The 113582-nt window shown below is 53.0% G+C and overlaps 3 protein-coding genes across 6 annotated transcripts; 2 read left to right on the top strand and 1 right to left on the bottom strand.

Annotated features, from left to right (window-relative positions):
• Positions 1 to 9840: 9840 nt before the first annotated feature.
• On the bottom strand, positions 9841 to 53362 carry ZFR2 (zinc finger RNA binding protein 2). Its single transcript, XM_089905664.1, has 19 exons — positions 53310 to 53362; positions 34226 to 34457; positions 33147 to 33267; positions 32481 to 32678; positions 32078 to 32352; positions 29204 to 29386; positions 27181 to 27391; positions 25868 to 26028; positions 24962 to 25081; positions 23493 to 23632; positions 23205 to 23337; positions 22532 to 22722; positions 19589 to 19760; positions 16337 to 16475; positions 14773 to 14870; positions 14248 to 14343; positions 12721 to 12832; positions 11870 to 11967; positions 9841 to 11132 (listed from the first exon to the last, which is right to left on the bottom strand). Exons 1-19 carry the CDS (start codon positions 53360 to 53362, stop codon positions 10920 to 10922), a joined length of 2946 nt encoding a protein of 981 aa, XP_089761790.1. The 3' UTR covers positions 9841 to 10919.
• Positions 53363 to 59538: 6176 nt separating this feature from the next.
• ATCAY (ATCAY kinesin light chain interacting caytaxin) lies at positions 59539 to 95422 on the top strand. 4 transcript variants are annotated; one of them, XM_022557668.3, is made up of 13 exons: positions 59546 to 59902; positions 62136 to 62254; positions 75565 to 75623; positions 78795 to 79016; positions 80362 to 80547; positions 80972 to 81074; positions 82675 to 82806; positions 83475 to 83561; positions 87580 to 87678; positions 88411 to 88446; positions 90843 to 90914; positions 91911 to 91943; positions 93787 to 95422. In XM_022557668.3, exons 2-13 carry the CDS (start codon positions 62178 to 62180, stop codon positions 93794 to 93796), a joined length of 1116 nt encoding a protein of 371 aa, XP_022413376.1. In that variant the 5' UTR covers positions 59546 to 59902; positions 62136 to 62177; the 3' UTR covers positions 93797 to 95422. The 4 variants fall into 4 exon arrangements, with proteins under 4 accessions (XP_089761787.1, XP_022413378.1, XP_022413376.1 ...); XM_022557670.3 differs by lacking the exon at positions 91911 to 91943 and having other exon boundaries at positions 59545 to 59902; XM_089905661.1 differs by lacking the exons at positions 90843 to 90914; positions 91911 to 91943; positions 93787 to 95422 and having other exon boundaries at positions 59539 to 59902; positions 88411 to 90815.
• A 10303-nt stretch (positions 95423 to 105725) lies between these two features.
• Positions 105726 to 108406, top strand: NMRK2 (nicotinamide riboside kinase 2). The gene is given in 7 exon segments (XM_089905665.1): positions 105726 to 106062; positions 106630 to 106678; positions 106763 to 106919; positions 107191 to 107215; positions 107218 to 107342; positions 107717 to 107823; positions 108096 to 108406. Coding segments are annotated over 7 exon segments (639 nt in total). The 5' UTR covers positions 105726 to 105972; the 3' UTR covers positions 108182 to 108406.
• The last annotated feature ends 5176 nt before the right edge of the window (positions 108407 to 113582 follow it).

The following is a 113582-nucleotide window of genomic DNA, read 5'->3' as shown; positions in this document are numbered from 1 at the left end:
GAACAGAATCGGGGCTTCCCTGGCGGTCCAGTGGTTAAGACTCCGCGATTCCAATGCAGGAGGTGTGGGTTCGATTCCTGGTAGGGGAACTAAGATCCCACATTCTGAGTGGCCAAAAAAAAAAAAAAAAAGAAAAGAAATGAACGGACTCTATGATGTGGAACTGGTGAGTCAGATTAGGTTGCCCTAAACCCAGCTAGGAAGAGGGAACTCCTGGGTGTCCCCTTCCACAAGCTGATAAATCCGCCATCCACCCACCGGGTCAGGTGGCGCTGGCAACAGAGGAGCCCTGATGGACCTACCGCATCCCCCTCCCAAAGACCTTTCTTTTGCTCGTCCAAATCTCACTGTTCATCACCTTTCTCATCTTTCTCCTGTTTTCACTGTTGCAGTTTGCCCAACCCTCCCTTCTCCAAACTCCTGGAGATTATTGGGGCCAATCCTCTCTCTTTGGAATTGGAGCAGCTGAGACAGAGAGGCGAGGCTGCTTGCCCTTGGTCACACAGCTGGCTGGGGCTGAGAGTCAGGCCCGCGGACTCCCCCACTGGGGTTCTAAACTTCTCAAGGGCGGGGCACATTTCTTATTCTCCTTTACTAATACAGAGGAAAATCGTAGTAGGCATGAACAAAGGGCATCATGTGACAGGCACTTTACGTAATGCATCAGTTGGAATTAGGATTGGCTACATGGGGTGGAAGACCCCCAGTGCTAGAGGTTTGAATTAGATAGGAATTAATCCTCTCTGAGGGAGGCAATCCAGGGCTGTGACGGGGACCCAGGCTCCTGCGTCTTCTGGCTCTGCCCCTCTCAGCACTTGAATTTCCACCTCTTGATACAAGATGACTGCTCAAGCTCCATCTATCCCATCTGCATTCCAGCCAATAGGAAGCAGGAAGTTTCAGAGACCAATGGTGCACCTCTTCCCTTTAAGGACTTTTCCTGCAAGATGCACATGACATCTTCCCTTCTTCCCATTGGGTAGAATTTAGCTACAAGGCCAAACCCAGGAGCAGGGGAAGCTGGGAAATATGGACTTTACACTAGGGGCCAAGGAAGAGGGGGAGGCAGGAGCATTGGCCTCCTCTTCCTCAAAGCTCCCAGGTTCACGCCCACCTCAGGGCCTTTGCATTCCTGTTCCTCCTGCCTGGGACACTTCCCCAGACATACCCAACATTCCAGAAACCCCACAGAATATTTCAACCCGCTGACACTTCACACCCCCTTCCTTTGAAGCTCTGTAGAACTACCACGTTCAGACCGAACATATATTTTACTTTATCTTGTTCACTGGCTGCGTCTTCTCTAGAACGTCAGCTCCCCGAAGGCAGGGATTTTGGACGGTGTCATTCACTGCTGTGGCCTCAGTATCTGGCACACAGCACGTGCTCAGAACATACTTTTTAAGCCAGTGAATGTTGGGGAGAGAAGAGGTAATGAGCAGTGCCTGTCACTTGTGAGGTGAGCGCTCTCATTGGACCCATTTTGCAGATGAGAAAGCTGAGGCTCGGAGGGTGCCATGCTCCAGGACATGGGGAGTGGTGGGCTGGGCTTTAAGCTCAGGCCCGTCTGGCTCCAGGGCCCACATACCGGCTGCCCGGCAAGGTGTGGGGCACCCGGTCGACCTCCCAAAGGGAATGCGCCAGTAACAGCTTTCTGGATGTGGAGGGGCAGGTGAGGCAGGGCAGCTGCTGCCAGGTGTGGGGACAGCTGAGCTGCGGGGCCCCAGTGGATCTTTGGCTGAAGCACGCCGGATCAGACTCGGCTGGATCAGACTGCCCCAGTTAACACACCTTTAAATTTAGCTTTCTCTCCCTGCCAGGGGACACAGGGGATTCAGCGCAGGAATACTCCCCTCTTTCGAGGAAAAATGCTTTGCAACCAGAGTGCGGTCTGCTGGGCCATTCTTGACTTGTCCAAGGAAGGGCCTCTTGGACGACCCGCTTTGGGTGCCAAGGGTGAGCTTCAGGCGGATCTGCCTTTGATGGGAGAGGGTGCCTGCTCTTCCCCCATGTCCCTTGGTCCCGTCTTCCTTGTACCAAAGGTGGAGCTGGGCACCTCACTTCCCAGGCATGCTCAAGGGTTCAATATATGTAACCTGGGTCTGTGTCACCTCCTGGCTTGGAACCTTCCCCTGGTGCCTGCTGTGCTCGCGAAACCCAGCTCCCCGCTGTGGCTTGGCAGGCCGCTGTCACCTCTCTGCTCCCAGCTCTCTCCTATTCCTCAAATGCTCCAGGCACCGTCCAGCCTCAGGGCCTTTGCACGTGCTGTTTTTGGCCTCCTAGTGTGTGCTCCTCTCAGCTCTTCACATGGCAGCCTCCTTCTTATCATTTCCAACTCCTCCAAGAGACGGTGCCTGACCACTCAGAGGGGCCACCCACCACCAAAGCCCGAATCACTGCCGGTTACCCTGTCTTACTCGCTCCTGTTGATTGCCTTTGACTCACCTTGCTCCCCTTGACAGAGCGTAGGCTCCGTGAGCGAGGGCAGGGACTGGCTCTGGCCTGGGTAAGCATTTATCTCTGGAGCCTGGCACGCGGTAGGCCCTCCCAGAACAAATGAACGCAGACTTGTGTGAGAGGGTAAAGTCAGAGGGACAGCGGGCGATCCACAAGGTACCGGAAGACTTGCCCCTGTGCCCCTGCTCCAGGATCCCACCTTGATCCTCCCCATTCTGTCCCCCACACCCTCATCCTCTAACGTAGGAGTCAGCAAACTCTCTGTCAAGGGCCACATGTCTTGACTACTCAGCTCTGCCGTTGTAGCTCGAAAGCCACCAGAGAGAGAGAACACAAGGGAAAGAGAAGAGGTACGGCTGCATTCCAGTAAAACGTTACTTATGGATGCTGAAATTTCAACTTCATGTACTATTCACATGTCATGCAATATTGTGACTCTTTTTTCCCCGCCATTTAAAAATGTAAAGAACCGGGCTTCCCTGGTGGCGCAGTGGTTAAGAATCTGCCTGCCAATGCAGGGGACACGGGTTCGAGCCCTGGTCCGGGAAGATCCCACATGCTGCGGAGCAACTAAGCCCGTGCACCACAACTACTAAGCCTGTGCTCTAGAGCCCTCGAGCCACAACTACTGAGCCCGAGTGCCACAACTACTGAAGCCCACGGGCCTAGAGCCCATGCTCCGCGACGAGAGAAGCCACCGCAATGAGAAGCCTGCACACCTCAACAAAGAGTAGCCCCTGCTCGCCACAGCTACAGAAAGCCCACGCGCAGCAATGAAGACCCAACACAGCGAAAATTTAATTAATTAAATTAAAAAATATTTTTTAAAAATGTAAAGAACCATTTTTAGCTCACTGGATGCACAAAATCAGATGGTGTGCGCTAGATGGTGGGTAAGTGGGCTGTAGTTTGCTGACCTCTGGTCTCTCTCTGTTTTTATTTTCTTGTAAGTAGGCACATTTTCTAATCTATTTGATCCTGTAAGTGCACTTCTCATCTATTAAATTAAATGTGTCGCTATTCATGGCACATAGTAAGCTCTCAAGTGCTCTCCAAACTACATAAAGCTCCCCGACTCAGCGATGAGTCCCTCGAAGGTATGGATGTTTTATTCTTGTCAAAATTAATAGTAGCAATACTTGTAGAGTGTTTGGCTGTGTGCTGAAGACTGTGCGAAGCTTAAAAAAAACTGTTTTAAACAAAGCACTGTGTGTCTCACTCCCCAAGGGCTGCCACTGCTGTTTCTATTGGCTGTTTCTCTGGCATTTGCTTCCATCTTCCCAAATAATGGTTTACACATCTCTGGATTTACCAGTTGAACATTGTCCACTGATTTCCTACTCCTGAAAGTATAGATTTAGCTCTATTAGGCATATTGCTTTCCCAAAAGTTATATCACAACTTTTGTTTAAATGAATATTCAGTGCTTATGTTATTATATGAAAATATTGTTCACAGTGCAACAGTGTGCACTAAGGAACACTTTTATTTTCTAGGACTTGTTTTTTGATTTTCCTGGAGTTAGTGATTGCCTTTGTTTTTTTGTGTGTCTGTGACTCTCTCTCTCCCCAGTCCCCTCAGGTGGAACTAACTTCTCCACACAGGGGCAGTTTTTGCCCGGCTGTGCTTCTGGCTCCTCTTCTTCAGCTCCTGGGATTCCTGGGATGTAGCTCCAGTTTCTTGGGGTAAGGTCTCCTGTTTCTTGGTTTGTGCCCTTGTTTTGGGAAGGTATACCCCTGGGCATTTCCAGAGAAAGTGTTTTCCTTCAGCTCTCCTGTGTGATTGGTGGTTTGGCTGAGGACAAGTGTTCTGAGTAGTGGATATATTCCCTTGCCTTAGGTCTTCCAGCTTCCAGTCTTGGGCAGTTGAACAGTCTGAACCGTTCTGCTTCCTCATTTTCTGCTTGTCACTCCCTTTCTCTCTGGAAGCTTGTAGAATCTGCTCCATCTTCTCTTTATTCTCCACATCTTGCATTTTCACAGTGTGGGTTTGGTATGGGTCTATTTTTCACCTGTGGTGCTGTACATTCAGTGGGCTCTATCATATCTTCCATTCCTGGCAAACTTTCTTGGATGATGTCACTGGTGATTTTTCCACTTTTAATTTCTCTGGTCTCTCTCTGTGGAACTCTTCTTTGCCATATATTGGGCTTCCTGGATCGATCTAATTTTCTTGTCTACATTTTTTTTCTTTTTATCTTCTCGTTCTGTTTTTTTTTTCTTCCAACGCTTCTGTTGCCATTTGAATTTTGATCCTCAGGTTTTTCATTTCCAAGAGCTTCTTCTGGTTCTTTGAATGTTCTTTTTCAAAAGGCAAATTTAAACTTGTTTCCTGGCTAGTGAACTTTCTATTTGCTCTCTGAGGATAATATATATGCATAAGGTTTTTTTCTAGAATTGCTTTCTTCTGTTCTCATTCTCTCTTTCCTCCAAGTTACTTTCCCCCCCTCTCTTTGGGCTTTGGCCTCTTCGCTGGCTAACATTTATGAGGGGAGGGCTACAGAGCTGACAGGAAGCCCCTCGCCATGGGAGTGGCTTCACTCTGGGGGTAATTGTGGGGGGACTGGCCACTGTTGGGGAGTCCCCAAACATCAGCAGCACCTGTAGGGCTTTTCTCACACATGGAACATGCGTGACTTCCATTTTAATCACTGGTTTTCACTCTCACCCGTGCCCTCCATCATGCCCGTGTCCCTGAGGCTATACCTTTCTGGGCAGCAAGTGTTTAAAAAAATGCATTTTATTACTGAGTTCTCCCCACAGCTCTACAAGTTTGCTGCTATGAGTTTTAATCCAATTTTATAAGAGGCTTAGGAGGTAAAGTGAGCACCTGACACCCCATGGCTAATACGATAAAGGGCCACGGAGTCACCCTCACTGCAGGAAGTGACAACTCTGGTTCATCTTTGGGTTCTCCCAAGAAAGTGGTGTTTGCTGATTGAAATTGAATAAATTTCAACATTCTCAATGGGAGACACAGGGAAGCCCTATGGCCCATGGCACATAATAGGTGTTCAATCAACATGTGTTGAATGAATGAGATAATGAAAGAACAGCATAATGAGGATACAAGATGTGGCAGAATGAAACCTAACTGTTAAACGTATGTGCAGGAAAGAATTTTGGAAAATAAGAGGGCACAGTCCTGACTTGGGGACGGTGAATGAGGCTCCTTTGTCTGCAGTGGTGGGGGGAGGTGTGCGGGGGAACTCGCAAACCTCTGGTGGAATGCGGTCTTCTACATGGAAGTTTCAAATGCCTTAAAATGTTCATGCCTTTCGATCTTGGGCATCTGTGGAAGGGAGAGAATCCCAAATGTTCAGGAACGTGTTTGCAGAGGTATAATTTGAAAACAATCTAAATGTCCAACAGTAGGGGAACAGTTAAGCAAAGTAGGGTATGTTCATTTGGTGGAATGTTATGCAGCTATTAAAAATTACATCTCTTCATAGTAGCCAAAAAGTGGAAATGACCCACATGTCCATCAACTGGTGAATGGATAAAATGTGGTCCATCCACACACTGGAATATTATCATCCATAAAAGAAGAGTGAAACACTGACATACACTGCAACATGGATGGACTTTGGGAGCATGATGCTCAGTGAGAGAAGCCAGACACAGAAGGAAACACAGGGTGTGATTCCATTTGTGTGAAATATCCAGAACAGGCAAATCCACAGAGACAGAAAGTGGATTCATGATTGCCAGGGGCTGGGGAGGGGGATGGGGAGTGACTGCTAATGGGGATGGGGCTTCTTTAGGGGATGATGGAATGTTCTGGAATTAAATATTGGTGATGGTTACACAACGCTGTGAAAATACCAAAAACCACTTAGTCATACACTTTGAAATAGAGTGGCGAATTTTATATTATGTGTATATTAGCACCATAATAATAATGAAAAAGATGTGTCTCCAAAGGTCTCCAGAAGAATTAAATTAGAAAAGTATATCTAAGCACCTCGAAAACACAGTTGAGAAATCAAAGTTGTTACAATGTCAACTGAAGAAAAGGAGGAATCAAAGTCGTATAAACAGCCCATCTGTAACCAAGAGTGTAGAAAATGAGAAAACTGGAAGGAAACACAGAGTATTAACAGTGGTTGACTTTGTTTCCCTTCTTCCATTCTTCTGAAACTTCCAAGATTTTTGTAATTGGAAAACCCAATGCATTAGAATTTTTTTATTGTGTTAAAATAGACATAAAATTCACCATTGTAACTATTTTTAAGTGCACAGTTCAGTGGCATTAAGTATCTTCACATTGTTGGGCAACCATCCCCACCATCATCTCCAGAACTTTCCCATCTCCCCAAACTGAAACTCTGTCCCCATGAAACACTGACTCCCCCTCCCCCAGCCCCTGCCCCCCACCATCTACTTCCTGTCTCTGTGGATTTGACTCCTCTAGGGACCTGCCATGAGTGGAATCAGACAGTATTTGTCCTTTTGTGTCTGGTTTCTCTCACTGAGCATCATGTCCTCAAGGTTCATCTACGTTATTTGTAGCAGGTGTCAGAATCTCTTTCCTTTTTAAGGCTGAGTAATATTCCACTGTATGGATGGACCACATTTGTTTATTATCTGTTAATGGATACTTGGCTTTTGGCTTTTTCCCACATTTTGGCTGCTGCGAATCATGCTGTGGTGAACATGGGTGTGCAAGTATCTGTTTCCCAGTACACTTATTTTTCAGAACTTTGGCAGATATAAACAGGGTGATACCCCCACACACACACCCCTTACCCCGGGCAGCCCTCTCCATCTTAAGGAGAAACATGGGTCCTCTGGCTTGTCCACTCAGCAGAGCCTTAATCCGCTTACCTGAAACATCTTCTCATTCCGGAAGCCAAACTAACGGGTGACCAGGGAGAAGATGGAGCCAACATTTCCCCAAAGAAGCCTCGGACGGGCTGAGCCGTGGAGATGCTCCCTCTACCACCGAGTGCAACTTATTTGGACCAGGAGATGCAGTGCGTTTTCGTGGCTCTCTTTCTGTGTTACTGGTGACTTTGCAGGTGGAGTTGGCAGATCTGCACTTTCATGTTTGTCTCTCCTGGACTGCCTGCCAGGTCTGGCTCCAGCCCTGCCCACACGGCCCCGCGTCATCCCTCCTACACTCACCACCATCTCCTAGCAACCAGGCTGGCCCACCAGCATCCCGAAGCCTGAGGTCCTGCGTCGCTGTCTTGGGCTGCTTGTCCCCGCTCAGCGGTCCGAATTCTCAAGTGCCTGGTCCCGTGTCACCCCGCCAGCTGCCAGCCTGCTCTGGGGTCCTCTGCCTGGTGGGGAGAGGGCTGGAGAGGAAAGATGAGAAGCAACCGCTCTTCAGGCCTGCAGCGAGCACCATAGCCCAGGTGTCCCATCCATCTGGACCGAGTACATCGCTAACCAGCTGTCTGATTTTGTGGCTGCATTGCCTAAACTCGATGTTCTGGAGTTGCTGAGGCGGGGGGCAGATTTAACTCTCTGTCAACTGGATTGGTTTTACACCACCTGGAGAAGATCACATCCATCTTCCCTAGGAGGCAGGGATGGGATGGTGAGCAGTGGGTCGTGAGATTTCCCGGAGCTGCTACTGCCAGGATGTGAGGAAGGCTCATGGTAGCGGGACAGGGGCTTTCCACAAAAGTGCAGCGGTGATGGCCACCCCTGAATGCCAACCCGTTCTCCCTTCCCTTCATCCTCTTGCCACCGCCTTAGCCAAAGGCTGTCATCCTGGTCGGTACAGTAATCTCCTGGGATGACACCGAAACAAACGGTGTCTTCTTATCTGCTAGGAGGTGAATTCCTCCAACACAGACACCCATCCTTGAGGGTCAGAGCATGGTTTCAAGCATTAACATATTTACTAAACTTGGTCTATTCTAGACCTGGAGTGCCGTCGTAAGGCATATATACTTGCTGCCCGCAGACAGTTCACAGCGTGGGAGCAAGGCAGATAACAAATGATTTTAATCAGTGGCGTGTGGCATAAAGGAAATGAATAGGGTTATGTGACAGGTTGAGGTGTTATAGGAGGCCTCTCTGAGACCCAAAGGAGGAGAGGAGCAGCTGGCCATACAGGCCAGGGGAAGAGCTTAACAGGCAGTGGGAAAAGCATGTGCAAAGGCCCTGGGGCAGGAAGAAGTTTGGCTGGTTCACTGAGGACCAGCAGAGACTAGTAGGTCTGAAGTGGAGTTACTGAGGCAGAGGGTGGCAGTTGGGTTCTCTGGGGGGGCTTTGTCGGGATTTGGGGTTTTATCTTGAGTGTAATCCTGAGTTTTATCCTGAGGCCCCAGCTGCTGGAGGGTTGAAGCTGCAGAGTGCTAGAGGCTGTGAATGGAGAGCAACAGAAGTGGGACCAATAGGACTTCCAGATGGCTCAGCCCCGAGCACAAAGGAACCCAGAAGGACTCCTCAGTGGTGGTGGTGGTCAGCCTGGGCAGCTGGATGAATAGCAGAGCTGTCGACAGAGATGCAGAGGGAGAGAGTGTGTGAGGGTGAAGCCTCCCCCACATGAGGTGAAGAATGTCCCCCGTGCCCGGTGTGCAGCTGTAGCCGAGGGGCTGCTCTGCCTTCACTCGTGCTGTTGGGGTGCTGCTCCCTCAGGAAGGGCCCAGAGGCAGAGGAGAGCGGCCTGCCCTTCCGGGGAGGTCAGAGTGGTCAGGCACCAGCTGGCTGCTTCTTGTTTCCGGTAGATAATGTGTCTGGTAGAACCAGGCTAAGCTTTGCCTGCATGGGGGGCCGACACTCCCTTGGCCCAGCTCTGAGAAGGGGGTCCTGGCCATCTCCCTGCCCTGGTCTGTGCCCACAGGCATGTGCCACTTCCGCTACGGGCCACTGCAACCTCGCCTGCCTCCTCCCCTCTCTGCCCTCCAACCTGCCCTCTCCCTGTCTGGACCCCCGCCACCCCCTGAGGTTTGCAATGAGAATTTGGGGAAACTGCGGGGGAACTCTTGGTAGAGGGCCTGCAGGCGGAGAGCCTCCCCTCCCAACTCAGCTTGGCTGCCCCCTCCTCCAGGAAGCCTTCCGGGTCCCCAACCCTCCCGCTGATGGTCCCGCTGTGTATCTCCTGGACCAGGCCAGGGTGGGTTCCTTGAGTAGCTGTGGGATGTGTGTGAGATGAGTGCTTCCTGGGCTGGATCCCCGGGATTGGGGGTGGGGTCTGCAGAGCCTGGCTCCTCTGCATTCCCAGGGGACCTCAGTGTGGAGATGGCCTGAGAGGCCCACACCTGGGCAGCACCAGCCCCTTGGACCTCCTCCCCATCCATACTCCCAGCCTCAGAGCCTCGGGGAGAAGTTCTGGCTGGTCAGGGCCCCTGCCTGGGGCCCTGAGAGGCTGCAGGAGCCCAGCAGGGTCACTGCACCCCGAGGAAGGACTGCGCGGTCCACACCAAGAGACAGGCATATCTCGTTTATTCCCCACCCCCCCAAACTTCCAGGTAGTTCTACGAAGACATTAGATGTGAAGCCACACACAGGCTGTCCCTTAAACACAGAAATGAGCTTGAAACAATCAAGTGACCAGAAAAGATCGTGTCAGCCCAAAGATGGACTTATCTCCTTCAGTGCCACAGGGCAGCCGGACAAGAGAAGCTGTCGCAAAGAGGGAAGTTTGGACAGATCGGGGTGGGGGCTGGGCAAGGGTGCCTTCACGTCCACCAGTGCCAGGAGGCGCCTGATTCTGTGCCCCGCACCAGGCAGAGCCCCCAGACTCCACTTTCAAGGGGCGGGCCCTGGACCCACATTGGCTGCACCTATGCAAGGAGGACGGGAGAAAGACAAGGCAAACCCAGCCTCGAATGAGGCATACAGAGCTGTTCCTCGTGGTGCAGAAGGCCCGGAGTGGCATGGGGTGCAGTGCCATGGGGGTCACAGATACTCCGGGGGTCAGGGGCATGCCCAGCCTGCATGCTCATCACCCTTCGGCCCTGTGGCCCTCCCATGGCTGGCTGGGGGACGAGCCCAGCTCAGGCCCTGCAGACCTCTGGCCGCGGGGCCGTCTCCAGGCTGGGGAGCTGGAGGGGGCAGCGTGTTTGGAGACTGGGCTTGGGGACTGAGGACCCCGGCCTGGGCACACTCTCAGGCTTGGCCATCACCCCAGATCCTCCCAACCTACCTTCCGGGGACAGGCTTCCTGATGTCGGACCCCCAGGGGGCTTGCCCGTGAGATTTCAAATCCATGCACGGCTGGTGTGTCCTCACAAAGCCATTTAAAAACCCACACCCTTAGTAGGCCACAGGGTGAGTTTAAAGCTAGCAAGAAATGCCAGGGTTTAAAATTGTGCTGCACCTTCTCGCCCGGGTGAAGGCAGGCCTTGGGGCGCTGTGCCCCAAACCCCGCAGCTGAAATCGCCAGATGAAGAGATTTTGCTAATGATTTAAGCACAAGTGTCTTTAAAGAAATCTATGGAACATAACTGCAAAGGAAAACAGGACTGCCCAGCGTCAGGGGTGAAGCAGCCATTCGGTGGGGCGTCAGGTCCCGTTGGGGAGGCGAGGCTGCTCACACGGGCCCCTCTCTGCCCCGCCGGCCCGCTTCCTCTGGCCGGCGCCCTCCTCGGCCTCGGCCTCGCTTGCCTCCCGTGGCCTCTTCCGGAAGCGCGCCCCAGGCCTGCTTTTGGGGGGCGGCAGAGGGTCGATGCCCAGGATCTTGTGGATCTGCCGGAACGCCAACATGCGCAGGGCGTGCTGGGGGCAAATGACCCGTCAGGACCCTTCTGCCCGCGGCCTCCTGGCCCGCCTCTCATGGCCCCGTGCGGACTCAGGGGCTTGCTGGGCATCCTCGACACCCTTCTAGCAACTGCAGAGCTCACGTCACCCTTGGGCGTGAAGAACTGTACTGGGAGTTGCTTGCGCCAGCTGGTGGTGAGTACTGTGCCAGGAAGCCCCTCGGAATTTCAGCTCTTTCTCTCCTCGCTACAGGGAACTTAGATCCTGCCTCTCCAGGTTCGGCTCTGATCAAGAGCAATTTGACTCTTTCCACTGAAGGCCATTCATAAATGTCAGGCCCAGTGCGATTTCTGTACTGCTGGGAGACTTGCTTATAAGTAAAAATTTGCAAACAAAAGGGAAGCCACAGACGGGGTCTCTGCTTTGGGGCCTGAAGCTGTTTAGGCCCAGCTGGAGGCCTTGGCTGGGTGTTTGCAGACCACAGGGCAGGGTTGGGGAGGACAGTGCCAGCCAAGGAGGCCCCAAGTCTGCACCTCATCACGGGAGTAGCTTTGTTTCTGGGCCAGGCTGGCCCTGCCCCCGAAGCAGTCCTGTCACCCACAAGCCACCTGTCTCTGTAAGGGAGGGGGTGGGAAGGGGAGTCCCAGACCATTTCCTGGGATGCAGCACAGATGCGAATGGGGGCTGGGACCTGGGTCGCCCACAGCCAGGTCGAGCTGGCCTGAGTCGGGGAGCCCCGTGGGCTGGCCTCCTACCTGGGCACTGGCCGTGATGTCCTCCCGCTCCTGGAGGGTCATGGACCCGAGAGCGTCCATCTGGTCTCTCTCGCAGGGATCCTGGAGCCCCGGCCCATCTTTGAGAGGGGAGGTGGGAGTGGCAGAGAAGGAGACTGCACCCTTACGAAGGCGCCACTGCGGCTCTGCAGTGCTGGGGTCTCTGCACCTGGCCGCCTCGCGCCCACGGGCCACACCGGGCCTCTCCCCTGCCAGTCCTCCCTCCAGCCCCACACGCGTTCAGCAGACCTCCTCACCGCCTGCGTGTGTGTGTGTGTGTGCACACGTGGGCGAGCATGTAGTTACAGAAAAGGCTCACACCACGGGCCAGTGTATCATCCTCTTCTTCCACTTAAAATGCTATCGTCCCATGTCCCTGAAATGACTGGAAAACACCGTTTTGCATCTAACATGTCACGCGGGCCACATGCATGCTCTCCTCCTTCTGCTACCGTGAAGGACATCGTGGTGAACATCTTTGTACAAAGCCCATCATGGAATTCCTGTTGTTTCCTTCGGAAATGTCCCCCGGGCTGTCCCTGGCTCCCCAGAGAGGGTGGGTGTGCCATCAGCGGAGCGTGAGAGAAGGCACGGACCCCTCCCCTCCAGCCTCCACCCCGCCTCTCCTTCCAGCTAATCCACACCTCCGCGCGGCTCCCTTGAGTGGTGACATGTGTGTGCACGTCTGTGTCTGCTGTCCTGCCTGTGCTGGACGTGGTTCTTGAGTGTTCCTAAGAGGCTCCTCTGCGCTCCCCCGTCCCCCCGCCCCCGCCATGGCCCTTGGTCTCTGCCACGTGCTCCAGGGTCTGGGCTCCCGGCCGACGGGGACTGACCTGTCAGGAGCGTCCCCGAGGCCACGCACTCCAGGACCCGTCTCACGGCGTTCCCAGGGCTCAGGGGCCCCTTCGTGCTGCTCAGAGCCTTCTCCACCAGCAGCTCCATGGCCTGGGCCGGGTGGGGACAGAGAAGGAGACCCGGGCCTTTGAGGATGGCGCGGCTGTGTGGCCTCAGCCAGGTCTCCAGGGGACCGGGGATGTGAGGCCCCCCTCCCAGCTCTTCCCCTCACACCCACCCACCCCTGAACTTCTACAAGGAGGGGGTCACCGGGGCCTTGCCACCCTGGTGTGGCCTTGGGCGGGTTTCTCTCAGTTCTCTAGGGAACTCTCTCGCCTAGTTCTGACATCAGCAAAATCCCATAGATGGTAACATTGCAAACCAGTGTCATGAGGGTTAAAAGAAACTCATTCTCCATGACCCGAGGTTCAGACAGTGAGGGCCATGAGGGTCACAAGGACTTGGGGACTTGCGCAGGCTTGTCCCCACCTCCAAGGAGCCCAGGGCCGGAGCTGTGACCGTCATGGGGGTTGCATCTATACTTACAGGGAAATGGGCTCCGGGGAATGTGGGGCCCTCCCAGCATCTGAGTGAACCCCTCTTGTCACTCAGCACAGAGCCACCCACTGTGCCATCCACCGGGGGTGGTGCTGAGAGTGGACGTCTCCCCGGTCCATGGGCAGGAAGCCGAGGTCCGGGTGGGCACCAGAGCCCTCATGAGCAAGGCCAAGGGTAGCTTGGGCTCAGGTGGGAGGGGTCCAAGAACCTGTCTTTGGGTGTGGGAGCCAATGAACTGGCAGCAGAAGGCTGCACATAAGATGCACGCGTACCTCCAAGTTCAGGGCACTCGGCCTCCTTCCCAAGGATAATGTCGAAGGTGAAAGGCTTAAAAACCTACACATCTGCGCTCGCTGGGGGATCAGTGGGTGTGTGATGGGAGAGGGACACTCAGAGACAGGCCTGCCGAGGGGCGCACAGATGAGATGAGATCCTGAAAGACGGGGCAGGGGGGCCCACGGAGGGCAGGAGCTGGGGTTCTCACAACACGGCAGCTTGGGGATTTGGGGGACAGGGGGCCTTCGCATCCTCTCCCCGCAGAAGGGCTCGGGGCCTGCTGACCGGGGGTGTCAGGGCCGCAGGGGACCACCCCTTCAGAGGACGTGGGTCTGCACCAGGCTGCCTGCCCCCACGGGGGCCTCTGCACTGTCACCTACAGGTCTAGGCAAACACCCCACCTCTTGCTGGGGCGCCCTTGTATTTGCACGCTTCCTGATTCTGCCTGCAAGGTTGTGGGTTCCAGATAATGCAGTCAAATGAGACTGTGTCTGTAGCAAGCCTCACCCTGGGGCCAAGGGACCCCGATATGCCCCACCGCGATCCACCTCTCCTGGCACTCAGACGGACACCAGCCCTTTGTTGGAAAGCTGAGCGCTGAACCAGGAAATGAGGCTCGGCCTCCCAGGGCTGTGGCCTATCAGGGGTTGGGGGCTTCCTAAAGCAGGGCCAGCCCCCTGGCACTGCCTTACCCAGTCCGGCAGGGCCCCCCAGGTGGGCACACGCTGGCAGAGGTCCCGAAGGACCCTGATGACGATCACACAGGGCTGCAGGCCACTGGCTCTCGCCTTCGGGGAAAGAAGCACATGGTTAGCTCCAGGGAGCTGTAAGCACGTGGCCAAGGGGGGGATGTGCATGGGGCCGAGGGAACAAGGGCTGATCCAGGGGTAGCGAGCCCAGCCGGGGGTCCTGTCCTGGCAGTGGAGGCAGTGAGGGACTCCGGGAGGCATGGGCCGGCCGGCCTCACAGCTGGCGACCGGAAGCAGACTCCATTCCCAAACGGCCCACGGCTGAGCCCTAGTGCCGGCCGTTGCGGCCCCCCACCCCCAGAGTGGTGGTCACTCCTTTCAGGTTCCCGACCCAATCAGCCAGGATGCAATCTCCATCAGGTTAGTGCTGGGCGTGGACACGTGGGTCGAGCAGCCGGCCAAGCAACCGCCCCACCCACGTCTGTCCCTCATTTGTACTGGGAGCCCGCTCTGGGCCCGACCCCTGACCTGGAACCACTTGGCGTGGCGGAGGGCAGCCAGCGACTGGAGGCACTTCTCTGAGCTCAGGACATCTCCCGGGTCAGGCGGAGGCGCCGCTGTTCCTTCTAGAAGAGAAGGGCACATGGGCCAGGCGCCCCTCTCCCTGCTCCCACTGCCCAGGCCACGTGGCCGGGCCCTCAGGTCCCTAGGCCTCTTTGCATTTATCCAGAAGACACATGGTTCTGCTCGCTGGCCCTTTCTCCGGGATGCTGCAAGGACCACGGACATCCTCTCCACGAAGATCCCATCTCCTCCGGGTTCTGCGCTCTCACGAGGAGAGAGCTCCACGCTTGTCACCCGGTGCCATCAGCGCTGACTCCCTTGGTTAGCAAATCACGGTTCAGATGGAAAACTATGAATGAAGCTGGATTTCCAGAAACTTCCGCATGCATAATTAAGAGGGAGACAGCGGGTCAGGTTTGAGCACACGCCATCACGGGTGACCAGGGCCCTGTGTCTGGGGAAAATTCTGGCCTGTTTTTGATTCCTTCTTCTTCTTGCTTCAGGAAAATTCTTCTCCCCTTATTCTGCGAGGTCCTGGTGTTTTAGGTCACAGGAGGGAGCAGAGGTTTCTCTTTCACCCATAAACCCCCCAACCCCCAGGCCTGGGTCTGCTCCTCTGGGGCTGAGAGCAAGCAACAGAGGAAGCTGAAAGCTCCCCTCCCAGCAGCAACCAGCAGGGCGGGGACATCGCAGCTCTTGGGGGCCCGGGGCTCCCTCGGAGGGGTTTCCAGTTCTCTAGCCCCCTCCAGTCCACCTCTTTCCATGGCCTTGGACTTTGAACCCTTTCCGACATTCCCAATCCCCGCCTCCGAGCAAGCCGGAGCAGGGCCTCCACCTGGAACTGAAGGGCATCACTTTTTCTTCCCACTGTATTTATTTTCAGATGGCACTCTCTTTATGACAACTGGTACAGCTTTCCACTTACGGTTCAAAGGCTCTCCTCTTTAAAAATTTAAGAGTCAAAAAGGAATTGATTCAGAGGAAAGCATCAGTGGTTCGTGGCCCTCAGATCTAACAACAATCATGAAGGGGGTCCAAGAAAGACTGGAGTTTGGGAAACAGTCTCCAGGGCTGTTCCAGGAGGTTCCACGGCTGGATGAGACTCGGGTGCATCCCCATCAGCTTGGTCTGCACCCTCCCTGTTGGCTGCCCTCTGGCCTCGCCCCCCACCCCCTCCCACTGCCTCAGGCAATGCGCATCTGTCTCAGGTCCCCAGGGCCCTGTCTTGCTGGGGGATGGGGCACAGCTGGTCTCCTCTGGCACAGCCAGGAGGGATGGGAGGAAGTGCTCCCTGCGCACATGCCCCACAGCTGAGTACTGAGCCACTTGACACTCTGCCCCAGCTCTCTACCTCCCTTCCTCTGCAGCCCCAAGGCCCAGCTCTTATCTCACCAGGGCATCCGGGCTGACGAAGTGCCGGAAACTGGCTGTGGCAACCCCTCCACCTCCTGTCCAGAGCAGAGGCGGATGCTGCCCTAGGCCACCGGGTGTGTGGAGAGGAGGGCTGGACGGAAGGGCCCTGACGCACCTCGGTCTGCAGAGGGGTCCTCCCGCATCAGGGGCGAGGTGATGGACACAGTGACCTGTATCCTGGGCTCCTCGCAGGAGGAGATGACGATGTTGGCTTCAGGGTCGGAGGAGACCTCGTACTTGTCCTCTGTCACCATCTACGGGGTGCAAATACAACACAAGGCCTCATTACTCTAGCTGAGAGGCAGGACGCGGTTGGGTACCAGGCCCCATGCCGGGTGTTCTGGAACCTCCTAGGGACACAGACACAGCCCCAGCCTCCAGAAGTGCACACGTAGAAATGCATACAGACAGCAGACCCAGCATCAAGGTGCCTTCATATGTAAAAACACCCAAAGCTCAATAACAACAAGATCAGCAACCCAACAGCAAAAAATTGGCAAGTGGGGACTTCCCTGGTGGTCCAGTGGTAAAGAATCTGCCTTCCAGTGCAGGGGACTCGGGTTCAATCTCTGGTTGGGGAGCTAAGATCTCACATGCCGCATGCCACAACTACTGAGCTTGCGCCCCTCAACTGGAGAGCCCACGTGCCCTGGAGCCTGCCTGCCACAACTAGTGAAGAGAAAACCCGCATGCCACAACTAGAGAGAAGCCCGCGTGCCGCAACAAAGATCCCGCATGCCTCAGTGAAGATCCCGTGTGCCGCAACTAAGACCCGACACAGTCACAAAAAATAAATAATAAATCTTAAAAAAAAAAAACTGGCAAGTGATAGATAGTTTGCAGAAAGAGAAACCAAAGTGACCCTTTCTACATAATGACAAAAAAAACCTCCCATGGCAAGGGAGAATCACGTTAAAACTAGAATGGGGTACCATAGTCAGCTGTAGGAAGGACAAAGCTCAAGAGTCTGAGGAGGCGCTGGGCTGGCAAATCCATGCGTCTCTAAACTGCTGGTGGAGGCTGACCTGGCCACACTCAGCAGAAGCCTCCAGGCTCATGCCTCAGCCCCCGCGACTCTGCCCCGGGACGTGCTCCCACATGTGTGGAGCAGTGTGTGTACAAGGTTCTTCATCTGCTGCAGCCTCACTGGTAACACAGAACACTGGACACAACCTAAATGTCCAACTACATGGAAGGACCCAGCTAGTTATGGACAAGTGGCAATAGAATACTCTTTGGCCACAAAAAAGAATGAAGCTCCCTAAGTAAGAATATGGAATGTGACCCAAGAGATGCTCTTCAGTGAAAAATGCAAAATCCTTCAGTTGGCCCAGCAGGCTACTGTTTGGGTAATGAGGGCAGAACGATGGTTTCTCAGGACACTGGACAGGGGCTGCCTCCAGGCAAGATCTGAGGCCCCTCGGCTCTGGTACCCACCCCATGGCTGCCCAGGGTTCAGCCCTGCCCCAGCACACGCATCCTTAGGACCCAGCCTGCGCTGGCTGCATCACTGGGGGATACCCTGAGGGTCAGGCCCACTGCAAGCAGAGCCTCCAGACAAGCCCCGCCCTCTTGGCAGATCTCTCTCCCCTCCATTTACACCCTCTCCGGCTTGTCACTCTCAGGGGCTCAGGAAGAAGGGACCCCTTGCGCACAGTCATCAGAACTCCGACTGCCATCCCCGATTACCAGCCTCCCGGGGAGACTGCACAACAAAGGTGGGTTTGGTGCAGTGACCCAGTGCCTGCATAGAAGAGCTTTACTGTGTCCCTCATCTTGCTTTGGGGTCCCCCGAGACACTTGGCCAGGTAATGGCTAGGAGGGTCTGTCTACACAGCTGGGAGTGGGGTGCACTGCCAGCTCTCCCGTGGCCTTAGCCATCTTCCCCATGGCCTCATCCATCTTCATGGGGCTTAGGGCTTTGTATTAGCCACTGGGCTGCAAGGTTCCGGAGAACAGGGCTTGCATCTGAGCCATCTTTGCAACCCCTATGGTACTGAGCAGAAAACTGTCATGTCGTGGGTGTTCAGGAAACGAGTGATTAAATTGGTGAAGTCGGAGCATGTCACTCCCCTGCTTAAAACCCTCCAGTCTCCCCATTTCCCTGAGGAGGCAATCTTACCTCCCCACATGGCCTTCAGGCCCAGCTTGATCTAGGCCTTTGTCCATTCGGGCACGCATCTCCCTGGGCCTCCTGCCTCTTGGCCTCTTCAGGTGCAGGTCCTTCTATGTGGAACACTGCCCACCCCCACATCTTTCAAGGCCTCTCCTCATCTCTCAGCTCTCACCTCACCTGCTCCATCTTCTGTCAGGACACACACCTCCCACGGTCCTGTCTGAAGTGGCCCCCACTCTCCCCAGGTGCTCGCTACTTGACATCAGGTTTTAATTTCTCTACAGAAGATAAACTGGAAGTTAGCTTGCTCTATGTTTGTTTATTGCATTTCCTGACCAGACTGGGAGTCCCAGAGGTGAGCCTGGGTCTGCCCGGCCCCCAGTGCTCACTACATGAGTCGGAGGAACGGTGCTGAATTCTCTCGGGAAGGGCAGCAGACACATCAGGAAGAAGAAACCGCCCTGGGAACTGAGTATTTTAATGGAAGATGATCAATTTAAATCATGACATGATTTCACTCTTCTCCCGGTTACCATCTCGCTTGAGAAAAGCTTTATGACAGGCACTTCCCTGGTGGCGCAGTGGATAAGAATCTGCCTGCCAGTTCAGGGGACACGGGTTCAAGCCCCGGTCCGGGAAGATCCCACATGCCGCGGAGCAACTAAGCCTGTGTGCCACAACTACTGAGCCTGCACTCTAGAGCCCGTGAGCCACAACTATTGAGCCTGCGAGCCACAACTACTGAAGCCCACGCGCCTAGAACCTGTGCTCCACAACAAGAAGCCACCACAACGAGAAGCCCGCGCACCACAACGAAGAGTAGCCCCCGCTCGCCGCAACTAGAGAAAGCCGCGCGCAGCAACGAAGACCCAACTCAGCCAAAAATAAATAAATAGATTTAAAAAAAAAAAAAAAAAAAGGCTCTATGACAACAACAGGAACTGCTCTGGAGGAGAAGGTCCGGCCGACCCCCAGCCCTGTGCCTCTCTAGTCTCATGAGCCTGAGTGTCTGTCCTGTGGATTTCGTCCTGTCTGTGCTCCGTCCCGGCTGGCTGGGCTCTGCTGTGGATGTGACGGAAGTAACCGTCCTCAGTGACCGGACATTTAGAGCGTTTCCAGGCTCTACTCTCAACCCCCTCTGTAAAGGAACCCTCAAGTTCCACCACTCTCTCCTTGCGCCAGTTTCTAAAAACAAACCGGTTTGTGTCCAAGCCGCGTAGAAGTCACGCGATGCGCGGCCGGGCGCCTCACCGGGAGCTGGAGGGGCAGCTGCTCCGTGACTCTGCGCAGCAGCGCGCGGCTGGGCTTCTGGGAGCAGAGCAGGATCAGCTGCACGGCCCTGTCTCCCCGCAGGAGGAGGCCCTTCGCCAGCAGGCCGACCCGCATCACGCCTTTCAGGATCCGAGCAGAGGGGCCTGGGCGGCTGCCGAGACAAACCCGCAAACGCGTGGGCAGAGGGTGGGGAGGAAGGGTCCCTGCTCCTGCACGCAGGGCCGCTTCCTCATCTGTAAAACGGGAGCACGGCCCTCCCCAGGGGCACCTGATCAAAGAGCCACGAGGAGACAGATCTGGGAGAAGTGCTTGGAACCGCCGCTAGGAAGTTGTGTTGCTCAGCAGGGCTGGCGGCCGTCACCGTTTCCTAATGAACTGCATTCTGGAAGAGGCCACCCGCGGTCACCCCCAGCGGCGCCCTGGTCCTCAGCCAGCAGGGCCCCCTCGTCGGTCCTTTTGGCTTCATGCTGCTGAGCCACCTCTGTGGCCGCTTCGCCCCCAGCTGAACTCCCCCGAGGCCGCCGGCCAGACGCTCCCTGCCTCTCCCCGAGTCGTGTCCCCACCTGCACTGCACCGGCCTGGTCACTTTCTGCAGGTGACTGCCACCACCACGTCCTCCCAGCAGCCACCCTCCCAGTGCTGCCCCTCTGCAGACTGGGGACACCGAGCTTCCTCCTGGGGTCCGAGGTCCCCAGCCTGACCCCTGGGCCGCCTCGCCACCGCCCTCTCCTTCCACTCCCTCCCCAGGAGGCTCATCCCACCTGGACCACTGCCTGGGGTGCCCTCACGCGGTGGCCCTCCCCACGGCTGTCACAACACAAATGTCCGCCCCTTGGCTCTCGAAGCTGCCACCTGATCCTGCCACTCCCTGATCCCCACTTTGCTGTTTTCTTTGTGACACTTCTCAGGATACGAGATAACCTAATTCTGTAATGCATTTGTGTATTTCTCTGTGGTCTGTCTCCGGACTGCAAGTGCTGGAGCCTGGGATGGTCCGAGGGGACCTGGCCACACCTGAGACTCTACGGGACCAGGACCAGATCCTTCAGGGGAAGACAAAGCAGAGAGGCGGGGAACCTGCAGATAAAGAGACTGACAGGTTGTCAATCAATTTGGACACTGATTCAACACCAACTGCAAAACAAAAAAAAACCCTAAACAAAAAACTGGAAATTTCAGCACTGACTGGATATTTGATGGGGTTGAAGAATTATTGTTCATTTTTTTCAAGTATGATAATGGTGTTCTGGTTTTGTTAAATGAAAAAGAGTCTTGTTTAGAGACATGTACTCCACCCTCAGGCTGATGCCTGATATTGTCTTTAACCGCAGCGGTCTGTCCAGGAGGGGGGTGGGTAGAGAGCAAGTGAGTCATCCCTGGTTTAGGGATGGTCACTTGGGCCTCGTCACCTTTTGTGTGTGTTAGAGAATTTCCATAATAAAATAGAAAAAAAAAAACAAACCAAACATACTCTTTGCGATAGTTAATAATGGAACATCCACGACTTCCCTGGTGGTCCAGTGGTTAAGACTTGGCGCTTCCACTGCAGGGAGCACCAGTTCAATCTCTGGTCAGGGAACTAAGATCCCACATGCCCCAGGGCTACGGAGCCCACGCACCACAACTAGAGAGTCCTCGCGCCGCAACTAATGAGCCTGCACACCACGACTACAGAGAAGCCCGCGCACGGCAACGAAGAGCCCACACGCCGCAACGAAAGATCCCACATACTGCAACCAAGACCCCACATGCCGCAACTAAGACCAAACGCAGCCATAAATAAATAAATAAATAAAATATTTTCAAACAAACAAAAAACCCAAAACACGAGTACAGGGAGAAAACGGGAGCAAAACTGCAAAGGGGCCTTTTCCTTCAGAATACAACGGGGTAGGGGTTAAGGGAGGGCCCTCCTTTCTGCCCGAGGGGCTGCGCCTGCTTCCCCTTCCAGGCGGTGAGGAAGGCCCACTGTCCCGGGGAGGCAGCTGCGTTCACGCTGAGGGGCGAGTGCATTTTGTTATGACACCTGGTGACCCACGAGTGGCTCGCATGTTCTTGTCGGGGAGCAAACACTGTGGCAGGAAGAAGCTACTGGTTCGAATCAGCCAGACACAAAAGGACAGATGCTGCATGATTCCACTGGCGTGAAACGTCCAGAACAGGCCAAGCCGTGGAGACAGGGAGTGGAAAGGTGGGTGCCAGGGGCAGGGGCAGCGGGTGGCCTGGGGAATTTCACGGGACGGATTTCTGTTTTGGATCATGAAAAAGTTCTGGAAATGGACAGCGGTGATGGTTGCACAACCTTGTGAATGTACTTAGTGCTGCCGTAGTGTACACGTAAAAATGGTCACGATGGCAAATTTTGTGTTATGAGTATTTTACCACCAAAAAACCCCACAAAAAACCTTAAAAAAGTAAATGATGGCATTCCCTGGCGGTCCAGTGGTTAGGACTCCGCGCTCTCACTGCTGGGGACCCGGGTTCAATCCCTGGTCGGAGAACTAAGATCCCACAAGCTGTGTGGTGCGGCCAGAAAAGTAAATGGATACAAGGCATCAGGACTTTCCATCTTGCAACACTCCTGGCAGCTGGAAAGATGATTCACGCGGACGCTCGGCAGCACCTCCTGCTCCAGGAGAATCACACTTATGTCCGCGTTATGGGTGAGGAAACAGAGGGGCTAATCCCCTGTGAACTACATTTCTACACATGTCTTCGACAGGAAAAGTAACTTCTGGTGTTAGAACAACGGCTCTCTCCAGTTGGGACTACAATTCCCTGTGAGCCTCGGGGCTCCGGCTCTGAACCTCTCTTGGGGAGTTTTCTGGAAAGCCCTGGGCGTCCAAGGGCTCGAAGCCACCTGGCAGTGGAGCCACCTCTGTCACCCCGGGCCCCCCCGGACAGGAGGGCGATGCCCATTACCTGCACTCCCCGCCCTCTGGCTCTGGGCGTGCGGAATCCTCCTCGGCCATTGTGTCGGACACCAGTTTGAGGGCGCGCTCTGAGTGGGAGACGGCCTTCTGGATGGCCAGGAGCTCCTCCTCTGTGGGGTAGATGGCGGCGTGCTTGCACATGACATGCCGGTCGTCGCTGGACTCCGGCCGCCTCATGGGCTTCGGGGAAAGGCACACGTGTCACGTCACGGGCAGGTTGAGAGGCCCCGGTGGCCCGGGGGACGCTGGGGGCCCGGAGTCAGGCTGGCTTTGACAGGCAAGTGGTGGCCGGAGAGCCAGGCAGAGGAATGAGAGGGTCCACAGGGGAGGTGGACCAGTGAGAACCCCAGGGCCCCGATGGCTGTGGGGAACTTGGGCCGACTGGGGGGTCCAGTGAGCTCCCTGGGCAACATTGTCGAATTTCCGAGCCAGAGGCCCCGAGGCAGCTGGTGACCCCCTCCGTCAGCAGGGTGCAATCCACAGTTCCCATCCGACCCGGCCCGCCCCCTCGGATGGACAGACACCCAAAGGCTCCCAAGGGATGTGACCACTGGGGCCTCAGGAAGCTTTAAGGGATCGCTGTGGCTGGAGGTAAGGCCCTCAGCCCCCTCCAGTCCCCAGCCCCTGAGGCATTCGGACATCAAGATGAGACCACCACCCACCAGAGGCTTGGCTGTGGACAACCCCGGCCTGCTCCTGAGGGGAGGTGCATGCTGGTCAGGCGGTGAGCGTCCCGAGCGCGCCTCCTGCGCCTGTGGCTCCTCTTCTAGCCACCTCTTGCACAAGCCGTAGCGCCTGCTGGGGTGGCAGGGACAAGGAGCCGTGAGCGGCGGCGGGACCCTGGGCCGGTCACGCGGGAGAGCGTGGGGAGCCCCAGAAGCGGCTCCGCGTGCTGCCTCGTCCGGCCGGGCTGAGCGCAGCTGGCGGGGGAGGGCCCTGAGGCCCCGCACCTCATCTCGTCATGCTGGCGCCGCAGCTCCCCCAGACGCTGCTTGCTCAGCTGCCGCTGCTTCCTCAGCCTCTCCTCCAGCAGCTTCCGAACTCTCGTGCTGGGCTTGTCCGCAATCGGAAGATCGGGGTTCACTTTTTTCTGGGAAAATAGGGGACCTTCGTTCAGATGAGAATGCTGGGGGTGCCACCTCCTGCCAGGTTTATTTTTTATTTTTTTATTGTTTGGCCATGCCCCACGGCATGCGGGATCTTAGTTCCCCAACCAGGGATCGAACCCACACCCCCTGCAGTGGAAGCACAGTCTTACCCGCTGGACCGCCAGGGAAGTCCCTCCTGCCAGGTTTAGACAACAGTGAGTTTCAATCCCCAAAGTGTCAACACTCCTCGTCCCCAAAGGCCATGGCAGGAAAGGGAACCACAGCGGGGAACAAAACTATGACCGACTTGCAGAGCGGCAGACGTGACGTCCGCCACTGCGCAAGCCAACCGTCCACGCATCTGACAGAGGAGCCGAGGGAGAAGGCACCGCAACACGGAGGCGCACCCGCGGTCAGTGGTCACGCATGCTGACGGACAACTGAACGGAAATGCTCGTCCCGATCAGAGTAACCCAGGGAAACTCCGTTTGTGTGGGATCCAGATCTATATATTCTAAATAGCGTTGCCAATTCGCTCACTGGGCTTTGTCCTTAGTACTTAATTCTATCACTCAAAGAGTGTAGTGTTGTCTAAGGATTGGTCACTGGTGGAAACAACACAAGTGTGCTTCAGCGGGTGAAACACACACAACGTGTCCCTCCACACACGGGAGCATCTCTCAGCCAGGAAAAGGGGTGAAGCACTGACACTCGCTACACCGTGGACGGACCCTGAGAACACGATGCTCAGTGAGAGAAGCCAGACACAGAAGGACACCCAGTGTGTGATTCCACTGATGGGAAACGTCCAGAACAGGCAGATCCATAGACACAGAGAGTGGGTTCCTGGTTGTCAGGGCCTGGGGGAGGGGGAGGGGGTGGCTGCCAATGCGAACGGGGCTCCTGACGGACTGTTCTGGAACTAGATGGAGCTGCTGGTTGCACACTCTGTGAATGTAGTAAAAGCCACTTTACATGGGTGAGCTGTGTGGTGTGTGAATTATATCTCAACAAGGCTGCTGAAAAGAGGAAATATCCAGAAGCCATTGTTTGTCATGAGGAGAGTCACAGTGTGTGCTGTGCACAAGCGTACACGGGGCCTGATAGTCAAGTGTGTCTAAACACACATGTGCATGCGTGCCCCGGCAAACCTGTGACAAGAAGGCATCGTGAAAGCAGCCAACGGTCCCTCTGGCTGAGCCCGGGGTGCTGAAGGGCCCAGGGGCTCCGACTCACGGGGCAAAACGTGTGTTTTGAGACGTGAGCCAAGATGTCAAGAGCACAGACGCTCACCCCCAGCCAGGCCCACCAGACGCCCCCTGCAGGCACACCTTATACTGCAGCCGGTGCCGCCGCCCCCTCACGTGCATGTCCCGGGCATTGGGGTCATTGAAGCTGCACTCGCACAGCTTGCAGTGGAACCGGATCACTCTGCCCTCCTCGTTGCACACCTGAGACACAAGGCACGGCTGAGCGCCGCCCACGGCCCCCACGTGTCGGGTCTGGGCTCCAGCAGGGCACCTCCTTCCCCCAGGGCCATCCAGGCCGGGTGCTGGTTTCCTGTCTGCCCAGCGGTTTACGCTTTCAGAGGAGTGGCTCTTCACCAGCGCGCCCTCCCAGGCCCGGCTCCCCTCTGCCACCACCGTCCCGTCCTCCCTTCCCCTGTCCCCCCATCCCGGGGCTGCCACCAGACTGGCAGGAAGCCTGCCTGGTGTGGATACTTTGCAGGGGACAAAACAGAAGGTGCTGAGTTGGGTGAACAAAAGCACGAACACAAGCACGGAAGAAATGCCCACATGCACAGCCCAGGAAGCACCCGGGAGGCTGGGACTGTGGGCTCGTAGGGAGGGGCTCAGAACCTGAGCTCCACAAAGCCCCAGGCGTGCAGGTGGTGCTGTGTGGGGCGCACACTGGCTCCTGTGCCCGAGGATCACGTGCCCGTGGGTTTCCAGGACACAGATCCCTCCTGCCACCTTCCTTGCCGCAGGAAGAGGGGCTGCCCGGTGGCAGGAAACGCCTCTGCCTGTCTCGGGCCTTCCTTCTAAGATCTGAAGCCCAGCACCCGGGCCTTCCAGTGAGATCCAAGGGATGCTGGCTCACTGAGGTCTTCCCGGGGCGGGTGTGCAAGTCTCAGGGGGAGAACTGGGACGAGGCCTCCAGGCCTGGCTCCGCAAGGTCCTTCTCCTGGAGCCCAGGGTGAAGCAGGGTGAGTTGATGGCTGGACGCCCAGCACTTACCTCCTCCACATAGCCTGGGCCCACCGGCTGTGCGTCACAGCACGTTCCAGAAGCTTCCACAGAGCCTCCTTGGGCGGGCAGTTCTCCGGGCCGCTCTGATCTGGGGTGTGCCGGTTTCCCCTGGGGGGATCTGCTGTCTGCCGCCAGCAGCGCAGGAGGCCCTGGAAGGAAGAACCGCGTGACTTATAATCTGCTCCAGCCAGCAACCAGGGTCGGCTTCTGGTCCGCCAGCACGAAGGGTACAACTCGATGCCACCGGGTCTCCCACTGCCCCCCTCCCCCTTCCGTGACGTCAGCCAGTGGGATCCAGAGTCTCACGAGACCCCTTCCCACCAGCCTGGGTCACGACTGGGAGAGCGAGGCCCTCACGGCGTTTGGTGCCAAGGTGGACGGGTCCACAGGGAGGCACAGGTCGTAGGCCCCTCTCTGAGGACAACCGCCACTGCTGCACAAGTCTGCAGCCCTTAGTTAACCAACAGTGGAACATCAAGCAGATGAGGGTTTACTGAGCCTCAGAAGGGAGACATTTCTTTGTCACCAAAACCGCTTTACAGTTTGATCTTCAACATCACGTGACGGTTCAAATCTCAGGCCTGCCGAGGCTCAAAATAAAATAGGCCCCGCCTCCCACACAAAGCGTGGTGGTAGAGGGCAGAGACTGGGCTGGAATCCCACCTCCACCGCTCACCGGGTGGTCCAGAGCCAAGTGCTTTTCCTCCCCTCCCCTCGGTTCTTCCATCTGTAAAGTGGGACTAATGACAAACCTAGAGCCGTGGAGGGTGAATCAGGCACGTGGAGTGAGTGCCTGACATGTAAGCCTATTTACCCTTGAAATGCATGTCCCTCGGCAGCCGTGACTGCCCAGGGGTCATAGCAGGTGCGGGTGACACACGCTCGAGGGAAGGCAGGGTTGGAGGTGGGGCTGCGAGGAACCTGCCTGGATTTCCCGGGGCCCACCTCACTTATCAGAGTGCCCGGTGGGAAGGGGGCTGCTTCCAGCACGTGGAAGGCGGCAGCCCAGGGGATTCTCCAGGCCTAGGGCCGGCTTCGCAAGTGTGGCCAGCATGCGGCTCGGTCCCAAGCTCCACGGGAAGAAATGGAAGCTGCACTGGTTCTGCCCATGCTTCCCCAGGGTGGGCCAAAGGCGGCAGAAGGCACCCCGCCGGCGGGGATCTGGGAGAGAACCACCCCCTTCATAGGTCCTGCCTCCCCAGAAGTGATGGCCGCACGCACACCGTTGACTGGACCATCCCGTCTCTAAGGCTCGAGCTTGTTGAGGGAGGGCAGGGGCTGTGAAGCGCAGAGACACGTACCCATGTGTGAGGCCTTCGAGGCGGCCGGTCTCCTGGCTGGCGCTGGCCTGCTTGGGGCACACATGCTGGGGCTGGCAGGGGCCGCGGGGGGGCTCTCTGCGGTGAGGGGGGTGGAGGCCGGCCGGCTGGTGCTGGTGGCCTGGGCCGAATTCGCTGGCGCCAGGTCCATGCTGGGAATGGGCTTCCCCAATTTGGTGTGCAGCTTGAAGACCTGGAACAGACCCAGCCCCCTGTAAGGGCTGCTCAGGCCTGGTCAACCTTCCTCAGGGGTAGGAAGAGCACCTCACCGGGCATGGGGGAGCTGGCAGACTGTGGAAGTGAGGGCGGTGGTCCACCCTGTCCCCGGGGACCCTGCCTCTTCCCCCTGCTCCCACTTAAATGCTTTGGGAAGGGCCTTCCTGAGCTGTCTCCTGCTTCTAGGCCCCCACTACTCCTGCATATGGGGGACCTATAACTTTGACACCCCTGCTGGCTTACACAGACCCCCTTCCTCCAAACTCCACCGCCTGCGCTGAGAAGCACGGCTGTTTTCTGCATGCCAAGCACCAGCCCAGTGCCAGCCCCAGGTAGAGACACAGTGTGTGTAGAGCACCTGCTAAGATGGACACATGTACGTGTCCACGACACAGATCCATGTTCAGTATACGTGGGTGTACACGTCCATAGACACACCTCCACATTCTGCAGGAACTCACATACACGTCCAGGGACACAGATCCACCTAGGATACAGTCACCCACCCTGTCCTCGGCATGCCCCGCCGCCAACAAAGGCACTTAATTGCAAAAGTTCCCATTGGAAAGGACTGTTCCACCACCCCCAGAGTCTGCACTGACGACCGTCTCGGACACCTTCTCTGGCTTTAAGTCTGACACTCACGGCTCAAACCTGCCCCCCACGCCGGGGCTGGCTGCAGGGCCTCCTGACCCCAGAACGAGTCCCAGCCTGTGAGCTGTGACACCCGCAGCCCACCCCGCCTGGGCCCAGCTCTCCCGCCTGCACCCCTGCTACCACCAGGCCGGCACGTCCCCTTTTCCACGCCTCACTGCTCCTTCCTTGGTGGGTTTTGTGGGTTCACGCAGGCATTCGAGAGCCTGTCCCAGCTGGGCCGGGGAACGAGGCCCTTGATGAGCAGGGGGAGAAGACAGATCCTCAGGCAGGCGCTCGGGGAGGCCCAGCCTGCAGCGGGGGCTGGAAGGGGGCTGCCAAAGGCAGGGTGTGAGCAAAGGCCCGGGGGCAGGAGGGAGAATGGCCGGTGAGCTGGGGCAGCTGGAGGGGGTTCTGTGGACAGGGCAGAGAGAGGCAGCCACGGGACAGGGGCCTTCCTAACCCTCTCACTCTAAACCTCGTGGTGCAGCTCAAAGCAGGCGTCCAGCCAGGAATTCCCCCTCCTCCTGTCCTCAGCGCACACCCGAAAGGTGAGCATCACCTTGCAGGTTCATGATGCCATTTGGGGAAGGTTTGCTGATTTCCAAAAAGCACCTCTGGACCATAGAAAGAGGGCATAGGGAGAGGGGCCCTACCTTCTCTCGGGTGGAGGAGCCCATTCATTTCCTCACAATATGACATACTACAGGCATTTTTAAGCCCACAGGAAAACGTTGATATTAAAATAGTAATAAATATGACAAATGCTAATATTAAATAATTTAGTATCAATGAAAACTTTGATATTAAAATATTAAACCTTACTACTTTAATTTGATTTTTAATAAATAAGGACCCCAAATGGAATATACCATTTGATCTCATCAACATACAAACTCTGGTTCACATATACATGCAGACACACCCAAGGCCAAGAACATTTTCCTCTGGGGTCTGGGTACGAGCTGCCCTGCTCCATGCTTCTGTCCAGGGGCAGATGTGACTTTTATAACTGGGAGAAGGCGTTTGGCTTTGGAGGAAAGAGGACGCGTGGGCCTGCAGGGAAAGCCGCTTCTCGTGGGTGGCTGCCCACCCCCCGTGTCATGGGATGCCCCTCTGGGTCCCGAGTGGGCCGGGGCCTGTGAGGGGCTCCTACCTTCTGGTGCTTGGACCCCCGGATGTGGGCGGCATAGGCCTCCGCCCCGGTGCAGGACACGGCACACAGGTCGCAGTGCAGCTGCGCCTGCACCCCTCGTGGGCTGCTGCTGGGCTGGATGCTCATATTCTGAGCCGCCTCTTTCTTTTTGTGCTTCTGCCCTTCCAGGTGCTCGCGGTAGGTCTGCCGGCAGAGAGCGAGGGCAGCCTGAGGGGGGTGTGCCCACCTGGCACCGCGCCTTCCCCGTCGCCGCAGTTCACGGGAGGCCTGATGTCCCCATCCCTCTGTTCACGGCCTCCTTTTAAAGCCCAGTCAACAGAGAGAAGACTCAGAAGCTCGGACTGAAAGACATAAGGTTGCCTTCTCTTTTGTTTTTTCTAAAAATCAGTGAGTTTCTTCAAGCATCCTCAAAGGAGCACACATTTAGTTTCAGGGGCTGCTTGAAAGAATATTCCGGCTTTTCAGAATCTGACCTCAGAAGCCAAGCAAGGATGCGTGCTACTGGAACGATGGGGGACACACTTCACTGTTAGAGCACTGCTCCCAAACGGCGGGGTCCACCTGGGGGAGGTGGCCACGAGGCACAGACCCACGCTTCCCGCACCGCATGCCCGAGATGTCTGACAGCGTCTGGCACACGACTGAGCTCTCACGGGGCAGCCCTGACTTGTCTCTGGGAAGCCTTAAGATGAAGCAAAGTGGGGCTGCTAACCCAATGCCCTCTAACCATGCCAAGAGTCAACATTCCGCGGAATAGAAATGCCTCTGGAAAATACCAAAGGCACTGGTGACGTTGGCTGGCTCTGGGGGCAGGGACAGGAGTGGGAAGGGTGCTCTCGGAATGTAGAAATCTGTGGGGTTTTTTTTTTTGGCTGTGCCTTGTGGCATGTGGGATCTTAGTTCCCTGACCAAGGATTGAACCCATGCCCCCTGCAGTGGAAGCGCAGAGTCTTAACCACTGGACCGCCAGGGAAGTCCCAGGAATCTGTGTTTTTACCTAAGCCACAGAACACACACACACACACACACACACACACACACACACACACACACACACACACGCACGGACATGACGTAAAAGCCTGTGGGCCGGAGACAAGCCTGGAAGGATATACACCAAGGCGCCAACAGTAAACTACTTCAGAACACACTTTGCAGAGTCTGAGCCCGTAGAAAGAACAAATGTTCGCAGTTTATGCCATCCCGATGCCTGACTCTCCGTCACAGACACGGACCAGATGTGGAATGAGAAAAAACCCAGAGGAGCATTAGAAGGAGGCCTGCCTGGCGCCCCACGGCTCCTGAAGCCCACAGCTGCCCGGGCGGCCCCTCGCTTGGCCAGGACGGAGACCGCACCGCCAACTGTGCCGTCCTGGACTCAAAGACAGGTGCCCGGAAAAGAGGTAGAAGTGCTGCCCCCGCTGCGAGAAGGCCACACCAACCAAGTCCTTCCGATGTAGATGGAGGCCGTGTGTGGCTGCTTCCACGTTAACCGTGTCTCAAGCGGCGCTGGGTGGGCGCGGGAGGGGTGAGCAGGAAAGGGCAGCACAGGGACTCCGCAGAAGCACCCGGCATCTCGGTGGTGGAGGCGGATGTGCGAGCCTGGGCAGGTGATGAGCTCGCATGGAGCAGACCACACGCATGCACACGCACGTGCACACAGGCATACACAGGTGCAAGTGAGACCGGTAAAACCTGGGACCTCTGACTCAGTGGACGGGTTCAAGGCCAACATGCCAGCTGTGATAGTGACTGTAGTTTGGCAAAACGTCAGCACCCGGGGCGCTGGGTGAGGGCACGTGGGCCTCTGCGCGGTGTTTCTTACAACCACCTGTGAAACCACCACTACCTCAATGAAAAGTCCAACGAACAAGCGCTGTTAACATTACCAAAAAGCTGGGAACAACTGGAGCTGACATGTCTGCGTGCCAGATGCTATGCCAAGTGGTGACACGCTTGGGGAAACCCGGTCCCACGGGGAGACAAGTCTCAGAGAGGCCTCGACACCCACTCGGGTGATGCTCACGTGCCCACGCTCCGTCACACCCCACGGCCATGGGGAGCGTCACACCCTTGCTCAACGTGATGCCACAAAGAGTCTAGAATCACAGGAGCAGACCTTGTATTGGACTGGTGAGAGGAACCAAGAATCCTCACGATGCAGTCCTGAGTGCGGGCCGCCTGGCCCTCATCCCTCTGCCAGGGAAGTTGGGGCTGAATGAGGGGTTCTGGGCTCCTCCCACACCTCTATAGCCTGCGATTTGGAGTCTCTGCATGCCTCCACGGTGCCAGCTTTCTCTCAGAGTACTAAGAACAAGACAAAGTCCACACGGGGTGTTTTGTAAGGACCAGCCCTAGCGTCTGATGATCTTTGCAGGGAGCGAGGTGGGTCACTTGCGAGCGTCGTTGGGGAGGTCCTTTGCTTAGACAGCAGTGCACTCGCCTGCACGCGCGCCCGAACATGCTGCTTTTACCCGCCTGCGGCCCTGCCTACACGGTCCTGTCTGCACGGCTCTGCCTACACGGCCCTGCAGCAAAGGTGCACTGTGACCAGCCGCACCTACCGGCCCTCATGTCCAGGAGGGTGCGCTGAGGGCCTCCGTGCTGCAGGTGGCCTCAGGGTGCAAGACCACGCTTCTGCGGCCAACAGCCAGCGCTGGGCCCGCTCTCGTGTCTTTCACAAGAACACCAGGCAGTTTTAAGGTTATGCTGATGCGCACTTGGCATTGCAAATTAATAACAGGCAACGACCCTTCTGAGGGTCTTTTGAGCAGGCAACGACCCTGACCTCTGGCCGGTCGTAGGGGGCAAGGGAGGGCTCTCCCACCCGTGGGGGCAGGAAGGCCTGCCCAGCGTGGGGCGGGGGCGGCTGACCTGGGGACCAGCACAGCTGATCTTGCAGATGTCACAATAGTGAAGCAGGAGCTGCTTGGGGCCACCCCTGGGTTTCGGCAGCTTGGTGGCAACTGGTAGCTTCTTGGCGAAGCTGTCAGTGCAATGGGCACCGGGACTGCTTCCCGAGCCGCCCCACAGGGACGAGTCCACGGGCTTTGGGAGCGGGGGCGGCCGCATCTGTGGGAGGAGCAGCGGGGGGTAGTAAGGACTGACGGCTGAGTACGGGGATGTGTCATAGCCCGGGCAGCTTGGTCCTAAGAAGCGGAGAGAAAAATGAGAGGGGGAGATGGGTTGGTTTTGAGGAAAGGACCACATTTATTTCGGCAGCAAATAAAAGGAACAGCCTGCACTTGCATGCCTGCGGGGGAAACCACCATCTTACCAGTGTACGGGGCGGAGGCCGGGCCGAACGAGGATGAGGAAGGCAGTGTGGAGAGGGAGGAGGCCGCGGGCAGAGCGCTGCTCGCAGGGGGGTAGGTGGAGGGCGAAGTGCTGGCCAGCTGCCCCGCCTCGGCGGTGGGCACCTGCGGCAGGGGCTGAGCTTGGTTGTACCCAATGCCACCATAGGCTCCTTGGGGCCCTGGAGAGCAAGCACAGCCTCTGCAGAGCCACTCCTGTGACACCGGGCCCAGGGAGCAGAGAAAGTGTGACCAACACGACGGCCCGGCTGCCAGGAGCTGGCACGGCCTGGGTGCAACTTGCTGTGAAGCCCGGGTGTCTGAGCTGCGCTGGAGGCCGGAGCCCCGGGCTCTCCCAATCTCTAAACTCCAAGTCCTCAACAGAACCCACCTCCTTGGAAAACACTTCCAGCCCCACCTTCGTCTCTCCCCCATCTCTCTGTCTGGGTCTCCCCGCCCCTCTCTCTCGCACACACAGGCCCATTGACTAGTGGAGACTTCGGGGCGTATCTGAGGGGACAGCCCTGAGACCCACGCTACCGCTGCACCTCCTGTGAACCTGACGTGCTTGAAACCTGACTTTCCTGGGGTCCCTCCCGTGTAAGCGAGGCCCGTTTGCCCCCGCCCTGACCCTGCAGAGACCCACCCACCTGGTGGGCAGAGTGTGGCCGTGGCCACGGCTGGGAGCTGAGGCTGGCCAGCAGCAGGTGGCGGGTCCCGTTTGTTCTCGTAGCCACCAGCGGCTGTCGATGGTCCATAGCTGTAACTGTCCTGTGAGAGGGTTTCCATGGGGAACACAGAGCAGGAGAAAGGTGCTCAGGGTGGGGCAAGGCCCCCTCCTTGCCCCCTGCAAGGCCTGCATCCATGTGGTTCCCGAGCTCCTGCTCTGTACCAGCCTCTGTTTTGGGACCTGGGGACGCAGCGACCAGGGAGAGGCATGTGGCCTGCTTCGTCAAAACTGATGCTAATGTCTGAGAGAAAAAGTGCTCTGAGGAACACGCAACGGGACAAGGGCTGCCAGGGATGGCTCGGAGGAGGAGGCAAGCGTGTGGAGACTGGGGACAAGGCTCCTGGCCAGGTTGGCAGGGAGCAGAGGCCCTGGTGGGGGTCAGCGGGTGGGCTGGCAGGAGACCCGGAAACTGTTTGGAGCAGAGGACTGCGAGCACCAGGGGAGGGGCTGGGGGGGCAGGCGGGGCCGGGGGCGCTGGAAGGGGCTGGGGCAACAGGAAGCACGGCTGGATTCTGGTTCACAGGGAGATATGAGCTGTTGCGTGGACCAGGGACTAATTGCATGGAGGTGAGGACGGAACCAAGAGGCCAGGAGGAGGCCCTGGGAGCAGGACAGGAACTCAGGATGGGAGGTTGGGAGAAGTCCCAGAGGTCCTGGGGAAGCAAAGGGGAGTAAAGAAGGGAGGGGACGGAGCCAAGTGGGTACGAGCTTGGCCGAGCAAATCAGGAACAAGCTGTGGGTGACAGAGGCTCAGGGGGTTGGGCCACATGGAGCGTGGGACGCCCTGGCGATTCCATGTGGAAACACAGCTGCCAGATCTGCGGTCCTAGAGCTCGGGGTCAGGAAGGGGGCATCGTCAGCACCGGAAAGGCCTGGGAAAGAGGGGAAAGTTCCATCCCCTCTAAGGGCAGGGATGGGAGCATCAGGAGGGTGATGGCCCGTCTGGATTGCGTTTTCAAGGAAGGACTGGTGCTGGGCAGAGAAAAGTCGGGCTGATACCTGGTAGGAGGGAGCCATGGTGGCCGCCGGCACAGGCTCCTGGGGCTGGCCGCCGTAACCGAGGTCCTGGCCGGGGTGGGGCTGGTACCCGCCGTACCCCGCTGGAGTGATGGGCCTGGGTGGCTGGGCGGCCTCGGGAAACGGGATCAAGGCAGGGCCCAGTCCAGGAGCAGGCTGAACGGCCAAGCTGGTTCCAGCAGCTGGGACGGGAAAAGCCATCGGAGGCTGGGCGCTAGAACCACAGATAAACAGACAACCCAGCAGCGTTAGACCCTGGCATTCGAGAACCTGCATTGAGCACAAAAATGCCATCTGACACTAGACATCAGCCACTTGGATGCCTCCAGTCCAAGACCTTTCTTCTGTGAGCACAGGCGCCATTGGAAGCGCTTTTCATGAATTAACACAATCTCACAGCAACCCTGAGTGCTCGGAGCCAGCCTGGTCCCCATTTTCGCAGTTGAGAAAAATCATGGAAGGTCGATTAACGCTAAACTAAGAACTCTTTACCTATAAGAACCAGCTCTTGCTTGTGGTTCGTTCTGCAGGAAGCCCAGAGCTGAGGCCTTTTGTCTGCCTCACGTCATCCCTACCTTCCTGCCCTTAGAGAAGGCACTGCCAGCTGTCTGTATGTCCATCTGTTGGTCTGTCCCCGCTGTCTGGAAGATGAAACTCTGAGGACAGGTGACAAGTGCCGGATTCAGACCCAGATCTTTCTGATCCCCGCGCTCCTCACTCCGCTAAATATCAGTCACCCAGTAGACAGTCCTCAAATGTAAAAGTCCGTCTGTCGGGGACGGGTATTGGCAAAGAGTTTAGCCCAGTACCAATAAGAATCATGTAAGAAAGTTCCTACAACCCTCCTACACTGTTGTTGGGAATGTACATTGGTGTAGCCACTATGGAAAACAGTATGGAAGTTCCTTAAAAAATAAAAATAGATGGGAATTCCCTGGTGGTCAAGTGGTTAGGACTCAGCGCTTTCACTGCTGAGGGCCAGGGTTCAATCCTTGGTCGGGGAACTAAGATCCCACAAGCCGCATGGAACGGCCAAAAACTTTAAAAATTAAAATAAATAAATAAATAAAAATAGAGCAACTGTACGATCCAGCAATCCCAATCCTGGATACATATCCAGAAAAGATGAAAACTCTAATTCAGAAAGATGTATGCACGCCAATGTTCACTGCAGCACTATTTACAATAGCCAGGATGTGGAAGCAACCTAAGCACCCATCGACAGAGGAATGGATAAAGAAGATGTGGTACATATATACAATGGAATATTACTCAGCCATAAAAAAGAATGAAATATTGCCACTTGCAGCAACATGGATGGACCTAGAGATTCTCATACTAAGTGAAGGTAAGTTAAAGACAAATATTATATGATATCACTTATATGTCAAATCTGAAAATAATACAAATGAACTTATTTACACAACAGAAACAGACACACAGACATAGTAAACAATCTTACGGTTACCAAAGGGGAGGGGAGGGAGGAATAAATTAGGAATATGGGATTAACAGGTACACACTACTATATGGAAAATAGATAAACAACAAGGGCCTACTGTAGAGCACAGGGAACTATATTTAGTATCTTATAATAACCTATAACGGAAAAGATCTTTAAAGAAAATACTGAATCACTTTGCTGTACACCTGAAACTAATACAATATTGTATATCAACACTACTTCAATTTTTAAAAGAAGGAAGTTCCCGCAAACCCTGTAGGGCAGGGGTCCCCAACCCCCAGGCCACAGCCCGGTACTGGTCTGCGGGCTGTTAGGAACTGAGCCGCACAGCAGGGGGTGCACAGCGGGCAGGAGGGCGAGTGAAGCTTCATCTGCTACTCCCCGTCGCTTGCATTATTGCCTGAACCATCCCCTCCACTCTGGCCATGGGAAATCTGTCTTCCACGAAACCGATCCCTGGTGCCAAAAAGGTTGGGGACCGCTGCCGCAGGGGATGAGGCAAGGCGTGTGCGCAGCTCAGAGGCAGGCAGACCTGAGTATAGAGGGACGACGGCTGGCAGCACTTGTCCACTGGCACCTTCGCACACATTCTGGGCTGATGCTAGACTCACATGTGATGCTTGCAGTGTCATTCCTGCCCCCCAAAGTGGCTCACTGCCCAGTGGGGAGGGCCATGGAGAAATGGGGACAACTTGGGGGGGGTGTTATCCAGGCCATCCTGGGGGCTGAGGGACCCGCCAGGGAGAGAGAAGCGCGCTGCTGAGGGTCAAGCAGAGCCCGCTGCATCGGCTCTGCCCATCTCCTAGCCAGCATCTCTTCGTCCTCCTGACAGCCAGAGGGGTCCGCTCAAAGCATAGACCTGACCACCTCTGCCTCCTGCTCAGAACCCTCCCAACGCCCTCTGCCCCCATCCCCTCCCACACCTGCTCGCTCCCTTCCTCACTTCCTTCTGCAGCCCTTCCTGAGCCCCTGCTGGAGAGCAGCAGGGCCCTGTAACCCGTCATCCTGCCCCCTCAACCTGCTTGATTTTCCCTCCCAGCACCGCCTGACGCAATCCTTCCACCAACACGAAGCCACAGGAACTGAGGTGGGTCCCAAGCTATTTGTCGGCACGACAGTGGCACCTGGCACATAGCAGGTGCTCAGGAAATATTAGTATGGCCTACAGTCAGGCATTTGGGAAATGGTGGGTGGGAGCAGCCCAATCGCAGGTGGGGTCCTGGCCCGCCGGGGTCCCAGGGATCTTCTCCTCGCATCTTCACATGGTCTCCCTCTATGTGTGTCTATGTCCTAATCTCTTCTTCTTATAAGGACACCAGTCATATTGAATCAGGGCCACCCTAATACCTCATTTTACCTTAATTATCTCTTTAAAGACCCCATCTCCTACAGTCACATTCTTTAGTTAGCAATGAAGCCCTAACCCCTAATACCTAACACCCAAATATGAATTTTAGGAGGACACAAGTCAGCCCATGACAGAGTCATTATTGTAACAAAACTCAAATGACATGAAAATCTTGATTACACAAACATCATTCATGCTGAACTGAAAGCACCTAAAATACATTTTACAGAATATATAATCATTTATAAATTAGTATGTTTTTATTTTAGTTAAGACACCCAAACATCATCAGCCCATCACCAGAATGCCCAGACACGCACAGTAATGATAACCTTTGATGTTCTGACAACTGTAAACCTAGCATCACTCTTTTTTTTCTTCTTGGTCATTAGAAAGGTATATTTGTTAAGGTAGGTGGGACAGAACATACTGTATTTAACTTTTGCCAGTTTGGTCTATAATGTTGAAATATTTAGACATGGCATGCTGGCTTCCATTTGTACTTTTGCCCTGGGCCTCTCAAACTGTGAAGGCTATTCATTTGTTTGGCTGTATTTCATTTGCCTATTTTACTATTGGTAAGTAGTTATATTATATATCAGTTTCTACTGCAGAATTAAAAATTACCCCCAACAAATGTCAATTGGTACAGCCACTATGGAAAACAATATGAAGCTTCCTCAAAAAATTAAAAATAGAACTAGCATATGATCCAGCAATTCCACTTCTGGGGATTTTTCTGAAGAAAACAAAAACACTAATTCAAAAAGATTATGCACCCCTATGTTCACTGCAGCATTATTTACAAAAGCCAAGATATGGAATCAACCTAAGTGTCCATTGATAGATGAATGGATAAAGAAGATGGATAAAGGAGATATATATCTTTATCCATTTGTCTAACGACGGATACTTAGGTACACACACACATATGTATGCATGCACGTGTACTCGTGCACGACAGAATATTACTCAGCCGTAAAAAAAAGAATGATATCTTGCCATTTGTGACATGGATAGACCTACAGGGTATTATGCCGAGTGAAATAGGTCAGACAGAGAAAGACAAATACCACATGATCCCACTTATGTGAAGAATCTAAAAAATAAAACGAATGAGTAAACATAACAAAACAGAAACAGACTCATAGATACAGAGAATAAACTGGTGGTAGCCAGAAGGGAGGGGGTTGGGAGGATGAGTTAAGTAGGTGAGGGAGATTAAGAGGTACAAACTTCCAGTCCTTAAATAAGTCAGTCTGAGGAGTGTAATATACAGCATGGGGAATATAGTCAATAATACGGCAATACATTTGCATGGTCGCAGATGACAACTGGACTTATCGTGGTGATCATTTTGTAATGTATAAAAATACCAAATCACTATGTTACACACCTGAAACTAATAGAATGTTGTAAGTGATTATACTTCAATTTAAAAACTTACCCCCAATGATGTGGCTGCAAATAATAATAAATATTTACCATCTTCACAGATTCTGTCGGTCAGAATTTGAGAGTGGCGTGGATGGGCTCTGACTCAGAGTCTTTAAGACGTTGCCAATAAGAAGTCAACTGGGGGAATTCCCTGGCAGTCCAGTGGTTAAGACTCCACGCCCCCAATGCAGGGCACGAATTCAGTCCCTGGTCGGGGAACTAAGGTTCCCCATGCTGCACGGCACGGCCAAAAAAAAAAAAAAAGAAGTTGGCTAGGACAGCATCATCTGAAGGCTCGACTGGCGTAGTGGGGATAGTGAGATCTGCTTCTAGGATGGCTCCTTAACATGGCTGGTGCTTTCCCAATGCTGCTTGAGTGTTCTTACCACATGGCGACCAGCTTCCCCCAGAATGAGAGATGCCAGAGAGAGAGAGAGAGGAAGGACCAGGTGGAAGCTATCCTTGTAATGAGCCTCAGACATCACATGGCATAACTTCTGCCACATTCTGCCTTAGAAGTGAACCACTAAATACACCCCACCCTCAAGGGGAGAGGATTAAGCACCATCTTTTGAAGGGAGGAGTGAATTTATTTATGCGAATATGGAATATGAATTCTCTTAATGAATACTGAATATGAGAATTTATGGCAATATTTTTAAACCACCACATGCTATTCCCCATTTTCTACTGTTACACATGTTCTACGTATGTTCTGTATATGCTTTCTTGTGCCAGCTTCCCCTCATGGCTTCTTGTCCAGCCTGGGTCCCACACGACCTGCTCCAAACAGGGCACAGCTGAGGAGAATGGGGTGAGGATGGCTGCCTCAGATCCATAAGGATTTAACCTGGAGCTGGGGCCACCTTCTCCTGAGTCACATGGGAGAGGTGTGGACCAACCCAAGCCGGCAAGGAAAACGGATGGGATGGGCTTTGGGAGGACGATAAAAAGCCATGCCGTTGAAGCCACTCAGAAGGCTCGACAAAGGGGTCTGAGCTGCCCAAGCTGCAAGGGCGGGAGTGCTGGAGTCCAAGTGTGAGCGCAGACCTGGAACTCTCTGGACTCTGAGCCCTGCTGCCTCTGCTGGGTAAGAGGCCATCAGGACTGCAGTGATGCTTTCCTTCTTGCCTGGCTTCCCAGCGTGCCAATGGCCTCCACCTCCAGAAGGGTCTCTGACCCCAGTCCTGAAGACCAGCACACCAAATGGTGCCAACTGAGGGTGCTGAGGCAAAGTGTCTCCTGCGGTGGAGGGCAAGTCTTGTCCTTTAGCTGAGGGCCTGAGGGAGTAGAGACAACCTTGGGGCTTTCTTCACCTGCTCCCGCAGTGACCCAGCTCAGGTCAAAAGCTGTGTCTCCATCTGGTGGGGGGCCCACCTAGGGAACCAGTGAGGCGGGCAGTTGTTGACCTTGTTCCAGGCCAGGAGATCAAAGAGCCTGTTCTGTCTAGGGCAGGGTTTCTCGATCCAGGCAATGCTGACATTGCAGCCCGATCACTCTCTGTAGGGGACCATCCTGGGCACTTTGGGCTGTGGAACAGCATCCGTGGCCTCCACCTGCCCAATGCCAGAGGTGTCCCCAGTTCAAACAACCACAGATTTCCCCAGACACTGTCCGGGTGAGAACCACTGGTCTAGGACAAGCCCAATCCCAGGGCACCAGCTCTGAGTCCCCAGCTGCAGATGGGCAACGTCATGTGTTGGTTTACAGCTGGTCCAGACCCTACTCCAGAAGGATCACCGGGACACTGTGGGCTACCCTGTGACTCGGGATCAGGCTCGAGACAGCACGTTTGTGGGCGTAAACTAAGAATTCAGGACATGTTTTGGTTGTATACGACCCTGAGTAGTGATGCTTATGCACCCTGAGGTTTGAAGACCACTGAGCTAGACCAAAGTCAAGGACAAAAGGAGAATCTGCCCACAGATGGCTGGGCGTCCAAGCCGTTTGGTCTTGATGTAACTCAGTGGTGGGAAATCTCAGGTGTTCCCGTGCCCTGCAGGGTGACTCCCGTCAGTTTTATTACGAGGGCCTGCAAACGTCACAGCTGTGAGCAGACTGATTGGCTGTGAGGCGTACAGGGTCAGGGTAGATATCAGCTTTGAGTTTTATGTGGGATGCTGAAACGCCCTTGATCTCACCGGAGGTCACCCCTGCCCCCTTCTACTCAGATGACAGGATGAAGCACCTCTCCTGTGCAAACAGCTGAGATGCTGGGGGAGGGGCGGGGGAGACAGAGACACACAGTCTGGAAGAAGTATGGATGTGCTGACAGCCCAGCAGGCAGCAGGAGCCTCCCCCTCCAACCCAGAGCCTGAAAAGGCCTCACCTATGAAGAATACTGGGATTCCAGAGAGGGGCTCAGATGCAGCCCCCTGGGCTGAGAGAAGGGCCTGGCACACACGTGAGAAAGGGAGAAGAGCACAGGGGCTGACAGGGGAATGGCCCTGTGTGCTGAGGGACAGAGGAGGGGTGGGTGACAGGAGGCTGGATGGTGGGCTTGGGACTCTGGGATGCCAGGCAGAATCCGAGTTTTATCCAGTAAACAATCCGGAGTCACCACGGTATCTCAGGACAAGATCTGTCCTGTTTTAGGATGCTAAGGTGCTGTGGACTGAGTTGTGCCCGCCCCCCCTCAAATTCACGTGAAGCCCTAACCCCAATAAGACTGTGTTTGGAGATAGAGCCTTTAAAGAATTAAATGAGGCCATAAGAGTGGGGTCCTAATCCTACAGGACTGGTATCCTTATGAGAAGAGACACCAGGGATGCCCACACAGAGGGAAGACCACACAGGGACACGGGAAGAAGGCAGCCATCTGCAGGCCAAGGAGAGAGGCCTCAGGAGAAACCCTGCCAGCACCTGGATCTTGAATGTCCAGCTTCCAGACTGTGACGAATACGTGCATTGTTTAGGCCACTCAGTCTGTGGTGTTTTGTTATGGCAGCTCGAGCAGACTAGACAGGTGGTGATGGCTGTAGAGGGGAGAAGCTGAGGGCAAAGCTGATAGGAGACACACAGAGGCCACTTCAGGTCACCTATGCAAATTTCAGCCAGGTCAGCTCCCGGTGGTCGAGGGCTTTGCAGACACCCAAAACGGGGCTTGCAAAGCAGTCAAGTAAACGTTTCATGACTATGGTCAAAGTGGTAGCTGTGACCCCAAAGGGAACAGTAGGCCCACCTGAGTAACTGCTCAGGGCAACACAAAGCTGTTTGTGGTCCGGGAGCATGACGTGTTGCCTGGCTTTTATTTAGCTAAGCAAGCTCTGCGGAAGTGGAGCATGGATGCCCTCAAGCTGGGGAGGGTGCACGTGCCATGGGACTCGTGCCCTTCTCAGGAGAGGGCTCAGCACAGTGGAGCCCAGACGGAAGGGATAAAGGGAGAAATGGAAGGGATTTAAAAGAAGGCTAGGCCAAGTATGGCCATATCTGCCCACTGCCTGTTTTTTGCACAGCCCATAGGCAAAAAATGAATTTTGCATTTTTAAGTGGTTGGAGAAAGTTAAGAGAGTACTATTTCATGACACGTGAAAATTATACAAAACTCACATTTCAGTGTCAAAATATAAAGTTTTGATGGCACATAGCCATGCCCACCTGTTTATGTATTGCTTTCAGCCACTTCTGCCCTATAGTGGCCGAGCTCTGTAGCTGCAACAGACCCAGTGTAGCCCGCTGTTGTGGACTGAATGTTTGTGTCTCCCCAAAATTGTTATGTTGAACCCCTACCCCTCAATGTGATGGTGTTAGGAGGTGGGGCCTTTGGGAGGTAACTAGGATTAGATGAGGTCATGAGGGTGGGGCCCCCCGTGATGGGATGAGTACCCTTATAAAAGTCACAGGAGAGCTTGCCTCCCCACTCCGCTCTCCTCCAGGTGAGGACACAGTGAGAAGTCAGCATTTGCAACCCAAAGAGGGTTCTCACCAGAACCCAACCCTGCCTGCACCCTGATCGCAGACCTCCAGAGGAATAAACTCCTGTTGTTTACAAGCCACCCAGTCTGTGGTACTTTCTCACAGCAGCCTGAACTAAGACACCCCTGGAATGGAAAATATTTACTCTCTGACCTTTTAGGAAAAGGCTTGCTGATCCCCAGCTTAAAACAGCCATCGTTTATTTTGTTCCTAACTCTGTAGGCTGGGCTGGGCTGCATCTGAGGTCAGCAGCAGGCAGCTCCACTTCTGGAGGGCAGCTGGCTGTCCAACGGGCACTGAAGCCCTCCTCCCTATAGTATCTTCTCCTCCAGTGGTCCAGCTGGGGGCCCTTCACGTGGCAGGGTCCCCCAAGATGGAGAGGACGTGTGCAAAGGCTCTGGAGGTCTACGCTTAGAACAGGCATGAACAGGATTGGCAGCTCGAACAGATGTTACACCAGAATACCATAGATTGTGTGGCTTATAAACGACAGAAATTTCTCAGTTCTGGAGACTGGGAAGTCCAGGATGAAGGAACCAGCAGACCAGTATCTGGTGAGAGCCTGCGTCCCGGTTCATAGACAGCCATCTTCTCGCTGTGTCCTCAAATGGCACAAGGGGTAAGGGAGCTCTCTGAGGTCCCTTTCAAAGGGTACTAATCCCATTCACAAGGGACCCCACCCTCATGACCTAATCACCTCCAAAAGGCCCCACCTCCTAATGCCATCAACTTGGGGGTTAGGTTTCAACATACGAATGGGCGGCGGGGGGTGTATAAACCTTCAGTCTATGGCAGTATCTCTTCCGCTGCAATCTACGGGCCAAGGAGGAACACAAGGAAGCCCAGGCTCGAGGGCCAGGGAAATGGATGTATTGATAATTTCTAGATGGAAAGAGCTGCATGGTCACAGTGGAAAGGGCGTGGATATAAGAAGGAACAACATAAAGGACAGGGGTGTTTTGGCAACCAATCTACCACATCGAGGTTTTAGGAGTTGAGCTAGCCAAAAAATAGCTCATAGGAGAGACTCCTCAGGCATGGCCCATATGGTTGTCAAAGCCTAGGTAACCTAGAGCAGGGGTTCTCACCTGGGGTGATCCTGCCCCCAGGGGAAAGGGGGTGATATTGAGGACATCTGTGGTTGTCACTTTGGGGGGCTCCTGGCATCGAGTAGGTGGGGGCCAGGGATGCTGCTCCACACCCCACAGCGCCCAGGACGGCCTCACAGAGAACAATCTGAGAAACTCAGACCTGCAAGGTCGGGGTGCCCAGGGTTGGGGATCAGGGATTAGAGCCTAACATTTAAAGGTAGGGGGCATGAAGGTGAGTCAGCAGCAGAGGCTATCACTCCCGCCCAGGCTCCCTGCCCCAAGTCTGAAGGGAGAGTCCCCACACCTCTTCTCCGGCTCCCTTTGGTAAGAGGTCAATTTCTAATAGCCTTTTTCTAGGTCCTTTTACTAATGAGATGAAAGCTGTGACTCCCTGGAAATGGCACAGCTTTGCCAGTAATCACCTGGGGCCTCACAGGCCCCAGCTTAAGAATCTCTCCTTGAATGGGAGAGCAAAAAGCATTTGCTGAGATTAAAGGCAAAGTTTACGTGCCCCTGTGTGGTGTGGCGTGTTCCCTTCTCTCGGAAAATGTAATAAATCCTCATTCAATGGCAAGATGGCCCCTGTCGTCAGTCACCTCCATGCATGAAAATCCTGCAGGCACAAATGAGACACTCCCTTAGAGCAAGGTTAAGAGAAGAGGTTGAGGACGCGAGGGTTCTGCATGAGGACCAAGGACCAAGATCAAGATCAAGGAAGAGCTCACAGGGGTTTCAAGCTTAGGAACTGGGAGGAGAGCCACAGTCCAGCAGCTGGCATGGGAACAGGAGCCACACCACCTGGCTTCCAATCCTGGCTCTGGCTCACCGCGGGGCCTTGAGCGAGTCACTTCTTCTTTCCTCGTCTCAGTTTACTCACCTGTAAAATGGGAACACCTACCTCTCGGGATGTCGTGACAAACAAGAAGTCATGTGCTACAGTGCCTCGCACAGGAGCTCACAACGCAGCCCAGAGTGGCCAGATCTTCCCATTTTAAACGATACCAGAAATCTTTGGAAAGTCTCCCAATTTTAAAATACTGGCACCTAACTCAAATATAGCAAGTAAAAAACCCACTGCACGGGCCGAAGAGAGCTGGTGTGATAATCAAACATGGTCTGCAGGCTACCAATTCTCAGCCCCGACCAAGAGCAAGGAGTTGGGAGTAGTTGTTGAAGAACAGAGTCACACATTTACTCTCGGTGAAGCCTCCCCTCAAGCAAGGGGCCTAAGCTTGTGCTGCTGCTGTCTGAAGTCACCTGCTGCTCACGGGAGAGGGTGCCGCTGCACCACAAGGCCCAGGGCCGCTGTCCCCATGACAACAAGGGCCCGGTGAGTGCCGCCTGCCTGGCAGGGAGAAGAGCTGAGGCGGGAAGCTGGGGAGAAAGCACCGGCACCTGTTGGCTCAGGAAGAGTGGGACTGAAGCACATCTGTGTGACGCAGACTCACAAGTCCTGGCTACCATCCTTGTCTTTGGGTCGCAGGATTTTTGGTCTGAATTTTGTTTTGGAGAGTCAGGCTTCTTTGGGTGCATCGTCTAGATAAGATTTAAGAATGCAAGGCTGGCAAGACCCATGGATATGAGCTTGTTCAGTGAGTCACCTAACTGATGGGGACATGGAGGCCCGGAGATGGAAGGGACTCGTCTGGGGAGGCCACATTCCCCGACCCAGGAAACTCTCTGGTACACGCTCTGCTTGCTCCTAAAAGGCCAATCGTAAGGACACATTGCACCTTGAGTGTAGACCTCACTTCAGAAGGGCGCATCTGAGGAATCTACAGGCAGGTGATGAAATGTCACAGGGATGGTCAGGAGGAAAGACAAGTCACTCTGGGTTTGCTGTAACAATGATCTCTGTTGCAGACTGCTTTCAAAGAATCATTCAGTGAGCACACAAACACAATCAAAACATTTAGAGTATAAGAAAAAAAATCAAGTGGAAGAAAGATTTTTGTGGAATCACAGTGCTGAGAAACCTTACATAGTGCTTTCTTTTTAAATCATGGACTCTTCCTTCCAGGGCATAGCTCTTCACCCACTTATCTATCAACCCTCCTCCTAAGGACCCCCACCCCCACCCCAATGGCAGAAACTAAACCAGAAGGAGGGGTTAAACCTGAGTGCCTAGCACTTGGAAATCGCAACCTCAACGATCACCTACTTTGCAGTGCTATGGGGAGAAAACCTCGGCTCTGGCATCCTGACCTAGCTCAGTTTCCCAGGTGCGTCTGTGACTACTCACAGGGTTGAGGAACATTTGGAGCTTAGACGGTGCACTGTGAAGGGCGATACCCAAGGCTAACATGCGCACTCAAGACATTCATCAGGGAGGATATTTTCAAACCCGTTTTACTGGCAGTAAGATCACATTTGTTATTTTGTGGGTACACGCATACATATACACCCAGAGAGATGACTTCATTTGGCACTTCAGTTCACAAGGTTTTTTTTTTTTTTTTTTGGTGCGCGGGCCTCTCACTATTGTGGCCTCTCCCGTTGGCGGAGCACAGGCTCTGGACGCGCAGGCTCAGCGGCCATGGCTCACAGGCCCAGCTGCTCCGTGGCATGTGGGATCTTCCCGGACCGGGGAACGAACCCATGTCCCCTGCATCGGCAGGCGGACTCTCAACCACTGCGCCACCAGGGAAGCCCCACAAGGGTTTTATTTTATTTTTATTTTTTGCGGTACACGGGCCTCTCACTGTTGTGGCCTCTCCCATTGCGGAGCACAGGCTCCAGACACGCAGGCTCAGCGGCTATGGCTCACGGGCCTAGCCGCTCTGCGGCATGTGGGATCTTCCCGGACCCGGGCACGAACCCGTGTCCCCTGCATCAGCAGGAGGACTCTCAACCACTGAGCCACCAGGGAAGCCCCCCACAAGGGTTTTATATTCAAAACATACAGCATACCATACATTCACTCCCATAACAATTCTGATTTTTCTAACAGTTTTTTTTTTTCCACGAAAGCCTTATATGCACTCTCCATGTTAAATATCCATTTCAGACCCAGGTACTCCCGGAAGACATCCTGGAAAGGGATCTGGAGAACTAAATCCTTGGGCTCTTGGGAAGATGATGCAGAATTTCATTCCCTTACGCCCATCTGCAGCCTTCTTTAAAATGTAGTCAGGAGTCTCCAGCTCCCAGTCAGGGCCAGCCTAGCTCCTCAAGACAGAGCCACTGGGCTGCTTGGTGTTCCCGAGGCAGGGATTCCAGAGACTCGTGACGGAGTTTCCTGAGCGTTGAGGGTGAGCCATGTTCTGTTTGGCAGTGGAACTCCCAGAATTCTCTTCTGTCCTTCTGAAAAGGAACGTGGTGCTCACATGGAAGGTGGCTGCATAGTTAGCCCCGCTGGTCAGATGCTTAAGAATGCCATCTTGTTGATACATGCTGGTTAAGCTAAAGAGAAAGCATTATGTACACTCGCCCTCCCCAGAAGCAGTGCAAGTGAGAGGACGCCCAACCAGGATCAATACGGCCGTGCCTTTTTGCTGCCATGAACCAAATAGGTGAAATGCTGTTCTGGGCAGAGAGGGCTCATCCGTGGTTCCAGCCCTCTCCTGCTGCTTTAAGGGGCAGAAAAACCTCCACAGCAACATCTATGCTGGTCTAGCACATGGGCCTCTCGTGTCAACAGAGGGAGGTGGGACTAGACAGCCAGTGTGAGTTTCTCATAAGCAAGTACAACAGACGTCGAACCACCAACCCTGATTCAAGCAATGACATTCAAAATTTAAAAGAAGCCACTGGCTTTTTTAAAAACATTCATTCCGGGCTTCCCTGGTGGCGCAGTGGTTAAGCATCCGCCTGCTAATGCAGGGGACACGGGTTCCAGCCCTGGTCCAGGAAGATCCCACATGCCGCGGAGCAATAAAGCCCGTGCGCCACAACTACTGAGCCCGTGTGACACAACTACTGAAGCCTGTGTGCCTGGAGCCTGTGCTCTGCAACAAGAGAAGCCACCGCAATGAGAAGCCCTCGGCAACTAGAAAAAGCCCGCGCACAGCCACGGAAGACACAACGCAGCCAATAAATAAATAAAATCTATTTTAAAAACATTCATTCCAAGAGTCTTAGACATTATAGTTCTTTCTGTTCCCAGAGAGCAAAACTCACAAGGAGTTAACCTCAGTCAACAAAAGTGAGTTTCCAAACTACAAAGTGCTACAGAACCAAAGTGAAGCAATTCTCAATTCTTAGTCAACAGTTAATTTAAATATGCAAGCGGACAGTGATGTGCTGCAAATGCAACTTACCTCTGGGGGGAAAGAAAACCTGCCCAAAGCACAATATGTACCAAAAAAAAAAGTCCCGTTCCCCCAAATATTTACAAATGAAGTTTCTAGCTAGAAAAGTCTGGCAAGCTTAGAATTACCCTCTAACGCAAGTATAAGAGAAAAGGACAGGCAGAGAATGTCAGTTCCCAGCTGGTGTGCAGATACCACAGTACAAGGGACAGAACAAGGGAACAATTACCCACCAGTTAGACCTTGGGTGTACCAAAAGCTTTTCCTACCAAGATTCTAGAATACCCTATGAGTAAAGAGCACACTTCAGATTTAAGGTGTCACAGACATACAAAAAAACAAAAGAAACAAGCAAAAAATCCCTGCGTTTTGTCAAAGCTTCCTAATTTTGTTTTGAATTAGACAGCGTTTCTCACCTTAGATGAATAAGCTATCTGAACAGCTCAGAGCCGTGATGAAGACAAAAACTGGTATTATCTTCTTAACATACACGCAAAACCCCACGACCTTCTTAATCGACTAAAACCAGTCAAAAAGGAGGGCTCCTCCTTCTAGCTGGAATACATACTATTCCTTTTAATTATCAAATGTATCTATAATGTCTTCTACATTATCCTTCTGTGATTAAGCTTTTAAGAACAGAAAGCAAGGTCATAAAGTGGAAACAGGTGTCATTTGGCTCACAGTCTGACTTTGGTTCTGGTATTTAAAATTTGGGGGATTTCACGTAGGACAGGGAATTGTGGGTTCTCTGGGAAACTGGGAAGACTTGCCACTCTGGGTTCAGTGCCACGTGTCAATGACAGGTGGGAGGGTGGGGTGCACACGCTGTTTTGATCCTCCCCTGACAGACCCTCTATCCTCTATCTTAGACGGTATTCACACATGTACGTGTCTGCTCCTTACAAGACCATCTGCAATCCCTGATCTGAAGGTTCACAAACTTTTGATGTACTAATAAAGAATGAATAAAGAATGAATATAAAATAATGAATATAAAATATAGACTATAAAATAAGGAATGAATACGAGGTTTATAAATACCCTTTCTACACGTTTCCCTTACTTTTTAGGACTGCTCAGTTATTCATCCAGATCAATGGTCTTTGTCTCCTTACCTCCAAAACCACATAAGAGAACACCAATTACACTCACATGAAAAAAGAATTTTAAAGGATCATTTGAAAATGCTTTTAAATTTGATGTATTTGTTCTGATCATTCTAAATACACACATTGGTAGATCCAGACAAAAGACAAAATATAAAATAAAACTTTAAAAAATTCAGAAACAGAATATGTTGAGGAAAAAAATCTCTATTAGGAATTAACTTATGCTCTGATGTTGGTGAGTTGACTTTTAGCTCTAAAATGGATAAAATGAAAATTCAAAATCCACACTTCAAAAATTTTAAATGTACCTAATGTACGTGTGGTTGGAACACAGATAGTATAGTTCTGTCATTTGAAAGGTTTTCCTTAAAATATGCTGAAATCAGGTCTCGCCTGCAGCTGAGAGCCTTTCTGAGATGGGTCTTTAAGAAAACAACAGCAGGCACACTGTAAAAGGAGAACTCCTGTGCCTTGCTTTCCCAGGGTCCGCCTCCAGTCAATCCCATTGGGGAGTACGCGGGAAGTGCTGCTGAGGTGCAATCGTTGTCAGGACTGCTTCAAACACAACTACAGGTTCCCACGAGCCCCACTCTCCTGCTTTTGGGTGTGGTGGCAGGTGCACCCCAGTCCCTGAGGCAATGACACCAGATTCTCTCTAGCAGCTTGTGTTTCTGGGACCTAAGCTCAGGGGACAGACAGGCCTTGGAGGGTAACATTCACTCTGGAAGGGCCTGGAGACCAGGGGGTCAGAGATGGGGTGCAGGCAACAGAGGCTGGCCTGGGTATGACCAGGACCATTCTGAATCTGGTCGTAGCCATACCTGACAGGGCAGCGGTCTCCTACCTGGGTGGTGTTAATGGGTGATTTTTCATCTGGCAGCACTGGGGCTGCCTATGCTGCCCCCCATGGCTGACGTGGGCTCTGTTGCCTTTCCCAAGCTATCTGTTGCCTCTGGAAGAGATTATTGAGAGACATGGCTTGGGTTATCATTACCATCCCCATGACACTGGACCAGATACTTCCTCAGCCTCCCCACTCCAGAGCAAGTAATTTTGCAAGGTCTGAAGAATGCGGCCCTAAACCACAATGTGACTAGGACCCAAACGAAAGGGGCAGGATCCAGGTGACAGCGTAAAGAATGGCGGAACCCAGTCTCTGCCAGCAGGCCCCACTGCTGAGCGGCTGCATCAGGCTAGGTCTGCCACCACGAGCACCTCCCCAGGCTCGGGCATGCCCTACCATGGGGCAAAGGCACGGCCTGGGAGCCAGGCAGCCCTCATTCCTAGCCAGACACCACCACTCACCACCCTGGGGATCCTATACCAGTTACTGCACCCCGAGCTTCGTTTCCTTATCAGCAAAATGGGTATCATTAATACCTAGCTCACAGGATTACTGTGAGGACTGGACGAGATATCAAGTGCTTGGGACTTATTCAATACAGAGAATCAGTAACCAGCACTTCATATTGTTATCCACCACTAACAGAGTTTGATGGGGTTCCAATCAGGCTTCCAACTTCCTGATATTCTCCAGATGAAGGAATGCGGCTATTAACATTTATGCCAAAAGTTTATTAAAATAGAACTTCTCCTGATGAGAAATCAAGTATTACACCAAAACCCAGTAGCTGTCTTATTTAGGTTTAACAAGGATGCAAAGGTAGAGGTAGCCAGCTACACTAGATGGGTAGTATTTTGACAAAACTGCTAGAAAAGGGAAATATTACAGTAGATCTGGCCCACCTGTCACATTCCACCCCCGGGGACATCCACCATACAGCTCTGAGCTCTCAATGCTTTCATTACCAACTCGACTTAACTCACACAGAACTCTGCTGGATTTCTTGAGCAGCTCTCAGCCTCACACCTGAAAACTGCATTCAGTGCTAATTAAACACACTGTCAGATTCAATTTTCCACATGGGATTAATCCTTAATTCTGAACACGTGCAGCACTAACTCTAAGTCTAAAAAAGCTTTATGAGATTTAAAAGACCACCTAAAGTAAAATAAATGAAAATCATCATTATTTACAAGTAATTACAAACTTTTCTTATAACTTCATGAGTAAGTGTACATCCGATTCTTACTGAACAACAATTTAAGAACAGTTCCAATTCCAACCCTATTTATGGATGACAATGTAAGGAATATTACTATCCAGGGCTATGGTTACCAATTTTAAAAGCCAAAAATACCTATGCAAAATTCCTCTAAGAAATAAACTGTCGTCTTTGCTTTGGCAATCCATGAAATGGGCTTTGTAAATACTGTTGTCCAGTATTTGTCCATAAAGTTGGTACTCACAAAATCTGTTACCTGATCAGTTTTTCCATGGCACATTATGTAAGAAATATATACTTTAAAAGCAGCTGAAGGTTTCAAGCAAAAGTTGTTTCCCCCAAAAGAGAATGTCTAGTTAACTTAAAGCTATTCAGACAACGCAGATTATCTTGTTTCAAGGTTTTCTGAGACTAAAATTGATTTTGCTATGATTCCTATCGGCATGTGGGATCTTCCCGGACCGGAGCACGAACCCGTGTCCCCTGCATCGGCAGGCGGACTCTCAACCACTGTGCCACCAGGGAAGCCCGATTCCTATGTTTTTGATTTAGTTAAATCTACTCCTTTCTCAAGGAATAACACACACCCTTGGGGACAATTCTAAAGACACTGACTAATTTGACATTCAGTTCGTGGTAGTTTAACATCCTTAGTCACATGTGTGTTTACTGTATCACCTAAGTCATCAGAATCCAGACAAGAGCTGTGCCAAAGTGTTTAAATACCTTAATTCAGGTAAATGACAAAAACATCTGCTGAAGGCCCGCAATTACCTGTTTTACCAGTTAAGTGCTCAAACTTCTCCTCTGGAAGGTAATCTTAATAGAAAACCTAACATTCAAGTGATTCTCCGCATCTCACTAAATAATGCACCGGAGAAAGAGAGAAAGAAAGAGAAAGGAGAGAGAAAGGAAAGAAAGCAGTGGCAGCAAGCAGGCAGAGGGGCAGAACATTTCCAAAAGGGTGTGGTCTCTGACAGCCTAGCCTAGTCCTGCTGCTGTAACTAAGCACTGGCAATAAGAATGCTGTACCACCAAGGATGATGGTAACAGGGAAGGATAACATAAAAATGTAACACTCTGCAGCCATTCTTTCCCTGACCAGCCAACACTACACCTTTCAGACCACTCTGGATACAGAAAGCAGGAAGAGCTCTCAACTTCCACAACCCCTGGTTCCAAGGCCTGACCGAATTCCTCCTGATCCCACAGGAAAGAACACAGCAGCACCACAACAACGGGGTTGAGGGAGGGGTGGACACTAACTTTCCACTAGCCTTACCTATTTTCAACGTGCTGAATGAGAACATGAAACAACCCTAACAGGCCTGTGGTGCAGCAGGCACCTGTCGCTCAGTTATCTAAGGGGCGGTTTGAATCCAGTCTGTGAGAAACTGGCCCAGGAGGAGGTTCTGCCAGGCTACCAGTTGGCAAGTGACACCAGGGCGACAAAGGAAAGTGGGTAGGGGAGCACTTTCCCCCAGGGATGCCCGCTCTGCCTGCATCCCCGCCTGGGATCTGGTCTGGAGTGCCAGGTTGAAGGACTGAGACCGCAGACAGGCTCCAAGAAGCAGCCCTGGAGAATGATGTGCATGTGTACATTTGGGGTACAGACACACCCATGTGTCTCTACCCACAGAGCCCTCCTTCCCCAGGCTGCTTCCCATCCCTGCCCACCCCCATCCCTGGCTCTTCCCTAGGCCCCTGTCTACCAGGAGATCTTAAAATATCCAGTGGCCTCCTCCACTGAGTTTCCAGGTCCCTCTACCCTTCCTTACTGTTCTCCCTCCCCAGGAAGCCCCAGGTGCCCACTCTCCTATTGGGTCTCAGGACTTCGCTCAGGTCAAGACCGCTACGCCATCAAGTCTCTGCCCGCCCCTCCAGTCAGGCCTCTATCCCCCTCCCCCATGCCTCTGCCTCTCCCCCCGTCACCCTCTCAGGTCTCCGTGTTCTCTAACACCCCCTCCCCCCATCAGGGTTCTTACCTCCAAACCCCACATCCCCCTGCCTGGCCAGGAACCCCTCCAGGGCTGTCTTCCCTCCCACCTCCACTCCGCTCTCCCTCGCCGAGGTCTCTGCTCCACCCTCTGCCCCGCCAGGTGCACTCCCAGATCTCTGTCTTCTCCCCACCCCCACCCCAAGTCAGGAGGCTTGACCTCCCCGCCCTCCGTCCTTGGCCCTTTCCCCTCCCCCAGTCCGGCCAGGTACCCTCCCAGGCAACCCCACCTCTCGTCAGATCTCGGCGCCCCCTCAGGTCCATCCCCGCGACAAGCCCAGAACCCTCTCCCACGTCAGGAGCCCCTCTGCTCTCCCCGACAGTTACAACTCGGGGCCGCGGCCTCCCCGGGGCCGGGGCAGCGCGGGCGGCGCGGGGGCCATTACCTGTACTGCGAGCCGGCGCCCTGCGCGAAGCCGTAATAATTACTCGCCGCCATCTTGGCTTCTCTACAGCGCGCCCGCTGACCCGGAGGCGCGAAGGGGCGGGGCCGCCGGCGCGTGACGTCATCCGGCCCGCGCCCAGGCCTCGTGCCGCTTGCGCCCCGCCACGCGCCCCAGGCCCCGCCCCCCGCGCGAAGCTTGCGCCTTCTCGCTTCCTAGTCTGCGCCTGGGGGCGTGTCAATGCCTCGAGCCCGCCCCGCCGCAAGCCCCGCCCCTTGCTTGGAGCTCCCACCTTCCCTGTGAGCGCCCAGTATCCGGGGTCTTTGGCTCCACCCCCTCCTTCCCGCCAAGCCCCAGATCCGGCCCTCTCTGTTTCCGTTCAAGCCCCGCCCCTCGCCGAAAGCCCCGCCCCTTATCGGATTCCCCTCCTTCTCTTTAACCTCTCAGCTTGGGGATTTCTAGGCTGGAAGTGATTTTCCTTTTTGTGCCCTCGGGTGGATTTGGTTGCCCCGCTGACCGTTTCTGGCTGGGTGAATGTGGCCCTACTGATACGGCCAAGTCCTGCTTGTCCCTTCAGCAGCCCCCTGGGTGCCAGTCTTTTCGTGGAGCCTTCTAAGGCTCCAGTACCTAAAATTCAGTGGCTCTAAATTAGTGCTTCTCAACTGGAGTGTTTTGCCCCCAGAGGAGAGTGGGCAGTGTCTGGGGACATCTGTGGTTGTCACGACTGGGGGTGCTCCTGGCATTAAGTGGATGGGGACCAGGGATGCTGCTCAATGCCCCACAGTTCCCAGGAGGGCCCCCACGACAGAGAATGACCTGGCACCAACGTCAGCAGTGCCAAGGTGGAGAAACCCTATTCTAAGGGTAATTCATTTTGAGGGCTATTTCTTGACCCACTTACTATAGGCAGGGCCATCTTGGGGGGGGGGGGTGCAACAGTAAGCTGCATGGCACCAGTCCTCAAGAACTTAGATTCAGGGAAGCAGATCATAACCAAACTATTACAATTAAGGTAGTCTTTGGTTAACAACAGATTTATTGAGATATAATTCATGTACCATACAATTCGCCCAACTAAGGAGTGCAATTCAGTGGTTTTTAGTATATTCACAAAGTTGTGCAACCATCACAACTAATTCCAGAACATTTTCATCACCCAAGAATAAACCATGAACTCTTAACAGTCACTTCCCCACCCCCACCCCAGCCCCTGGCCACCATTAGTTTGCTTTCTGTCTCTATGGATTTGCCAGTTCTGGACATTTCCTATAAATGGAATATTAGTCAGCAATAAAAAGGCATAAACTCTTGATACACACCACAACTTGGATAAAGCTCTAGAGAATTATGCTGAGTGGGAAAAGTTCCATTTACATAAAATTCTTGAAAGGTCAAAAATCATAGAAATGGAGAACATATTTGTGATTTCTAGGGGTTAAGGACATGGGGAGGGGGTAATGGGGACTGGGGGTAGCTATAAAAGGGCAACATGAGAGATCCTGTGGTGATTGAAATGTTCCATATCTTGACTATGTCAAAAGCAATAGTGCTACTGCATTATACTATAATTTTGCAAGATGTTACCATTGGGTAACATGGTGGAAAAGGGTACATGGGATCTCTCTGTGTGATTTTTTACAACCCCATGTGAATCTACAATTATTTCAAGTTTTTATATTAATTTTTTAAAGGCAAAAAAAAAGAGTACATTTACCAACCGTGGTGGGGTGGTGTTCTTTTGCCACCCTTTTAAGCAGGCACAGGGCTAGTTAATTCTTGGATGGAAACCATGGCAAGCCCAGGGTGCCAAGGAAAGCCGTATGGGTGATTTAGTGGATGGCATTCTTCCATTTGTGTCTTAATGACCATGTGTGGCCACAAGAAACAATCTAGTGCGTCTGGCAAACGCAGCTCTCCTGCCATGCCCTGGCTAAAGGCCAGCGTGGTAATTACACATGGCCTCCCTCCAATTCCCTGCAGCTCTAACTAGATAACCCAGGCTGCATGCCTTTTACAGAAGCAGGTCTGTTTTGATGTTTTCTCTGGTTGCATAATATCTTTTCTTTCCTGTTATTTGCTATAAGCATTGTGCTAAATGCTTTACATGCATAATCTTATCTAGTCCTCACAATAGCCCTCAGAAGTAGGTATAGTTGATTCTCATTATTGGCAGCAGTTCTGTTCTATAAAGTTGCTGCAAACACTGAAATAGCAAAATACTGACCCATTGCTCCTAGGGGAAATACAGGGTTAGGTTCCTGCAAGCCTCTGGTCACAACATTTTCATCAACTGATCAATACATAACCTTGTGTTACGTGGTTTTTTTTTGTTGTTTGTTTAAAGGCTTCTTATTTAATATACATTGTAGATTCCTTAACATTGAACTCACATTCCAGAGCACTATAACTCACACCTCAGTGAAGCTTATCTAACATGCTTATTTTCTCCATAAGGGCACAGCACAGCCTTCTTGTGCTAACAAACACTAGACAGCACTTCAGCACCATGTGTGGGGGCCATTATAAATAGCCAAATCACCAAAAAAAAAAAAAGCACAAAAATGTTAAAAGCACGGCACTAAATAGACCCAAAAAAGGACAGCTGTTTACAGCCTAGGCTGGAATAAACATCATCTGGTTCAACCTCAGCTGACAGCACATGCACTCAGATTTTTTCACTTCTCTGTGTTGTCTACAAATGACCCTGGAAGCACCATGAGTATTAATTTTGGGGGTTACAAATAAATTTCAGCCAGTAGGCAAATTTACAAATACTGTGAATAATGAGGATCAAATGTATTTGTATGAATCCCCTTTGCAAGTCAGGAAAAGGAGGTTTAGTAATTTCATTGCCTCAACAAACTCCACTGAGAACTAACTTCGTTTCAGGTATTCTTCTAGGGCAGGGTTTCTCAATGACCGCACCATTGATATTTCAGACTAGATAATTCTCTTGGGGAAGGGGCTGTCCTGTGCACTGTAGAGTGTTGAGCAGCATCTCTGGTCTTTACCCACTCGATGCCAGAATCACCTCCATCCCCCAAGTCATGATAACCAAAAATGTCCCCAGATATCACCAGATGTCCCATGGTGGGGTAAAATCACCCACAGGTGAGAACCACTGGTCTAGGGATTAAAGATATAGCAATGACAAAATGAAACATCTCTGATCTCAAGAAACTTACATTCTCGGGGAATGGGGCTGGGGAGTTAGTGTTTCATGGGGACAGAGTTTTGGTTTGGGAAGATGAGAAAGTTCTGGAGATGGATGGTGGGGATGGTTACACATTGTGAATGGAATTAATGCCACTGAACTTTACATTTAAAAATGATTAGAATGGCAAACTTTATGTTATGCGTATATATTAATATATATAACCACCATTAACGATAAACCAGACGACAACCAACGATTAATATATATAACCACCATTAACGATAAACCAGACGACAAGCCACGCAGCGGCTCGGTGGCGGGCTGCAGCACCACGGACAGCTCCCAGCGCGCTCTCAGGGAGGAAGAGCTACTGCTTTACAAATGTCCTTCTGTTCCAAATGCTTTTCTCCCCTTTCTTCATCCATCCAACTCCTACTCACTCCTCAGCGCCCAACCCACACGGTCACCACCCCTGCCCCACTCTGAGAAATCTCCCCATGTGCCCCCCAAGCCACTCTGCTCCAAAGATGTCAGCCCAGACTCCCTTGCCCATCTCCTTCTCCGAGAGGGAGTTCTACGAAAGCAAAAAGTCTTCCTCACGTTTCGGACCCCAGTGCCCAGTACTAGAACAAACCTGGATTTCCCGCTCAGTGTCTCTTCCCAGAGCGCCACGTCCTCCAGCCAAGAGGTGCAAAGTCCAGATCTTGTGCTGGAGTCTCTGGGCTCTCCTTCTCTGCTGTGGGGCGGTTGCCTTTATGCCTTTGGCTTGGAGGGGGACCGATCCTGATGCAGTGAGTGGGGTAGCCACGTGAATAGAGTGTTGTCTGAGACCCACAAGGGGAGCCAGCGTCCGTGCATTCTACCTGCATTTCCCGAACATCTCCTTTGTGACGCGTGCTACTGCCTTGGCACATTACAGTGTACAAAACCAACCAAGTCTCTTTTGAAATTTCTATTCCAATGGGGGGTGTGTGTGTGTGTCCTAGAATAAACAAAGAAACAAGTAAATAATCTCAAATAGTGGTAAGTGTTATGAAAAAAGACTCATCAGGTTCCTCAATACCGTAAACACAGAATTAGTGTATGACGCAGCATTGCCACTCCCAGGTATATACCCCAAAGAACTGAAAACAGGGATTCAAATAAAACCATGTACACCCATGTTCACAGCAGCACTATTCACAACAGCCACAATGTAGAAACATTTTTTGTTTATCCACTGGTGAATGAATAAACAAAAAGTGGCACATGCATACAATGATATATATGATTCAGCCATAAAAATGAATGAAGCACTGACACACATCACAATGTGGATGATCCTTGAAAAATGATGCTCAGTGAGAGAAGCTAGACACAAAAGATGGCATAGTAGATTATTCCATTTATATGAAATATCCAGAACAGGCAAATCCACAGAGACAGAAAGTGGATTAGTGGTTGCCAGGGGCTGGGAAGGGAGACGTAAGAGACTGCTTAATGGGTACGGGTTTCCATTTGGGGTGATGAAAAAGTTCTGGAACTAGACAGTGCTGATGGTGGTACAACACTGAACATACTTAATGTCACTGAACTATACACTTTCAAATGGTTAAAATGGTAAACTTTACATTATGTGTATTTTACCACAGGAAAAAAGAAAAAAAATTTTTTAAAAACTGAAAAACAAATCAGACTAGATAATGGGATGGAAGATGATGGAGTGAGAGGCAAGGTAGGCGGTGAGATTAGGAAAGGCCTCTTTGAGGAGATTACTTCTGAGCTGACACCTGAATAATGCAAACATCTGGGGGAAGAGCATACCTGGCAGAGGGAGCAGCTTGTGCAAAGGCCCTGTGGTGGGAATGAGCCTGATGTGTTCACAGAACAGGCGAAAACCATCACAGTGATTAAGAGGGGCAGGAGGTAACAACAGACATCCATTCCTACTTAGGATCATGTATTGATATTAGTTTCCTGCCATAACAAAGTACCACGAACTAGGTGGCTCAAAACAATAGCTTTTTTTTTTTTTTCTCTCTCACAGTTTTGGAGGCCAGAAGTCTGAAATCAAGGTATTGGCAGGGTTGGCTTCTCCTGGGGGCTGTGAGGGAGAATCCATTTGGTGCCTCTCCAGCTTCCGGTGGTCACTGGCAACCCTCCATATTCCTTGGCTTGTCGATGCATCATCCTGACCTCACATGATGTGCCCCCCCCCTTCTCTTCTCTTATGAAGTCACTTGTCATGGGATTTAGAGCACATCTTAAATCCAGGATGATCTCATCTGGAGATCCTTAACTTAATTCCATCTGCAAAGACCCTTTTTTCCAAATAAGGTCACATTCACAAGTTCCAGGGGTTAGGACATGGACATATCTTTGGTGGGGGGGGCACCATTCAACCTGCTACCAGTCTAAAAATAAAAACAGCAACAGCAAGAAACACGCATAGAACTTTTCTCATGCTGCGGCACTGTGCCAAGCACCCTCCCTGCATCACTTCATTAAATGCCGAAAGGCCAGTACCCTAATGTTTCCATTTCACAGATGAGGAAACTGAGGTCCAGGAAGTGTGATCACTTACCCAACCAAGTCCCCAGCCAGTGTCCCGATCCACTTATGGTTTGATTTCAGAGGGTGCACTCTTAACTCTATACCATTCTATGGTCTTCCAGGGCGGGGCTGACGCACGCACACCTGCAGGGGGCGCCTTTCCCTCGGAGGCCCCGAGCGAATGTGTCTGAGAAGGTTCTGTCTCCCCAGCACCCAGCCCGATCTTCGGCCCATGGCTCATCGTAAGTGGTCGGCTGAGGGACCCATGAAATGGGTCCATGAGGATATTATTTCCTCCCTCCCTCTTAATCTAAGGAATGAGGCCATCGCTGCCACTTATTTATTTGTTCCTTGTTTTGTTTTTAAATCTGTGATGCGCCATCAGGAAATCATTTCCGCTTCTGCCCCTGGTGAGGCTCTTGGAAATGCTCCCCTCTCAGCCAATGGAGAGCACCGATTCTGGCAGGGGGCTGTGCTTTTTGGTCAGCCCTGCCCCCATCCACCCACCCTGCACACAAAAGCAGCATAATTAACTGTCTTAAGGAAGCCGAGCCTCCGCCAGCTGCGAGCTGGCAAGAAGAAAATACCTCGGAGGCACGAGGACCAGGGACGCAGCCGCAGCCGAGCGAGGGGGAGCCGACCGCTGACTGCAAGCTGTTCCCCACCCGTGGACAAAAGCGCCCATCCGCGCCCGTCGCATTGCCCTGGGTGACCTTCCTTGGATGCGGAGTCCGCGCCAGAGTGCATCTTCCTCGGATGCTCTGAAGGCGAGGCATGCCCGGCTGCATCCGCCCAAGGCTCTTCTTTGTTTGCGCGTAACCCGGAGAGGCCGCGGAGGTAGCCGGGACTCACGCGGAGGTGAATCCACTTTCTTTCTCCCCGCCCTGCCGAGGAAGATTGTCCGCAGGTATCCGCTGCTACAAACCCCCTTCTGGCAGATGGGGCGGGTGGGAGCAGAGAACCAGGGTCTTGTGATTCTTGGGATGCTACCAGCTCCATTTTACCCCACGCGGAGAAAAGCATCCGCCCCACACACACCCCCACAGTTCACCTCCCATGCCCACCATTCACCTGGATGGCAGAGGATTGCACCATTTCCGGGACGTGCTTAGAGATTAGGCAGCTCAAACCCTCAGCCCCTCTCTGGGACGCCTCCTGAGAGACCGAAATGTACACGTCCCACCTCTGTGCATTTCCTATTTATAACGCCGTGAGCGGATTTGGAAAAGGATTTGATAGATGTGTACGTAAAAGCTTGCCTGTGGGGTGGGGAGGAAGGGAAACGGTTGAAGACAGAGATTCCTCCTCCTCTGCCTGAACTTGTATGTGATGTGCTGATAATTCAGCACCACAGCGGGAAGGCACGCTTCTCAGCTCCCCCTCGCTGCCTTATTTGCCGTCCTCGAACGTGAAGTCGGGATCAGGGGGCGGGAGCGTCCGGGGCCCTCCGGTCACCCACCCACACCCCTCATTTAGAGGATCGTTGGGCCAACGTGTGTGTCCCCAGTCTCAGCTGTGGGTGGGGTGGAGGTGGGTGGTCCTTTCTGGGGGTTGAGGTCACACCCAGCTCAGGATAAGGAAAACAGACGCAAAGACCACTCCCTTCAGAAAGGAAATGAATTTCCATTGATGGGAACTTTCGCTTGCAGTAAGTTCCTGGGCAGTTGCTGCCCACAGCATCAGGAAGACATCTCTCTCTCTCTCTTTTCCGTACTGCGTCTTACTGTCCCTCCTCCATGAATGAATGACGACATTCAGGGCAGTGACAAGAATGGAGTGAGAAACTCTCACTGAAGTGGGGGAGGGTCGAATTTCAGACATCCCGTCCCCCCTGCCTGGCCCTCACCTGTCTCCGGCTCCCTCTGAGCCCCAATCCCAAATGCAGACCCTCCATCCACAGGGGCTTAGGTCCAACGAGGGGCTCTGGAAGACACACCCAAACTAAGAGCCACCCATCGGCTCTAGAGGGGCAGCCGCAGTGAGTGGGGAGGGGGGAGGGGCTGGAGGCGGGACCTTAGGTGCTGGCAAGTGAGGTTGACAACTTCTCAATCTCAGATCTATGGACATTTGGGGCCGGATCATTCTTGGTCATGGGGTACCATCTGGGGCACTGTAGGGCACTGAGCAGCATCCCTGGTCTCCACCCACTTGATGTCAGTAGCACACCGCCCCCCCCCCACCCCCACCCCCGCACTTGTGACAACCCAAAATGCCTCCAAACATTGCCAGATGTCTGGTGGGGGAAGGCAGAATCACTGCCCGTTGAGAACCACTGGTTTAAAAGCTCAGAACCTGCACTATTAGTTGAGTCATAAGATCCTGGGGGATCCTTTCTAGACCAATTCTTTCATTCACAGGCAGGGAAACTGAGACAGCGGAAGTCTGCCATGCCCCAGGATAGACCCAAATTCAGTCCCACTCGGCAGTTCTCACCACACTCCCAGACAGCCCAGCACTCAAGCCCCACCTAGAGTGCTGCCTCCACCCCATCCTTGCCCCCAGCTGGTTCCTGGCATTTTGTGGTTGGTACAAATGATGATCCTGATTTCCAGCCCCAGGCACTTTCCCCACTTCCTTTTTCAGTCCTAGGGTCAGTTGTCAGGACTTGCTTCTTCGTTGGGGGAGGGGAGGGGACAGAGGGGCAGGACAGGTGGGCTGCAGCAGATAGAGGTGGGTTGGCGTTAACCAGGTCTTGTCTGAATGTCAATCCCAGCAAGGAAGCTTAATTATATCAGTCATTAACACTAAATGACTAAACGTCATTTAGTGTAAATGACTAAATGTCATTTAGTGTAAATGACTTTAATTGGATTTATTGCTTCCTAGTTGAAGTCCAAGGTAAGGGAGGGATGGTGAACCTTGCAGAGGATGGATTTCAGAGCTTCAAAGGGGGGGGGTGCTTTTAGCTGGAGGCTCAGCCCCTCCTTTGGTTTCAAACTCCAGACCCACATGGGTGTTCAGCTTTCTATGCCTCTGTTTTCTCACTGGTGAAATGGAGAAGCCTCATGGGGCTGGGCAATGATTCAATAAGACAATGGACACAGGAGCTCTTTGCAGATCCATCTCTGAAGTTCTGTGTGTGAGCGGGGAATTGTCATTATGATTGTCCAGTAAAACCTCCATCCACTGCCCTCCTTCAGGATTCATCCTTGCTTCAAGTCGGTCCTTTCTTCCCAACTCCCATGGGGACCACTGAAGCCACACTCCGGATGGAAAACGTGGACGTGAAGGAAGAATGGCAGGACGAAACTCTGCCCAGGTACAGCTCCCTAGGTGTGCGTGTCAGACGTGGAAGGAGTGGGCCCGACGCTGCTCCCAGGTGTGAGGCAGAGGCACCCCAGTTGACTGGGCCAAGAGCATAATTGATATTTGCTGAATTATTTAAGATTGATTTCCCACCTCCCTACCCCGCCCATCCCTGCCCAAAGTGCCAAAATAGCTCCCATTCCCACACTATCATAAGAATTCTAAACATTCTTCTAAAACCATCTCATGGGCGGTTACAATATTCTTACCTGGGTTCCCATGAATTCAGGTAACAACGTGTTTTTACCTACAGCAGCCAGAGGGACCCTGTCATACCCCTTAAAAGCCCTGGGGCAGGGACTTCTCTGGCAGTTCAGTGGTTAAGACTCTGTCTTCCTAATGCAGGGGACCCGGGTTCTATTCCTGTTCAGGGAACTAGATCCCTCATGCCACAGCTAAAGATCCCGCACGTGAATGAAGATCCCGCGTGCTGCAACTAGGACCCGGCGCAGCCAAAACAAAACAAAAGGCACGGGGGCTTCCCTGGTGGCGCAGTGGTTGAGAGTCTGCCTGCCAGTGCAGGGGACGTGGGTTCGTGCCCTGGTCCGGGAAGATGCCGCGGAGCGGCTGGACCTGTGGGCCATGGCCGCTGAGCCTGCGCGTCCGGACCCTGTGCTCCACAACGGGAGAGGCCACAACAGTGAGAGGCCCACATACTGCAAAAAAAAAAAAAAAAAAAAGGCACGGAAACAGATTCTCCCCCAGAGCCTCCAGGAGGAACCAGCCCTGCCGGTGAAACTGATTTCAGACTTACTTCTTTTCTAGATTCGTAAGAAAATACATACGTGTCGTGTTGTTGTTGTTTTTATTTTTTATTTATTTATTTTTGGCTGCGTTGGGTCCTCGTTGCTGTGCACAGACTTTCTCTGGTTGCGGCGAGCCGGGACTGCTCTTCGTTGTGGTGTGCGGGCTTCTCATCGCGGTGGCTTCTCTTGTTGCAGAGCATGGGCTCTAGGCGCCCGGGCTTCATACGATTGAATATGCTGAGTATTTCACATACTTGTTTACAGTCTGTTCCCCACCATGGAACCCACGAGAGCAGGGGCCTTTGGTTTGATCACAGGTATACGGCTGATGCTCAGTGGATATTGGGTGAATGGATGACGGTCATTGGTACGAATTCAAAATTGTAGGAAGCAAGCTGTGCGTGCCCACTGCTGAGATACTTATCTCTCTGGATTCTCCTCTGGCGAGGCGTTGGGTAAGAGAAAATATAGTCAGCACAGGCTCCCCTTAATTCGTCGGCTGGATGCAACTGCTCATCTCCCTCCCACTTTTTTTTTTTTTTTTTTGGCCAGCTTGCAGGATCTTAGGATCTTAGTTCCCCAACCAGGGATCGAACCCGTACCCATGGCAGTGAAAGTGCAGAGTCCTAACCACTGGATCGCCAGGGAATTCCCTCTCCCTCCCACTTTAATGCAAGGAGTTTACGCACAGGAGATGATGCCCAAGAGTTAGTTGCATAACCATCCAGGAAGGAAGAGTCAAAGGGACTGGGCATATTCACCCTGGAAAGGAGAATTTGGAAAGGATCTCAGTTGGTGAGGGTGCTCAGGGCAGAACAAGGGTGATGGACAGGCATGAAAGGGATGCAGGTTTGAGTCTAAAGTGGACTCTTTGGACTCAAATGATCCAATCTGTGCATGCTTTGTACGGCCAGCCGGCCCATTCAAAAGCAAAATGGGCTGATGGGGGAGGTCTGGAGCTTCCTGTCCACCTGTCCCAGGAGAAGCTGTGATGTCAAGGGCATCACCCCCTCATTTGAGAATCTTTAGTCCTCTCTCCAGTCTAGTCATTTTCAGTGTCAGTGTTTCACGCACATCCTCATGATTCTTAAAGCGATAGATGGGGACTTCCCTGGTGGTGCGGTGGTTAAGAATCCGCCTGCCAATGCCAAGGACACAAGTTCGATCCCTGGTCCGGGAAGATCCCACATGCCGTGGAGCAACTAGTGCCACAACTACTGAGCCAGTGCTCTAGAGCCCACGAGCTCCAACTACTGAGCCCACGTACTGCAACCACTGAAGCCCATGTGCCTAGAGCCCATGCTCCACAACAAGAGAAGCCACCGCAATGAGAAGCCCGTGCATCGCAACAAAGAGTAGCCCCCGCTGGCCACAACTAGAGAAAGCCCGCGCGCAGCAACGCAGCCAAAAATAAATAAAATTTAAAAATAAAAAATAAAGTGATAGATCCCCACCTCAGAATAGCCGAGAATCTCTTGTCTGCACAGTACCGTTGTCTTCAGGAAGACAAGTATTTCGGGAAAGAGACGGTGACTTCATTGGAGCCGACCTCCTGTTCTTTCACTGTTAAAATGTTCTTCGTTCTACATTCCCTCTTATAAGTATTTCTCTTTAACTCAGTACAAGGAGTGCTGATGCCTGGACTTGTAGAAAGGGGTCTGATGACACCTGGACCTGGCAATTTGGGCGAATTAAGGACTGTTTTTATCAGGGGCTCCTGATATGGCTAGGAATGCTCCAGAATGGACAAGAGCCACCTTGGGGAGCTGTCCCTCGTTCCCAGCATGGGAGATCTGTTTCCTCCCATGGAAAAGGTGGAAACAGATGGGATGATCTCTGTGGGTTCCTTCCAGCATCAAACACCCGGGGTTTGGAGGCATCTCCAACCAGTGTCAGCATCATTTACCCTGTGGTCCCGTGAACCCTGGCCCCTGTCCGAGACCAAAGCGTCCCTCGGTCTGGACTTTGAGAACCTTCTGATTCAACCCTGCCTGCCCGGGTGGCAAACCCCAACCCTTCCTGGACATAAAAAAAATTCTCTGATGACAGCACAGGACTCACCTTGCTCACTCTAATTTTATTTCAAGCAACACAGCGGAACCAAGAGGGTACGAGCTGTGGAACCGGACAGCCGTGGGTTCAGATTCCAATTCTCCAGTGGGCTCGCTTGCCCACCTTGGGCAGCTCTTCGAGCATCTTTGTGCCTCAGTTTTCCTATCTGTAAAATAGGGACAATCATTCCTGGCTCACGAAGTTGTCGCGAGAAGTCGATGAGGTATGAGTTGCGAGGCAGCTGAGCCAGGCTGTACTAGATGCAGAGGGCTGCCCAAGGGACTTGCTGCCCTCAGCCTCATTCTTATCAGCCTGTACCTTGTTCACTCTGGTTCCTTTTTCCCATTCCCCCATAAAAGAGACCCTCCTCTCCCAAGCCTTGTTGAGACAAAGTGGAGCTGACTGCAGCTGCAAATGTGAATTTCAAGTGAGTTTCCCCAGCTGCAGAGGGTTCCTCTCCCTTTTCAGTAGTTCAGTGTTTGCAGGATAGTGGCCTGGCTGTGCAGCCCTGGGGTCAGGGACATGCCTTTGTCAAGGCTGTGTCCTCCTCGTTCTGGGAGAAATGAGTACAGCTTCTTATACAGCGTCCAGCTGCAGCTCAACATAAGCACCTCTGTCTGATGCCAGACAACCCACAATTCTATTCCTTCGAGATCAGTGATCCCTTCCTGGGTGGGATCCTCGAGCTGCCCCGAGTGTGTCCGGGTGCTCGTCCTGTGCCCACAGCCCCCTCCTGCTGCCATTGCCTTGCGGCGTCTTCCTGCACCTCCTGCTCTTCTGCAGGTACCTGTGGACCCTGGCTGAGAGAGGGCAGCCTGGAGACGATCCATCTACCTGCCTTGCTTCCACATTCATTCATTCTAGTGATATGCACCGACTGTATGCCAGGCCCTGGGTGAGATGCTGGGGACACGTGGAGAACAGGAGAGCCGCCCTTGTGGGGTGTTCACAGTCTGGCGCAGAGACAGGCGGTCCCTTATAACCTCACAGACCAATGAAAAATTGCAGCTGGGTTCTTGGCACCTGGAGAGCGCCAGGTGGGGTCTGACTGGGTTGGGGACATTGGGGGAGGTGCTGACCCTGAGCTCTGAAGGATGAAGAGGTATGAACAGGGGAAAGAGGCTGGGGGTAGGGGTCAAGCATTCCAAGCAGAGAGAGCAGCACGTGCAAAGGCCCTGAAGCCAGCGGAAGCAGATTGAGGGACTGAAGAAAGGTTGGGTGGGGAAACTGAGGACCAGGGTGGGAAAGGGCTTGGCCCGGGTCTCACAGCTAAGGAGAGGCAGGTACAGGGTTAGATGTCTGAATGGTGTCTCAGCCTGCTCTGCCTTCTATAACCAAGTGGTCGTGGGTTTTGCTTGTAACTTTTTATTCTTTTTTTTCCTTTTTTTTTTTAATTGGAGTGTAGGTGATTTAGAATGTTGTGTTAGTTTCTACTGTACAGCAAAGTGAGTCAGTTATACAGATACATATATCCACTCTTTTTTATTTATTTTATTTTTGGCTGCATTGGGTCTTCGTTGCAGTGCATGGGCTTCTCATTGCCGGTGGCTTCTCTTGTTGCGGAGCACGGGCTCTAGGCGCACGGGCTTCAATAGTTGCGGCACGGGGGCTCAGTAGTTGTGGCACACGGGCTTAGTTGCTCCGTGGCATGTGGGATCTTCCCGGACCAGGGATGGAACCCGTGTCCCCTGCATTGGCAGGAGGATTCTTAACCATTGTGCCACCAGGGAAATCCCTTCCACTCTTTTTTAGATTCTGTTCCCATATAGATCATTAAAGAGTATTGAATAGCGTTCCCTATGCTACACAGTACGTTCTTATTATTTATCTATTTTATATATAGTAGTGTGTATGTGTCCATCCCAATCTCTCAATTTTTTTTTTTTTTTTCGGTACGCGGGCCTCTCACTGTTGTGGCCTCTCCCGTTGCGGAGCACAGGTTCCGGACGTGCAGGCTCAGCGGCCATGGCTCACGGGCCCAGCCGCTCCGCGGCATGTGGGATCTTCCCAGACCGGGGCACGAACCCATGTCCCCTGCATCGGCTGGCGGACTCTCAACCACTGCGCCACCAGGGAAGCCCCCAATCTCTCAATTTATCCCTCCCCCTGGAACTTTTTATTCTGACATAGTCCCAAGCTTAGAAAAAAAAACTATAAGAATGGTATAAGGAATATCTGTAAACTCTTACCCAGATTTGCTGATTGTTAAGATTTTACTTCCTTTGCTTTATCATTCTCTCCCCCAACCCCGGTCTTTCTCTTCTGCCCTGTCTCTCCCTGTGTCTGTCTGTCTCTCTATCTATGCTCAATCTGTTTGTATCTGCCCACCCCTGCACAGGGCAGGCCAGGCAATGTCCCTTCCCCAGCCCAACACACGCACAGAGGTGATTTCCTGTTGCCCAGCTCAGCAGTCCCTCATGCAGGAGCCGTGGGTTTAGGCCAGGAAGTGATGGCAGGCTCTGAGCAGCCTTAGCATCTTCTGCCTTCCTCAACTCCGCCATTCTCTTTCCTGTGCTCCAGCGATGCCGGGCTATCATAGCAGGATACCACACCCTGGGCAGCTTCAACAGCAGACATTTATTCTCTCACAGCTCCAGAAGCTGGATGTCTGAGATCGAGGTGCCAGCAGGGTTGGCTTCTGGTGAGGGCTCTCTTCCTGGCCTTCTCACTGCATCCTCACGTGGTCTTTCCTCTGTGCTTGCATGTGCTGGGGGAGCTTTCTCGTGGCTCTCCCTCTTCTCGTAAGGTCACAGTCCTAGGGGATCAGGGCCCCAACCTTTTGTTTTTTTGGCCATGCTGCACGTGTACACAAAATGGGCATGTAAGTTGTCTTCAGTCTCAATCTGAAAAAAAGATGCCTTTTTAAAACCTTCTGACTTAATCTGAAGCTTGCTTTTTTTTCTTTTTTAAATGGAGGTGAAATTTACATAACATAAAAATAACCATTTTATTTTATTTTATTCTGTGCCACGAGCATGTGGGATCTTAGTTTCCCAACCAAGAGGTGATGGTGCTGGGGGAGACCAGAGCAAGATGAATGGACAGAGGTGTTGGAAATTGCAGAGAAGGAAAAGGGGCAGATTTATCTGAGTATCTGAAACCACCAACGTTGCCAATGGATAATTCTTGAATGCCTTTCAGCAGTTCCCTCTCTGGTTCTCCCGACTTAGCTCTGCAGGAGTCCTGTGATAAGCCCCAGTGCTGCTGGCCCTGCATTGAGCCCTCGAAAAGCCTACTTATGCCCAGAAAGAGTTTTTGCTGTTACCCTGCACCAGAGGTGGCCGCCGTCAACAGAAACAGAGGCTGGAAAGCCCTGGGTGGGAGACTGAGGCAGCACAGCCGATCTTAATGCCGTCAAAGCCCTGGGGCACCAGTTGGGAAGCAGGAGGCATGTTCAAAGGTCCTGAGGCCCACAGTTTATTCCCAATTCCCTTCTTTCACACTGTGAGTAACATTAAGCCAGACGCTAGGATCTGAGAGTGGAATTCGGTCCAGGAGCCACCTCTGAAGCCAGAACTATTGCAATAACAGCTGATTCCGGGTGACAGGTGTTTCTAGATTTTGGCCTTTCCCCGCCACTTACATAATGTGCCCTCACTTGCTCCTTCCTTCAAAACCCTTGCTGAGGGCTGCTTCTCCCAGGTCCAGGCACGTGACTCACCAAAGCAAGAGAGGAAGAGGCACTTCCTCCCCTTCAAGGGCTCACAGTTGGCCCAGGAAACAAGCAATTAGCACACAGTACCACAGATTCAGTGCTAAAGGAGGCTTCTGAGGCAGGATGCAGGAGTGGGGTGGATGTCAGATTCAGATGGGGCCTCCTGGAGGACGCTGACCTAGCCTGAGAGGCTGAGCAAGTTCACCAGTCAAAGAAAGCAGGAAGTGGCCCTCTAGGCAGAGGGGGTGGGATGTGCAAAGGCACTGGGGCAGAGAGGACCTTGGCATGGTAGGGGATGCGGTAGGAGAGAAATTTGGATTTCACGCTGAGAGGGCGTGTGAGTTTCCCGGAGCTGCCATAACAAAGTACCAAGAACTTGCTTAAAACATAAGAAATGTTTCCTCTCACAGTTCTGGAGGCTAAAAATCCAAAATCAAGGTGTCAGCAGGGCCATACTCCCTATGACGGCTCTAGGAAAGGATGCTTCCAGCCTCCTCCAGCTTCAGATGGTGGCCGGCAATCCTCGGCCTGCCTTGGCTTGTAGATGCATCACTCCAATCTCTGCCCTCCTCCATCTTTTTATTTTTTAAGCTTGTGTTTTTTTATTTTTACTTTTTAAAATTTTTATTGGAGCACAGTTGATTTACAATGTGTGTTAGTTTCAGGTGTACAGCAGAGTGAATCTGTTATACATATACATATATCCACTCTTTTTCTTTTTTTTGGCTGCGTTGGGTCTTCATTGCTGCATTCAGGCTTTCTCTAGTTGCAGCAAGTGGGGGCTACTCTCCATTGCAGTGCGCGGGCTTCTCATTGCGGTGGCTTCTCGTGTTGTGGAACACGGCTCTAGGCATGCGGACTTCAGTTTTTGCAGCACACAGGCTCAGTAGTTGCGGTGCATGAGCTCAGTAGTTGTGGCTCGCAGGCTCTAGAGCGCAGGCTCAGTAGTTGTGATGCATGGGCTTAGTTGCTCTGTGGCATGTGGGCTTCCCAGACCAGGGCTCGAGCCTGTGTCCCCTGCATTGGCAGGCGGATTCTTAACCTCTGCACCACCAGGGAGGTCCTGCATTCTTTTTTAGATTCTTTTCCCATACAGGCCATTAAAGAGTATTCAGTAGAGTTCCCTGTGCTGTATAGTAGGTCCTTATTAGCTATCTCTTCTGTATATAGTAGTATGTATATGTCAATCCCAGTCTCCCAGTTTATCCCTCCCCCCGACCCCCTGGTAACCATAAGTTTATTTTCTACATCTGTAACTCTATTTCTGTTTTGTAAATAAGTTCATTTGTACGCTTTTTGTAGATTCCACATATAAGCGATATCATGTGTTTGTCTTTCTCTGCCTGACTTACTTCCCTCAGTATGACAATCTCTAGGTCCATCCATGTTGCTGCTAATGGCATTATTTTGTTCTTTTTTATGGCTGAGTAGTATTCCATTACATATATGAGATTTATTTATTTATCCATCCATCCCTCTGTTGATGGACATTTAGGTTGCTTCCATGTCCTGGCTATTTTAAATAGTGCTGCAGTGAACATTGGGGTGTATGTATCTTTTCGAACTATGGTTTTCTCCGGATATACGCCCAGGAGTGGGATTGCTGGATCATATGGTAGCTCTCTTTTTAGTTTTTTGAGGAACCTCCATACTGTTCTCCATAGTGGCTGTACAAATTTACATTCCCACCAACAGTGTAGGAGGGTTCCCTTTTCTCCACACTCTCTCCAGCATTTATTGTTTGTAGATTTTTTGATGATGGCCATTCTGCCCGATATGAGGTGATACCTCATTGTAGTTCTTTTTTTTTAATAAATTTATTTATTTGTTTGTTTTTATTTTTGGCTGAGTTGGGTCTTCGTTGCTGTGTGCGGGCTTTCTCTAGTTGCAGCGAGTGGGGGCTACTCTTCGTTGCGGTGCGCGGGCTTCTTATTGTGGTGGCTTCTCTTGTTGCAGAACATGGGCTCCAGGCACGTGGGCTTCAGTAGTTGTGGCACGTGGGCTTCAGTAGTTGTGGCACGCGGGCTCTAGAGCACAGGCTCAGTAGTTGTGGTGCACGGGCTTAGTTGCTTCGCGGCATGTGGGATCTTCCCGGGCCAGCGCTCGAACCCGTGTGCCCTGAATTGGCAGGCGGATTCTTAACCACTGCGCCCCAGGGAAGCCCCTCATTATAGTTTTTTTTGTTTGTTTGTTTGTTTGTTGCGGTAGGCGGGCCTCTCACTGTTGTGGCCTCTCCCGTTGCGGAGCACAGGCTCCGGATGCGCAGGCTCAGCGGCCATGGCTCACGGGCCCAGCCGCTCCGCGGCATGTGGGATCTTCCCGGACCGGGGCACGAACCCGTGTCCCCTGCATCGGCAGGCAGACTCTCAACCACTGCGCCACCAGGGAAGCCCCCCTCATTGTAGTTTTGATCTGAATCTGCCTCCATCTTCACACAGCCTTCTCCTCTGTGTCTCTGTGTCCAAACTTGCCTCTTCTTACAATCATACCACTGATTGGCTGTAGGGCCCACCTTGCTCCAGTATGATGTCATCTCAACTTAATGCTGTCTACAACAACCTTATTTCCAAACAGGTCACATTCCCAGGTTCTGGGAGTTAACACCTGAATTATGTTTTGGGGGGGATGCAAGTCAACCCACACCAGAAGAATAAAGCCACACTGTACACCTGGTGGATTAGGGGGAACCCCACTTTTTACATGGGTTTCCCAGCACAGACTGAAAGCCAGTGCTGCAGGGAGCCCTCTGGATCCACTTTGAGTTCGTGAAGGGGCTTCAGCTCTGCATTAGCTGAGGCCTTCCTGGGGCTTGTGGAAATAACCAGGTCTCACCTGACCTTGAAAGCTGCAGCCCTGTGGACCTGTGGGGTTTGTTCACATGAGCCGACTGGACACAAGGGGGCAGTAGAGGGCAATGACCGGATTCAGCTCTACCTCTGTGAGTGGTTCGCTCTGCCCTTGGGCATCTGGTTTAGCCTCCGTTTCCTCCTCTGTGAAATGGGCTGCTACCTGCCTCATAGGGATACTGTGAGGAGGAAACAAGATGATGATGCCGTCAACATTCCAACAGAGTGAGTGCCCTGTCCGTGGGGGTACAGTACGGTTCTAGTTGATTCTAGAACAACAGGGATTACAGCCTCAGACTGATGGAAACAGGGAAGGCAGAGTAAATGAGGGGAAGGAGCCGGAAGGAAATCCTGACACCCAGGTGAGCAGGGGTGGCGGACAGTCAGCTCCTGGTGGCGGTTACCATGCACGAAGCGCAGATCTGATTCAAGAAAAGACTGATATCTAGACGTATCTCTGATTTGACAGCAAATTTAAAATGTTGTGAAATGCTGTGTGGGCAGGATAAAACTAGGGGTGGTGCATCAGCTGTCAGCCTGCAATTTCAGAGCATGATTTTGGGTAACCTTGCAAGTAGGTGGTGTGCCTCCTGTACTCCCGGATCCCGGACTTATTTGTGAGTTACCAGCTGCCCTCCCCATGTTGAGAGCAGGGGTGTCAGCTACGGACCAGAGGGACCAGAGCAACGTGTACACGAAATGGGCATGTGAGTGGTCTTCAGTCTCAAACTGAAAAAAAGATCCCTCTTTAAAACCTTCTGACTTAATCTGAAGCTTGCTTTTTTTCTTTTTTAAATGGAGGTGAAATTTACATAACATAAAAAGAACCATTTTATTTCATTTTATTTTATTTTTGGCCGTGCGGTGGGCATGTGAGATCTTAGTTACCCAAGCAGGGATCGAACCTGTGCCCCCTGCATTGGAAGCACGGAATCTTAACCACTCGACCGCCAGGGACGTCCCCAAAATAGCCATTTTAGGGTGGGCCCTAATTTTTTTTTTTTTTTTTTTTTTGCGGTACGCGGGCCTCTCACTGTTGTGGCCTCTCCTGTTGCGGAGCACAGCCTCCGGACGCGCAGGCTCAGCGGCCATGGCTTACGGGCCTAGCCGCTCCGTGGCATATGGGACCTTCCCGGACTGGGGCACGAACCCATGTCCCCTGCATCGGCAGGCGGACTCTCAACCACTGCGTCACCAGGGAAGCCCTGGGCCCTAATTTTTTAAATTATTTATTTATTTATTTGGCTGCACCAGGTCTTAGTTGTGGCATGTGGGATCTTTAGTTGAGGCATGTGGGATCTAGTTCCCTGACCAAGGATGGAACCCGGGCCCCCTGCATCGGGAACGTGGAGTCTTAGCCACTGGACCACCAGGGAAGTCCCAAAATAACCATTTTAAATGAACAGCTCACATGTTGTACAGCCGTCACCTCTATCTAGTTGTAAAACGTTCCATCACCCCGAAATGAAACCCTATCCCCGTGGCAACCACAAATGCACCACCTGTCTCTGTGGATTTGCCTGTTTTGGATGTTTCATATAAATGGAATCATACATTATGTAGCCTTTTGTGTCTGGCTTCTCTCACTGAGCATCATGTTCTCAAGGTCCATCCACATTGTAGCAGATGTCAGCGCTTCACTCCTTTTCATGGCTGAATAATATTCCATTGTACGATGGACCATGTTTTGTTTATCCGTTCATCACTTGGTAGACATTTGGGTTGTTTCCAATGTGATCATGCTGCTGTGAGCATTCAGGTATGAGCTTTTGCATGGATATGTGTCTTCATTTCCTTTGTCATTTTTAAAAAATAAATTTATTAATTTATTTATGTCTGTGTTGGGTCTTCGTTGCTGTGTGCAGGCTTTTTCCAGTTGCAGCGAGAGGGGGCTACTCTTTGTTGTGGTGCGTGGGCCTCTCATTGTGGTGGCTTCTCTTGTTGCAGAGCACAGGATCTAGGCGACCGGGCTTCAGTAGTTGTGGCACACGGGCTTAGTTGTTCTGCGGCATGTGGGATCCTCCCAGACCAGGGCTTGAACCCGTGTCCCCTGCATTGGCAGGAGGATTCTTAACCACTGCACCACCAGGGAAGCCCTTCATTTCCTTTGGACCTCTGCTCTATTTTGACTTTCGACCTCTATGAGAGCAGGGCAACATCTGATTCATTCTTTACCTCCAAGACCCTCCAAGACCTCCAATGCACCTGGAAGGTAGTGGTTACTCAAAGAACATTCGAAGCATGGTGAATGGGAGAAAGATGGGCGGGGTGGCGGGTGCGGAGGAAGAAGCATGGATAGATCTCACCCTACAGAGGGTGCCAGCTCATGCCCTACAAGGAACAGAGGTGATGGAATGAATGGTTTTGTTAAAGGAAAAGAAAAAGCATTCTACTGTCCTTCCCCATCTAACCAGCTCCCATTCCAGCTGAGCTGGCACTGCTGAGTTGCAGAGATGAATTAACGCTGCAGTGCTTCCCTGAGCCAGCACACCCTGCAGCTAGAGCCTCTGACAGCCCCATGCACTCTGAAAAATTATTTCCCTAGGGAGCAAAGGAGCCAGAGCACGTGGGTCAAAGTCAGGCGGCATGAGCTGTGGTCCAAAAAAAAAACAGTCTGGGCATGGCCAGAGAAACAGGTTTTATTTTGCAAATTCGTGCTCCACTAAGCATTAAAGGGGCACAAATGTATAGCTGGCTGCCTTTCTTTTTTTAAAAAAATTTACTTTTTAGAAGATTTAGGTTTACAGAAAAGTTGCAAGAATATTACAGAAAATTTCCATACACCTCCCCACACACTCAGCTTCTCCTAAATTAACATTTTACATTAGGCTGATACATTTGTTACAATTAATAGACTGATATTGATACACTGTTGTTAACTGAAGTCCAGAATTTATTCAGATTTCCATAGTCCTTTTCTCCTGATACCCTGTTTCTTTCCTAGGATCCCACCCAAGTTCCCACGTCACATTCAGGCATCATGTCTCCTCAGGCTCCTCTGGGCTGTGACAGTTTCTCAGACTTTCCTTGTTCTCGATGCTCTTGACGGGTTTGAGGAGGACTGTGGCCAGAGATTTTGTAGAATCTCCCTCAGTAGGAACTTGTCTGGTGTTTTTCTCATGGTTACACTGGGACGCTGGGTGCTGGGAGGAGGACCACCTGTGAAGGGCCGTCTCATCCTTCATCTCAGGGTGGCTGCCATCAACATGACTCATCTCTGCTGGTGTTGACCTCAGTCCCCTGGCTGAGTTCATGCTGGTTGGGTGTCTCCACTGTAAAGTCACACCTCCCCCATTCCCATACTGTCCTCTTTGGAAGGAAGTCACTGTGCCCAGCCCACACTTACAGAGAAGAGTGTTACTTTCCATCTCCTTGAGGGCAGAATATCTACAGACATTATATGAAATTCTTCTCTGCAGGAAAAATTTGTCTCTTCTCCCTGTATTTATTTATTCAATCATTTATTTATATCTGTATGGACTCATGGACATTTTATTTTAAACACTGGCTCACAATCCAATATTTCATGATATATTTTGTTGGTCAGACCAGTCCAGCATTGGCCACAGAGAGCTCTTTCTGTTGTCTGCTATGTCCATTGGACAACTTCTGGCTGTGTTAATAGCAACAATTCATCGGAGACAAAACCCTGCGGGGTCAGCCCATGAAGAATGCTGCTTATATTCCAAATATAATATAGATGAGACCCTTCTTCTCACTGGGCCTCAGCTTTCCCCGTCCCCACCCCCCCAAAAAAAGGCTTAATATTTATTAGATGATCCAATGGGAGCCCTCCAGCGCTGATTGTTTATGATTTTCTGTGCTCGCGAGCAGATGTATTTTGTTCCAACGGTTTCTCAAAGCTAAACAGATTTTGTTGGTGTCATTTTGTCTGAACTCCACGCTCCTGTGGCTGGACTTGTGGGGCCTGGTGGCTGATGTCCGCTCCCGGCTGGGTCTGCAGGCCACTCTCGGAAGAGACGGGGATGGACTTGCTTGGCAGTGCCACAGAAGACACATCCTGTAAGTTTCCATGCATGCAGAAATGGGCACATGGTCTGGGCTGTGCCCAGCACTATGACTGTAGAAATGTCAGAGGTCATGCCTCCTGGGTGGAATGTCAGGAAAGGGGGTTGCTCTGCTCCAAGTCCTGCAGGGAAAGCAGTGTGGTTGTGGGCCAGAGACGTGTGTGGGCGCCATCATGAAGTCAGTTGCTGTGTGTCCTTGAACTAGTTGCTTAGCTTCTCTGTGCCTCCAATTCCTCATCTACTAAATACAGGTAGTGAGCCTCCCACAGAAGGGGCATGCAAGGATTAAACAAGATGATTCCTGTAAAGTGCCCAGGGGATGCCAGGCACAAAGTCAGCCCTGGGAGGGCTTTGCTGCCCTGAGCACTCAGGAGGGCTCATGGCTCTGAGGATCCAAAGCTCCAGACTTTGAGGACAGGGGGTCTGGGGCAGCCAGAGAAGCTGCCTCAAACATGTGTTCTCCTCGATGACATCTCCTGGCAGAGTTCTGCTGAGGGTCCCCGCTCTGCCTGCATTTCCCCCATGCAGCCCATCACAGAGCCCACCCTACAGGGGAAAGACTGCCCAGAGAGGGACAGCCACATCCCTGAGGTCACACAGCAGTGAGAGCCATCTCTGCCTGCCCCTGTACCACACTATGCCCATGAGCCAGGTAGGGGGACCAATTTGTTCCAGGTTTCTGGGGCCAATCTGGGTAGTTGGTCACCCTGGAATACCAGCCCTTCTTCCTGCCTGAGCACATGGGCTCTGCCTGGTGTTGTCACATTCCCACAGGGTAACCTTGGGCAAATCCTTTCACCCCTCTGGGCCTCCATTTCCTACTTCTGTAAAACGAGGAGTGTGTAGTAACAGTACCCGACTTCCTAGGTGTCACTGGCTGAATGATGACCCCCAAAGATATCCAGATTCTAATTCCAGGAACCCCTGAATGTTCCCTCACATGGCAAAAGGGATTTTGCAGATAGGATTAAGTTAAGGAACTTGAGATGGGGAGATGTGATCATTAATTTTATGTATTCACTTGCCTGGCCCATGGTACCCAGCTATGTGGTCAAACATAATTCTAGATGTTTCTGTTGAGGGTGTTTTTTTAGATGGGACTTACATTTAAATTCATGGACTTTGAGTAAGGCAGATTGCCTTCCATTGTGTGGGTGGGCCGTGTCTAATCAGTCGAAGGGCTCAGGAGGCAGGAGGAAAAAAAAACCTCAGGTGTGATTCATCCCGGGGCAAAATTCCTCTCCAGCTGTGGACCTATGAAATCAGGCGATGTCTCTGCTTCCAAAACGCGATGGCGGGATGAACATAGAATAGATATTCTCATTCCAAATGGGAGAAATTGGAAGGAAGAAAGGGGTCACGGGTCCCAGCAAGTCTGAAACTTGTTCCAATAGGTTTTAAGCCTGGAGAACCATCTTCTTTGGCTCAATGCCCTATCCTCCAGGTCCATGTGGTGGCATACTGCCGCCGTGCTTCCTTGTACCTTTAGTCTTACTGCCACCATGCTGTGACCCACAGCTTGACCCCATCAGGAAGAGTAGCAGTATTTTAAATCAAGCACTCCTGATTCACTGCTCCTAACACACTTCCCGTGAAAAAGGCAGAGTGAGTTGAGAAGCCTGGGGTCGGATCCCTGGGCAAGTCTCTGCCTCTATGTCCGCATCTGTAAAATGGGTAACACTTCCCACCACACAAGGTCATGGTGAGAGCTAGAAATCATGCCAGTGCCCCGCACATAGCAGGCACTTGATAAATGTGACTGCTGTGTTTTGATCATTTTCTGCCAAAGCGAATGTTTCTATCCCAGTGTCTCCTGAAGCAGTTACCTCTGACCTGCTTAGGGACCGAGAGATTCAAAGTGAAAAAAAGTGAGATTCAAACTGAAAAAAAAAAATGTGGTCCATTTAATTATGGATCAGTGGGGGCTTCTTTGGTGGCGCAGTGGTTAAGAATCCATCTGCCAGTGCAGGGGACACGGGTTCGAGCCCTGGTCTGGAAAGATTCCACATGCCACGGGGCAACTAAGCCCATGTGCCACAACTACTGAGCCTGCGCTCTAGAGCCCGCGAGCAACTACTGAGCCCACATGCCACAACTACTGAAGCCCGCACGCCTAGAGTCCGTGCTCCGCAACAAGAGAAGCCACCGCAATGAGAAGCCCGTGCACCGCAACGAAGAGTAGCCCCCGCTCACCACAACTAGAGAAAGCCCATGCGCAGCAACAAAGACCCAACGCAGCCAAAAATATTAATTAATTAATTAATTTTAAAAAATTATGGATCAATGAATGTCTTCATCCAATAAAAGAGGGGTAGGGGTCTCCTACTAGTTTACTTATTTTGTCCTCAAAGGCCGTGTAATGAAACAGGGTAAACCTGAGGGGCTGGCTCTGCTCCGCGGGCTGTCAGATGGGGGGCAGCCCAGGAGGAGAAACCACCTTTTACAAGGAGACCAGAGTCCAGGCTAAGAGTCTTTAGGAGGAAGCGGTCTAAACCATGGGGAATATCCATCCCGACAGGCTTCAGAGTGACATGGGAGGATCCTGCCCTTCTGTGCCTCAGTTTGCTCATCTGTTAAAGGGGGCAATAGCAAAGTTGGAACGTGAAAACGCAGGGGAGAGCTTTGCAGAGCGTCTGGCTTACATTACACGATCACTAAAAGTTAGTTGTTAGAGTTGAGCGTCACAGAGAGGCCAAAAGCAGAACGTGGACATTCTCTGCCAGCCTTAGCCGGAAGAAACAAGACTCGCAGATATTGGTAGGTCCAGAGCACACCATCTGGAGCCCAGGCTGCCCGGGGTCTAATCCCCACATCATTGTTCAACCTTGACTCGACTCACCTGTGAGTTCCATTTTGCAGATGGTAAAAGTGAGTCAAGCTCAGAGCAACGTGGCACTGCAGGGTCACGGAGCTGGTGAGTAGCGAGGTCAGGCTCTGAACCCAGGTCTGCCCTACGTCCAAGCGTCCGCCCTTGACCTCCACGCTACAGGGTTATATTAACCGCCGCCGTGAAAGGATGTCCTCTGACTTCTAACCACTCCCCTCAACAGGGCGGAGTGGATCTCCACTGGGTTGGGAACAGGAGAGGGGGAAGAAGAAAGAAAACAGCAAAAGTGACTGATCTTGTTTCGCTTTTGTTTTTTTCTGTTTTCCTGTTCCCCCACAGCCCCACCCAACACTCTGAACTTCAACGCGGCTCATCGTAAGCGGAAGACGCTGGTGGCCCCTGAGATCAACATTTCCCTGGACCAGAGTGAGGGCTCCCTGCTGTCCGATGACTTCCTGGACACCCCCGATGACCTGGATATCAACGTGGATGACATCGAGACCCCAGATGAGACCGACTCGCTGGAATTCCTGGGGAATGGCAATGAATTGGAGTGGGAAGGTGAGGTCGCTCGTCGCACCTGCCCAGCCCCCAAATCGGACCCCAGCGCTCCCTTTGGCTTGGGGACCAGCTGACCAGAGCCCCCCTCCTCCATCCCCGTAGGCTCAAGGGGGACAGGTCTTCCAACCTGGGGCTCCCAGGACAGCTCCTGGGACTCCACGCACATTTTCTCATGGACTTGTGGACTTTGCTGGGAGATGTGTCTTTCACCCGATTCTCAAAGGGGACCGAAACCAGAGGAAGGGCCTCCCCCTGATTCCACAGGTGTTTGTGGAGGCGGTCTTGATTGCAGTGTAGGGGGCGGCAGGGAGATCGGGCGGGGCATGTCAGGAATAGACATCGCCTGCCTGCTCGCATGGCCATTGGAAAGCCAGGCTCTGGGTAACAGAAAAAATGTACACAAGATAATTGCACCTGGTCATCGGTGCTGTGAGGGAAACGAGGTGATGGGAGAGGGCAGGGGGTTCTCACTGGGGCAATTCAGCCCCCTGCCCCCAGGGGACACTGGGCCATATTTGGGGACATCTGCGGTTGTCATGACTGGGGGAATCCTGGCATCAAGTAGGTGGGGTCAGGGAGGTGGCTCCACACCTCACAGCGCCTGGGATGGAGGAGGGGGCTCCACAGAGAATGACCGGCCCTCAAAGGTCAAAAGTGCCCAGGCCGAGACTCCTTGAACCAGGCTACCTGGGGGTGGGGAGGCCTCTTTGCAGGGTTGCCAGGACAGGCTTCCCTGGATGGGTGTTATTTGAGCTGACATGCCAAGGCAAGAGCACAGGTCAGAAAGGTGGCGATGGCGGTGGCCATGGGGACGGAAGCAGAGCCACAGCACTTGCTGGGTGGATGTGGAGTATGAAGGGGAAGAGGGTGTTGAACGTGACACCTGGGTGTGGGGTCTGAGCAGCTGGGAAAACGGCCAGGCTATTTTCTGAGGCGGGAAGATCGCAGGATGACGGGTGGGAAAGAGGCAGATATTTCAAACGTGGTTAAGAATCCTGAGAAGCCCAGAGAGGGAAAGAATGTGTGCAAGGTCACACAGCAAGAGACGGGCTCTACCCAGGCCAACCTGACTGAGCACTTTCCTGTGTTCCACGGCTTGGGGAAAGAAAAATTATTATTTAGGCGTGACTTTGGGACTCCCAGGTCCTCCATCTCGCCCAGCAGCCCCAATCTAACACCGCCTGTCAGCAAAGGGTAGGATGAGTGGTTTCACCTCTGGCCTGAGGAGAGAGGAGAGGGCTCCATGGCCACAGGCGGCAAAGGTAGCCCAGAGAGGGAAGCTGGGATGAGGTGTCCGGACTCAGGTGTCCCTTCCGCTCACCTTCCACCCCCCTGCTGCTTCCAGATGACACCCCCGTGGCCGCCGCCAAGAATATGCCTGGGGATAGTGCAGACCTGTTTGGGGATGGCTCGGCCGAGGACGGCAGTGCCGCCAACGGGCGTCTGTGGAGGACAGTGATCATTGGGGAACAGGAACACCGGATTGACCTGCACATGATCCGGCCCTACATGAGGGTGGTGACCCACGGAGGTAAGGCCACACCCCTTGGGCCCCCTCCCGGCTCCAGCAACTGGAGGCCCATCAGTGGTCCTCTCTGGACCTCAGTCTCTTCTTCTGACCCAGGGGGATGTTAAATTAAGCCCTAGTGTCCGGGTGTGCAGGGGTGAAACTCGCAGGGGGGCAAGGCATAGATGTGCCAGATGCACACCAGAGATGTCTACGAGGGTGGCTGGCGTCCCCCACCAAAGGCGGAGACAGGTCAAGCGTTGGCTGGCTTCTCCAGCCAGGCTGCTGTGACTCAGAGCTGTACCCTCTGAGTGTGCGCAGTGGGTGGGAAGGGGCTGGCCAGCGACGAGGCCGCTGCACGGGGCAGAGCAGGGTGCGGCTCAGAGCTGGGAGATGGCTCTACCCATCTCTGCTTGGGGCTGCTCACTCACTGGCCGCCTCTCCCCAGGGTACTACGGGGAAGGTCTCAATGCCATCATCGTCTTTGCCGCCTGCTTCCTCCCAGACAGCAGCTCCCCCGACTACCACTACGTCATGGAGAACCTCTTCCTGTAAGTGGCCCACCGGCTCCGTCCCAGCTGCCCACAGTTCTGAGGGTCCCACCCGGTGGGCAGGACCATGCTGCAAGAACCACGTTGGGTGGGGGGCTCTGCCCGGCACCAGGGAAGGGCTGGGCCGCCAGCAGACCTGCATCTGAGTCCCCTGCTCGCCCGCTGGGCCTCACGGGTGCAACTGTCATCATCCCTAGCAGTTATGGAGCATTTACTACGTGGCAGCCACGAAGTGAAGGGCTTGGTATGTGATAACGAATTCCACCCTCGACAGGACCCTGTGGATTACTGTTGCCTCCCATTCTGTGGCTGCAGAGCCTGAGGCACAGAGAGGTTAAGTCACTTGCCCAAGGACACACAGGTACAGTTTTATTATGATGGAGACAGATAATATGGATAAAGCGCCTGGCAGATGACAGTAGGAACTCAGCAAATTGTTATCACTCTTATTATCATCATTACGAAGATTTCCTTCTTACACAGCGGGGCTTGGATGCCAGGTGGGGCTAGAGGACAAGGAGGTAGCCATGGAAGGTCAGATCGGAAAGTGGCCTGAGATACCAGGGAGCCCAGTCTCCCCAGTCTACAGATGGGGAATTAGAGGCTGAAAAAGAGGAAAGGATTCTTCTGGGACTTCCCTGGTGGTGCAGTGGGTAAGACTCACGCTCCCAATGCAGGGGGCTTGGGTTCGATCCCTGGTCAGGGAACTACAACCCACATGCATGCTGCAACTAAGAGTTTGCATGCCACAACTAAGGAGCCGGCGAGCTGCAACTAAGGAGCCTGCCTGCCACAACTAAGAAAGACCTGGTGCAACCAAATACATAACTAAATATTAAAAAAAAAGAAAAAGGGACTTCCCTGGTGGCACAGGGTTAAGAATCCGCCTGCCAATTCAGGGGACATGGGTTCGAGCCCTGGTCCAGGAAGATCCCACATGCCGCGGAGCAGCTAAGCCCGTGCGCCACAACTACTGAAGCCCGCACACCTAGAGCCCATGCTCCGCAACAAGAGAAGCCACCGCAATGAGAAGCCCGCACACCGCAACAAAGAGTAGCCCCGACTCGACACAACTAGAGAAAGCGCATGCACAGCAACGAAGACCCAACGCAGCCAAAAATAAATATATAAAATTTTTAAAGAATGTTGTTTGAAAAAAAAAGAAAGAATTCTTCTGAAATCATGTAGGGGGAGACAGGGCTGGGACAGACCCCAGGTCCCTAATGTCTGGTGCAATGGACTGTTGGCTGTGGGTGCCTGTTCCCCAGGTGTATCTGGGGCTATTGAAGCCCACCTCCCAGGATTATCGGAGACCATGCATATAAATCACTTAGCATCTAGTAAGTGCTCAATAAAATAGTAACTACTACAATCACTGTGCCCACTGACACAAATTTGGGGTGGGCTGGGGTCATCCCCCACCCTCTGCTCGGGCCGAGTATGCCAGGACAGCCAACAACACCTGAACAGGTGTGGCTGGCAGAGCCAGGGCAGGCGGAGGCAGAAAGGACAGGTGCCCCAGGGGTTCAGTCCCGGGAACTGGGCTTCCTGACTCTGAGCCCCTCCGTCGGGTCCTCTGTCGTCTGTGTCCCATGACCAGGTACGTCATCAGCAGTCTGGAACTCCTTGTGGCCGAGGATTACATGATCGTGTACCTGAATGGTGCCACGCCTCGGCGGAGGATGCCCGGCATCGGCTGGCTGAAGAAGTGTTACCAGATGATTGATAGGAGGTGAGTGGGTGGGGCTGGGGGACCTCCTCCTCGGGATGCAAGGGGTCCTGAGGTCCCTCTGAAAGATGTGTAGTGGTCAGCTGGGGCAGCTGTAACAAAGCACCAGACTGGGTGGCTTGAACAATAGATATGTGTTGTCTCCTAGCTCTGGGGGCTAGAAGTCCGAGATCAAGGTGTCTGCAGGGTTGGTTCTTTCTGGGGCCGTGAGGGAGAATCTCCCCTGTGGACACTTGTGTGCAAATGTCCCCTTTTTATAAGGACGCCAGTCATAGTGGATTAGGGGCCCACCCTACTCCTATATGACCTCACCTTAACTAATTTCTCCTACAATGACCCTCTTCCCAAATAAGGGGGCTGCAATTCAACATGCCCATAATAGGTGCTCAGAACCATGGGACCCCAGAAAAATCTTTCAGAAATCTTTCAGAAAGTGGCCACGAAGTCAAATGCTCAGACTCTAAATTAAGAGAGATTGGAGACCAGACATCAGCTCTGCCACCTGCAAACTCTGCGAGGGGGCTTAGCTTTACTGAGATTCCACCTCCTCCCTGCCAATGGAGATAAGCATAGCACCTCCTGGGCACAGAGAGAAGGTAACACCGGTTAACTGCTCCCTCCCCGGGGCTTTCCCAAGGAGCCCATCTTGCTTCCTCTGTCTCCCCACACAGATTGCGGAAAAACCTGAAGTCCTTAATCATAGTCCACCCATCCTGGTTCATCCGCACCGTGCTGGCCATCTCCCGCCCTTTCATCAGGTAAGATCATGACCTGTGCCCGGATAGCCACCTGGGTTTTTGTGTGTCTTATTTTTTAATCTGCATTTTCCAGCTCCTCTCTGATGAATCTATATTGTTGCGTTAAACAGTTTAAAATCATATGTATTGTTATTTAATGACGAATATACATCACGGGGTAGGGGGGTAGGGAGGTGGGAATAAGTAACAACCAGCTCTCCCATATTGAATGTTGGATACCTTTTAAAGTTTACAACCACAGCCCTGAAAGGTTGACTTGGCCGTGCCCGTTTCATGGATGAGGAAACTGAGGCTCAGAATATTCCAGGGAATCACCCAGAGTCACACAGCAAGGTCACCAGCCCACCACACGCCCTCAGAAGGAAGCCCGGCTCCATCCACTCTGGAATCTGTGAGGGAGGGGCATTAGGATGGCAGGAGGGTCTGACCCACTCCTGCACAATGATGTGGTAAAACGATACATGTGTGTTTTGGGGGTGCCCGAGACTACCCTCAGGTTTGATGATTTACCAAGAGGACTCACAGAACCCAGAAAAGCTGTTGTGTTCAGGGTTATAGCTGATTACAGAGAAAGGATGAACCCTGAAATCAGCAAAGGAAAAAGGTGCATGTGGGAGTCCAGGAGAAGCCAGAAGGGAGCTTCTGATTGCCCTGTCCCAGTGGAGTTGTACCCAAAGCCCTTCGTTCTCCCTGCAATGACGTGTGACCACGTGTAGGAAGTACTGCCAACAGAGAAGCTGACCTTGGTGTCCAGGGTTTCCACCAAGGCGTGGCCACATGGGGATGGAGTGCCCACGCAGCCCCCTTAGTTCCTCAGTAACTGATATGATGGCCCAAGACCCCACCAGGAAGCACATCTTTAGCACAGACTATGGGCCCCGGGTAAATGAAGACGCTTACCAGACGGGACATTCCTAGGGCTTACAGGTGACCTCCTGTGAGTCTCAGGGACTGGTTCTTTCTTTGGAATATGCAGGAGATAGAAGCACCTGGACACACAGAGCAAGTGAAACAAAATTAGTCATGTTAAACGCCCTCGTCAATCACATAAAAGTAAACGCACATTTAATGTAATATAATTCAAAACATTGAATTAAATGAAGGCCCTTCATTTCCACGTTCCCAGTGAAGAATCTGTGATGAGTTTAATAGACGGAGTCAAACTTTGCCTTGAGAGCATCACAGCACTGAGGCAAGGAGGCAACTTCAGACGCTCTGTTCAGTGACTCCCAAGCACTCTCAGACATTTGCACATTAGTGAAATCAGGCCTTTAATACACTGATTATGGGTCGTTTGTGCTAATGATGACAATTACCGGGCAAAACGGTAGACACACACTTCAGCCTAACAGAATTGCCTTCTGTCCTCAACATCCCGTAATTCGGGAACTGAAATTTGCCTTGAATGCAAATAATTCTCTCACTTTGGGTTGCTTTTCCTACTTTTATTTTATTTTATTATTTTTTTGGCCATGCTGCACAGCTTGTGGTATCTTAGTTCCCCAAGCGGGAATCAAACCTGTGCCCTCAGCAGTGAAAGTGTGGAGTCCTAACCACAGGACCACCTGGGAATTCCCTGGGTTGCTTTTCCTGTGGTGAATTTCAAAGGTCTCATTTTGAGCTTTCAGGGAAATAGGAGGGGAAAGTGGGGTAAAGTAAGCTTCCCTGTTTAAAAGCCGAGGGAAGTGGAGACAGATTCTGAGCTGCCACCTGGCCCTAGCCGTGAGGTTCTGTGATTGTATCTCAAAAAGAAGTCCCCCGATGATCTAAACATGGGCATGTGCCTCGCCCTGGACTGGAATTCTCCCTCCCGAGAGCCCTGCTTCCAAGACAGAGCTCAGCTCACAGGCAGACAGCATTGTCACGTGGAAACCGGGTACCCATTTCCAACAACGTGGAAAGCTTTACCATGGCGTCCTCACGATGTGATCTCGCCTGTATTTATAGCCCACTGCTCAGACCACAGGTGTCGCCTCTGTGCCCCCTAAAAAAACCTTTGCAACCAATCAGATCATCCACCCTCAGAGCCTCTCAGACCCGGGGTATTCAGGTAGAGTCGGTCTGAGACTCACTCCCTGTCCCTGGGCCCTTTACTTTTCTGTCACACCAACTGGAGGAAGAACTCATGTTCCAAGAATAATTTTTTTTTTTTAATTAAGAAAATAAATTTCGGGACTTCCCTGGTGGAGCAGTGGTTAAGAATCCACCTGCCAGTGCGGGGGACATGGGTTCGAGCCCTGGTCCGGGAGGATCCCACATGCCGCAGAGCAACTAAGCCCGTGCGCCACAACTACTGAGCCTGTGCTCTAGAGCCCACGAGCCACAACTACTGAGCACGTGTGCCACAACTACTGAAGCCCACACTCCTAGAGCCCGTGCTCCGCAATGCGAAGCCCGCGCACTGCAACAAAGAGTAGCCCCCACTCGCCGCAACTAGAGAAAGCCCACGTGCAGCAACGAAGACCCAACGCAGCCAAAAATAAATTTTTTAAAAAAGAGATGATTCTTTAAAAAGGAAAAAAGAAAATAAATTTCAGGGACTTCCCTGGCGGTCCAATGATTAGGACTCTGCTCTTTCACTGTTGAGGGCCCGGCTTCAATCTCTGGTGGGAGAAATAAGATCCTGCAAGCTTTGTAGCTCAGCGAAGGAAGGAAGGTAGGAAGGGAGGGAGGGAGGGAGGGAGGGAGAGAGGGAGGGAGGGAGAGAGAGGGAGACAGAGAGAAAGAGAGAGAGAGAGAGAAAGGGAGAAAGAAAGGAAGGAAGGAAGGAAGGAAGGAAGAAAGAAAAGAAATTTCAACTGCACAAAAGCGGTGGGGTTTATTTATTCTGGTACACATGGCCGCTTTGTGACTCTCTGTGGGAAAACCGTCTATCATTCCCTGATCAGTTACCAGTGGCCTCTGCTGATTAACCCGTGTATTTTTCTCTTATGGACACTGCGAACTGTAACATTCCTCATGGGTCTCCGTTTTTGCCGGGTGCCGGAAAGTTTGAGCCGAATTCTTATCTAATCTCTAAAATTAGATGTAAAACTTCTGACACAGTTTTGTAACTATGTGACTCTATCTTACTTTTTTTCTTTTCTTTATTGTTATTTGATTATTTTATGACTTAGTGTCCTGTTACATTCTCTTGGCCTTATATTTCTCATCGTTAGAAAAACTGATGTGAGGGACTTCCCTGGTGGTGCGGTGGATAAGACTACGCACTCCCAGCGCAGGGGGCCCGGGTTCCATCCCTGGTCAGGGAACTAGATCCCACATGCATGCCACAACTAAGAGTTTGCATGCCACAACTAAGGAGCTTGTGTGCTGCAACTAAGGGGCCCACCTGCCGCAACTAACACCCGGCGCAACTAAATAAATAATTTTTTTAAAGGAAAAAAAAACTGATTTGACCTTGAAAAAAGTTTATTGGACATTTTACCAAAATTAGGTTTAAGGTAATTTTTTAAAAAATAATCACGAGTTCAAAGCAATGCGCTGATGACAAAGCACCTCAGTGGGTAGCAGACAGCCAGAGCTGGGGTTTGGACCGGAACAAGCCATTCATCCCGAAAGAATGTGGAATGAATCAGCAGTCCCCATGTGCATCTGTCTCGTGACCAAATGACTACTGGTGCCATCCAGGCAGTGGCGATTGTGCCAGAAAAGCATTCTTGGGAAGATTCACACAGAGGAACAACTCCTGGGGAGGATGGGGCCTGGAGTCTAGCAGCATCTCTTTCCTCTCTGCTTCCTTCAAAGAATTTCCTCAGCTCAGCAAGGACTGGTGTCCAACACGTAGTTCAGGACGCTTCTCTTCTTGCAAGGGGAGACCCCGGGTTCTGCTCTGTTCCCCCACTAGGGGCCAGGGGTGGAGGCTGGCACAGGTGGGGAGGGAAGCTTGGGCGAAGGTGCTTGGGGCATCCCGGAATACTGCTGCGTGTGCAACCCTGTCGGCCATCGCTCCTTCTGGCCCTGAGGGGCCACCTTGAGGGCCTGCTTTCAGATGTCTCCCTGCTTCTTCTCCCACCAGCGTCAAGTTCATCAACAAGATCCAGTATGTGCACAGCTTGGAAGATCTGGAGCAGCTCATCCCCATGGAGCACGTGCAGATCCCAGACTGCGTGCTACAGTGAGTGTCCCTGGGCCATGGAAACACCCCCCCACCTCCATCCCCATTGCTCCTGGGCTGCTCGCCTCTCAGCCACCTCTGATCAGCTCAACCGAGCTGCCAGGGAACCAGACCTGTGTGGGAAAGCAGAAAAGAAGGAAATACAGGGAAACAATCTCCTGTGAAATTACAGAACACAGCGGGCCTGGCTATCTAGTGCAGGCCGGGGGCCAATGAGCCCTGGCCCCCTGGCTTGTCTTTATAAATAAAGTTTTATTGGCACACGGCTACATGCATCCATTTACAAACCATCCATGGCTGCTTTCGAGCTACAACAGAATCGAGAGGTTGCCACAGAGACTGGCCTGCAAAGCCAAAAATACTGATTCTCTGGCCCTTTACAGGAAAACTTTGCCCTGATGGAGGGGCCTGTAGACCAAACCCACGTCAATGAGGGGGTCGCTTTATACTGGCTGTGTTCGAGGCTGATGCAAAAAATGTCCGCTGAGCCGCATCTACTCCAGATGGTGGAATATACCAACAAAACAGATATCCCCTGCCCTGGGGTGGGGTGGGCATGGGCAGGCTTGAAGGAAACATAAAAAAGACCAGTAGACCCGTCAGCTCCGGCTGTCCTTTCTGCTCTAAGACCTGGCGTGTATTCAGATGTGACAGTGAGATTGCTTCCCTGTTCCCAGAGGGAAGGGGATTCCCAGGCTGCATCTCATGTGCTTTCCTTTCTCTCTCTTCCAGGTACGAAGAGGAAAGGCTCAAGGCCAGGAGAGAAAGGTGTGTGCAGAGTGGCCTGTGCCCGGGCCAGGTTAGGGCTGGCGCTGAGCCGGGCCCACAGCTGGGGGGAAATTGGTGGCTTCAGCTCAGTGGGGACCCATGTCATGCACACATGTAGCTCAAGGCCCTGCCCTTCTCTCGAGGGCTTGGAGTCAGATCCAGGCTCAAATCCAGGCTCCCTCACTTAGTCACAGAGTGACATTAGGCAAGTGAAAAGTTCACAGCCACTCTGAGGATTATTGTGAGAATCAGGACCAAGGTAACCCACCGGACAAAAATAGTAGACTCCATAGAGAGTCCTCCTAGTAATCCTGATGACAGTGGGGGGAACACAACCCGCTCCATGCTCACCCCTGCCAGACTTACCCGAGAATCGCCCCTTCACTGACTTATTGGCTAATTTTCGAAAGTGGCAGTGCTCACAGAACTTCAGGACTATTTTGGTCCCACCCAGTTATGGAGCCCTTATACCATTCCTGTATCCTTTCTCATCCCCCCCATCCCCACCCCTCCACCCCAAGAGGAGGGCAGGGCCAGTATTCCTAAAAGCGTCTGACAGGCTGGGAATCCGAGGCTCAGAGAGGGCAAGGCACCTGCTCAAGGCCACACAGCAAGTCTGAGAAAGAGTTGGGGCTTTCAGTGAGTTGAAAGCATGCCAGGCCCTGTGCCAGCCTGGGGGAGACTGAGGCGATTAAGACTGAAACTTCTGGTCCAGAAGTTTCCTCAAAGGGCAAAGGGGAGGGTTGCCTCACCGAGTGAGGAAAGCAGATCCTGGGGCAGGACGGGTGATGTCGGCAGATGAGATACATAATGAGAAAAATTACGGCGGCTTCACACAGCGTCGTTTAATAGTGATGAGCGGAGTGGAAGGGGGCGTGGAGGGCAGCAGGGCCCGCCATCCCACGCCTTCCAGGGAGTTCTCCTCCTTCCCCTCCTCTCTCTTCTCTACTCCCTCCCTCCCTCCCCTTCCTCTTTCCTTCCTTCCTGTCTTTTTCTTTTTTTTTTCAATACCTTTAGTTGCAGTAAAATAGACAGGACATACAATTCACCATCTTAACCATTTTTAAGTGCACAGCCAGGTGGCATTAAATACATTCACATTGTCCTGCAACCATTCCCACCATCCATCTCCAGAACTTTCTCATCTTCCCAAACTGAAACTCTGTCCCCATGAAACACTGACTCCCAAGCCCCTCCCCCAGCCCCTGGCCCCTAACCATCTACTTCCTGTCTCTGTGGATCTGACTCTCCAGGACCTCGTGTGAGTGCAATCAGACGGTATTTGTCCTTCTGCGTCTGGTTTATCCAACTGAGCATAAGGTTCCCAAGGTTCATCCACATTGTAGCAAGTGTCAGAATCTCCTTCCTTTTTAAGGCTGAGTAATATTCCAGCGTGCGGATAGACCACATTTTGTTCATCCATCACCTCTCGATGGACACTGGGGGTTTCCACCTCTTGGCTGTTGTGAATTGTGCTACTGTGAACACGCGTGTACAGTTATCTATTCAAGTGCTTGCTTTCACTTCTTTGGGGTGTATATAGACCCAGGAGTGGAGTTGCTGGATCTTATGGTAACTCGATGTTTCATCTTTCAAGGAGCAGCTAGAATCTTTGCCACAGCGGCTGCCCCATTTGATATCCTCACCCCACCAGCCATGCGCAGTTCCAATCTCTCCACATCCTCGCCAACATAGAAACATAACACACGTTCTACATTTAAGGTAGTAGCCATCCTGCGAACTTCCCTGGCAGTCCAGTGGTTAAGACTCTGTGCTTCCACTGCAGGGGCTGTGGGTTCGATCCCTGGTTGGGGAACGGAGATCCCGCACACCACGTGGTGTGGCCAAAAAAAATTTTTTTTTCTTAATTTTAAAGGTAGTAGCCATCCTGATGGGTGTGAGGTAGTCATGTCTGTCAGTCTGGCTTCTTTCTTTTCCTCCCTTTCTCCCCACCCCCAGGTCCCCCTCTCCTCTGTCTCTCTGTCTGAGTTACGCTCCCCCCGCCTCCTGAGCCTTAGCTATGGATGGGAGTAGAGAGATGACAGGACAAGCAGGGTGCCCACCTTCCAGAATCACGGCACACGCGCAGCAGCGTCCAGGGAGCAAGTGCATGAGGCCCCTGCGGCGGCGATAAGCTGAGATAAGCGCCCCCAAGGAATGGCCCACAGCCCCTCCCCCTCCCCCCCGCCAACCATCTGCGTCCATCTTCATGAACCCCTGGCCATCCCATCACGCAGTCCACCCTCTGGGCCCCCGCGCTTCCCCGGGCGCAGCCAAACCCTCTCCTGATCGCTGTCGGGCCATGGTGGGTCCAAACAGAGGGGCCAGTGGGAGCCGAGAGCCCCTGGGCCCACTCGGCTGGCTGGTCATCCCTCGTCACCTCTTTCTGTCCCCAGCGCAAGGCCGCAGCCAGAGTGCGTCCTGCCCAGGTCTGAAGAGAAGGCGGAGGCGGGGCTGGCAGAGGACAGGTAAGTGTGTGCAGGTGGCCACAGGGCCAGAGCCCACACCCGCGGGGGGCTGCTGAGCCCAGGGAACCTCAGTGAAGGTGATCTGACATTACCATGGTGCTGAAGTAAGACCACCACTGTGAATCGGCCAGCATGAGGCCCATTCCATTGAGCCATTTTAATGTAAATTTAGTGCATCTGTAGTTTTGGGCAACCAGCACCTTCTCCAGTTCCAGAACATTCCACAGCCCACAGGGAGACCCTGTACCCTGTTAAGCAGTTGTTCCCATTCCTATACTCCTTTTTTTTTTCCCCCAGCTGGGCCGCGGTATGAGAGATCTTAGTTCCCCAACCAGGGATAGAACCTGTACCCCCTGCAGTGGAAGCACGGAGCCCTAACAACCGGACCGCCAGGGAATCCCTCCTTTTTTTTTAAATCCAGCAACTCTCTACTGAAAGTCCTTTAGTGCCTCACCCTGGGATGTGTAGACAGATGGCATGACCCCCTCCCTGGCCTCTAGAGGCCCGTCCCACCTTTCCTGTCTCTTTCTTCAGGTCTGCCTCCTGCATTTGACCCTTGTCGTACCCTACTTCTCCTGTCCTTGAGCTCCTTGAGGGCAGCGGTTGCATCTTGGGACCACTGCCCCCTCCTCCCACCCTGCATCCAGTACAGGCCAAGCATGGGGACCAGGGGCAGCTGCTGTGGCCGAGAGACCAAGATCTGCCTCAGATGAAGGTTCCAGCTGGTGACCTTTGTGCAGGTCCCGGTGGATGGGTTCAGCCTTCTCAGTGGGTGGACCTGGAGCAGCAATAGTGATTTCATTTTGTGGCAGCGAAGGGGCTCAGCCATTCTCACGACTGCCTGTCCTGGCTCATTTGTTACACAGCTGACACGTGCTGACACTTGCTTTGTGCCAGATCAGGGTGAAGCCATATTGGCCCTCATGGGGCTCATGGCCAAATGCCAAGGCTCCCCAGACAGGCAACTAATGCTGAGACTCCTTCCTTTTCCCACAGGTCTGCTCTGGCCACAGAAGATCAGGAAACAAGGTGGGTGGGAAGCGGGGCGATCTTGGCACCTTTTTTTGGAAACATTCTATGTGGAACCTACCCTGGGATGAGTGCCTCATGACTTATTGTTGATGGGGGGAGGATGCTGCACCAGGGAGGCAGGGAGACCGTGGTTACCATGACAACAGGGCCTCCTCTGGGGCCAGGCAGCCGGTCCCTGCTCCACTCCAGTGGGGTGTCATTAACAGGAGGCCCCAGAGCTGAGCCACACAGCGGCCCTGACTGAGATGTCCACCCAGAGCCAGGCCCCCTGAAGCCCAGGATTTTACTCAGCCAGAGGGTGCACTATCTGCCCACAACCTATCTCAGTGTGTCTGCCTGACTGCCAGGAAAAGCCTCCCTGTGTGTCACGGGTCCTGGAGACCACCCTCAGGGCCAGTGGTTTGCTAGAAAGACTCACAGGACTCAGCAAAGCTGATCTGCTGACAGTTATGGTTTATTAAGGTGGAAGTGTGGGTACAGCTCAAAGTCAGCAATGGGAAAAAGAGCGTGGGGTGGGGTGAGGGGAGACAGGTGCATGCTTCCAGTTGTTGTCTCCCAAGGGAGTTGTTTTGGGACAGCCCTTAATTCTCCCAGCAGCCAGGCGTGGTGATGCACACCAAGTGTCACCAACCAGGTGTGCTCATTTGAGCTCTGGTGTCCAGGGTATTTACTGGGGGTCAGTCACATGCACGGTGGACCACCCATATGGCTGACCTTCGTCTCTAGCCTCTCCAGAGGTTGAACTGATACCACATGGTCCATGGCTCCTGCCTTAAATCACATTGTCAGCATAGACTATCCAGGGTGACCCCAGGTCCCAGGCAAACAAAGATACTCTTATCAGGAAGGACGTTCCAAGGACTTAGAGGTGACCTCCCAGAAGCCAGGCAAGGGCCAGACCTTCCTTTGGAACCTACAGGGTTAATCCTTGATCACACACTCTGCTATAAATATGTTACATGGCCCGGCCACATGCCTTAATACTACCCATGTGACCCAAGAAGCCCCAGGCTGAGAAATAAACATCAAAAATCGTCTTAGACCAGTACTGCCCTGGGCGCACTGAATAGAAGCAAGTTCTCAATGCATTTCTGACAAGACCATCTCAGTCCTTCTGGAGCTGAGTTCCCAGCCACAGACACAAAACACGCGAGGAAATCATTCACCATGAGAAAAAGTCGGCGGTACAACAGATAGCAGCATTAGACCTCCTCCTGGGAATCCTCAGGTAGAGGTGATAAAAACAAGCATGTCTAAAATGATTAAATACATAAAAGAAGGAATGGTTGGGAGCAATGGATGGATGGACAGATGGACAGACAGATGGACTGGTGGGTAGGTGGGAGGGTGGATAGATGGATGGATGGATAGGTAGATGGACAGGTATATGGGTGGATGGGTGGATAAATGGATAGACAGATAGGTGGATGGGTGATGGATAAGTGAATGAATAATGGATGGTTGGATAGGTGGATGGACAGATGGATGGATGGATGGATGGATGGTTGGGTGGATGGATGGATGGATGGGTGGGTGGGTGGATGGATGGACAGATGGGTTGGTGCATAGATGGGTGAGATGAAGCCTCCCTCCAGTCTGATCGAGGGCACCAGCCCTGGGGCCTTGTTCTTTGGCTGGGGCACCAAGGGAGAAGTCCCCTTCAGAATCATACCTAGAAGGTGGATGACAGGTGGCAGACCTTGAAAGGCAGGTGCCACTCTTGCTGCTGAGGGCACACTAAAGCCGATTAGATCATTCTTTTGGATTCCCCACACATGGAACATTTTCCACTTTCTTTAAATACAATAATAATAACTTGACTGTGTTTCTGCCTCTCCAGCATGTCCTGAGGTGACGTGAGCACAGAGGAGGACGCAAAAGAAGATCCCAGATGCCAGGAAACCTCTGTCGGACGCCCTCTGACCCTGGATCTTGTCCCCACCTCATCCTGAGTCACAGTCTCCGGGGGGTGTCCGTCTCCTCCATCCATGTCTGAAACCCAACATCCTTTCCAGCTGCTTGAAAACTTTTTTTTTTAATGATGCAGTATTAGTGCGTTCTGGAAAAGGACCCAGTTCTCCACCCTCCCACACTCATGAGCTCATGGCCAAGAAGAGCAAGAAGCGTTGAGCATGGCCTGTGCGTCCTTGGTGGCCTCAGAGACCCCCCGCACCACCACCACACCACTGCACAGAATCCTGGTCAGGACCCTTCTCTTGCTTGTCACCTGGTTCAGGTTGGAGCCACAGATGCCCATCGACTCCCTGGCCGGGTCTGGATTCCTTCTTGTGCCTTTCCTGCCAGAACGGCCCCCGCAGCCCTGGGCATCTGGCCTGGAAACTCAACCCCCACCCCCAGCAGCGCCGTGCCCCCCGGGCACTGCCCAGCCTTTGAACTCACAGCTTTTCCTTTGAACAGCCCTCCCCTTGCCTCTTATAACTTCCACTTTCTTAGGGAGCATCGGAGCCCACAGCGCCAGTGAGGGCCGCTGATAATCATCCTTGTTCTACAGTTGTGAACCTACATCCCCCTCAATCTAGAACATTCTCAAGCCCCTTGAACGCAGAGGCCACGCCACAGGGCAATCCCGATCAATACCTCCTACCGAGGGAATGAGCCTCCCCACTTCCCTAATCTCCCCGACAACATGGGGTTGGGATGCGCCCCCTTGGGCTCCCACCAGGAACAGAGGCCGAGAAACCAGTGCTGAAATAAGCTCATCCCAGAAACGCAGATCGAGAAAAAGGAAGATACAGGGTACTGAACGTTCGAGTGTTACAAAGGTCACTGGGGAGAATTAAAACCAGCGGCCTGGATACTACGACCACCTGCATTCAAAGGAAGCAGATATCCTTAGGACAAAAAAACACATTTTTCTAATGCGGTTGAAACGCCAGTCAGCTCGGAGCTAAAGGGAGTGAGTTCCCCATCTCTAGAGGCATTCAAGAAAAGGCTGGACGGTACTTGCACAAAGTGGCCCTCTGCGGTCCCCTCCAACCCTGAGAGTCTCTGTTTCTATGAATCTGAGCAAAAGTCGAGCAGATGCATCGTCTGGCCCCCCTTGCTGGCTCTGTAGCTGGCTTCTTAGCGGGTGTCATCCAGGTTTGGTTGACCCTCCCTCCCCCAATAATTTCCCAGTAGGAGATTCTTGGCCTCAAAGGAGATGTTGAATGCTTCTCCACCTGGGATATCAAGGGGGTGCGTTTGGGGTTATCCCAATGGCAGGAGGGAGCCAGTGGCGTTCAGTGCTGAGCGAAAGGGACAGCAGTGCTTCCTGCATGTCAAGGAATTGTCCCACCCCAAATGCCAGTGGCTCCTGCCTTGGAAAATTTGGGGTTTCTAAGCAGCCTTGGACCTGCATCTTCTGGAACCCAGCACTGCTCCGGTGAGGCCAGGACATTTGGGCGTCTGGTGGGGTTTTTTAATTTGTGTTTCTGCTCTGTTTCCCAAATGTCTAATAAAGGACTGGGACCATGTTCCAGGCGCAGATGAGTTACCTGGAGGCTGAGGCAGGAGAGGCTGGTGGATGGGCCTCTGCAGGCTGCCCTCCGAAAGGCCGCTCCATCCTGGGCCAGCTTGTCCCCCACCCCTGCCCAGAGTGCCTCCTTTTCTAAAAGGTGCCTGGGCATCTGCCAGGTCACCCCGAACTCCAGGTTCAGGTGGCTGGCTCTGCTCAGCTGAGAGGGACACGTGACCCGCGAGGCCCGCAAGTCCACAGTAAATGCAATAACTCCTGGAAAGCCAGTGTTCCACTGGAAGAGAAAAAGGAGCCCGGGACAGGAACAGATGCATTCCACCTAACCCGACAATTACTGAGCGGCTGCAGAGGCGACAGAAGGACGAAAGAGGCAGACCCATCCCGCCCTCAAGGAGCCTGCAGCATAAAAAGAAATTCCAGCACGGACCCCCTGGTTCACCGTGGCCCACCGACCACCCCCTCCGGACCACCAGCAGCCATAGACAATGGGCAAGTGGAACCAAGGACCCCAACCCAACCTCACAGCCCCTCCAGAATAGAGAGAAACCCCTGGGGTGGCTGTCTCCAGGTCAGCCACCTGTCCACAGGTGTGTGAAGTTCTGAGGCACAGCTCCGTCCATACGGGGCCACTGTGTCCTCGGTAGCACCTAGGGCTGCTACCCACACCCTCTGAAATCGGCTTTGAGAAAGATTTTTATCTGCGGGGCAGTTTTTGGCTGAAATGCAACGGATGTCGAGCCCTCCTTGTAAAGGAACATTGAGTTTTCCTCTTGTGACACATGGGATGCATCATAAGTCCCTCCCCAAGTCGTAGTTCACACACCCATCCTTCCGACGGCGAGTTTTGTGGTTTTTAAAAACAATTCATTCTGATTACTGTCGTGATATGAAGGCATCATTTCCATGAGCTTTGGGGGATTTTTATGTGAAATAAATAAACTATCACTGAGAAGGGAGGTTTGTGACTTTTGTCCACATCCAAGGGATGTGGCACTGGTCTTGGTCGCGGTGCAGAGGAAGGAGCTTTCACGGGATGGGAGGGGGCACAGCTCAATGCCAAGCGACCTTGGGCAACCTTGGGTGACTTTGGGCCATGGCCTATATCCTCTTCTGCTTCTATCTCCCATCTGCAGAATGGGAGACCCGGCTGGGTTCTTCCCGAGGCCCCTTTTGGCTCTGCCTGTCTGTGATTCAGGTTCCTTTCCTGTCCCCAGTCTTCTCTGGAATCAAACTTAGTCAACAGTTAATAATATTAATTACTAGTCTTAAGCAATTCTCCAATCCCCGGCAGACACGAGCTGGGTATCCTACAATTTATCTCAATCCTGACACTACCGGTTCGGGCAGACCTTACAGGCTAAGGGTTCAGTCCCACAAGATGGCCCTGACTTCAGACACCAGTCAATCTCAGGTCCTAGAATAGGGTACAATTCAGCAGTAGTCAGATGGAAGAGATGCACAGGTGAGGTGTGGGGAAGGGGGCGGAGCTTCCACGCCCCCTCTGGGCACCACCCTCCCAGCACCTCCCTGTGTCCACCTAGCGGAAGTTCTACAAAATTTGTTCAGGGATTTTCATAGAGGCATGATGGATTACACCACTGGCCATTGATGAAAGTTCCATCCCTCAAATACCAGGGTCAGTGGGGTCCCCTGGCCACCAGCCCCGATCCTGTGGTTATAGGGCGTTTCCAAAAGTCACCTCGTAGCATAAACTCAGGTGTGGTTGAAAGAGCTTGTTATGAAAGCAAAGGATGCTTCCTTCATCTTTACTATCTGGAGCCATTTCAGGCACAGAGGACATAAGACCAAATATTATCATAAAAGGGACTTCCCTGGTAGGCCAGTGGTTAGAACTCCACGCTTCCACGGCAGGGGGCACGGGTTAGATCCCTGGTCGGGGAAGTTCCACATGCTGTGCAGTGTGACAAAAAAATTTCCAAAAAAAAAAATGTATATATTATAACAAAAGATGTTCCCTCTTCTGACGTAGGAAATTACAAGGGTTTTAGGGGCTGTGTGCCGGGAACTGGGAACTAAGTCCAACTATGTTTCTTATTATAAATCATAATATCACAATAATAATAACAGTAGCAGTAATAATAATAGTCTGAGTCCAACCTAGCACAGGCCCCATGTTACTGAGAGGGGGGGTCTGAGGCAGAGAGAGGGTATGTGGCTCACCTGGGGTCACCCGGACCCTGAGTGATTGGTCTGAGGTCTGATTCTGTGTCACCTCCGGCCACCCCATCGCTCGGCTGGAGACACACGACCCTCTGTCAGCTGCAGGACATTGGGGGCTGTGCCCCTCAAAGGGTCAGAGTGGACCCTCCCATGTCAGGTACAAGAGGAGTCCTCCCGTTGTCCCCGCCCAGGATTTTGGGACCTGCTGGTGGCAGGGGTGCCAGGACAGCTGTGAGGTCCACACAAAGTCACCATCAGGTTGATGGCGGGAGCTGGCAGGTGCCAGCCCACCTGCCTCTGCCATCCTGCCCCTCTGATGTCCAGTGAGGTGCCCTTCGCGGAGAAGGTCGCTTCACGGGGGCTGGGAGGGGGCCTCAAGTAGAAGGGGCGAGCTGGCATGAAGGCGGCGAGGAAGGGGTGTCGAAGATGGCAGAGCTGGCGCTGGGATCAGGGGGTGCCCTCTTTGGAGGGGATGGACCCGCCCCTCTTTCCCACCCCACCGAGTCTCTGATTATCCTAAGGGGGCTCTTGCGAACCTCATTCATCCATTCGTTCATCCATTTGCTGAGCACTGGGGATCCCGCAAGGCCCAAGCACCCCTTATGTTGCTCCCAGCCCAGTGGGGGAGTTTGACAAAAGGGAACCAGGGCCTCACTGGGGACCAGGAGGAAAGTCCAGGAAGGGTCCCTGGAGGGAGGGTCCTCGGTGACTGGAGACCAGAGAGAGAAGTAGCAGTTAGCTAGGCCAACGGGCGGGCGGAGAGGTGTCCCCGGCGGAGGGCTCGGCAAGGACAAAGTCCTGGAGGCCAGACAGAGCTGGGTGAACCAGAAGCAGGAAAATGAAGGGCGGCGGGAGTGCAGGGCGGGTGCTGGGGGGAGATTTTTACTATCAGTGGCATCCAGCACAGTCACAGTGTTGTGCACCTCCGGTCCAGAGCTTTTCCATCCCCGCAAAAGGAGCCCCCATCCCCATCAGCAATCACCCCCCCCACCCCTCCCCTAGCCCCTGACAACCAGGAATCCACTCTCCGTCTCTGTGGATTTGCCTGTTCTGGACGTTTCACACTATGGGACAGGATGGTCAATTTTTCTTTTTTTTTTTGCGGTACGCGGACCTCTCACTGTTCTGGCCTCTCCCGTTGCGGAGCACAGGCTCCGGACGCGCAGGCTCAGCGGCCATGGCTCACGGGCCCAGCCGCTCCGCAGCATGTGGGATCCTCCCAGACCGGGGCACGAACCCGTGTCCCCTGCATCGGCAGGCGGACTCTCAACCACTGTGCCACCAGGGAAGCCCAGGATGGTCACTTTTAATAACCTTGGACCAGTGGGCTGTTTAAGGATCGGCAGATCTGCACTGGGAGCCCATGTGCCAGGGTGAGCCGACCAGGAGGCCTCCCAGCAGTGCCCTGCCAGGGCCTCTATCTGGGCATGTCACCGTCACCCATGGCTTGGGCCACATGCCTCACAAGGAGGCTCCCAGGAAATTCTTGCCACTGAAACTGAGCCAGAGGTCACACCCAGAGCTGGCTTTCCCCCTGCCTACGGGGCAGCTGATGGAGCTCAGTGACACAGGTCCGGCCACGCTGAGCTGCCAAGAGAGGCAACTGAGACCCAGAAGGGGCTGGACGGGGGAAAAGCGGATGGGAGCCAGTGGACAAGACCCCTGTCTTGGCCATTTGCTCACTCTGCCCCTGGTGGCCACCTTTGAAGTGAGGGTCACTGCTCCCAGTGACCTCTCCTGACCTCTGTGCCAGGTGAGTCCCGCCTGAGGCCACTAGGTGAGTCCATTAACCAGTTATCAACAAGATCCATCACTTTCTGTCTCCACCGCTGGTTGGCCCTCAGCAGCTATCTTGGCCACAGCAGGTCCTGCCAGTGGAATCGGGGGGTGAGGGAGGTCATGGCGGTCCAGACAGGGCAGGGCCTGGGCGTGAGGACAGTGGGCTTCTTTTCTTTTCTTTTCTTTCTTTATTTTTAGTTGTGGCACGCAGGATCTTTTTCTTTAGTTGCAGCATGCAGGATCTAGTTCCCTGACCAGGGATTGAACCCGGGGCCCCCTGCATTGAAAGCGTGGAGTCTTAACCACTGGACCACCAGGGAAGTCCCTGTGCTTCTTTTAAATGCAAATAAGAATGGGGAGGCATGTGGCAAAGGAGAGTTGAAACAGAGGAAAGCCCCTGGTCTGGGTTTTTACAAAGCTCCTCCCCCTGGCCATCATACAGAGGTAGTTGGTTTAAAGAAAAACCAGTGCCAGACAGTTCAAGCTGTAAAACCGGATTATACTCAGGAGCCACTGCAATGGCTCCACTCCTAACACAGCACAGGCAAGCAGGTTCACAGCGAAGGGACCGGTGGGCTCGGTGGACAGAGAATCACTAGGAGGAGATGTGAGGGGTAAGGGGGGGATTCTGGCTACACTGACTTAGCAGATTCTTGCTGAAACACCCTCGTGTTTCACCCGGCGGCTGGATTCAAAGATCTCCTGCCCCTCCCTGTTTCATTCATTCCCTCTGCTACCATTTAGGGAGCCTCTGCCTTTTGTGGACCCACCCTTGTTAGGCACCCAGGACACATCAGAGAACAAGACACATCTGGCCCTGCCTGCCCCGGAGGGAACTCACAGTGTGGAGGGAGGGAATGGGGATCCAGAAAGGCTTCCTGGAGGAGGGGACTGATGTCCAAGGTGACACAGGATGGCTTAGTCAAAGTTAGCCCAGGGGAGGAGGATTGGGTAAGAGGAGAGGGGTTCCTGGAAGAGAGAACAGCATGTACAAAGGCCCTGTGGCAGCAGCTCTGGGTGCTGAGGGACAGGTAAGTGATGGGTAGGGCAGGGCATCCTCCCTTCATAAAGCCTCCTGGAGGTGGAAGCCCAAAGCCAAGAGAGCCTCCCTTCCTTGGTTGGGGCCAGCAGCCTCCCTTTATAAAGATAAGAACAGGTGAGGCACAGAGATGCAAGGGTGGGGCCCGAGCTCCCCCAGGTGGCAAGTGGCAGAACCAAGATTCAAATGCAGGATTCTTAACCAGGGCTTCTTAAAGTGTGTCCAGTTTGGGTGAGGGTGGTGGTTGCTGAGACCATTTCAGGGGGTCTTCAAGGTCAAAATCACACATGAGCAAAAGATCCATTCAAAGTGCAAAGACAGGGACTTCCCTGGCGGACCAATGGTTAAGACTCTGTGCTCCCAATGCAGGGGAGCACGGGTTGGATCCCTGGTCGGGGAACTAAGATTCCACATGCCGCACAGTGTGGCCAAAAATAAAAATTAAAATAAAATTAAAAAAAGTGCAAAGATAGACGAATGGGCTTTAATGGAGCAGAGAATGAAAGAGAACAGGCCACCTTCATAAACCTCTACCTGTCCAGTTCGGGTGTAGGACAAAGAAGACTACCCATGATGACCTAAAAAGGCTAAAAATCCTCCTCTCTCTGTGTGAAGCTGGGTTTTCTTCCTATATATCAACCGAGACAACTATGGAAATGGGCTGAATGACAAGCAGATGTGAGAATCCTTCTAAACCAGATATTAAAGAGACTTGCAAAAATGCAGAATATCACTTTTACCTAAAAATTTTTTTTTTTAATTTCAACAAGATGAATTTATTCTCTGACAGTTCTGGAGGTGAGGAGTCTGACACGGGTCTCACGGGGCTAAGATCAAGATGTGGGCAGGTGGGCTTCCCTGGTGGCGCAGTGGTTGAGAGTCCGCCTGCCGATGCAGGGGACACGGGTTCGTGCCCCGGTCCGGGAGGATCCCACATGCCGCGGAGCGGCCCGTGAGCCATGGCCGCTGAGCCTGCGCGTCCGTAGCCTGTGCTCCGCAACGGGAGAGGCCACAAGAGTGAGAGGCCCGTGTACCGCAAAAAAAAAAAAAAAAAAAAAAAAAGATGTGGGCAGGGCTGGTTCCTTCCGGAGGCTGCACGGGAGCATCAGTTCCCGCCTTTTCCAGCTTCTAGAGGTGCCGCATCCTTGGCTCACAGCCCCATCCTCCATCCTCACAGGCAGCAGAGGGGTATCTTTCTGAACCTTCTGCTGTAGCTACATGTCCCTTCCCTGTGATTGTAGCTGGAAAGGTTCTCAGTTTTTTTTGTTGTTAATTGAGGTGAAATTCACATAATACACAACTAGCCATTATTGTAAAGTATACGATTCAGTGACATTTAGTGTGTTCACAATGCTGTGCAACCATCACCTCTAATTCCAGAACATTCTCATCACCCCAGAAGAACACCATATAAGTAATCACTCCCTATTTTCCCTCTCCCAGCCCCTGACAACCAGGAACCCACTCTCTGTGTCTGTGGATCTGCCTGTTCTGAACGTTTCCCGTCAATGGATCCACACACTGTGTGTCCTTCTGTGTCTGGCTTCTCTCACTGAGCATCGTGTTCTCAAGGTCCATCCATGTTGCAGCGAGTGTCAGTGCTTCACCCCTTTTCATGGCTGAATAATATTCCATGTGTGGATGGAACACAGTTTGTGTATCCATCTGTGGATGGACACTTGAGTTGTTTCTACCTTTTGGCGCCTGTGAATTATGCTGCTGTAAACATTCATGTACAAGCTTCTGTGGGCACATATGTTTTCATTTCTCTTGGGTAGACACTTTGAAGTGAAATTGGGTCATAAAACCTCTGTTTTCCACAGCGACTGTCCCATTTTCCATCACCACCAGCAACACACAGGGTCGCCGTATCTCCCCATTCTCACCAACACTCTTTATCGTCCATCTCTTTGACTATGGCCACCCTAGCAGGCGTGAGTGTTCTCTCACTGTGGTTTTGATTTGCATTTCCCTGATAATCAGTGATGCTGAGCATCTTTTCATGTGTTTGTTGGCCGTGAGTATATCTTCTTTGGAGAAATGTCGAGTCAGATTCTTTGCCCATTTTTAAATTGGGTCGTTTGTCTTTTTGTTGTTGACTTGTAAGAGTTCTTTATATATTCTGGCTAGTAACCCCTTACCATATATCAATATATGACTTGTAAAAATTTTCTCCCACACCCTGCTTTGTCTTTTCACTTCCTTAATAACGTCATTCAATGCACAAGACATTTTTAATTTGATCAAGCCCACTCCCTTTTTTTTATTTTAAAAAAATGTTATTATTTTTCATTAAAAATATTATATTTGGGGCTTCCCTGGTGGCGCAGTGGTTAAGAATCCGCTTGCCAATGCAGGGGACACAGGTTCGATCCCTGGTCCGCGAAGATCCCATACGCCGTGGAGCAACTAAGCCCGTGTGCCACAACTACTGAGCCCTTGTCCCACAACTACTGAAGTCTGCGCACCTACAGCCCATGCTCTACAACAAAAGAAGCCACCGCAATAAGAAGCACGTGCACTGCAACAAAGAGTAGCCCCCGCTCCGCGCAACTAGAGAAAGCCCGTGTGCAGCAACGAAGACCCAACACACCCGAACATAAATAAATTAAAAATATATGTATTATGTTTATGTGACCATGTAGTGATCAGTTGTCTTTTTTGTTTTTAGTTGCAGCATGTGAACTCTTAGTTGCAGCATGCGGGATCTAGTTCCCCCACCAGGGATGGAACCCAGGCCCCCTGCATTGGGAATGTGGAGTCTTACCCACTGGACCACAAGGGAAGACACTGGTTGTCATTTTTTAAAGTTAACAAACCTTTAATTTTTCTCAGTTTTAATGTATAACGTGGTAAATATTATCCATGACGATAATCCATTTAAATAAAAGCTCCCCGGGGCTTCAGTCCTTTTCAAGAGTGGAAAAGGGGTCCTGAAACCAAAAGGTCTCCTCTGGTGGGGAGGCGGGGTGGGGCATGTGGTCCCATCTGGTCAGTAAGGGGGCGGGGATCAGCAGGGCCCTGCCTACCCCACCCCCTAGCTGCTGAGAGGCCTGAAGCCAAACGCAGTGACGCTAGCCCTCACGTGGGCGCCCGCTGAACAGCCACTGGTGTCACGCTGAGATTTCCTGGCGGCCAGGGTCACGAGAACAAAGCTTAAGTTCATCTTGGCATCAACCCCCTTGGAAAAGGAAGTCCCCTGTCGTGCGGTACCTCTGGGACTGGCCCGCTGCTGTCGCTGGAGACGGGGAAGGGGGGGGGTGAGCTCCTTTTTTCAGCCCCCAGAACCGGCCTTAATGTCAGGGTCAGGCGAGGGTACACACCGGGCTGGATATTTTTAGGGAGGGAGGAGGTGTGGCTGGTTATCTGCCCCGTGGGCAGTCTGGCTAGGAGGGGGCAGGCGGGGAGGAGGGGGGAAGAGGCAGCGGGGTGACTTCCACCCGCACCCCCCCGCCCGGCCGACCCGTGACTAATTTAGGCAAAAGACAGAGTGGAGCTATTTCCATCCAGTGGGAACAGGTGCGGCGCCCCCAGCGCTCCCCGCCCAACACTTCATCGCGCCGCCGGCCGCGCTCCCCATAGGCCGTGGGCCGCCTCCCTAGGAGCGGCCTCCGGGCTGCTCCAGCCTATAAAGGCGCAGGGTTTTCTCAATGAAGCCGGGACGCACTGCGGGGTCGGGCCCAGCCGGGTACCAGGGAGTCGGGAGTTGGCCTGCCAACCGCGGTCCCCGCCGCCCCTCCGCGCGGAGATGAAGTACATTGTGGGCATCGGAGGGTGAGCGTCCAGGGCCCCGGGCGGACCGCCCCGCGGGGGCAAAGGTGCCGAGCTCTCGGGAGAGGCCGGCCGGGTGCTCTCCTGTGCGGGCCGAGGTGGCCTGGGCAGGAGGCCGGGGAATGAATGGAGGGCTGCCTGGCGACTGGTGTCGCAGGGACCCGATGCCCAAGGTCGGAGTGCGGGGAGGGGTCTCTGCCCTCTGTTCGGCACAGGGCCGGGTGCGGGGCCCAATTAAAAAATTCCAAATGTAAGTCACTTCCCCATGCCGCACCCCTGACTAGATTCAGGGGGGAATAGAAGACTTTATAAAGCCCAGGCCGACCTTCCTTAAGGCGCGCGGGGGAGGGGGGGGCGAAGGGGAGGAAGGTGGGGAAACTCCGACCCCAGGGAGGCACGTGGGCAGGTGCTGCGGGGTCCCCAGAATGGCACTCCCCTGACTGTGTGGCACCTGCCTTTGCAGCCACTTCTGCTGACCCCAGGCAGGGGCCTTGCCTTCCCGGAGATTTATTACCAGTAACCAGGCCTTTTTAAGATGATGCTCGGGAAGCATTTAGCATAAGCAGGGCTGGCTTGGCGCTCCCACCTGGGAGGTCGCCCTGGGTCCTCCCCCTCTTGGTTTAATGCTCCATCACCCTCTTGAAATTCCTAATAGAGACCAGGGCCCTCCATTTCTGCACGTTCTGTAGCCGGCCCTGAGAGCACGGTGTGTCTTTCAGCAACAAGTCAAATTAACATCAGGCATGTTCTAACCTGCTCCCCTTAATGTATGGGGGTCACCTTTCCCATTGGCCCTTTTAAACGGCTGCAGGTCCCCCCCTTCCACACCCAGCTTTCCACCCCTGATTCCTAGGAGAGGGACAACCAGGTCAAGGGGACACTCATTCCCAGAAAGGCCTGACAGCCAGCCTTCTCTGTCCTTCAGCAGCCCCAGTCCAGAGTCCTTAGGGTGACCATCTGTCCTGCTCTTCCTGGGACTGAAGGGTCCCCAGGATTTGGGACTTTGAGCACTAAAACCAGAGACGTCCCGGGCACACCAGGATGAGGTGGTCACCCGGCTTTGCCCATTTCTTTTTTTAATAATCCTTTCCCTTTGTCATAAGGTGATTATCTCTTCCCGGTTTTGCAGTGAACTGCCGGTTTTCCTATCACAAATATCTTTTTCTCCCCCAGTCTGCACTTGCTTTAACAATTTGGCTTTTTTTAAAGCCCTGCTGAGGCTAAGTCACACGTGGGCCTCAGTTTCCTCGAGCTCCGGGCACCACCTCCTGGGTTTGCAGTAACACTGGACGAGTCTGAACACAGAAAACAGTGCTTCCATGACCCCAGCCAAGGCTGTGTTCACTTTTTTGGTTGTTTGTTTTCATACCCTCTGCCCCCTTTCTCTGTTTCGTCAGGCAGGTGAGCACAGGCCTGTGCCTGGCCCCAGCGGGCAGTGGGCAGTAGTGGGCCAGGCAGCCCAGATCGGCTGATTAGAAAGCCTCCTCTGACCTAACGTGAATAGAAATACCCTCTTAGCGCTACTGTTTTACAGGCCTGTGTTTGTTTTGCTTTGTTTTGTTTTTGGCCACGCAGCTTGGCTTGCGGGATCTTAGTTCCCAACCAGGGATCGAATCACGCCCCCTGCAGTGGAAGTGCAGCGTCCTAACCACTGGACCACCAGGAAAGTCCCTACAGGCCTGCGTTTTAGATTTGAGTCTGATCCTGGGGGCCCCTCAGACCCAGAGAGGTCCAGAGAGGGGCCCCAGGCAGCCTCACGTGTATGCTCTCTCCACAGCATGACCAACGGCGGCAAGACCACACTGACCAACAGCCTCCTTAAGTCACTGCCCAACTGCTGTGTGATCCACCAGGATGACTTCTTCAAGGTAGCTGCCCTGGCTGGGGACGGGGGGTGGCAGCCCCGAGAAGGAGACTCAGGGGAGCAGACCCCTCCCGGGGCACCCTGGGCTAACCCGAGTCGGGAGATCGAGGGACCGGCGATCTCGGTTACTGAGCACCTACTGTGTGCCTGGCACGTTCTCACGGCACACCCGTTCCCCATGGGACAGATGGGGAAACTGCGGTTCCCAGAGGGTGCGTGCCACCTGGGTGGTACCCTTTATCCTCTGCAACTCCGCTTTCCCATCTGCAAAATGGGCTCTGAGCCCGCCCTTGATGCTTTGTGGAGGGTGAGGGGGTAACTAGATCATAGATGCAAAATCCCCCCGCCCCTGGTCCCAACAGTCACAAGGTTGGGGAGGGGTTCTGAATGCCAGCCTGGAGCCCCCCACCCCCGCCTGGGACCTCGAAGCCTATGACTATCAGCTGCAGGGGGCCGAGGCAGGCAGGGGCACCCAGACCCTCACCGGGGGCTCTCCAGGCGCTGTCACCCCAGGGTGGGGTAAGGTGGGAAGGCGGGCACTGAGCCCGCGGCTTGGGCTCCTCTGTTTCAGCCCCAAGACCAAATAGCAGTTGGGGAGGACGGCTTCAAACAGTGGGACGGTAAGGACGGACGGCAGCCCCGCGCCCCCTGCCCTCACTGCCCCATGGCCCCCACCCTACCAACACTCGCTTTCCCGCCCCCAGTGCTGGAGTCCCTGGACATGGAGGCCATGCTGAGCACCGTGCAGGCCTGGATGATCAGCCCCCGGAAGTTCGCCCGTGCCCACGGGGTCAGTGTCCAGCTGGACGCCTCAGACACCCACATCCTCATCCTGGAAGGCTTCCTTCTCTACAGCTACAAGTGAGCATCTCCAAGTCTGGGCCCTGGACAGTCCGGGCCCTCCCAGGTCACCAAGTCTCTATTTTGACAGACAACCTTGCTGGGTGACCCTGGGCAGGACATCGTACCTCTCTGGGCCCATCCAAATTGGGAGAGAGGGAGGATTCCATCCTCAGGGTGAGGGGCTAATGCGGGCATAGTAGGAGGCTGGCCGATGCTGGTCCCCTCACTCATCCCTAACCGAATCAGCCCAGACAAACCGCCCCCCCCACAACCAGTCCTCATCACCCAGGAATGTCCCTGGAGGCCAAGGCCATGGGGGGTTGTGTACTTTGACCCACGGGCGCTGACCGGGTCCCCTACCCCTGCCAGGCCCCTGGTGGACTTGTATAGCCGACGGTACTTCCTGACCGTCCCGTACGAAGAGTGCAAGTGGAGGAGAAGGTGAGCCTGGGGGCCCTGTCTGCATTCCCAGGTGGGACCAGGAAACTGGGTAATGCCTGCTGGACATGGCCACCCTGAAGCTGCAGGCTGACGGGCAGCAGGCACCTGGGTGGTCAGTGCTGGGTTCCAGAGGCCCATAGCCTGCGGCCTGGAGAGCGTGGCCCACCCATGCCCTACCCTGGGCATCTCCCAGGCCCACCGGGGAAAATGCTGGAAGTTGGGGCACCCAGGCCCCAGCACGGGGCCCCTGAATCAGTGGGGTCCCCGTTCTCAGTGGTGCCACCCCGACCTAGTTCCCTCACCCCAGGCTCTGCTTGTGGCACCACCCTTGGGCGACATGGGTGTTGCTCATTCTTGCCCATCTCCCTCCCCAGTACTCGACGCTACATGGTCCCCGACCCCCCCGGCCTCTTCGACGGCCACGTGTGGCCTATGTACCAGAAGTATAAGCGCGAGATGGAGGCCAATGGCGTGGAAGTGGGTAAGTCCCTGAGTAAGATGAGGCCAGCTCCTCCCCACTGGGACCATTTGGGAAACCTGAAAGTCCCTCCTCGAGTCTCACCACCAGTCTCTCTCACTTTGGGCCCCAGAGGCTGGTCTGTTCCCGCAGGCTGACTCTGCAGGCCAGCTTCCTCCTGACCTGCAGTCCTCTAGTCCTCTGTGAGCTGGCCACCCGCCTCCTGGCAGCAGCCCCAGTGACCCGGGCCACGGTTGGGCCCCCAGGGCCCCTGACTGTGGCCTTTCTGATTTCAGTGTACCTGGACGGCATGAAGTCCCGCGAGGAGCTCTTCCACCAAGTCCTGGAAGACATTCAGAACTCGCTTCTGAACCGCTCCTAGGTGTGGCTGGAGAGGAGGGGCCCAGCCCCCAATGCAGGGACCCAGACACAATTCCGGCCACAGTACGGCCAGGCTGGCGGCATCCCAGCCAGACACTGCGTGACCATTTCCCTTTGGGGAAGTCTACATATGAGAGTGGAGGCCCCACTCACAGCCCAGCATCTCAGGGCCCAGGCATTCTGTCCCGAGATGCTTCTGTAACCTCGATGGCGGCTTACGTACTAAACCTGATCCTGTTTTTTAATCGTTGGGGTCCAGCCTGTTGTGTTCGAGGTGCTGAGAGGGACCCTCCTGCCCCATCTCCTTGGTGCATTGGTGGCATCGGGGGGGGGCGACACCGAGGGCTCTGGGCAGTTACAGTCTCCACCTGTTGGATCCATGGCAATGTGACCCTGGGTGGCTGCTTGAGGGTCTTTTGGTCTAGCTTCCTCAAAAGGGAAATTTCCTGCCAGCTTTCAGAAAACAGCGCAGCATGGCCCAGAGCAGGGGCTGGGAGGTCAGCCAAGCCTGAGGGTGCCCCTGACTCTTAGCTGAGCCCCGCTGTCACTGCATCCCGGCGCCTCCTCCGTGACTGGAGCTGACACCTACTTCTCATGACCCAGGATGCTCGTAAGGACACACTCCCTGTCCCAGGAACCACATCTCCCTGAGCCTTCCCTAGAATGTTGGTGAGGCAGTTTATCGTATACACCCATTTCACAGATGGGAAGACTGAGGCTCAGATATGGTCAGTGGCTTGGGAGCTGGTATTTGAACTCAGGTCTCCTCAGACCCTGTTCTTTTTGCCCAAGGGAGGTTGGAAGGCTCCCGTGGAGCCTGAAGACAGGGTGGGGAGGGGGAGGGTGGACGGAGTAGGGGCAGACAGGAGGAGGACAGAGTACCCCTTGACCTGAGGGTGATACCCCAGGGCCAGCCGTGGAACTGTAGCCACCCACCCCACTCAGTCCAGAAGGGCAGGAAAAACCTGAAGTGTAGACAGTTTTGGACAAAGCCATTGAACATTTGGAAATTATGGGGGAAAAAAAAAAAACAATTACCATATGACCTAGCAATTCCACTCCTAGAGAAGATAACCAAAAGGATTGAAAACAGGTGTTCAAACAAAAACTTGTACATGAATGATTCAAAGTAGCACTATTCACAGTAGCCAAAAGGTGAGAGCAACCTAAAAAGTCCATCAAATGATGGATGGATAAACAAAACGTGGTCCATCCACACACGGCCTTAGGAAGAAGGAAAGTCTGATACTCAGTACAACATGGATGAACCTTGAGGACATGATGCTCAGTAAAATAAGCCAGACACAGAAGGACAAATACTGTCTGATTCCACGTATATGAAATGTCCAGAACCGGCAAATCCACAGAGATAGAAAGTAGACTCATGGTTGCCAGGGGCTGGGCTTCGGGGGAAGGGGGGGTGCGGGAGTGACTGATGATAGGGACAAGGTTTCTTTTTGGGGTGATTTTGGGGTGACAACATTGTGAATGCACCAACTGTCACTGAATTGTTCACTTAAAATGATTAATTGTATGTTATGGAAATTTCACTTCAATAAAAAGAAAAGGAAGGGATGCAGGGAGGGAGGATCAGGGCACAGGGGCAGTGGGGGTTCCGTGTGCTTTCACGTTTGTCGGTGGCAAGAAGGCTGTGGGGTGAGGAGTGTGGGTGTCCAGAGCCCCGCCCCTCACTTGCCACACAACACTCCCACTGTCCTCTGAGCTTCCTGCAGTGGCATCCATGGAGTGGGCTCTCTGTGTGCCCCAAGGCTCCCTGCCCTTCACCACAGAACGGGCTGGGCAGCAGGTCGGCGCTACACGTCCTGTCCTGCCCTGGACTCGGGGTCCCAGGCTCCTGGGAAACTGCTCACTTCCTGTGCCCCAGCTGCGGGGAGCCTCCTACTCAGCTGCTGTCCCTTCTAAACACAGCCTTCCTGCCAACAGAAATCACCTAGCGGTGCAATCACCACTGCCCTTTGCCCCTGTGGCCTCACAACCCAGCACAGAGCAAAACACAAAGGAGAGAGTGGTAAGCAGATGGACAGATGGACGGCGGCAGAGCCGGGAGGCCCCGCTGGGCCTGGGGCTCGTCCCTGGCACTAGCTTCAGCTAAGGCCTCATGCAGCCCTTTCCCCACCAACCTGAAGACCCAGTGCAGATCACTAGTAGGGTGACCAACTGTCCCTATTTTCCAAATACTTTCCCTTTACTTTTTTTTTTTTTTTTTTAATACGTTGCGTGCCTTGCGGTATCTTAGCTCCCCGACCAGGAATTTGAACCTGCGCCCTTGGCAGGGAAAGCGCGGAGTCCTAACCACTGGACTGCCAGGGAATTCCCATCCCTTTACTTTAGCATGGAAAGTCCTGCTTCCCCAGAAATCCCTCAGAACCAACCAACCGAGACGGTTGGTCACCGTATCTGCTAGTCTGCTGGGGGCTGCAGAACAGAGGTGAAAGGGCCCACAGGCCGAGAGTCAGGAGGGGCTGGGTTCCCATCCCTCCCAGGCCATTGACAAGCTGTGTACCTTATGGCTCAGAACACCATGTCCTGGTATGTTTGAGCAGGATTTGAATCTGTTAAGACTCTCCTTGCTTCAAACAAACAAAACCAAAAAGCAAACGACACTATTACGGGCTGAATTGTGTACACTTAAATTCGTATGTTGAATCCCCTGACCCTTAGGACCTCAGAGTATGACAGCATTTGGAGGTCACTAAGTTAAAGTGGGGTCGTGAGGATGGGCCTTAATCCAGTATGACTGGTGTCCATATAAGAAGAAGTTGGGACACACCGAGGGAAGACCATGTGAGGACACAGGGAGAAGATGCCCACCTGTAAGCCAGGGGGAAAAGAGGCCTCGGGAGGACCAACCCTGCAAATCCAGAGAGACAGAAAGCAGACTCGTGGTTGCCAGGGGCTGGGGAGGGGTGGGGGGTGGCTCCTAGTGGGGATAAAACATTCTCAAGTTTTTTTTTTCTTTTTTCGGCCATGCCACGCAGCTTGTGGGATCTTAGTTCCCGGACCAGGGGTTGAACCTGCGCCCTCGGCAGTGACACTGCAGAGACCTAACCACTGGACCGCCAGGGAATTCCCAAAATATTCGCAAGCTGATCGTAGTTGATGGTTGTACAACCCTGTGAATACACCCCAAAAACTGAAGTTTACACATTAAATGGATAAATTGAACGGTATGTTAATTCTATGTCAATAAAGCTGTTTTTTTAAAGTCCTCTGGGCCGGGAATTCCCTGGTAGTCCAGAAGGACTCAATGCTTTCTCTGCCGAGGGCCTGGGTTCAATCCCTGGTTGGGGAACTAAGATCCCACAAGCCTCGAAGCCCCCCCCCCAAAAAAAAAATCACCCAATGTGACTTTTATTTTATTCGGTGGCATTTCCAACACTTGTGACTTTAATAAAAAATGTACAAAAATAAATGTACAAATGCCCATATACTCGCTAACAGCACGTAACTGTCACGCTAATAAATTAGTGCCTGCTTTAACGGGGCACTAAACATTATTCACTCAACAAATGTTTATTGGGTGTGTAGTACTTGGGGCAGCAAAGTATGGCCCATGGGCTAAATCCAGCCCACTGCATGTTTTGTTATAGCCCTCGAGCTAAGAATGGCTTCACATTTTTAAATGGTCATGGGAAAAAATAACAAGAAGAATTAAATTTCGTGACAGATGCAAGTTACACGGAATTCAAATTTCAGCATCTATAAATAAAGTTGTCTTGGCTGGCAGCCACGCCTACTTGAGTACGTGTCAGCTGTGGCTGCTTTCAAGCTACGCGGCTGAGCTGGGGGGCTGGGGTGGAGACCCTCATGTCTGCACGGCTGAAATCACTCATTTCCCGCAGCGTCTGCTGATGGCTGCAGTGTATGCAAGGTCTGGGGTGGAGGGTGGCGGGAAGAGCCCACTGTGTCCTGGAGGGCAGGTGGGAGCTGGTGCAGGGCGTGGAGGGAGCCTCGGACAGCCTGCCAAGGCCTGCCCTTTGTCACAGTCACGGAGCACGGTGAGGCTGATCCTCTGGTCACCAGGCCCGAAATAGTCCAGGATGGGATAGGGACACGGGAGAGGTGGCTCCGGGGCAGCCAGAGCCCTGCCTGGCCACCAGACACCTCGGTCACTATAAGAACAGTAGGGGGATGGGGGACCGCCTCATCCTGATTGCACAGCACTTTCCCAGTTTCAGCACTGAAAGTTCCCCATCCTGGGAAAGGCCGGGCCCAGGCAAACTGAGCCAGTATGTCACCCTGATCGGGGCCGACCACCTTGAGTGGTCGGATTATTCTATGACCCGCCTCTCTAGGGCTCAGAGAGGAAAGGGACCTGCCCAAGGTCACTCAGCGGAGCTGAGATCTGAACATATCTGTCAAATGCTGACCCAGGACCGTCTCCAGCCAAGGAGGTGTGCCAGGCAGCTCACCCTCGCCCCATCCGCCTTCAGTACCCATATCCCGGGAAGATTCTCTCACTCCTCTCACAGCCACCTGATGGGCCCAGTGAATCCGGCCCCACCTGCCCCTGGCTGGGCAGCTCTGGGCACAGTGTGGACTCCAGCTGGGCTAACCTGTGCGTTTCCTGCAGCCCCTGCCCTCCCCAGACAGAACCCCAAGACTAACCTGATGTGCCCCTGTCACATCCACCAAGCACCCCCTAGGTCAGTGCCTGGCGGTCTTCCCAGGCCCCAGGACGGGACACCCTAAGACCGGGCAGCCTAGAGCGTGAGTGGGCGGCTCCAGAACACGGCCGTCTCAGCCCCTTCCTAGAGAGAGATCCCGGGGCAGGTAACGTGCCACCTGCGCCTCAGCGTCCTCCCCTGGGCTTCGGATGCCCGTTGCTGCTGGGTTTTTGTGGCAGGTGTTGCCACTCACTGGGACAAGGAGCCCAAGGCCCGCCCCCCCGCCCCAGGCCGGCCCCCAACCCCGGGGAGGGCACTCACACCTGCTGGACCCCTGTCCGGTGTTCGGGATGGGGGCTGGGAATTGTCTCCCATGCTCCTGTGACCAGTACAACCTACTCCTTTTCCGCAGATGAGGAAACTGAGGCTGCCGGAGGTGGAGTCCCTTAGCTGCAGGCCACAAAGGAAGGAGACAGGATTCCAGGCCAGGCTGGTGCGCCTGGGACGCAGCTGTGCCCACTGTCCTGCCTGGGCTGGCGGCAGGACCAGTCACCGCCAGGCTCCCCTACGACCCCGGGCCCGGAGGAGGCCCCCCAGCTCCCGATGCCCCCAGCGCCTCCCTCCGAGGTCCCTTCTGAGGCCGTTCGTTCTCCTCCCACCCTTGTGACAGGGCTGGGGCCGCAGACTCCCCCATAATTACTATGGTATTTATTAGTTTTCTTTATGAGTCTCCCTCATTTTATTGATTTTAACTAAATTTGTTGGAAGAGGAAA

The sequence above is a fragment of the Delphinapterus leucas genome, unplaced genomic scaffold (genome assembly GCF_059928025.1).
Source record: "Delphinapterus leucas isolate spDelLeu-1000000601 "Yukka" unplaced genomic scaffold, BTC_Dleu_Yukka2 spDelLeu_asBTCV2_sq25, whole genome shotgun sequence".
In the NCBI taxonomy this organism is placed as follows: Eukaryota; Metazoa; Chordata; class Mammalia; order Artiodactyla; family Monodontidae; genus Delphinapterus; species Delphinapterus leucas.
This window is presented reverse-complemented; position numbering and strand designations above follow the sequence as displayed.

Coding starts and splice junctions, on each gene's coding strand:
- ZFR2 (XM_089905664.1), bottom strand. CDS start 53,362: ATGGCGGCGAGTAATTATTACGGCTTCGCGCAGGGCGCCGGCTCGCAG. Junction 23,633..24,961: donor GGCACCGGCTGCAGTATAAG/GTGTGCCTGCAG, acceptor CTATTTTCCCAG/AAAAAAGTGAACCCCGATCT. Junction 12,833..14,247: donor GGGGGGCCCTGCCGGACTGG/GTAAGGCAGTGC, acceptor CACCCGGCCCAG/GCCATGGAGCTGCTGGTGGA.
- ATCAY (XM_089905661.1), top strand. CDS start 62,178: ATGGGGACCACTGAAGCCACACTCCGGATGGAAAACGTGGACGTGAAG. Junction 80,548..80,971: donor GAGGGTGGTGACCCACGGAG/GTAAGGCCACAC, acceptor GCCTCTCCCCAG/GGTACTACGGGGAAGGTCTC. Junction 81,075..82,674: donor GTCATGGAGAACCTCTTCCT/GTAAGTGGCCCA, acceptor TCCCATGACCAG/GTACGTCATCAGCAGTCTGG.